Source organism: Odocoileus virginianus, chromosome 25, assembly GCF_023699985.2.
Source record: "Odocoileus virginianus isolate 20LAN1187 ecotype Illinois chromosome 25, Ovbor_1.2, whole genome shotgun sequence".
NCBI classification, from domain to species: Eukaryota; Metazoa; Chordata; class Mammalia; order Artiodactyla; family Cervidae; genus Odocoileus; species Odocoileus virginianus.
This window is the reverse complement of record NC_069698.1, coordinates 7,642,400-7,786,578: the sequence shown is the minus strand read 5'-3', so window position 1 is coordinate 7,786,578 and position 144,179 is coordinate 7,642,400. Positions and strand designations below refer to the sequence as shown.

The following is a 144,179-nucleotide window of genomic DNA, read 5'->3' as shown; positions in this document are numbered from 1 at the left end:
AGCTATTTGTGATGATTTTCAGTAAACCCTCTCTTCTCCAAAAAATGACCCAAAATGATGTCATTGATATCTAAGGATACAAATTGTGTCCTTATTTTCTTGGTGCAGTGTTTGACTTTTATTTTCATTAAAATGCAAATATCCTAGATAGGGGACTCACTTTTTTATTCACTCATTTATATTTTCCTGTAAACAGTGGATATACAATCAATATTACTTCATTTACACTGTCAGATGATTTATTAAGAGAAAGCATGGTTGATTTGGGGGGGAAAGAGAAAAACTCAGAAGCTACTCTCAATAAGGCACATAATGTAGGAAGAAAAAAGTAAAACTGAGAAAAGAATTCATAAACATGTACTTATCATTTGATTTTGCTAATGATTGACCTTGAATTTAATTCAGAGAAAACAGAGTTATTACACGAAACAGTTCTGTATTCTTAGTGATAAAAAAGGAATATCACAAATAGCTAATATTAGAAAGCATGTTTTATAATATTGGTTAACCAAGCATTTGGGGGAGAAAGGAGAAATGAGTAGCTATTGTAAAATTCCATAAAATCTCAATACTAAACAAGACATATCTTTCCACTTGTGTGAATAAATATGAGGAAGCCAGAAGAAATGGAAGAAACAAATTTTTTCTCTTTAATAGTCCTTGAAGAGAACCCTTTTCAATAGCCCTTTAGTACCCAAATGGGGGATGCTAAAGACAAGGTTTGTGCATCACTAAGTCCCTTCTTACTCTGAAAGCTCATGAACTGCAGCACTCCAGGCTCCTCTGTCCTCCACTATCTCCTGGAGTTTGTTCAAATTCATGCCCATTGAGTGAATGAGGATTGACTGGTTTGATCTTGCAGTTCAAGGGACTCTCAAAAGTTTTCTCCAGCACAATTTGAAAGCATCAGTTCTGTGCTCAACCTTCTTTATGGGCCAACTCTCACATTCATGCATGACTACTGGAAAAATCAGTTTTCACTATACAGAACTTTGTCAGCAAAGTGATGTCTCTGCTTTCTAATACACTGTCTAGGTTTCTTATAGCTTTCTTTCCAAGGAGCAAGTGTCTTTCAATTTTATGGCTGCAGTTACTGTTTACAGTAATTTTGGAGCCCAAGAAAAGAAAATCTGCCTCTTTCCACTTCTCCACCTTCTATTTGACACAAAGTGATGAGACTGGATAGATGATCGTAGTCTTTTGAATGCTGAGTTTCAAGTCAATTTGTTCACTCTACTGTTTTACTCTCATCAAAAGGTTCTCTAGTTCCTCTTCAATTTCTGCCATTAGAGTGGCATTATCTGCATATATGAGGTTGTTGACATTTCTCCTGCAATCTTGATTCCAGCTTGACCTTCATACAAAGAGGCACTTTGCATGATGTACTCTGCATATAACTTAAATAAGCAGAGTGACAATATAAATCCTTGTTGTACTCATTTCCCAATTTTTAACCTGTCAGTTTTTCCATGTAAGTTTCTAACTGCTGCTTCTTGACCCACATATAGATGTGGTGTCCATTTGTATTGAGTTTCTGTAGGAAACAAGTTGAGTTATTTGAGGAGAGTTCAATAAAAAGAGGGGTTTGGGGCTTTTTTTTTTTTTTTTCAATGTTGTTTTTGAATTCTGTAAAATTTACACACAGTAAAATTCACTTCTTTGTTGGACAGAGGTATGATATTATACACTTAGACAAATAGCCACCATCACAGGATACAGAACAATTCCAACACTCAAAAAAAAAAAAAAAAATTTGTGTTCAGACACTCTCCGCTCACCTATGCCCTGAAACCACTTTTCTATTGTCTCTGTTGCTGCAGTTTTGCCCTTTTTAAGAATGCTCTAAAAAGGAATCACACATATATAACATTTTGAGGCTGGCCTCCTTCACTTAGCATTCTGCAATTAAGATTCATTCATGTTGTTGCATAATTGATAGTTTTCTTTTATGTTTTTTAATTGCTGGATAGTATTTCATTGTGTGGATATATAAAGGTCTACTTTCTACTTACAAATTCACTTGTTGAGGTATACCTGTGTTTATTATTTGTGGCAAAACTGAATACTGATGTTATAAATATGCATTTGAAGCTTTTTGCCATATGCAAGTTTTTATTTCTCTAGTGTAGACAGCTAGAAGTGGGATTGCTGAGTCAAATGATTTGTAAATCAATCCATGTTACTTACCATAATAATAAAGAAGAAAAACCATATTGTCATAATAATGCATGTATGGGAAGTATTTGATAATATTCAACATCTGTTCATAACACAAACTTTCAGTGGACTAGCTGTCTAAAATCATTTCAGTTTGTACAAACTGTAACTCTGCCTAATGAAAAGAGATTGCTGTCTAGTATATGGGAAAGGTCAGTTTTAACTCCAATCCAAAAGAAAGGCAATGCCAAAGAATGCTCAAACTACCACACAATTGCACTCGTCTCACATGCTAGCAAAGTAATGCTCAGAATTCTCCAAGTCTGATTTCAATAGTGTGTGAACCATGAACTTCCAGATATTCCAGCTGGATTTAGAAAAGACAGAGGAACCAGAGATCAAATAGCCAACATTTATTGGACAATCAAAAAAGCAAGAGATTTCCAGAAAAATATCTATTTTGGCTTAATTGACTATGCCAAAGCCTTTCATTGTTTGGATCACAACAAACTGTAGAAAATTAGATGGGAATACCAGCCCACCTGACTGCCTCCTGAAAAATCTGTATGCAGGTCAAGAAGCAACAGTTAGAACTGGACATGGAACAACAGACTGGTTCCAAATCGGGAAAGGAGTACATCAAGGCTGTATATTGTCACCCTGCTTATTTAACGTATATGCAGAGTATATCATGAGAAACACTGGGCTGGATGAAGCACAAGCTGGAATCAAGATTGCCTGGAGAAATATGAATAACCTCAAATATGCAAAATAGTACCACCCTTATGGCAGAAAGCAAAGAACTAAAGAGCCTCTTGATGAAAGTGAAAAAGGAGAGTGAAAAAGTTGGCTTAAAACTCAAAATTCAGAAAACAAAGATCATGGCATCTGGTCCTGTCACTTCATGGTAAATAGATGGAGAAACAATGGAAACAGTGATAGACTTTATGTTCTGAGATTCCAAAATCACTGCAGATGGTGACTGTAGCCATGAAAATAGAAAACACTTACTCCTTGGAAGGAAAGTTATGACCAACCTAGACAGCATATAAAAAGCAGAGACATTACTTTGCCAACAAAGGTCCATCTAGTCAAAGCAACGGTTTTTCCAGTAGTCATGTATGGATGTGAGAGATGAACTATAAAGAAAGCTGAGTGCTGAAGAATTGATGCTTTTGAACTGTGGTGTTGGAGGAGACTCTTGAGAGTCCCTTTGACAGTAAGGAGATCCAAACAGTCCATCCTAATGGAAATCAGTCCTTAATATTTCCTGGACGCACTGATGCTGAAGCTGAAACTCCAATACTTTGGCTACCTGATGGGAAGAACTAACTCATTTGAAAAGACCCTGATGTAGCAAAAGATTGAAGGTAGGAGGAGAAAGAGACGACTGAGGATGAGATGGTTGAATGGCATCACCAACTCAATGGACATGAGTTTTCGTAGACTCCAGGGGTTGGTGATGGACAGGGAGGCCTGGTGTGCTGCAGTCCATGGGGTTGCAAAGAGTCGGACCAGACTGAGTGAATGAATTGAACTGATATGATACATATCCATGTGAATTTTTGTTTCTGTTTCATATATTCTGTTGTATATCTGATAATTTAGATTTAAATCATCATGATAAAGTTAAATTATGAATAAAATAGTAATTAAAGAAAAATATTCAGATTTTATTTAGTATTTCCCCACATTTGTTAGCTTATGAGGCATCTAAGAAAGTCAAACAAAGGAAATGCAATTTGGTGTTTTGAGGTAAATTGTGAAACAGACTTATGAAAAATATATACATATGCTTTTTTAGAAATGCACTGATAAGGTGATGTTCCATTTAGTAAGCTATATGACTATAGACAAGAAAACAAAGAACTATACTAAAAAGATCTTAATAACCCAGATAACGATGATGCTGTGAACACTCACCTAGAGCAAGACATTCTGGAGTACTAGGTCAAGTGGGCCTTAGGAAGCATCACTATGAACAAAGCAAGTGGAGATGATGGAATTTCAGCTGAGATAATTCAAATCCTAAAAGATGATGCTGTGGAAGTGCTGCACTCAATATGCCAGCAAATTTGGAAAACTCAGCAGTGGCCACAGGACTGGAAAATGTCAGTTCTCATTCCAATCCCAAAGAAAGACAGTACCAAATAATGCTCAAACTACCGCACAATTGCACTCATCTCACATGCTAGCAAAGAAATGCTCAAAATTCTCCAAGTCAGATTTCAAAAGTACATGAACCAAGAACTTCCAGATGTTCAAGCTGGATTTAGAAAAGGCAGAGGAACCAGAGATCAAATTTCCCACATCCACTGGATTATAGCAAAAGCAAGAGAATTCCACAAAAAATTTCACCTCTGCTGCCCTGACTACGGTAGAGCTTTTCACTGTGTGGATCACGACAAACTGTGGGAAATTCTTAGTAAGATGGAAATACCAGAACACCTTACCTGCCTCCTGAGAAGCCTGTATGCAGGTCAAGAAGCAACAGTTAGAACCAGACATGGACTTGTTCCAAATCGGGAAAGAAGTACGTCAAGGCTGTATATTGTCACCCTGCTTGTTTAACTTATATGCAGAGTACATCATGAGAAACACCGGGCTGGATGAAGCACAAGCTGGAATCAAGATTGGCAGGAGAAATATCAGTAACCTCAACTATGCAGATGACACCACCCTTATGGCAGAAAGTGAAGATGAACTAAAGAGCCTCTGGATGAAAGTGAAAGAGGAGACAGAAAAAGCTGGCTTAAAACTCAACAATCAAAAATGAAGATAATAGCTTCTGGTCCCATCATTTCATGGCAAACAGGTGGGGGAACAATGGTAACAGTGACAGACTTTTCTTAGGCTCCAAAATCACTGCAGATTGTGACTGCAGTCATGATATTAAAAGATGCTTGCTCCTTGGAAGAAAAGCTATGACAAACCTAGACAACATATTAAAAAGCAGAGACATCTCTTTGCTGACAAAATCCATCTAATCAAAGCTAAGGCTTTTCCAGTAGTCATGTGTGGGTGTGAGAGTTGGGCCATAAAGAAAGCTGAGTGCTAAAGTATTGATATTTTAAACTATGGTACCAAAGAAGACTTTTGAGAGTCCCTTGGACTTCACAGAGATCAAATCAGTCAATCCTAAAGGAAATTTTTCCTAAATATTGATTGGAATGACTGATTATGAAGCTGAAGCTCCAATACTTTGGCCACCTGATGCAAAAAACTTACTCACTGGAAAAGACCCTGATGCTGGGACAGATTGAAGGCAGAAAGAGAAGGGGACAACAGAGGATGAGATGGTTGTATGGCATCACCAACTCGATGGATATGAGTTTGAGCAAATCCGGAAGTTGGTCATAGACAGGGAAGCCTGGCATGCTGCCGTTCATGGGGTCGCAAAGAGTCGGACACGACTGAGCGACTGAACTGAATTGAATTACTATATGCTGCTGCTGCTGTTAAGTCACTTCAGTCGTGTCGGACTCTGTGTGACCCCATAGACAGCAGCCCACCAGGCTCCTCCGTCCAGGGGATTTTCTACTATAGGCTCTTACTCCTTGAAATCCTCTATGTTAGTACCCAGCTACTTAATACTTCAAATACAAAATTATTGAAAAGTTTTATAGTATTAAGCAGAAAAATACCACAATAGAATATTTCTTAGGTTTTGTTCATTCATTTATGCCACTTGACAAGTATTATTTATTTTGTATTTGTGGTAGAAATATGATAAGAATTGAATATTGTTTTCTTGAGTATAATAAAAGCTTTGCCCAAGCATTGCTATTTCCAATTATCTCTATACAGCCTTAAACATCATTGGTATTGATGCTAGTTAGTATAGTATAAATGATTTTAATATGTATAGTTCTACAAATATTTCTTAATGTAAGTTTAAATTTCTAACCAGTGCGTACACATTTAAGATGCTTTGAACTTTGTCATTTCTTTCCTCATCTGTAAGTTACCAACATCACTCCTACCATTCATTTTTCTGCTCTGTATTGAAGGCATCAGTTCATTTCAGTTCAGTCACTCAGTCGTGTCCGACTCTTTGCGACCCCATGAATTGCAGCACACCAGGCCTCTCTGTCCATCACCAACTCCTAGAGTTTACTCAAACTCATGCCCATCAAGTCGGTGATGCCATCCAGCCATCTCATCCTCTGTCATCCCCTCCTCCTCCTGCCCCCAATCCCTCCCAGTATCAGGGTCTTTTCCAATGAGTCAACTCTTCGCATGAGGTGGCCAAGTACTGGAGTTTCAGCATCAGTCCTTGCAATGAACACCCAGGACTGATCTCCTTTAGGATGGACTGGTTGGATCTCCTTGCAGTCCAAGGGACTCTCAAGAGTCATACGAACCCCTAAAAATTAAATTTCTCAGACTCCTCTCCCATAAAGAATAGAAGGGAAATACATGCTTTATTCAGTTTCCCCCAACTGTTACACCTTACATAATTCTAGTACAATATCAAAATCAGGAACTGACATCTATAAAATATATGTTCAGTTCTATTTCATTTTTATCAGTTATATGGATTTATGTAGCCTACACCACAAGCAAGATACAAAAACATTTCAGCACCACAAAGATTTCATTCACTTTATCTTTTATAGTCACTCACATCACTTCCCTACCCCTTCACCTTCCATAACACCTAACAAGTACTATTTGCTTTCCATATCTATTGTTTTATCATTTTAAGAAGATTATGTAAATAGAATCACACCATCTGTAAACTTTCGGTATTTGTTTACCGAGCATAATGCCCTAGAGATTACCGGCAGGATTTCAGGAGGAAGACGGGCAGCAGGTCAGTGAATAGTGACCGATTCAGGGCCTTTGCATTCCAGCAGCAGTGGCAGCGGGAGACGGCCAGTGGTTGTTGGAGGTACAGGCTACAGAGGCTTCCAGGAGCTCTAGAGGCTAAAGCAGCGAGTAGCTGCCGGCCTCAGCAGCCTTTGGAGGATTTGGCATTGACAGTTTCCAGCTGAGTCAAGGGAAAATATGAACCTTCCTTTGTTTTATCCAGCTCTCAGCTGTGGGAGAAGCTTCCTGAAAATATCAATCTCTAGTCACTCCAATATCTCCTTTTCACTCTTTCTACCCTTTGAACACCTTTGTAATCATTATACAATACATAGATAGGTGTCACAGTGTGTATTTGTTAATCACAAACTCCTAACTCTCTCACCTTAATCCCGTGTGGTAACCACAAGTGTGTTTTCTGTGTCTGCCAGTCAATTTCCATTCTGTAAATAAATTCATTTGCATATTTTTGGTTTGCTTTTTACATTCCACATATAAGTAACATTATATGATATTTGTCTTTCTCTGTCTGACTTACTTCACTTAATATGATAATTTCTATCTATACATTGCAGCAAATGGAATTATTTCATTCATTTCTATGTATGAGTAATATTCTATTGTATGTATGTACCACATCTTCTCCATTCATCCATTTATCAGTGGACATTTAAGTTGCTTGCATATATTGCCTATTGTAAATACTGCTGCTATGAATATTGAAGTATATGTATCTTCTAAATTAGCTTTTATCTTTTTTGGATATATGCTTCCAAGTGGGATTGCAGGAACATTGGCAACTTTATTTTTAGTTTTTTAAGGAATCTCCATACTGTTCTCTATAGTGGCTGAACCAACTTACATTTTCACTAACAGTGCAGGAGGGATCCTTTATCTCCATACCCCTTAGCTTTTATTGTTTGTAGACTTTTTAATGATGTCCATTCTGGTTGGTGTGAGGTGATACCACACTGTAGATGTGATTTGCATTTCTCCAGTAATCAGCAATATTGAGCATCTTTTCTTGTTTTTATTGGTAATGTGTATGTCTTCTTTGAGGAATGTCTAATTAGGAATTCTGACAATTTTTTATTTTTTTTAATGTTTTTGATAATGAGTTGTATGAGTTGCATGCATATTTTGAAAATTAATTCTTTGTTAATAGCATTATTTGCAAATATTTTCTCCCGGTTCATAGGTAGTCTTTTAGTGTTGTTTATGGTTTCCTTTGCTGTATAAAAGCTCTTAAGGTCAACTAATCTACAACAAAGGAAGCAGGAATATACAATGGGAAAAAAAAGTATCTTAATAAGTGATGGTGGGAAAACTGGACAGCCGCATGCAACAGGAAGAAATTAGAACATTTGCTAACACCATATACAAAAATAAAGCAAAAATGGATTCAGTTCAGTTCAGTTGCTCAGTCATGTCAGACTCTTCGTGACCCCATGGACTACAGCATGCTGGGTCTCCCTGTCCATCACCAACTCCCGGGATTTACTCAAACTCATCTCCATTGAGTCGGTGATGCTATCCAACCATCTCATCCTCTGCCGTCCCCTTCTCCTCCTGCCCTCAATATTCCCCAGCATCAGGGTCTTTTCAACTGATCCAGTTCTTCCCATCAGATGGTCAAAATACTGGAGTTTCAACTCCAACATCAGTCCTTCCAATAAACACTCAAGACTCATCTCTTTTAGGATGGACTGGTTGGATATCCTTGCAGGCCAAAGGACTCTCAAGAGTCTTCTCCAACAACACAGTACAAAAGCATCTGTTATTCAGCGCTCAGCTTTCTTTATAGTCCATCTCTCACATCCATACCTGACTACTGGAAAAACCATAGGCTTCACTAGATGGACCTTTTTTGGCAAGTAATGTCTCTGCTATTGAATATGCTGTCTAGTTTTGTCATAACTTCTCTTCCAAGGAGCAAGCATCTTCTAATTTCATGGCTGCAGTCAACATCTGCAGTGATTTTGGAGCCCCCCAAAATAAAGTCAGCCACTGTTTCCACTGTTTATCCATCTATTTGCCATGAAGTGATGGGACTGAATGTAATGATCTTAGGTTTCTGAATTTTGCGCTTTAAGCCAAATTTTCCCCTCTCCTCTTTCACTTTCATCAAGGGGTTCTTTGGTTCTTCACTTTCTGCCATAAGGGTGATGTGATATGCATATCTGAGGTTATTGATATTTCTCCCTGCAATCTTGATTCTACTTGTGCTTCTTCCAACCCAGAGTTTCTCAGGATGTAATCTGCAAATAAGTTAAATAAGCAGGGTGACAATATACAGCCTTGACGTACTCCTTTTCCTATTTGAAACCAGTCTGTTTTTCCATGTCCAGTTCTAACAATTGCTTCCTGACCCACATACAGATTTCTCAACAGACAGGTCAGGTGGCCTGGTGTTTCCATCTCTTTAGAATTTTCCACAGTTTATTGTGATCCATACAGTGAAAGGCTTTGGCATAGTCAATAAAACAGAAATAAATGTTTTTCTGGAACTCTCTTGATTTTTCTATGATCCAATGGATGTTGGCAATTTGATCTCTGCTTCCTCTGCCTTTTCTAAATCCAGCTTGAACATATGGAAGTTCATCATTCAAGTACTGCTGAAACCTGGCTTGGAAAATTTTGAGCATTACTTTACTAGCATGTGAGATTAGGGCAATTGTGTGGTAGTTTGAGCAATCTTTGGCATTACCTTTCTTTGGGATTGGAATGAAAACTGATCTTTTCCAGTCCTGTGGTCACTACTGCCAAATTTGCTGGCATATTGAGTGCAGCACTTTCACAGCATTCTCTTTTAGGATTTGAAATAACTCAACTGGAATCCCATCACCTCCACTAGCTTTGTTTGTAGTGATGCTTCCTAAGGCCCACTTGACCTAGTACTCCAGAATGTCTTGCTCTAGGTGAGTGTTCACAGCATCATTGTTATCTGGGTTATTAAGATTTTTTTGTACAGTTCTTCTGTATATTCTTGCCACCTCTGCTTAATATATTCTGCTTCTGTAGGTCCATACCATCTCTGTCCTTTATCAAGCCCATCTTTGCCTGAAATGTTCCCTTGGTATCTCTCATTTTCTTGAAGAGATCTCTAGTCTTCCCCATTCTCTTCCTTTCCTCTATATCTTTGCACTGATCACTGAGGAAGGCTTTCTTATCTCTCCTTGCTATTCTTTGGAACTCTGCATTAAAATGGATATATCTTTCATTTTCCTTTGCTTTTTGCTTCTCTTCTTTTCACAGCTATTTGTAAGGTCTCCTCAGACAGCCATTTTGCTTTTTTTGCATTTCTTTTTCTTGTGGATGGTCTTGATCCCTGTCTCCTGTACAATGTCACGAGCCTCTGTCCATGTACATCATGCATCCTGTCTATCATATCTAGTCACTTAAATCTATTTCTCACTTCCACTGTATAATCATAAGGGATTTGGTTTAAGTCATACCTGAATGGTCTACTTTCTTCAATTTAAGTCTGAATTTGGCAATGAGGTGTCCATGAACTGAGCCACAGTCAGCTCCCAGTCTTGTTTTTGCTGACATTACAGAGCTTCTCCATTTTGGCTGCAAAGAATATCATTAATCTGATTTCAGTGTTGGTCATCTGCTGAAGTCCATATGTAGAGTCTTCTTTTGTGTTGTTGGAAGAGGGTGTTTGCTATGACCAGTGCGTTCTCTTGGCAAAACTCTATTAGCCTTTGCTCTGCTTCATTCCATACTCCAAGGCCAAATTTGCCTGTTACTCCAGGTGTTTCTTGACTTCCTACTTTTGCATTACAGTCCCCTATAATGAAAGGGACATCTTTTTTGTGTGTTAGTTCTAAAAGGTCTTCTAGGTCTTCATAGAATTATTCAGCTTCAGCTTTTTCAGCATTACTGGTTGGGGCACAGACTTGGATTACTCTGATATTGAATGGTTTGCCTTGGAAACGAACAGAGATCTATTGTCATTTTTGAGATTTCATTCAAATACTGCATTTTGGACTCTTTTGTTGGGTATAATGGCTACTTCATTTCTTCTAAAGGATTCTTACCCACAGTAATAGATATAATGGTCATCTGAGTTAAATTCCCCCATTCCAGTTCATTTTAGTTTGCTGATTCCTAAAATCTCAAAATCACTCTTGCCATCTCCTCTTTGAGCACTTCCGATTTGCCTTATTCATGGACCTAACATTCCAGGTTCCTATGCAGTATTGCTCTTTACAGCATCAGGCCTTGCTTCCATCATGAGTCACATCCACAACTGGGTGTTGTTTTTGCTTTGGCTCCATCTGTTCTTTCTTTTCTGGAGTTATTTCTCCACTGATCTCTAGTGTCATATTGGGCAACTACTGACCTAGGGAGTTCATCTTTCAGTGTCCTATCTTTCTGCTTTTCATATTGTTCATGGGGTTCTCAAGGCAAGAATATTGAAGTGGTTTGCCATGCCTTTCTCCAGTGGACCACGTTTTGTCAGAACTCTCCACCAAGACCTGTCCATCTTGGGTGGCCCTACATGGCTTGACTTAGCTTCATTGAGTTAGTAAGGCTGTGGTGCATATATTAGATTGGTTAGTTTTCTGTGATTTGGTTTCGGTCTGTCTGCCCTCTAATGCCATCTCCCAGCACCTTCCCTCTTACTGGGTTTTCTCTTACCTTGGACGTGGGGTACCTCTTCACAGCTGCTCCAGCAAAGTGCAGCCACTGATCCTTACCTTGGATGTGGGGTACCTCCTTACGGCCGCTGGTACTGACCTTGGATGTAGGATATCTCCTCTTGCTCTCCGATCCAGCATCGCACACCTGTCAAAGATCTGAATATTAAGGCAGGGTACTATAAAACTTCTAAAGGAAAATGTAGGCAGAACACTCTCTGATATAAATCATAGCAATAGTTTTGGATCCATCTCCTAGAGTGATAGAAATAAAAACAAAAATAAGCACATAGGACCTAACTAAACATAAAGAGACGCAGTATTTTTGACTGAAAAAAAGCACTGTCCGTGTGTATTTGATAAATAAAAAATCAAATTCAATGCTCAGAATCAACTGTTTTGAGTTAATCTATCTCCCATGAAACATCACTTAGGAATCATTCAACTGTCAATTTGGTTGAGTTCTGTATGTTTAATGATAGAATAAGAATATGCTTCCAGCGAAATATTCTGGGGCTATAACACATTGTGAAATGCTGCTCTATCAAGCATTTCAGATGCCAAGTCCAATTCAGTACCCTTTAACTTGTGAAAATACTTTTAGCACTATATTTTGTTTGCTAAAAGTCATCTCACTCAACATGAATAGCTTGGTACTGCCGATGGAGGCCCTGAGCAGCTGGCAACATTTAATTGTTTCCTGTAGCGCTTAGAGTGATAATGATGCCAGTGGCCTAGCTTAATAATTGACTACTTCTTTGAAAAAAGCTTTATGTTTGCTTTGACTGGTTATATTTTTCTAAAAAAGTTTCTCTAAAATAAAATTACATAAAAATGCCTAATAAACAGCAAGGTTTTAATTCAAGTTTTTTTGAAAAAAAAAAATTAACCTGTACCTTAAACATATAGTTATCTAAGTATTCTTAATCAATGGTGGTTATTGCCATTTATTCATTTCTTCATGAAATTTTAAGTGATAGTTTTAGTCTAAACCAGATTCCTCCTAATAACACTATATACTATATATTAACTATATATTTTGTGTTACATTTTACCATTTTTAACAAAAAACTTGTTTTGAAATAGTGATCTGTAATAATGCTTCCTGCTAAATTCCTAATAATGTATATTTTATATGTCTATCATGTGTACAAGCTCCTTAAGAAAAAAATATTGTGAAGATATCAATATTTATATATACAACATCTTGACTAATAAAATATTTAACTAACATGTTTCTACAGCTGTGTTTATTTGTTTGTTTACAACTACTAATTTAATAGAGAATTACTAAAGCATTTGCTCTTAAAATTGAGAACTATGTCACATCAGAACATACAAATCCCTTTCATCATTAATTCCATCTGATTTATGTGCCTTCTGCCATGATGGCTAGTGATTAAACTGGATATTCATTCAACATCCATTGTCTCAGTTCTAATCCACAAGTGAAAACAAAACATTCAATGTGACAAACAAGGTCCCTACTCTCATAAAACTTTTACTTGAGAAATATAAATAAGAAAAATAAATAAATAAAAAGATAATTCTTCATGATAATAAATTCATAAAGAGAGACTTTCCCAGGAATGAATGAGGAAGAATGACTGAATAAAAATCAAGGGAGAAATTTTCTTAAAGGATGTGAAAATTCAACTGAAAACTGAATCTGGTCAACAGTGTATTCAGGTAATCAGAAGAAAGATTTTAGTGCATGGCTATCATGAAGTTCAGAGGCAGGAATATGCTTAACTTTCTTGAAAAAATATTTCCTTTTTTCTCTCTTATGTTTAAGGGAGTGTAGGTGATCTAGATTTCATGGCAAGAACAACAGGATATAAAATTTCAGCTTGGATTATGATATGAATGTTATGATACTAGATCTGGGTGCTGTTGTGAAAAATTAAATAAGAGTGGCAAAATATTAACATTCCTTAGTTCTAGGTAAGAAATAAGGGTTGTTTAGAATGGTGCCAATGAATATAAAGAATAATATACATATTTGCAATACAATGTTACCCAAATTAAAAATATTTGATGATGAGTTAGATATGAGAGAAATAGGATAGAAAAGGTTGGGTATATCAATGAAAAATTTAGGGAAAGCTCTTAAACAATGTTAAGAAAATGTGTATTTCTGTCAACTTTTACCACTTATAATCATCTACATCTTAAATAACTTAATCCTCTCAATAATTATATGAACTAATTATTCTTACTCTACTCTGAAAATGAGTCCACTCAATGCCAGGAAGATTAAGTCAGTGTCTCAAGATAAAAGAATTTTCTTTAAGGCAAAATTATTTATATAAAATATAACTGCAGAATCTACACTTAAAACTTATGGTAGAAATACCACAGAAACATAATTTGGACTTACTGTCTTTCTAACTGGAGGCCATTGGAATGGGAAGTGGGGACATGTATCCAATTGTTTTTACTATACAAGCTCCTCTAACTATGTTCCTCTCAAATATCAGCATGCTATTATATGTTAGCAAAAATCTCACTAAAATACATATTTTTACCAAATCATTTGATATGGATTTCTCACATTAAAAATTTCAAATTTCATGAAAAATGACGATGAAAGTAATTTTCACTGCCACATATATAATGCTATGACAATTTTTACTTAAATCAAGAGCTCATTAAGATTAATTTAGTAAATTAAGCTTGGAGTAGTGATATCATATTATATTTATTATTACTAAATACCTACTAAGTACCAATTACTTTCTGTAAGTTATTTCATAAAGTTTATGAGAGAGAATACAGACAAATTTTTCCAATAAGGATACTGAAGAGACAGTTCAAGTAACAAGATCAAGATCACAAGGTTATAAATAGCCTAACTGGAATGTGACTCTACACTTAATTCTAATCCATAGAAAAATCTTCTCAAGTACATAGTACTTTTCCAACATTATGTTATGTTCTCAGTAGAAAGTTATAGTGGTTAGATTGATATTGTTGTTTTCAGACATGTATAAAAAGGCATTTTGGCTTCTGTGTACTTAGTTCACTTTCTTCACATAAATAGACTCATAATCTTATTCAATAAATTACAGAGCTATGTCTAGTGCCTCAAGTTCATATAACACAGAAAACGTGAGATTTTGACATGTACAGCTATGAAACAACACAAGTTGATAGTTGCTCAGAAATATAAATGCTAATTAATTTACTGAAAATATTGGAAAATGCACAAATTCTAAGTACACTACTTAAAACATTTTATAAACTGAGTATACCCATGTGACCACCATCCTGTTCATTAAACAGAGTAATTCTAGCAAACTAGAAATCACACTGCCTTGCATATAGGGTTATCGTTACGATCTTTCTAAATTCCATATATATGTGTTAGTATACTGTAATGGTCTTTATCTTTCTGGCTTACTTCGCTCTGTATAATGGGCTCCAGTTTCATCCATCTCATTAGAACTGATTCAAATGAATTCTTTTTAATGGCTGAGTAATATTCCATGGTGTATATGTACCACAGCTTCCTCATCCATTCGTCTGCTGATGGGCATCTGGGTTGCTTCCATGTCCTGGCTATTATAAACAGTGCTGCGATGAACATTGGGGTGCACATGTCTCTTTCAGATCTGGTTTCCTTGGTGTGTATGCCCAGAAGTGGGATTGCTGGGTCATATGGCAGTTCTATTTCCAGCTTTTTAAGAAATCTCCACACTGTTTTCCATAGTGGCTGTACTAATTTGCATTCCCATCAACAGTGTAAGAGGGTTCCCTTTTCTCCACACCCTCTCCAGCATTTATTGCTTGTAGACTTTTGGATAGCAGCCATCCTGACTGGCGTATAATGGTACCTCATTGTGGTTTTGATTTGCATTTCTCTGATAATGAGTGATGTTGAGCATCTTTTCATGTGTTTTTTAGCCATCTGTATGTCTTCCTTGGAGAAATGTCTGTTGAGTTCTTTGGCCCATTTTTTGATTGGGTCATTTATTTTTCTGGAGTTGAGCTGGAGGAGTTGCTTGTATATTTTTGAGAGTAATCCTTTGTCTGTTGCTTCGTTTGCTATTATTTTCTCCCAATCTGAGGGCTGTCTTTTCACCTTGCTTATAGTTTCCTTTGTTGTGCAAAAGCTTTTAAGTTTCATTAGGTCCCATTTGTTTATTTTTGCTTTTGTTTCTAAAATTCTGGGATGTGGGTCATAGAGGATCCTGCTGTGATTTATGTCAGAGAGTGTTTTGCCTATGTTCTCCTCTAGGAGTTTGATAGTTTCTGGTCTTACATTTAGATCTTTAATCCATTTTGAGTTTATTTTTGTGTATGGTGTTAGAAAGTGTTCTAGTTTCATTCTTTTACAGGTGGTTGACCAGTTTTCCCAGCACCACTTGTTACAGAGGTTGTCTTTTTTCCATTGTATATCCTTGCCTCCTTTGTCGAAGATAAGGTGACCATAGGTTCGTGGATTTATCTCTGGGCTTTCTATTCTGTTCCATTGATCTATATTTCTGTCTTTTGTGCCAGTACCATACTGTCTTGATGACTGTGGCTTTGTAGTATAGTCTGAAGTCAGGCAGGTTGATTCCTCCAGTTCCATTCTTCTTTCACAAGGTTAAAAGAGACTCAGATGTATAGAATAGACTTGTGGACTCTGGGAGAAGGCGAGGGTGGGTTGTTTCAAGAGAACAGCATCGAAACATGTATATTATCTAGGGCGAAACAGATTACCAGCCCAGGTTGGGTGCATGAGACAAGTGCTCGGGCCTGATGCACTGGGAAGACCCAGAGGGATCAGGTGGAGAGGGAGGTGGGAGGGGGGGACCAGGATGGGGAATACATGTAAATCCATGGCTAATTCATTTCAATGTATGACAAAAACCACTGCAATGATGTAAAGTAATTAGCCTCCAACTAATAAAAATAAATGGGAAAAAAAAAAAAAGAAATCACACTGCCACCACCACCCCTTTCAATATTTATCCCCTTGGCTCTTAAAAAACTCAAGCCAGTTTTTTCACTTGTAAACACTGGGGATCAGTTTTGCCTGTACTGGGTTCTTAGATATTTATAGTCTTTAGCATGCCTTCCTTTGTAATGGCTTTCTTTTTTCAACATTATGTTTATGAGACAATGTATGTTCATTTATTACATACTCATATAACATTGCATTTATTAAATGCAGCAACTCATATACACAGTCCACTTCTGTTAAACATTTGGGCTATATTCAGTTTGGGGCTACTACAAATAATTTTCCACATGGAAACTAAATTGACAAAAAAATATTTACAGAAAGTTCATTCCTCATTGTTATTCTGTGTCATCTTTGTATAAACGAATTGTTAATATAAAGTGTTCTAGACTCACTTGTTCTATTAGTCTACTTTTTTTTTAAACTGTCATGAGTATGACACTGTCATAACCTTTCTGCTATATTGTCTTAATGTTGAATAGAATAACTTCTATATTTTTTCCTTCAAGAATTAGGATAGTTTGGTCTTTGAATTTCTAATAATTTATTTCTGCCAAATTTAGTAAAAATTATGCATCGATTTGCTTGAGAGTGCTTTGATTCTATAAATCAATCTGTAAAGAACTGAAGACGTTCCAATATTACCTCCCAATTCATGAATGTGGCATATTCCCTTGTGTGTTTAGATTTTTCTCTTTTAAATTACCCTAACAATGTTTTATATTTTTCAGTAAAAGTCTTTCATATCTTACTTTTATTACTCATTCCTTGAATCCCAGGGACGGGGGAGCCTGGTGGGCTGCCGTCTATGGGGTCACATAGAGTCGGACACGACTGAAGCGACTTAGCAGCAGCAGGCATTTTATACTGTTACTGTTGTAGCAAATGGTGTGTGTGTGGACGTGTGTGCACATGAGTATTCACTTCTGCTTTTAACCTAGAAATGCAATCAAACTTTTATGTTGAACTTGTATCCAACATTATTGCTAAAATCAGTTTTTAGATATAGCAACTTACTTACAGGTTGTTTAGATTATTTACATACAGAATCATGTGAATGACACATTCTATCATTATTAATCCCTGCACTTTTTATTTTAAAATTGTCTTTATTATTAGACAGTAAAGAATTTGCCTGAAGTGCAGGAGACCCCAGTTTTATCCCTGGGTCGGAAGGATCTTCTGGAGAAGGAAATGGCAACCCACTCCAGTATTCTTGCCTGGAGAATTCCATGGACAGAGGAGCCTGAGTGCATGGGGTCGCCAAGAGTCAGACACGCTGAGGACTAACATGTATTATTAAACCTGCTAGGTCCTCTAATACAGTATCAAACAGAAGGAATGATAATGGACTTCCATGTCTGATTCCTAACCTTGATGGGATGGTTTTCGAAATAGGGAGAGGGGAGGAGAGGGTGAGATGCATGGGGAGTAACATGGAAACTTACATTAGCATATGTAAAATAGATAACAAGGGGAATTTGCTGTATTTCTCAGGAAACTCAAACAGGGGCTCTGTAGCAACCTATGGGATGGGGAGGGAGTTGGGAGGAAGGTTCAGGAGGGAAGGGGCCTATGTACAACTATGGCTGATCCATGCTGATGTTTGACAGCAAACAACAAAATTCTGTAAAGCAATCATCCTTCAATCAAAATAATAAATTAAAATTCAATAAAAAGAAACATTTAGCTCTTCAAAAATTTTTTTTCCAACATTCAAACTAATTGTTTTTCGTAAGATTTTGTGAATACACTTTATCAAATACAACTTAACATTCCTTGAATAAGACAATTTTTGTGGTGTATTATTCATTTTATTTATTGATGTTTTTAATTTACTAATGTTTCATTGACTTTTGCATCTATGTACATACTAGTAAAATACTTATAATTTTTTCCAATGTCCTCCAATCGCAGTGGTGGAAAAGACTCTTAAGAAGCCCTTGGACTTCAAAGAGATCAAACCAGTCAATTCTAAAGGAAGTAAACCCTGAATGTTCATAGGAAAGGATTTAGAACATTGTCCTCTTTTGTTCATATTCTCTGGAAAACTTTACTATAAGATGGAAATCATTTCTTCTGTTTGACAGCATTCCTCAGTGTAGCACCTTAGCCTGAATTCACCATTGTGGGTAAGTTTTGCAGTACAGATTCTATTTCTTTAACATATAATATGACTAATTAGAATATCCCTTTATTTATGTGTCATTGTTAGTAAACTATATTTTAATTCTCATAGGAATTTTTTTCCCGTTTAATGCTTATTTTTTATTCCCATGGGGGTTTTCTGGTGAGGATCAGAAAACCTGCTAGACAAATTCTCAAAGAGCTGTAACACTTTCTCTTTAATGTTAAAACAGTTATTGGCATTAGTTGTTCACAATGCTCTTTTCAATTTCTTAAAATATCTGGAGTACTTGCATCAGTCACTCAGTCGTGACTGACTCTTTGCAATCCCATGGACCATAGTCTGCCAGGTTCCTATGCCGATGGATTTCTCCAGGCAAGAATACTGGAGTGGGCTGCCGCTCCCTTCTCCAGGGGATCTTCTCAACTCAGGGACTGAACCTAGGTCTCCTGCATTGCAGGCAGACTCCTGACTCCTGACTCCTTACTCCTTCCCTGGAGTATCTGTGATGGTTTAATAACTGTGTGAAGCTCAGTTGTGTCTGACTCTGGGCACCCCATGGACTATAGAGTCCATGGACTCCACCAGCCCAGAATACTAGAGTGGGTAGCCGTTCCCTTCTCCAGGAGGATCTTCCCAACCCAGGGATTGAACCCGTGTTAACAGCTGAGCTACAAGGGGAGCCCTTAGTATCTGTAGTCATATCCTTTATTCTTTACTGATATTACCTATTTCTTTTTCAAACTCTCTCTCTTCTCTCCATTCTCAGAAAGAGTTCACACTGTTTTTGCGTATTCTAAGCAATAACTGCTATCTTTCTCTTTAATATTTTGGTTATAACATATATTCCTTAAAATTTAGTATAAAATATTTTCTAGCTACCATTATAGTTTATTTCTTTGATCTATGGATTATTTATTTAAAAATTTTACATTTCTTAACATATAGTGATTTTCAAATTATATTTTGTTAGGACTATCTAGCTTCATTTCCATTATTTTGTGATCAGAATGAATCTAAACTATATTGTGATCAGAATGAACGAAAATCCTATAACTATGTCAACATTTGCTTAGTGGTGAAGTTTTAATAATGTGCAATGCATACTTTAAAAAATGTTCCTTCAACAATTGGAAGCAGTCTTCTAGGACAAATATATCAAGTTTGGTAATCAAAGAGTTCAAATTTTCTCACTCTTTTTTGTCTGATAGTGCTATTAAGTACTGAGAAATGTATATTAAAAGCTCCCACTATAATTCTGTATTTTCATATTTGTACTTGTGTCAAATTTTACTATTTCTGTTTTGATGTTGTATTGTGGGACTACCAATTAAAATTTGCCATATTTTAAGGACTAATTAAGCATTTTATCATCATGAAAATTTTCTCTATCTTTTCACCTTAAATTTAACTATCTGATTAACAGCTCCATTAATTTCTTTTGGTTAGTATTTGCATAGTATTTGATTCAAATACTCTTCATTTTATATATTTCTGTTATCAGTATTTAAATTATTTTCTTTGTGTCTGATGATTATCACCTGTTAATTAAACATAAAATCCACTTATATTAAAGTGCCTTTTGACATTTTCAGACTTAAATAAACCATTTTACTGTTTTTTCTATATTCTGCATATTTTATGTTTCTATAGTTATGTTCTATATTATGTTTCTGCATGCTTCTATATTCTGCAATGTTTCATCACTTGAGATATATGTATATATATACATATATATTTATTTATTTATTTTAAATCACTCCACTGTCCTTCTACTAACCATATGCTAACTCATTCTTTTACCATTATAGTAGAAGCTTCTAGATTATATCATATATTGCTATCTTATCAAGATCTAATAAACTGAATATATATTTGAATTTTAAAATGTCAAGGGCTTTAGACCACATTGGTTCCACATTACCTCAATATTATTACATTAGCTCATAAACTTCTCTGAACTAATATCTTCTTGCTCTCATGTATCTTAAATTTTAAAACTCTATTAAATGTCACTATATTGTTTTAAAAGGTTATTAAATGTAGTATCAATTATATTTAATATTAAAACAGCTAATATGCATTTTGAGTTACCAAAATATTTTACTTTTAAATATCCTTTGTTCTTTTCTGATTGTCTGATCTTCTATCTAGTTTCATTTTTATTCTGTTTGAAGAGAATTTTATAATACTTCTTTTAAATAACCAGTAATGTTAGTTATACATTTTCTCAGATTTTTAAAACAGCAACATTTTCATTTTATCTTTATTTTTGATGAAAATTTTGCTAGAATTCTAGGCCTGAATTTCACTCCACTATCACCATACACACTTTTAAAATATCATAGTCAGTCAAGTTTTTGCTTCTGTTTTTTTCTCTGAGAAGTTATATGTCAGTATTGTCATTGATTATTTGAAGACATTCCCTTGTATTTCATAACAACTCTTCCAGTTTTCTGTATTTTTATTTCTTTTATATATTTATATGTGAGAAACATACCATCATATTTGCTGGTTTATTACATTTATTCTGACCAATAATTAATTTTATGTTTTGGGCCATGATTCTAATGTTTGCTTGAGTGGGTGAATGAAAGTCAGTCGTGTCTGACTCTGCGATCCTATAGATTGTAGCCTGCCAGGCTCCCCTGTCCCTGGAATTCTCCAGGCAAGAATACTGGAGCAGGTAGTCTATCCCTTCTCCAGTGGATCTTCCCAACCCAGGAATTGAACCAGGGTCTCCTGCATTGCAGGCAGATTCTTTACCAGCTGAGATACCAGGGAAGCCTAAAGTTTGCTTCAGTTCAGTTCAGCTCAGTCGCTCAGTCGTGTCCGACTCTTTGTGACCCCATGAACCGCAGCACATCAGGCCTCCCTGTCCATCACTAACTCCCAGAGTTTACTCAAACCCATGTCCATTGAGTCGGTGATGCCATCCCACCATCTCATCCTCTATTGTCCCCTTCCCCTCCTCCCTCCCAGCATCAGGGTCTTTTCCAATGAGTCAACACTTTGCATGAGGTGGCCAAAGTACTGGAGTTTAAGCTTCAGCATCAGTCCTTCCAATGAACACCCAGGACTGATCTCCTGTAGGATGGACTGGTTGGATCTCCTTGCAGTCCAAGGGACTCTCAAGAGTCTTCTCCAACACCACAGTTCAAAAGCATCAATTCTTCGGTGCTCAGCTTCTTCACAGTCCAACTCTCACATCCATACATGACCACTGGAAAAACCATAGCCTTGACCAGACAGACTTTGTTGGCAAAGTGATGTCTCTGCTTTTTAATATGCTGTCTAGGTTGGTCATAACTTTCCTTCCAAGGAGTAAGCATCTTTTAATTCATGGCTGCTATCACCATCTGCAGTGATTTTGGAGCCCAAAAAATTAAAGTCTGACACTTTCCACTGTCTCTCCATCTAGTTCCCATGAAGTGATGGGACCAGATGCCATGATCTTAGTTTTCTGAATGTTAAGCTTTAAGCCAACTTTTTCACTCTCCTCTTTCACTTTCATCAAGAGGCTTTTTAGTTCATCTTCACTTTCTGCCATAAGGGTGGTGTCATCTGCATATCTGAAGTTATTGATATTTCTCCCGCAATCTTGATTCCAGCTTGAGCTTCATCCAGCCCAGCGTTTCTGGTGATGTACACTGCATATAAGTTAAATAAGCAGGGTGACAATATACAACCTTGATGTACTCCTTTTCCTATTTGGAACCAGTCTGTTTTTCCATGTCCAGTTCTAACTGTTGCTTCTTGACCTACATACAGGTTTCTCAAAAGGCAGGTCAGGTGGTCTGGTATTCCTATCTCTCTCAGAATTTTCCACAGTTTATTGTGATCCACACAGTCAAAAACTTTGGCATAGTCAATAAAGCAGAAATAGATGTTTTTCTTGAACTCTTTTGCTTAGGTTGGGGGTAAATCAAGTGAGAATTTAAAATAAATTCTCCATTTCTTTATTTATCCTTCAATTATGATACAATCACCTATTCCAACTCAGTTTAAAAATATGGAAAGTATAAAATTATATTTACTTGCAACTTACATAAATATGCACACACCCAGACTTTTACTGACTCCTTGAAAAATGGATATAGAATTAAATATAGGCAAAACTTAAATAAAACATTTTTCATGCTTTAAGATAAACTGGAATCCTACTACTTATTGTTAGGATATAGAATCATGGTAAAGCCTATGCTTTCATGGTAACAAAATGAAAAAATAAATAAATTATTTAAAATGCAATAGCTTTTGTATAGTATGCTACTTCAGAATAGTGGATGCAAGGAACCCTGAGAAACTGAATTCCAGAGATGAAAATGTCTTCTGTGGATGAGCTAAGAATCATAGCTACTGAGTGAAAAGACAAAAACAAAAACAAAAGACAGTTTTTCCAGGACCAGACAGATAAAGAAGAGGCAGAATTCTTAATGATAATTTGAAATAGCATGGCAAATTGAATGAAAAGCCTCAAATATAAAATTAAATCACTCAACCTAAAATTCTCCTCTTCCCTCTTATTTTCTGAAAAAAAGTTGCTGTGAAAGAGTAGCTAGAAATTAAAGAGAGCTTATGAAGTCTTAATGAGTTTCAAAGAGATTAGATTCATAAACCCTCACACAAAATTATATGAAGTTTTGGCTATTACACCCAGATCAAATGTCTACAAGATTAAAGAGATCAGTAACTGTTATGTGAGCAGACAGGGGTTTTACTAAGAAGGTTTAGAAAGCATTGCAATTAAAATAGCACCTAAATTGGTAGAGTTTAAATGTTTAGTTCCCTATCCTAGCTGCCAGATGAAGGACAGAACTGTTAGTTCAGGAATGCAAATTTTAAAAATTGTATTTCCATCTTCTCTACACTGTTGTTTTATACCCATTGTCCAGGAAAATAAAAGAAGAGGGAAAATTGAGAAGCATGAAAATACAAAAAAACCTGATACATTACTAAGAGGAAAATATTCAACAGAAACAGACCCACAGATGACTCAGATGTTGGCACTAACATTTAAACAATGATATGGTGCAGTTTCAAGGAGAAAAGAAAACTGATTGTTTTCAATCACAATCAGTTTTGTGATGCTTCTTACCTAAACAGTAAAAATTTTTGTTTTTCAAATATGACTCTACAGAAAGGGAAAGATTGAAGACCACTTTATTAGTAATGGGATATGGGATGGAAGTCCCTTTTAAATGGAAAGATTAAAAACTGCTTCCTTCACTACTTTGAAGTACCTTAGAAAGGAAGACAAAAATAAAAGTAGAGCAGATAGGTCCAAATGAGAATGTGGATCTAAACTTTGGGGTTTGAGAAGGTTGTTGCTATGCACATGCCCATGTTTGTATAGAGGAAAGACAATTGAGCTGGCACGGCTTACCACTGGTAGATTTACCACCACTTGGCACCATTTAATGTGGAGTAGGAGCCATTCTGATCAACTGGTGAAAGAAATAAAAACTAAGGTAGCTTTTCTAATTCACCTTACTCTCAAGCAACAAGAGGTAATTAAGAAATTCCTAAATGCTATGGGAGGAGAACACAGAATGCTGAGGTTAAAGCAGCCCAGATACAGAAACGTTGAATTTAGAAGCAAAGCTAGGTGCTCAGACACCAGTAGTGGGCGTCACATCATTCCAAAAGATTAGATAGGATTAATCACAACATAGCAGATACAAATAAGGAACCAAAACTAATCAGCCATTCTTCATCAGAAAAGAGAGAGATCATGATATTCCTAATGGATTGAGTCTCTTCTCTGACTTCTGTGGAGTCAATAAAAGCCACTCCTCGTACTTAATACCTATTTGGAGAAGATAATGAAAAGATAATAGATGTATGAAACACTGAAAAATTCCATGTGAATGTCTGGGGGAAAGAAAAAAAAAACCTCTTAACTTAAGAAAGACCGTTAATAGGTAATTTCCAACTGTTTGTTTACTTCTGGACTTAGCCTGGAAACTGGAAAATGAAAGTAAATAAAAGGCAAAAAATATACAGCTTATTTTTGCTTAATTGAGACACAATCTAAATTTACAATTTACTGTCTGAACAACTGCAGCAGAAGTTTAGAATATAATTTTATTTTTGAAAGTATATAGGAATTATTTTTAAGAACCAGTCAATAGGCTAAAAGGGCACAAATCTAAAATGGCTTTCAACTATTGTTCTTTTGATGCTTAGAAAGTAAGAAAAAATGCAAACAAAAATATCTCTTAATTAATTAATTAATTGTCTTAATCTCCCAAACCATAATCTAGAATAGGGGAAACAGGCTCTGAGTGTTTGCTCCCTTCACACCACTGGGAGGGGGCCATCCAGGGCAAAGCCAAAGAAAGACTCTCAATAATGCAGGGCACAGAATCAGGGTCTCTTCTGCCCAGACTTAAGGATGGTACTGTCTCTCCCGCAGTGTAATGCTTCAGTGATAATATAAATGGGAAACGAATGGGAAAACATGGGGACGTTTAAAAGGAAGTATCCGCAGAGACCCAGCTAAAACTATGAAGGAGATTGTACTTAAATTCACAGGTTAAAGTCAAACGCAAAGGTATGTTAACTCTGTGAGCTGCACCTGGGATGAGTCATAGCTTGTAAATGGTTCTTATTTGGATATTAGCAAGCCAAAGTTATAAAAGTTATAAAATTATGTGACTTTAAGGTCAACCAAACAACACTCTGTTGCCAATAAGATGTCTTCGTAATTTCCCACCCACCTACCCACTAAATCATCACATTTCTGATATCTATCAGGCTAATTCACCAATGTATAAATTGTTTTCCCTTCGAAAGGAAGTGCTACCTAGAGTGATATACTCATTATAACAGGAGATTAAAAACCAAATTTCATGTAATCAACCGTCAGAAGATTGGTCCTAACTCACCCTGTCCAGTGTTTCGCATCTTTTAATATTTATGCAAAACGTATAATAAAAATGTGTCTAGAATGAATAAAAACAGTACTTTCCTTGATTTTTAGTGCTTTTCAAGCAGTCTATTATCTAACATTATTAATGAAAATGGACCAACTCTACTTTTCATGATATACTCCATTAATATCAATTACTTAAGTCCATGTAATCTATACAAGGCATAGAGAATCTATACAATGGAGAAGGCATTGGCACCCCACTCCAGCACTCTTGCCTGGAAAATCCCATGGACGGAGGAGCCTGGTAGGCTGCAGTCCTTGGGGTCGCTAAGAGTTGGGCACGACTGAGCGACTTCACTTTTCACTTTCATGCATTGGAGAAAGAAATGGTAACCCACTCTAGTATTCTTGCCTGGAGAATCCAAGGGACAGCGGAGTCTGGTGGGCTGCCCTCTATGGGGTCGCACAGAGTCAGACACGACTGAAGCGACACAGCAGCAGCAGCAGCAACCTATACAAATATGGTATAAAAAGGGAAAGATAATCAAAGTGCTTGAATGATGAACTATTTAATGGTTATTTACTGCTTATAATTTTGAATATGTATTGAATTAGAAAAAACAATAATGTAATTAATTGTAGTATACCTTAATGAAAGGCCTCTCAGGTACCAGTAAAGTAGAAGTAGTGAAAAAAAATATAATTTATTTTTTAACTTCTAGGATTGTAGTATAAAAATATTCCCTCATTTGCTCCACTCAAAAGCAAGCCAATATTGTGAATTTAATTCAAATTGAGTTACTCTCATTTCCATAGTTACTTTACCACCAATAAAAGCAATCAGCAATTTTGGACTTATTAACTCTGCATGGTATACATATTATTTGCATCCCTATGTTCAAATCATATTGTGACTGATTAACGGAGAAGAAACAAAAGATATGTTCATAGACTGTTCACATAAAATATGTCCATTATCAACCTTACTTTTCTGTTTTAGTATACCTCTTATCCCTGGCTTCCATCTTCACATTTAAACTTGAATTTAGTTTGATAATTAACCACATTATGAAAAAACAGTCTTTTGCTCCATCCTTGATCTTATACAATCTTAATTATAAAATTTTATGAGTTTACTTACAAGACTTCAACTTAGTGCTCAGTTATACTGTGTTCTTCATAGTGGAAATCATTCAATATCAGTGTCAGGAATGTGTCTTTTTTTTCACCAACTGATTTATGGATTATAATCAGCATAATCAGACAAATCCTGAAGTTTAATGAACATTCAGGGGAAAAAATGTCTACAGAAAATGGAAAGTACTTAGCTCTAGCAATCTGACTGTTTTTTTATTTCTTAAAGATCTAGTTTTTGTTCTAAAGTCTTTGCTTAGTCGGTGAACAAAGTCTCATGTCTCTTGTCTTGCTCTGTTAGCCATACTGATGATAAACAGAACATTTAAAGATATGATTGAATACTGTGGTTGCTGATTTGGAACTCAAAGTTGGACCATTAACTGAAAATAAAATGATAATCATCAAACTATTCTTTGTCCCCAGTACTACAAGAGGAAATTAAAATGAGCCTAAAAGACAAATTATTTGCAAAGGGAGTTTTTCAGTATAGCTAGGCCATTTTATTTATCAAATCAATGATTTGACTTTAATGAAGTGATGCAAAATCTTCACAATTATATGTTTTAATAAGAATTTTATTTTATAATAGTTTTAGTTTTTCAAATAAAAACAGTGAAGATAGTAATATGCTCGTTTCCCTATTATTAACAGCTTACCTTATTACAGTACATTTCTTACAATTAATGAACTGATACTGAATAATCATGAATAAGTAAAGTACATATTTATTAATTTATCTTTGGTTTTTATAGAATTTCCTTTTTTTCTACTTCAGAATCACATTCAGGATATGACACTGCACTTAGCTGCCATGTCCCCTTAGGTTAATATTGGCTGTAACAGTTCCATAGACTTCTCTTATGTTTAATGATGTGGACAATTTTGAGGATTACTGTTCAGGTATTCAGTCATAAGTTGTGTTCACCTTTTTGTGACTCCATGAACTGCAGCAGGCCAGGCACCCTGTCCTTCACTACTGCCAGAGTTCACTCAAACTCATGTTCATTCAGCCAATAATGCCATCCAACCATCTCATCTTCTGTTGCCTGCTTCTCCCTTGCCCTCAACTTTTCACAGCGTCAGGGTCTTTTTCGATGAGTCAGCTCTTTGCATTAGGTTGCCAAAGTATTGTAGCTTCAGCTTCAGCATCAGTCCTTCCAATGAATATGCATGGTTCATTTCCTTTAGGATGACTAGTTTGATATTATTGCTGTCCAAGGGACTCTCAAGAGTCTCCTCCATCACCACAATTTGTAAGCATCAATTCTTTGGTACTCAGTCTTCTTTATGGTCCAACTCTCACATATTTACATGACTACTTGAAAAACCATAGCTTTGACTATATGGACCTTTGTTGGCAAAGTGATGTTTACCTTTTATATGCTGTCTAGGTTTGTCAGGGTTTTTCTTACAAGAAGCAAGTGTCTTTTAATTACCTGGCTGCAGTCACTGTCCACACTGATTTTGGAGCTCAAGAAAATAAAATCTGTCACTATTTTCACTGTTACTCCATCTATTTGCCATGAGGTGATGGGACCAGATACCAAGATATTAGTTTTTAGAATGTTGAGTTTTTAGCCAGCTTTTTTACTCTCCTCTTTCACCCTCATCAAGAGGCTCTTTAGTTCCTCTTTGTTTTCTATCTTTAGAGTGGTATCATCTGCATATTTGAGGTTGTTGACAATTCTCCTGGCAATCTTGATTCCAGCTTGAGCTTGCTGACCTTAATCACATGGCTGTGTTAGAGTTTAACTGATTTTTTTCCACCATAAGGTTAGTTTTATTCCCTCCCTCCATATTTTGCCCTTTGGAAGGAAGTTACTATGCACAGCCTATACCTAAGGAATGAGGAACTATGCTCCACCTCCTTGAAGGTAGAGTATCTATATAAATTAACAAATTATTTTATGTAGATTTATATTGTACCCAATGATTTATTCAATCATTTATTTACATCAATATGGACTCATATATTTATTTTGTATTTTTGGCTTATAATCCAGTGCTACTATTAATATACCTATTTGTTTGTTCAACCTGTTGCATATTTGGCCACTGAAAACACTTTGAGTTGACTTCTGGTTACTTACTTGTCTCTTTGGTATAGCCACATCATAGTAATTTGTTTTATTTTTATTTTAAATGTCCTTACTTTCTGGCACTGAATTTCAGGCTCATTTTGTGCATTTCTGTCTGAGTCTTAGAATCATCCATTTCTCCAAAGGGCTCATTTCTTTAATTGAAAATCATGTTATAAACCAAGATCTGGGTATTAAGTGTGCTCATTGTTAATGAGGTGTCATTATCACCATCCCTCTCAAATGACAGAGAAAGGAATTATATGTATATATACTAGTCTGTATGCATATATCTCTAAAATTTATATATGTAATAATCTATATTCATATTAAGTTAAATATCAGTGAATAGTGCTGTCTGCAACTTTAATACATTATAATGAATCATCCTAACTTCCTCCCTTACCTGTGGACTTCCATTTCAACAATGAGAAAACTGGCCCCCACCATGCATTTATTTATTAATGCTTGATCATTCAATTTCAGTATACATGTAGATTAGTATCAGAATTGCTAACTTGTGCCCTGTGTGAGAAATAGCTTTACCAATGAGTAAACAGGACTTATGTACAATTTCTGATTTAGTGTTACAAACTCTGCTCATTTCCAAAATTACTTAAGCCAACACCATTTTCCCCCATGCCCTTGAGTGAGTTTGTTTCATAAATTTGTAATAGAGTTAGATTGTTTTGTTGTCACATTTTGAATTCCATCTGAAGAGCTCATGACAACCTAAATAATTCTTTTAAAAATATATATGTATTAAAGTTCAATCTTTGTTCCATAAATTTATATGGGTTTTAAGAAAGACATTGCATTCTATATCCCTTATTATAGTGTCAGACAAACTAGTTTCAGTGTTCTAAAAATTGCCCTTTGCTTCACTTATCCAGCCATTCTCCCCAGCCTCCAGGAACCCCTGGCAACCATGTTCTTTTTACTATCCCTGTTGTTGTTCAGTCACTAAGTCTTGTCTGACTCTTTGTGACCTCATGGACCGCAGCACACCAGGCATCCCTGTCCTTCACTATCTCCCAGAATTTGCTCAAACTCATGTCCATTGAGCTGGTGAAGCCATTCAACCATCTCATGCTTTGTAAGCCCCTTCTCCTCCTCTCGTCCCCAGCACAAGGGTCTTTTGCAACGAGTCAACTCTTCACATCAGGTGGTCAAAGAATTGGAGCTTCATCAACAGTCCTTCTAATGACTATTCAGGGTTCATTTCCTTTAGGATTGACTGGTTTGATATCCTTGCTGTCCAAGGGACTCTCAAGAGTCTTCTCCAGCTCCACAATTCAAAAGCATCGATTCTTTGGCACTCAGCCTTCTTTACTGTCCAACTCTCACATCTGTACATGACTACTGGAAAAAAAACATAGCTTTAGCTATATGCACCTTTGTCAGCAAAGTGATGTTTCTGCTTTTTAATACACTGTCTAGGTTTGTCATAGCTTTTCTTCCAAGGAGCAAGTGTCTTTTAATTTAATAACTATCACTGTAGTTCTACCTTTACTAGGTTGTCAAATTATTTGGAATCATACAATATGGAGACTTCTAGACTGACCCTTTAACTTTAGCAACATATATCTAAGACGCATTCATGTTTTTTCATGCCAAACTCTCTCCCAAAGTAATGATCCCTGTTGGTATTCCCATGAACACCAAATGCAAGTTCCTATTGTCCACAATCTCACAGGCAATCGTGTTGTCAGTGTTTTTCATTTAAGCCATTTTAAACATATATAGCAGTATCTCACTATTGTTTTAATTTTCAATTCCTTATAATAAACTATGTAGAGTATATTTTGATTACATATGATCCATTTATACATTTCTTTGGCAAAATGTCTATTCAGATATTTTCACTTTTTTTTTTTAATTAGATTTTTAAATTACATAATGCCAAATGTTCTTTATATATTTTGGACTCAAGTCTTAGATCAGATATGTGGTTTGCAGGTATTTTCTCCCACATTGTGGCTTGTTTTTTATTCTCTTCGCAGTTGTTCATTTGCTAAGTCGAGTCCGTCTCTTTGCAACCACATGAGTGTAGCACATCAGGTTTCCCTGTCCTTCACTATCTCCCAGAATTTGCCCAAGTTCATGTCCATGGAGTCTGTGATGCTATCCGACCATCTCACCTTCTGCTTCCCCCTTCTCCTTTTGCCTTCAGTCTTTCACACCATCAGGGTCTTTTTCAGTGAGTTGTCTGTTTTCAGCGGGTGACTGAAGTATTGGAATTTCAGTTTCAGATCAGTTCTTCAATGAATTTCCAGGGTTGATGTCCTTTAGAACTGACTGGTTTGATCTCCTTGCAGTCCAAGGGGCTCTCAAGAGTCTTGTCCAGCACCACAATTGGAGAACATCAATTCTTCGGCACACAGATTTCTTTATGGTCTAACTCTCACATAGACCATGTGCATGACAACTGGAAAGACCATAGCCTTGACTATTTGGACCTCTGTTGGCAATGTGATGTCTCTACTTTTTAATACACTGTCTAGGTTTGTCATAACTTTTCTTCTAAGAAGCAAGTGTCTTCCAATTCTATGGCTGCAGTCACCATCCGCATTGATTTTGGAGCCCAGTAAGGGAAAATCTGTCACTGCTTCCACTTTTTCCCCTTCTATTTGCCATGAAGTGATAGGACTGGACGCCGCGATCTTCATTTCTTGAATGCTGAGTTTTAAGCCAGCATTTTTACTCTCCTCTTTCACCTTCATTAAAAGGCTCTCTAGTTCCTCTTCACTCTCTGCCATAGAATGGTATCATCTGCATATCTGAGGTTGTGGATATTTCTCTGGAAATCTTGATTCAGCTTGCAACTCATCCAGCCTGGCATTTTGCCTGGTGTACTCTGCATATCAGCTAAATAATCAGGATGACAATATGCAGCTTTTCCCAATTTTTAACCAGTCACTTTTTCCATGAAAATTTCCAGCACCATAAGCTTAAAAGACTATCCATTCTTCACTGACATGCCCTTTTCTTTGCCAAACATGAGGCGATTACATTATATGGGTTTATTTCTAGACTTTCTATTATGTCCTATTGATCTATGTGTATTTTTTTGCCTTCACTAATATCACACAGGTGACACTTGCTTATTGTAAATTTATTGTAAGTCTTAAAAATTGGATAGTGTTAATACTCTGAATTTGTTCTTCTTCAGTATTGCATTAAAAGTTCTGTATCTTTGCTTTCTCTTTATAATTTTAGAATCTTTTTATAAATGTCAAGGGTATTACTCACTATAATTCTAAGATCTCAGTGAATATATTGGTCAAGTTGGAAAGAATTTGCGTCTTACTAATATTGAATCTTACAATACATGAACAAGATTATTTTGCTATTTAGTTAGCTCTTTGATTTTTTCAACACAGTTCTTTAGTTTCTCACATATATATCCCATATATATTTCCTTAAATTTATAGCTGCTGCTGTTGCTAAGTCGCTTCAGCCAAGTCGCTTCAGTCGTGTCTGAGTCTGTGCGACCCCATAGACAGCAGCCTACCAGGCTCCTCCGTCCCTGGGGTTCTCCAGGCAAGAACACTGGAGTGAGTTTTCATTGCCTTCTCCATGTATGTATGTGAGAGTTGGACTAAAAAGAAAGCTGAGGGCCAAAGAATTGATGCTTTTGAACTGTGGTGTCGGAGAAGACTCTTGAGAGTCCCTTGGACTGCAAGGAGATCCAACGAGCCCATCCTAAAGGAAATCAGTCCTGAATATCATTGGAAGGACTGATGCTGAAGATGAAACTCCAGTACTTTGGCCACCTGACTCATCACAAACTCCGAGAGCCGGTGATGGAGAAGGAGGCCTGGCATGCTGCAGTCAATGTGGTCCCAAAGTTTCGGACACAACTGGTTGACTGATCTGAACTGAGTTCATCCAACTCTACCTGAAATTTAGCAATTCCCTTAAGTTTGAAAGAAAGTGAAAGTGAAAGTCACTTAGCCATGTCTAACTCTTTTGACCTCATGGACTATACAATCCATGGAATTCTCCAGGTCAGAATCATGGAGTGGATAGTCTTTCCCTTCTCCAGGGGATCTTCCCAACCCAGGGATTGAATCCAGGTCTCCACCTTTGCAGGCAGATTCTTTAGCTGAGCCACAAGGGAAGCCCAAGAATACTGGAGTGGGTAGCCTATCTCCTCTCCAGTGGATCTTCCCAACCTGGGAATCAAACCAGGGTCTCCTGTATTGCAAGTGGATTCTTTACCAACTAAGCTATGAGGGAAGCTATAGGTAAAAATCAACAGTAATGAAAGAAGTAACCATGACTTTGGAATTTGATATGATTTATGCATTTAATTTATGCATTTAAAAGTACTACGTTTGGGAAAAGTTTGCAGCCTTAACTAGACTATTAAGGTTCTTAGCACTAGTTAAAGAAACAGACATACTGACTGACAGGCAGATAAGAAAACATACACACATACATAAACAAGTGAATGACTACACATTTTATATAGATATACTTGATTATCCCTATGTATTCCTATCTTAATGGAAATTTTAAAGTTATTATTACTAGGAGTGCTATTACAGTAAAAATCATAGTTCTTCATTATTTATTTTTGTAGCACTGGGAAAAAAAAAGACAACAAAAAACCTCAGGGACACTTCAAGCCTGGGTATTGTTTTCCTATGTTTACTATTTTTGCTAACTCAGATGACCAATTAATCTGAGAGACTGCCTCAAATTCTGGTGTGCAGAGATACTACACAGCCATTTCTCTTCTGGGTGTCATGACAATTCCAAAAACACTACCTGGAAAGGGATTCAGGTCCTTTCTGCTCTTGGATCATCCAACTTTGCTGCCTATTTGAAAATTTTAACAACCCCTGTACTTTAAAGATACTCAGAGGTATACTCAAGGATAGAGAATGAGGAGAGCATAGAACATTCTTTCTGAATCCCACATAATCTATGTTTTCCTCATTTCCTATTGTATTCACTTTCTCCCCCAAAGAAGAAATTCTGATCATCTGTTTGGTAATATTAGCTAGAATTTCTTTGATCTCAGTAGATTTAAGATTTCTGAAAAATCAAAAGTTAAGAGAAGTCCTCTGCTTGCTCCCTTCACCAACATTCTCTATATTCATCTTTCCTCTGAGTCAAAGAATAATGAATGTTTAGCTGACTGAATATGGAAAACAGCATCTGTAGCATAAGATAAGCAATTCCCCTCATTATTGGGCTTGCCTGGTAGCTCAGTGGTAAAGAACCCACCTACCAATGCAGGAAATGCAGGTTTAGTCTGTGGGTTAGGGAAATACCATGGAGAAGGTAATAGCAATGCACTCCACTATTCTTGCCTGGGAAATCCAACGGACAGCAGAGCTTGGTGGGCTACAATCCATGAGGTTGCAAAAAAGTTGGACATGACCTAGGGACTAAATAACAACAACCATTCATATTTCAAAATACATTCATCACTTCTTTTGCTTTATTTTTTTTTTTTCTGCTCATGAGAAATATTCCTTTTAATTACCTTGTAAACTAAAGAGTCTCTTGATGAATGTGAAAGAGGACAGTGAAAAAATTGGCTTAAAACTCAGCATTCAGAAAACTAAGACAATGGCATCTGGTCCCATCACTTCATAGCTAATAGATGGGGAAGCTATGGAAACAGTGACAGACTTTACTTTTGGGGGGCTCCAAAATCACTGCAGATGGTGACTGCAGCCATGAAATTAAAAGATGCTTACTCCTTGGGAGAAAAGTTGTGACCAATCTAGACAGTATATTAAAAAGCAGAGGCATTACTTTGCCAACAAAGGTTCATCTAGTCAAAGCTATGGTTTTTCTAGTAGTCATGTATCAATGTGAGAGTTGGACTATAAAGAAAGCTGAGCACCAAAGAACTGATGCTTTTGAATGGTGGTGTTGGAGAAGACTCTTGAGAGTCCCTTTGGCAGCAAGGAGATCCAACCAGTCCATCCTAAATGAAATCAATCCTGAATATTCACTGGAAGGACTGATGCTGAAGTGGAAACTCCAGTGTTTTGGCCATCTGATGGAAAGAACTGACTCATTTGAAAAGCCCCTGATGCTGGGAAAGATTGAAGGAGGGAAGAGAAGGGGACAATAGAGGATGAAATGGTTGGATGGCATCACCGACTCAATGGACATGAGTTTGCGTAGACTCCGGGACTTGGTGATGGACAGGGAGGCCTGGAGTGCTGCAGTCCATGCAGTCGCAAAAAGTCGGACATGACTGAGCAACTGGACTAAACTGAAGTTCCATCAGTCATGCCTTTTCTGTGTTTTCTGATGTTTTGACATCTGGAGACTTCCCGATTGAGGAGAGAACTCCCCATGGATGACCAATATCTGGGGACAGTAAAAGGCCCATCTACAAGTGTGCCTTCCATATGCAAACCAATCAATCCAAAGCCTGTAAGCCCTACTACCTCTCCTACTGAGCATTTATTCTTTGGAACACTATTCATCTACACTGATCGCTTCACATGTGCCAGAACTGCTGAAACTCTTCAAACCGGCCAATCCTAAACCTAAAATTTTACTCTGTCTTGCCTTCTCATGGAAACCACAGTAAAGCCCCTTGCCCATGTTCTCCCCTCACTCGCTCTTCTTCCTGACAGACCTCAGTGCTTCTCCTTGCGCCTCTTGCGTTGTGTGACAGATCCCTTCTCTTGAGGACTGTGAGTAACAAGCTCTTACTTCAAGCGACAGTTGTCTCCTCATCTGTTGGGCTCGACATGCTTGTATGACAATAAAACCTACCTTTTAAAACCTAAGGATAATTATGTATCTATCAAAAATGCATCTGGTAATTTTATTAGGCCAAGTTACTAAAAAGTTATGTGTTTTGTAAAAGTATATATTTTTAAGATGTTGGATATCAACTGCCTAAATTCCTGGAAAAATGAAACAGTTTATACTCTTTCCTACAGTACTTGGGAGTATTTATTTCCTCACATTCCTGACAATATCCTGTAAAATAATTCATCATAAAATTTGCCAATAAAGCAATATAGTATTTGCCAGAATGCAAATATTTTGCTTCCCCTAAGTCGGCTGGGCCCTGATAAAACACCAGAAAGTTAGGTTTGGGTTAGTTGGTTTCTCCTGAGGGCAGACCTTGTTAAGAACAGGATGTTCTGGGTTTCCTGAAGGAAGCAGAAGGAGCTTTTTCCCAGTGTTCACTGTGAACCTGGCAGAGCTCCAGGATATAGATTCACAAAAGTACTGGGCCCATCAGATGATTGGGTCTTCTTGTAGTATTTACTCCTCACTGAGCACACAGCAATTAGTCAATTGCATTTCAGGTTTTCCTGCCCTGGCATTGGTTCCCATCAAGATTTATGCTCTGCTTAGGTAAGCTGTGATGCTTTCTGTATTCCTGTCCATCTCTACATTGTGGGGACAGCAGTTTGTCCTGTGACTTCATTTCTCTCATGGATCAAAGAAAAGTTGTTGATTTTTTAGTCTATTCAGCTTTTCACTTGTGCTTAGGATATAGTAGTGATTTCCAATTTCCTTATATGCTGGCCCTTATTTACTATACAATATGGCTTTTTGAACACAGCCACTACATTGTATCAGCCATCCTCTATCCAGTCCGTGGCTGATGATGTTAATCTCATAACTTACTAAAGTGCATATCATCCTTAGCCAGAGTGGCCCTTTGCAGGCCTTCTATTTCTTTTTAATAGTTTTTCCATTCACCTTACATTGGTACACAGAGATGTAGAGTCAGACTAAAGAGAGGAGCTGAGGAATCTACATTTGATGGAGGAGATGGCTGGCTTAGGGATGCTTGACTAGATGTTTCCCCCCTTCCATTTGTTAAATACAACCTGAGTGGTAAAATCTTGCTCTAGTATCACAATAAATGCAGGGATTTTTTCTAAGGGGCTATCAGTTTTCCTTTGCTTTGTTAGCCGAATCTATGCTTCACGGAAGAATGTTCCAACCAGTTTCTCTCCAACTCACTTCTGAGATTATAATGGTGAAACAGGCTACATGAAATATATATGTTGTGGGGGAAGAAATTGAAAACTTACTGGTTTCATATATTTTTAAATTATTCATTATGTTGGTTTTCTATTTGACTTGGCCTCTGCTCTAGAAAACCACTGTGTCCATGTACCATCAATTTGCCTGGTTATTTTGCTAGCCAATTTGGAAGGAAAAAAAATTTTTTTTTCACTTAACTGAGATTTTGTTATTTATTTAGGAGCTTTCCTACAGCTAGTTTTTGTCTGATGACAGGAAGATACTTATTCAGGAGCAATACCTGTTGCTTGCAGGTGAGATCCATTACTACACATAGTTTTTTCCTCTATTTTTCTAAAAAGTGTTAGCGTTTGAGAACAAAATCTCTCCTAGATTAAGAGTACTTGTCATTTCTACATTACAAACAACACTTCAGATGCAACTTTACTGGGTTAGAATATTTCTGTTTTGATTAAGAAACAAACTTACCGATGGTTGAATTATTTCAAACTCATACTCCTCTATTAGAAAATCAGTCAGAGTAAAAATCATCCAGTCATAGACTTTTCCATTTGTTGTAACTTTATATTTGCTGTACAAAGCATATTTTTGTATTCTGAGAATGGCACCTTTCACTGCAGCAAAAGTGACTCCTATTGACCATTCAAAGAATGAACATAAATTGTGAATTGCCCATTGTACTCCAGTAAAATATTCACCTCCAAATTTTAGAGATATTAAGAGGATTTTCTTCATCCATTTCATATAACACTGAATTGCTTTTGCAGAAATGGGAAATGGAAAAATTCCTTCAACATGATACTATCTTCACTTTGTCTGGGATAAATTCTTCTATTCAGTGCTTGGCTTATATCATGGTTCTAATATCAGTTAAAGAAGGTTCTCCACCAGTTTTTCTCATTTTGGCAAATTCAATGTGTTCATGAAATAGAGATTTTTGAATACCATTCTTTTATTCATCTCTTCCAAAAGTTCCTGAACTCAGTTTAGAGGAATAAGTACAGACTAATCAGATAAGGAGAAGTTGAGTGATCATCTAGGCAAAAAAAAAATATTATTAATAATAAAATTACATAGTGTCTAGGTCTTTTCCCAACTTTCAGAAACTAAGATGAGGAAGGAAACATAATTTAATGAAAGTACTACTTGTGAACTTCCAAGTGGAAAAAAATGTAATGATTGCCATCTAAGAAATATTTCTAAGCAAAAATTTCTATAGTTAGCTGGCAATTCATTAAAGGGAACAGACCAAGGGTGAATATTTTGCTAGGAAATACTTGCAGCTATTTGAAATGATAAAAGTGAACACAAAATAGACCACATAAATTCAAGAAGAAAAGAGAGGAAGAAGAAGGAAGCTGAGTAGAAGAAGGAAGAGGAAAAGCAGATACTCACTATAAGTATAGTAAAATATAAAATCAACAAAACTGAAAGAGTTATTAAAGATAATAGTGACCTAAGTCAAGCCCTGAAAAATAAAAATTCACTACTATTTTAATTTTCCTAGAGTAATTAATCTATATAATAACTTTGTAAAAAGGAGGTTACTCTAGCACTAAAATGTAAAAAAAAAAAAAAAATTGAATGTCCATCTAACTGATATTTTAGTTGTTCATACCTATTAACCCAATTATTTTCCTTTCAGAGAGAATATAAATCTATAGGGTAAAATGCTTAGAGATTTATGTTGGAGTTTTCAGAGACAATTAGATTGTGTACTTTTCTTCTGGTACCTTTTTGGAGCGGATAGGGAAATAAGGTATTAATTTTGAAATTGCTCAATTTGGATTAGAAGACAAGATTTTCCTATCTGTAAACAGATGAGTTTAAGAAAAAAACAAAACTTTAGAAGTTTTGCATAAATTATGTTTAGTTTTTTAAAGACCCTTGTGAGACTTAGCAGAGATGAGCCTAAAACTTCCCCTCATGGAATTATTCTTATGTAAACATTAGGTAGAGGTTTAAGGTTGTTGCCAATAGTTAAAAGCAAGAAGTTTTATAACAAAGAGAAAAATGGTCAAATTACAACTTCATTGCCAATGACTTATATGAACTTGGGAATATTTATTAACAGGTCTATGCTTCTGTTTCCACTTTTCCAGTATGGGGGAAAATCAAAATGGGCTTCCAGGAATTATTGAGAGGGATTGGTAAGGCTTCCAGAAGTAATGTTACCAGGCAACACTCTTGTCAAAATGATTCTTGTCTATTTATTTACTTTGATCTATTCTGGTCAAAAAGTATAGCATAGTTTTTTTATATTATTGACATTTGATGGGTTAAAAAAATTTCAATATTGTTTTAATTTTATTGTCTTTGATTATTGCTGATTAAGAGTACAATATTATGGGTGTATTGGGCATCTGCATTAAATCTTTGGTAAGTTGCTAATTATCATCCATTATCTGTTTGTATACTTAGATGCATTTTTGTAATAATAAGTCATATATTTACATACATTAGTACAATTACTATGAATTATACTACAAATAATTTCTTACAAATTGGTTCTTATCTTTAGCTTTGTATATATTATTATTGTTATTGTTTGCCTTTGAATATCTGATAGGGGTGAGGATGATTTTTTTTTATATAGTTTTTTTTTCCATTTATTTTTATTAGTTGAAGGCTAATTACTTTATAATATTGTAGTTTAGGATGATTCTTATATAATATGCAGGAATAGCATACTTATCCTTTCTCTCTTACCACAGACACATTTAGTTTTTCATTTTGAAATGATTTTAGACAAAGTTACAAAAATGCTCTTTACCCATTTTCCCAAGTGCTAATACCTTTTACAGAATAATGATCAAAGCCAGAAAAGTAGCATCATAATACTATACTCTGATGTTTTCAGTTTAGTTAATTGTATTTTATAGTTTGCATAATTTCTTCTTTGGAATTTTAAATAAGATACATTAATTTAAGATCATTACTTTATGCACTTCAGACTGTGTCTCTTGATTTTATACCATTTAAGAATAATAAGTCAATATTTTTGGCACCTGTTTTTAACATGTCATGGGTTCCTCCACTTTGTCTCTATACAATTCTACATTTTCACATGGTTTATAACATTATGCACTTCACTGCTAATTGTTTGTTTTTTTTTTTTTTGTATTATTTTGGTCACAGAGATGTTAGATGGGCAATTTTAATTTTAAAACTTGTAACAATTCCAAAATTTAACAATTCTGACTGCAGTCCTGAATTTCCTGGCCAACGTATATTCCAGTTATGAATCATTTTTTGAAGAAAAAATAAATTATATTTGTCCTAGCTAGTGAAGTTAAGCTTTCTAAATTCATAACTAGGAGAGCTGTTCATAAGGACCATTTGAGCCAAATGTCTGTATACTTCCTGCAACACTGAATTTACTTGATTTTTTTTTTGACACAATTACTGTCCTTATTACCTCTATTTCATAAATTTTAAGGTACTAACTCTCATAAATCATATTTTAGAATTGGTTTTCCTTAACATTTGGTTGCATTTTTTGTTTTCTCTCATAAATTTATACTTAGATTGTTTCATACAATCTCAAGGACTCTAGCTACATCATCTAGTTAATAACATCAAAATTATTTTTACCAAGACATCCTCTGAGCCCCATCTTGTAGGTTTTCATGTTATGCTTTTACATTTATCTAAAGCTTACTATATTCAAAACTTTAACTCTTGTTTAAACCATCATCGCTGTGTCCACTTCTATCACACAACCATTTCTATTAGAATAAATTATATAATTAATAGAATATGTGAGTATTTTTATATTTTTTTTTTGGTTACAGAGATGTTAGATGGGCAATTTTAATTTTAAAACTTGGAACAATTCCAAAATTTGTTATCATATCCAAGTAAGCACAAATCAACAAATTTTGTCAGTTTTACCTGTAAAAATATACTAAGTTAAGTTTTGTCTATCTTCTCAAGAAGATGCCTAGTACAAGTTAGAATTATGTCCTCTTCTGCTGATGTATATTCCATCATAAAGTAATGACATCTCAGTGGTCACTCTATATAAACACCCTCCTCCTCTCAATTTTTTCTCTACTATGTGACCTTAGTGATTTGCTTAGAACATACATTACAGCCTTACTGTTTGAAGACAATTATGCATGGATTCCTTAAACGTCTGTGCATTTTGGGAGCGAGACATTGATCTACCTTTGTTCTAGATGATCTTTTCAAGGATATTTGTAAGACAAAGCTAGACAGAGTCTCTTACTGAGTGCAAAGTAGGCATGCTTTCTGCCCAATTTAATTAAAACCATGTCTTTTTTTGTGGGAAAGGGGGGCAGGTTTTTAATTACTGTTACAAAAGATTTCTAATCCATAAGCTCAGGGTCCTTCCCTCTTCTGCAACACAATCCATTGCCTGTTCCAGCACTTCTCTGGGCCCACCAGTGTCGTTGCTGTGGAAATTAGGCAAGAGGAACTGGTACAAATATGTTGATCCACATGGCACTTGCTATGCCATGAATAATAATATCTTTCTTCTCTGACTTAACTATTAAGTCTTCTACCAGTATTTTTCTACTTGTATCTGATAGGCTAACATAACCTTGCAAGTAAGGTCAAATTTCCAACAGCAGTTGGACTTCCCTGTCTACAGGTTCATCATTCATGGATCTACTTGTGGATTAGATTGGCTGAATGTAAGGTACCTGAGCATTGACAAAGTTTGGTATCTGCAGGGAATCTGGAAACAATGCCATTCTGGAAGCAATGACTATCAAGGGATGACTGCATTCACATACTCTGATACTATCACTGTCATATCAATTTTTAACCATAATTCCAAAAAAGGAAAGATTGTCTCTTTATGATGGTTTGAGGTGCATGCATGGTCAGCCCCAATCTATCTCATTTGGTACAGTGCTAATTTCATGGTTACACATTGCATATTAATCATTTGAGCTTTCTCAAATATGCCAAGCTTTTCCTTGCTTAAGGGATCCTCCTCCCCTCCTTATCCTAATATGACTTTCCTTCTTAACTTTTGAAAATCCACCTCCTCACTTTCACCCTATTAGTCCTTCATGCTTACTCTCTCACCATTCCTCACTCTCAGCTCCCTGGTTCTTTTCTCTTAGTTCATATCACGATGCATTATTTTATTTGACTGGTTGCTTTTGTTTGTTTCCCCATTAGGCTGTATTTCTAAATCTTAATACAAAGTTAGAATATTCTGAGTAAGACTCTAACTTTCTGTGCCAAAAGTGGTTGTGATGTATAATTTTCCATGTCAAACTTATTTTAACTTTATTTCTTTTTTTTTATTCCAACAAATTGCATTTTATTTTTTTTCCATTTATTTTTATTAGTTGGAGGCTAATTACTTTACAATGTTGTAGTGGTTTTTGCCATACATTGACATGAATCAGCCATGGATTTACATGTGTTCCCCATCCCGATCCCCCCTCCCAAACTCCCCCCCCCCAACCACACCATCCCTCTGGGTCTTCCCAGTGCACCAGCCCCGAGCACTTGAAAATAAAGAAAACCTTGATGGCCCTAAACAATTTTAATATGTGCATTGATCATGTTTCCAGATTAAAAAAGGAAAAATGCATGTTATAGAAATGTATTTTCTTTGCATTTGAAAATGGTTTCTAGAATGCATGAAAATATAAACTTTAAGGAATATATTTAATAATATATTCTTATTAGCAATTAGAAAATATATAGAGTGACCAAAAATCCACATGTAATCAATAATTTTTTCTTACTTCTGTATTAATATAGTAGTTATTTTAGTGGTAAACATGAAATAATAAATGTGTATTTTTTTTGATTGTGTAAGAACACATAACATGATATCTATCTTTTTAGCAAATCTTTAAGTGTACCTTATTGATGACATGTGCAGTGGTGCACAGCGTTCCACATGTTGGCTATTGTGGATAGTGCTACAGTGAATATTGGAATACTAATAGCTCTTCAAGATTCTGATTTTAGTTATTCTGGATAAATACTCAGAAATGGGATTGCTAGATCCCATGGTAGTCCAGTTTTATTTTTAAATTCCTGAAGAACTGACATGCTATTTTCATAGCAGCTACACCACTTTGCCTTTCCACAAGCTACCTCCAAACTAAAATGCTTCTGCACAGCAAAAGTAACAATCAAAAGTGAAAAGACAATCTACAGAATGGGAGATAGCTTTATCTCCAAAATATAAAAGGGATTCCTACAATTCAACAGCAAAATAACCTCTCTTACACTTGGCTAAGGACTCAAATAGACATTTCTCCAGAGTAGATAAACAACTGGCTAACAGGAATATGAAAAAGTGCTCAATGCCACTATATCATCAGGGAAATCCAAATTAAACCCACAATGAAATATTTTTGTTAACTGATTAAGGGTATATTTACATGACCACTTCGTTGGAGACAAAGGAGAGTTTTGTAAAACAATTAACTAGATAAAAAATTATTCCCCTGATGTCACTGGCTTTATTCAACTGTACTTGGTTGTTTATATGATTACATCTCAAATTAATAAAATACTGTGTCTCATGAGTTCTTTATCCATTTTGAAACTCAAAACATAAATGACTGACTCCTGGCTGAATCATGTTGAGATTTGACAGAAAACAATAAAATTCTGTAAAGCAATTATCCTTCAATAAAAAAAAAATAATTTAAAAAGTTATGCTTAAAACAGTACTTGAAACTGCCAAGTTAGTCACAAATATAACATATTGTTCAGTTGGTTGTGGGAGGTACATATATTATTCTTCTGTTAATGCCCGGAGGCAGGGAGAGGGTTGCTAAAGAAGGTCATATAAGATTGAAGGTAGGAAATGCACCCTAAGAGCAGGCGTCTTAGTCTAGCTTAGTTATAACAGCCCCCAAGATGCCAGTAAAAAGGTATTTCTAAGAGTACAAGAAACACAAGTTACCAGTAATTGCAAAAAGGGTAAATGGGCTTCTTTGGTTGGGTGGGAGAAGCATGGTTTTGAAGTTAAAATGATCAATGGAAAGAGTTCTGTGAGTTCATCCATATTTCTGGAGGGGTGACAACTGCTTTAACATCTCCATGATTTCTATTATACTTCAAACCCAGCACTTATCTCAGTTTTCGCTGGGGTCCATTCACCTAAGAGGTGATAAGTCTGCACTGGGAGTTATAAGATTGATGACTTCGCTGAAGCTCTAAGTTGAGAGACACACTGGCACTCTGAGATAGATAGATAGATAGATAGATAGATAGATAGATAGATAGATAGATAGATAGATAGATGAAAGAAAAACAGCAGTATGTATCAGAAAACAATCTTAATGTTATTTTGTAAGTTGTTACTGTTGCTGTTGTAACTTAAAAGGAACCAAAAATCATGGAAAGATTTTAGGGCTTTTTCAGGCTCTTGTTTTACCAATTCTAAAAAAGAGAAATCTCAGCACCAGAATGGACGATGGGACAGTATGAATAGATGGTGTGCTGTGCTCAATAGCTACATCCGTATCTGACTCTTTGTGACCCCATGGACTGCAGCCCGCCAGGCCCCGCTGTCCATAGGATTCTCCAGGCAAGAACACTGGAGTGGCTTATCACTCCTTCGATAGAGGATCTTTGAAACCCAGGGGTCGAATCTGCATCTCCTGTGTCTACTGCATTGCAGGCGGATTCTTTAGCACTGAGCCACCAGGAGAGAGACATATAATAACTGAAATGATGCCTCAAATCTGAATTCAATCAAAATTAGAAAGGGGTAAGATTGTGCATGCGTGTATACAGTATGTGTGGCTGTCTGTGTGAGTGAGTAGGAGAGACGAAAGAAAGCAGTTCTGATAGAATATAAGTTGACTTAGTCATTCTCTATAACACATATTGTATAGGAACCGGAAATGTTAGGTCCAAGATTCAAGGCAAATTAGAAGTGGTCAAACAGGAGGTGGCAAGAGAGAACGTTGACATGCTAGGAATCAGCGAATAAGATGGACTAGAATCGGTGAATTTAACTCAGATGACCATTATATCTACTACTGTGGGCAGGAATCCCTTATAAGAAACAGAGTAGCCATCATAGTCAACAAAAGAGTTCAAAATGCAGTACTTGGATGCAATCTCAAAAACAACAGAATAATCTCCATTCATTTCCAAGGCAAATCATTCAATATTATGGTAATCCAAGCCTATGCCCTGACCAGTAACACTGAAGAAGCTGAAGTTGAATGGTTCTATGAAGACCTACAAGATCTTCTAAAACTAACACCCCCAGAATATATCCTTTTCATTATAGGGGACTGGAGTGCAAAAGTAGGAAGTCAAGAAACACCTGGAGTAACAGGCAAATTGGGCCTTGGAGCACGGAATGAAGCAGGGCAAAGGCTATAGAGTTCTGCAAAGAGAACGCACTGGTTATAGCAAACACCCTCCTCCAACAACACAAGAGAAGACTCTACACATGGACATCACCATATGGTCAACCCTGAAATCAGATTCATTATATTCTTTGTAGCCACAGACAGAGAAGTTCTATACAGTCAGCAAAAACAAGACCAGGAGTTGACCGTGGCTCAGATCATAAACTCCTTATTGCCAAATTCAGACTTAAATTGGAGTAAGTGGGGGAAAACCACTAGACCATTCAGGTATGACCTAAATCAAATCCCTTGTGACCTTACAGTGGAAGTGAGAAATAGATTTAAGGGACTAGATCTGATAGACAGAGTGCCTGATGAACTATGGACGGAGGTGTGTGACACTATACAGGAGACAGGAATCAAGACAATCCCCAAGAAAAAGAAATGCAAAAAAACAAAATGGCTGTCTGAGGAGACCTTACAAATAGCTATAAAAAGAAGAGAAGTGAAAAAGGAAAAAAGGAAAGATATACCCATTAGAATGCAGTTGTCCAAAGAATAGCAAGGACAGATAAGAAAGCCTTCCTCAGGAATCAGTGCAAAGAAATAGAGGAAAACACAGAATGTGAAAGACTAGAGATCTCCTCAAAAAAATTAGAGATACCAAGGGAACATTTCATGCAAAGATGGGCTCAATAAAGAACAGAGTGGTGTGGACCTAGCAGAAGCAAAAGATATTAAGAAGAGGTGGCAAGAATACACAGAGAAACTGTACAAAAAAGATCTTCATGACCCAGATAATCACGATGGTGTGATCACTCACCCTCAGCTAGAGCCAGACATCCTGGAATGTGAAGTCAAGTGGGCCTTAGGAAGCATCACTACAAACAAAGCCAGTGGAGGTGATGGAATTCCAGTTGAGCTATTTCAAATCCTGAAAGATGATGCTGTGAAAGTGCTGCACACAATATGCCAGCAAATTTGGAAAACTCAGCAGTGGCCACAGGACTGGAGAATAGTGTTCATTCCAATCCCAAAGAAAGGCAATCCCAAAGAATGCTCAAACTACTACACAATTGCACTCATCTCACATGCTCGTAAATAAATGCTCAAAATTCTCCAAGTCAGGCTTCAGCAATACGTGAACCGTGAACTTCCAGATGTTCAAAATAGCTTAGAAAAGGCAGAGGAACCAGAGATCAAATTGCCAACATCCTCTGGATCATCAAAAAGCAAGAGAGGTCCAGAAAAATATCTACTTCTGCTTTATATGCTACACCAAAGCCTTTGACTGTGTGGATCACAATAAACTGTGGAAAATTCTGAATGAGATGGGTGTATCAGACCACCTGACCTGCCTCTTGAGAAACCTGTATGCAGGGCAGGAAGCAACAGGTAGAACTGGACATGAACAACAGACTGGTTCCAAATATAAAAAGGAGTACATCAAGACTGTATATTGTCACCCTGCTTATTTAACTTATATGCAGAGTGCATCATGAGAAATGCTGGGCTGGAGGAAGCACAAGCTGGAATCAAGATTTCCAGGAAAATATCACTAATCTCAGATATGCAGATGGCACCACCCATATGGTAGAAAGTGAAGAAATAAAGAGCCTCTTGATGAAAGTGAAAGAAGTGAGTGAAAAAGTTGGCTTAAAGCTCAACATTCAGAAAACTAAGATAATGGCATCCGGTCCCACCACTTCATGGCAAATAGATGGAGAAACAGTGGAAACCATGGCTGGCTTTATTTTGGGGGGTTCCAGAATCACCATAGATGGTGATTGCAGCCATGAAAATAAAAGACGCTTACTCCTTGGAAGGGAAGTTATGACCAACCTAGATAGCATATTAAAAAGCAGAGACATTACTTGGCCAACAAAGGTCCATCTAGTCAAGGCTATGGTTTTTCCAGTAGTCATGTATGGGTGTAAGAGTTGGACTATAAAGAAAGCTGAGCACCCAAGAATTGATGCTTTTTAACTGTGATATTGGAGAAGACTCGAGAATTTCTTGGACTGCAAGCAGATCCAACCAGTCCATCCTAAAGGAAATCAGTCCTGGGTGTTCAAAGGAAGAATTGATGTTGAAGCTGAAACTCCAATACTTTTGCTACCTGATGCAAAGAGCTGACTCATTTGAAAAGAGCCTGATGCTGGGAAAGATTGATGGCAGGAGGAGGAGGGGACAACAGAGGATGAGTGGTTGGATGGCGTCACCAACTCAATGCACATATGTTTGATTAGAGTCTGGCAGTTGGTGATGGTCAGGGATGCCTGACATGCTGCAGTTCATGGGGTCACAATGAGTTGACCCAACTGAGTGACTGAACAGAACTGAAGTGATAACACATATCTACAAAAATAAGAACCGTCACACATATTGTGTAATTGGAAGTGAAGAGCAGGAGAAATTCCCGGAAAGCTCTCAAGACTCTATTAAATATACCTTCCTACTTTTATTCAAGAGATAATTTTACAGCAAATTTTCAAATATATACAGTATATCCACATATACATGTGTGTGTGTGTGTGTGTGTGTGTAAAACCCATATGTATATGTGTATAGAGGTATTTAGTCTATATTCTATTTTCTTTACTATTCAGTCACTCAGTTGTGTCCAACTCTTTTCAATGCAATGGACTTCAGCACATCAGGCTTCCCTTTCTTCCACCATCTACAGGAACTTGCTCCAACTCATGTCCATTGAGTCAGTGATGCTATCCATCCATGCTCTGTCGTCCCCTTCTCCTCCTGCCTTCAATCTCTCCCAGCATCAGGGTCTTTTCTAATGAGTCGGCTCTTCGCATCAGGTGGCCAAATTATTGAAGCTTCAGCTTCAGCATCAGTCCTTCCAATGAACATTCAGACTGATCTCCTTTAGGATGGACTGGTTGGATCTCCTTGCAGTCCAGGGGACTCTCAAGAGTTTTGTCCAGCACCACAATTGAACAGCATGAATTCATCGGTGCTAAGTCTACTTTATGGCCCAGCTCTCACATCCGTACATAAATCCTGGAAAAACCATAGCTTTGCTTAGATGGACCTCTGTTGGCAAAGCAATATTTCTGCTTTTTAATATGCTCTCTTGGATTGCCATAACTTTTCTTCCAAGGAGCAAATGTTTTTTAATTTCATGGTGGCAATCAGAATCTGCAGTAATTTTGGAGCCCAGAAAAATAGAGTGTCACTCTTTCCATTGTTTCCCCATCTATTTGCCATGAAGTGATGGGACCAGATGCCACGATCTTAGTTTTTTGAATGTTGAGTTTCAGCCAGCTTTTTCACTCTCCACTTTAACTTTCTTCAAGAGGCTTTTTTAGTTCCTCTTTGCTCTCTGCCAGAAAAGTGGTATCATTTGCATATCTGAGGTTGTGGATATTCCTCCCTGGAATCTACATTCCACTTTGTGCTTCATCCAGCCTGGCATTTCACATGATGTACTCTGCACAGAAGTTAAATAAGCAGGATGATAACATACAACCTTGATATATACCTTTCCCAATTTTGGACCAGTCCACTGTTCCATGTCCAGTTCTAAGTGTTGCTTCTTGACCTGCATACCGGTTTCTCAGGAGGCAGGTAAGATGGTCTGATGTTCTCATCTCTTAAAGAATTTTTCACAGTTTGTTGTGATCCACACAGTCAAAGGCTTTAGAGTAGTCAATGAAGCATAAACAGTTTTGTTTTCTTTTGTTTTGTTTTTCTGGAATAACTTGCTCTTTCCATGATCCAGCAGATGTTGGAAATTTGATCTTTGGTTCCTCTGCCTTTTCTAAACCCAGCTTGAACTATCTGGAGGCTCTTAGTTCTCATATTGTTGAAGGCTAACTTGAAGAATTTTGAGCATTTCTTTGCTAGCGTGTGAGGTGAGTGCAATTGTGCAGTAGTCTGAACATTCTTTGGCATTGCCTTTCTTTGGGATTGGAATGAAAACTGAATTTTTCCATTCCTGTGGCCACTGCTAACCTTTCCATATTTGCTGGCCTATTTAGTACAATGCTTTAAATGCATATGTTTTGGGATTTGAAATAGCTCCACTGGAATTCCATCACCTCCACTAGCTTTGTTTATAGTGATGCTTCCTAAGGCCAACTTGACTTCATACTCCAGAATGTCTGGATATAGGTGAGTTGATCATACAGTCGTGATTATCTAGGTCATTAAGATCCATTTTGCATTGTTCTTCTCTGGATTCTTGCCACCTCTCCTTAATATCTTCTGCTTCCACTAAGCTCATGCCGTTTCTGTTGTTTGTTGCGCCCATTTTGCATGAAATGTCCCTTGGTATCTCTAATTTTCTTGAAGAGATCTCTAGTTTCCCATTCTATTGTGTTCCTCTATTTCTTTGCATTGATCACTTATGAAGGCTTTCATACCTCTCCTTGCTCTTCTTTGGAATTTTGCATTCAGATTGGTATATCTTTCCTTTTCTTCTTTGCGTTTCACTTCTCTTTTCTCAGCCATTTGTAAGGCCACCTCAGACAACCATTTTCCTTTTTGCATTTCTTTTCCTTGGAGACTGCTTTGCTCACCACCTCCTCTGCAGTGTTCCAAACCTCTGTCCGTTGGTCTTTTGGCACTCTGTCTGTCAGATCTTATCCCCTGAATCTATTTGTCACTCCCGCTGTAGAATTGTAAGGGATTTGATTTAGGTCATAGCTGAATGCCCTAGTGGTTTCTCTACTTTCTTCTATTTAAGCCTTAATTTTGCACTAAGGTGTTTATTTTGGCCTTCTTTAAAGGAGTAGCACAATTCTTTTATAAAAAAGAAACTGTTTTAAGAGCATTTTTTTTTTTTTTGAAAATGTTAGCTATTAAACTATTGAATATAATTTGGTGTATTTCTTGGTAGAATCATTTTGCAGATCTATGTTTTGCTAAATTTATCCATCATATATAGTTTTGATATATTTGTTCATTCTAATCAACTGCTACCTTGTCAAGAACTTAAAAGATGATTGATTTTAGTTCTTTTTATTAGTTTACTCACAGAAGCCAAAAATAATTACTAGAAATTGACTAACCACATATATTAGTATTTGTCAAGTTTAGTCTACTTAATTTTAAAGATTTAATAATCATCCAATGTTTCCAATATAAGGCTCTATAATGCTCATTTTTAAAGAGCTATTATGCCTGAGACTTAGAAGATAGCTGCCTTCAATAAATTTTTGAGAAGCAGCAAAAAAAAAACAGACTCTACGCCAAATATCATTCTTATACTAAGCCAAAATTACCCATATTAATTGACTACAAATATACAAAATTCTAAATGTTTTTAAGAAAAATTCATTTTTAAAGAAAAATGCAGAATTAAGTCCTCTATTTACTAATATGTCTGATTTTCAGGCAGGGCACACCAGATTAGTTGGTGTTTAGTTGCAAAGTTGTATCTGACTCTTTTGGGACCCCTTTGACTGTAGTCCGTCAGGTCTCTCTGTCCGTGGGGTTTCCCAGCAAGAATACTGGAGTAGGTTGTCATTTCCTTCTCCAGGGGATCTTCCTGACCCAGGGATCGAACCTGTGCCTTTGGCGTGGATTCTTTACCACTAAGCCACCAGGAAAGTCATACAAGATAAGCAGAATAGGTCATTAATGGCTTAATCTATTAGCAGACTCTAATTATCTACTTAATTTATTACCCACATACTGAATTATACCGGACTGAAATACATAACATGTAAGACAAGATCTAATAAGCCTTTATGAAAATGTGGCACAACAGATAAATAAGTTTGAGGAGTCAGTCAAAAATGTACATATACAGAGTACTTGGGGATAACTAGTATGCCCAAATAGAATCACCAAATAAAATAGAAGATGCTAAGTTAAATTTTAGCTTAAGATAAATACCAAATAACTTTTAGCTTAATAATTATGTTCTAAAAACTGTCTGAGATACAATTATACTTAAAAATATATATCGTGTTTATCTAAAATTTAAATTTAACTGGGATCTTCATATTTTATTTGCAACTGTTTCATCCTCAGGTCTAAGGAAACAAGGGCCCAGTATGAGACCATCAATAGCTACAATGGAGGAGAAGGAAATGAGCTTAAAAGTGATGGTTGTAGAGGTGATAGCAAGCAACTCAAATTTGCCTGGGAAGAATCTAGGATAGAAAGATACACAATTGAGAAATTTAAAAACTTAAATATTATTTGCTGACAGAGATACCTATTAGATATTAATATTCACAATTTGGAATTTTACCTCAATGACTCTATAGTAAGTACTAGGAAATTTATAGTTTTAGTTAGCTCTCTATAAATACTCATATCCATCTAGCTAAAGTCAGTAATGAAATATTTCCTTTATGTTAAACTACAGATTTTTTTTTAAGGGACTGAACCATTTGAACATGAACTGGAAACTTTGTAATTTGGTTTGTTTCATTTGGCTACTTTTAGAATTTATTAGAAAATGAAGGATGCGTTAAAAAATGATATCATTTTTATTACTTTCTTCTCATGTTGGAAGTCTCATTTTGGAAGATGGTATTCAGTTCATTTAAGTTCAATCACTCAATCGTGTCTCTTTGCGACCCCAAGAACTGCAGCATGCCAGGCCTCCCTGTCCATCACCAACTCTTGAAGTCCACCCAAACCCATGTCCATCGAGTCGATGATACCATCCAAACATCTCCTCCTCTGTCGTCCCTTTCTCCTCCTGCCCTCAATCTTTCCCAGCATCAGAGATTTTTCCAATGAGTCAGCTCTTCTCATCAGGTGGCCAAAGTATCGGAGTTTCAGCTTCAGCATCAGTCTTTCCAGTGAACGCCCAGGACTAATCTCCTTTAGGATGGACTGGTTGGATCTCCCTGCAGTCCAAGGGACTCTCAAGAGTCTTCTACAACACCACAGTTCAAAAGCATCAATTCTTTGGTGCTCAGTTTTCTTTATGGTCCAACTCTCACATCCATACATGTCCACTGGAAAAATCATAGCCTTGACTAGATGGACCTTTGTTGGCAAAGTAATGTCTCTGCTTTTTAATATGCTGTCTAGGTTGGTCATAACTTTCTTTCAAAGGAGCAAGCGTCTTTTAATTTCATTGCTGCAACCATCATCTGCAGTGATTTTGGAGCCAGAAAAATAAAGTCAGCCAGCCACTGTTTCCGCTGTCTCCCCATCTATTTCCCATGAGGTGATGGGACCAGATGCCATGATCTTAGTTTTCTGAATGTTGAGCTTTAAGCCAACTTTTTCACTCTCCTCTTTCACTTTCATCAAGAGGCTCTTTAGTTCTTCTTTACTTTTTTTAGTTCTGCTGAATATTACTTACTCATTGTATAATTGATACTGGAGAGTAGGTCCAGTCTCATCACAGAAAGAATTCAGGGACAAGACAAAGAGATCAAAAAAGCAAAGTGAGGATTTATTAAGCAATAGGGAAGTCTCAGGGGCTTCCCTGGTGGCTCAGACTGTAAAGCGTCTGCACGCAATGTGGGAGACCTAGGTTCGATCCCTGGGTAAGGAAGATCCCCTGGAGAAGGAAACAGCAATCCATTCCAATACTCTTGCCTGATAAAGCCCATGAACAGAGAATCCTTGTAGGCTACAATCCATAGGGTCGCAAAGAGTCAGACACGACTGAGAGACTCCACTTTCACATTTCAGGACCGTCTCAAGGGGGAAGTGGGCATATTCAGGTGAGTAGCTGCCCTGAGTTTCTTTGGCAAGCTGGTTATATTGGGTGTGAAAACGAAAAGGTGGAATGTTCATTGAGGACAGAGGGATTTGGGGATCATATTTCTTAATTCCCATCTCAGCTCCACCTTCACACGGGGAGGAGGAATTTTTATCCTTACTTCATCTTGATTGCAAGTGTGGCAGCATCAGTGTGTGATGAGCACTTCTGATCTGCAAGGCTAATTTTATTATAGTGATGGCATATGAGCAAAGGGTTATATTCACATGCCAGAGGATTCCTGGCTTTTCCCAGTTTTCTTTGTCTGCCTCTAGGACCCCTGTTACCTCAAGATGTGTGGCTTCCTGCACTCCCAAGGTTCCTGCTTTTCTGTGTCTGCCCAAGGACCCCTGTTGTCACAAGATGCATTCTTTCCTATTACCTGGCCTGTGCCTCCTTTTCTCTGCTCATATCTAGCTATCAGCTACTTGAACATAATTATTCCATTCTTATTATAAAATTTCATGGTTAGACTGAAGAGACAGTAACAAATTCAGTTTATCATTTAAATCATTTGGCTTAAACAATTTTTCAAAGATGTATTTCGATGACTGTATTACACAGAAAATAAGATAAATATACAAACTTAAAAGATTGATTCATTAATTTATAGTTCAGCCAATGAATACATTAAGTCTGTTTTAGGTCACTGGTTGTATGGAGTGTTTACTTCTTACAAACAAGGATAATTTAAATCTTATTTTTAAATCTGCCATGTGCCAGTAACTCTTCTAGACACTGAAGATACAGGCGTGAAACCAAAGAAACAGAATAACTGGCTTTTGTGGAATTTATTTTTAAATGAGGGTCAGACTTTGAATAATATAAAGAGAAAAAATAAGTAAAACATATAGTGTATTAGATGTGAGAGGTGCTATATTATAGATAAAACATCAGTCAAGGAAGGAAGATAAGGAATACAGGGACAAGTGAGTTTTCAATTTTAAATCAGAAAGGAAAAGACTCACTATGAAGATAACAAATAAACCACGACTTATAGATGGTGAGGTAAGAAGCCATGTGAATACACACAGGAGATAATCCGTGCAGAAAGAAACGTATGTCCAAATCCTGATGGTGGAAACATGCTTAATATGTTCTAGGAACCAGAGAGAGGCTGAAGGGGCTAAAGTGGAATAAGCTGGAAGAGGGTAATTCAGAAAGTCACTGGAAAAGGGAAAGTCACGGTCCCACCTGCACGGCATTAGTTCGATCGTCCCTATGGGACCTGAAATCATCGAGAGATGTTAAGATGCTAGCACATGCTCAGGTGCTTGTTGCTGCTGCTGCTAAGTCATGCTAGTCATGTCTGACTCTGTGCAACCCCGTAGACGGCAGCCCCACCAGCCTCCTCTGCCCCTGGGATTCTCCAGGCAAGAATACTGGAGTAGGTTGTCATTTCCTACTCCAAGATACTGGTACTGGTGGAGAAAGGCAGTCAGCTAAGAGCCTATAGAATCTAGGAATACCAAGAAGTGCTTTAGAATTGTTAGATGACTTCATGAAAGAAAGGAGTGATTTGATGCCAAAATAGTAATTTTCCATCCCAGTAATACCCAAAGTATGGGTTAAAAAAATCTTATTATTTATGCAAGCTAGATTGAACAGTTTTTCTTCAGAAGAAGGACACAGGTGGGCTTTCAAAAAAGAGAGAAATAATTCTGGGGATTTCAATAGGTCCTGCAAGCAGAAGAGAAAGTTTCAGGAGCTCAAGGGGGATGACAGGACAGAAAAGACAATGTGTAGAGACATTGGATTCCAGGTGCAAAGAAAGGTCTGGGAGTCTTGTGTGTTCTTGTGATGATGAACTATTGACCAAAAACAGAGGCAGAGGGCACAGCATCATTTGTGCTGAAAGAACCAAGGCAGATAATAGTTGTGAACCTGTGAATGTTAAGGGAGTATTGGGAACTTTCCACAATCTGGTCGGGTGTAAGGCTCCTCCTGGATCTGTGCTATGGGAGACATGAAGGTCAGCAGAGGGGTGGCCTCTGGGGCTGCCAAGTGATCCCCAGAAGGGCAAGTCAGACCCAGCAACAGGGGCTCCCATGTTGTACACCAAGTGATTTCTTTAATACTTATTCTAGAAACTGAAAGTTATGTTTCTCTAGCTTATCCCTATCTTTTCACTTAGAGATTGGATCTATTAACTATTAATATCATGCTATTGAAAAATGAAAATATAGTTTAACGTATTCATCCTGGAATAGTCCAGCAAAGGAGTTATCTTAATGAACTATAGGAATGTTGGATTGAGACATATTTCAGTATGTGTCTCTGTGTTTCTATGTACAAATACATACTAATATCATTTTTATATACGGTTGTGTTTATATCCATGTAATATATAGGCAGATATTTTAGAAGAAAATAAATGCCAAAAAGCTGGCAGGAAAAAAAAATGCCTTCATCAAAAAGTTAGAATACTGCCTTGATAATCATACTCAAAATAATTTTCAAAGAGAAATTCTAGAGATTTAAATGACACTATTCCTTTTTATTATAATGGCTACATACAAGTTACCTATATTTTACTTTTTTTCCCTTTTTTCAACAAACATTTGGGGAAGTCATTAGTCAGCTAGATACATTATACTAAACTGTAACATCAAGGATTTTATGCAGGTATTATTATTATATTTGCATAATGGATTTTTAAATTGGATGCAGAAACATTTATTACCTAGAGCTTCTATAACATCAAAGTATAATATAGCACACTCAAAACATTGATCCCCATCTGGTTTAAAGTTTGCCAAATTGTACAATGATAGGTGTGCTCTAGAAGACTTAGAAAGAATATTGCATGGCTCAAAAGATACTTAGCTTTATGGATTTTTAGCAGGAATATGATTGCTAGAACTCACCTATGGGATCCTAACCTTGTTTATATCCATTACTGGCCAGCAACTACAGTTTTTCTTAATATTTATGCTTCAGAATAAATATCTGCATGTTGCCCTTTGGCCTTTAAGAGCAGCTAGAGACGCCCTTGTTAGTAGTTTAAGAAAGAACAGAACAATTATGCTGCATGTCCTATCTCACATTCTTACTGTGTGACTCCAGGCAAGAATAAATATTATTATTCAAAAGAAAGTCATGGGAGTAGATCTTAAGAAGTCATTGACATATATAACTGGTAAAGCTAAGCAATAAATAAGTTACTTTTCAGTACAGTTCATGCAAACCCATGAGTCAATAACGGTTACATTTCAAAGACGCATAAGAAGTTCTTTCCTCTGGCCACCTGAAACTAACATTTATCCAACTAGTGACTTAAAACAAACAAACAAACAAAAAAACCTCTGATTTACTTTTTTAATCAGAAAAAAAAATCTACTTGACCTTCATTTTTCTATTTCACATTTAATGACTTCCTCTTCTTTACTCATCCGACCAAACCTTTCTCAGAGAAACAGATGTCTCACCATCTCATTCTTCCTTCCTTCTTCCATACATGCCCTCATCTTTGACTTGCAAACCTACAGAACTCAGATATTTAGATAGAGTATAGCTTCTCAGACTTTAAGACTCTTTGGCATGTGCAGAGGTCCAGTAATCATGTTCATTTCCATATCCTGATGGATCATCAATGCTGACTTTGAAAAACATCTACTACACAACTGGCTATGTTTACCAACTGGTCAAAACAATATTATTTTTCTAACTCTCCCATATTTTACTATATCTGAATGTGATGTTTCCAAGAAACTAAGCCTAAAATATTATAGCATTCTTTGATCCTTCACTCAGTGCTTCTACACTCAATTATTGCTTTAAGATTAATTATTAATTAATACTCTTCATATCACATGATTACCTCCCTACCATCATTGCACTGCTTTAAGTTTTCATGAGTTTATGAGCACTTAATTTTAGTATGTTATAATTTCCTAACTGGCAGAACTAATCTCATGCTCTTCAAGTTACTATCTTATACAAAATATCTAGCGGCTTAAAGTATCTTCATAACTATTTATCTCATCTGCTTAATTATCACTGTTTCTTTACAAACCTGTATTATACTTTTTGTCTGACAGTCAGGAACTTCCATAACCTTATGTCTTTCAGTTTTTCTAGTTCTATCTAATTATACTCCTATAAATTTAACCCAGACTAGTTTAGATTATTCTAGTTTAGATTAATCTAGTTTAGATTAACCCAGACTAGTCACACTCGACTTAGATTTCAAGTGTTCTTTCTTATAAACTTGTCATTGTCTTATTGACTCTTTAACTGGAATACCTTAAACACCTTCATATTCTATAAAGTTCATATTAAAGATTACTCCCTAAATAGTCATTTCTGAACAACCTAATATTTTTATCTTCCTTCACTCACCTCTTCTTGCATTTTTAAAAAATTATTATACACTATGCTGCTAAGAGATGTACTATTCCTTCTCTCTTATATACTCCAGGCATTAATATATTATCTATGAATGCACAGATAATTTTAAAAGATTATTTGTTTGCAATTAGCAAATATTTCTTCTTTATTTTTAGCTTTATGGGGACAGAATGTCAGAACTCTAATTATAAGATGTATGAATAATAAAAATTATATGCCTTTCATTAGTCCACATTGAAAAAAGTAGTGAAGTAATCCTTCATCTATTTATATGCTGTCTTGATTTAATAATGTTAGGCAGCTGAATTATAAAATAATATACATAAAGTCAGATACTAAATGATACCACTATATGAAACTATGAATTACCCTTTTAATTGGTGGGGTATAAAACTTTGGCAAAGAGGATAAGGCATTTATTTTCATTCTCTGTACCACTTATTTTTTAAAATGAAGATTGTTTATTTTTAATTTTATAATCATGGCCAATGGGTGACAAAATTCTGTGACTGCATTATAAAAACAAGCATGTATTAAATTGGAGAGAGAGAACAAGACTATAATTTTTAAAATTAGAATAGCATATAATTTATTTTCAGGGAAAAATTTAACTGAGGTAAAATTTAATAGTGAGCAAACAGCCCCCAGCAACTGTATTCTGCCCTAACACTTAAACCATTCTTTGTTTCAGAGTTTATTGTTCTAAACATGGTTTTTTTTCACTTTCACTAGAAAAAAATGAAATCTCTCGTGAACTTTTCTCAGGTTATTTATTTGCCATAAGACAGAAAAAGAATCTTGCAAAGTCTTCACACACAATAACTAATTTTAAGGATATATACTGAGTCTCTCAAATGAAAAACACATTTTAACTAACAATATTATTAATTTTAGAGAGCTGATATTTTATTTCCATTTTCATTGCAGCAGTGAAGTAGTATTTAAAGGCCTACTAAATACTATCTAGTTGAGATATATGATGAATGCATTTATTAATTTTCATGAATATTTTATGCAAGTTTAGACCATCAGGCATCCAAAACTCAGTAAAATGTATTATAGTAGACTGATACAGTAGACTTTATAGTAGACCAATGCTTTCACAGGGAATGCTCCAGAAAAAAAAAAAAAAATGAAATGCTTAAAAAATAATTAAGATTAACCCTGAAATTTTTAGAGAATTATCAAGCCACAATAACATGAGGAAAAAATAATAAATAAATATAAACATAGTAATATAAGAGGAAACTGTCAACAACCGTTTTCTCTCAGAGAGCACGCTCTGATGTTTCAGTTGTGTCCAGCTCTTAGAGACTCCATGGACTGTAGCCCACCAGGCTCCTCTGTCCACAGGATTCTCCAGGCAAGAATACTGGAGTGGGTTGCCATTCCCTTCTCCAGGGGATCTTCCTGATCCAGGGGTCGAACCTGTGTCTCCTGCGTTGCAGGCAGATTCTTTGCTACTGAGCCACCTAGGACAATGGCCTAAAATTCTTCTGAATATCCTGAAAGACTCCGAACATATTTTACAAAAGGACTTAAGTCCTCTACTTAGAGTCAGAGAAACCAGCAGAGATATTAATATTTCCTGAGGTAGACGGGGGAGAGAGTTTTCAATTTTCCAGAAGCAGAGCCATAAACTGCAGAGAAAAGAGAGCTATAAACTGTCGGATGTGCCCCTCTCCCCAGATATTTGTTAACCAGTGTAACTGCACCAAGCGTGAGGCCAAATATCAGTCAGAATATTTAGGAAAGTTAAAGTAGGTATTTTGACAGTCTGTAATTCTGGGAAGACAGTTATTAAAGCTAATAATTGGAGTTCAAGATCTGTGTGTGTAGGTGAGTAAGGGGCTTCATGAAGCACCCCCAAAGATCTAAATATAAGCTATCCTATAGTCAAGTGTTGCCTTAATTTGGTTAATGTAATCAACCATATTCTTTTACTTTCTATAAGAAAAAGTGTGAACACTCTCTGTAGGAAGAAAACATCTATATGCTTTGTAAGCAAACACAATAACAAGCATTTAAGGAAAAATTACCAGGCACAGAATAAGGCAAAATAAATGTTTTAAGTAGTTAAAAAAAAAGGGGGGGGTAAACAAGTGATAGAGATATTGGAGATAGTAGACTGTAGAGGAAAACATGAAGAAATAATAAAAATTGCACCATATTCTGAGATCTATATTAAATAATAAAATGAAAATTTTAGAAGAAATAAAACAACTGAAAGTAAGAAATAAACAAATGAATTTAAAAAGCTGTAAGATTCAGACCAGAATTTTTTAAAAGGTTAATAAAATATAAACTGAATATGTAATCTCCAAACTGAAGACCAGAGGGAAAAAAAATGAAATAAAATATATTCACACAATCGTTAAAGAACTAATTTTTTTGTTTTTTTTAATTCATTAATTTATTTTAATTGGAGGATCACTACCTTGCAATATTGTTATTGTATTTGCCATATATCAACATGAATCAGCCACAGGGACACATGATAAAGACCTAAATTTAAAGGGCTCATATGATTAGGTCAAGCTCACTCAGATAATCTCTCTATCATAAAGTCAATTGATCAGGGACTTTAATTAAAGCAGATTACCCTCCAGAAAGGGCCTCATCCAATTAGTTCAAAGTTTTATGAGCAAAGACAGGTTTCCTGAAGGAGAAGCAATCTGTCTCACTGCAACATAAAAATCCTGCCTGAGTCCCCAGGTTACTGACATTCCCTGTAGTTTCTGAGCAAATACTACAACATCAACAATTACCTAAATTTCCAGCCCACACATTGCCCCACAAATTGCAGAAAAATGAGCTAATAAATGGTGGTTGAAGCCTCTTAAATTTGTGATATCATGCCATGCACAATAGAAAACTGATATATAATTAAAATATATATTGTAAACTTTTAGAAAAATAAAGAGGACATTAAAATACAGAATTTCTGCAAAAAAATAAATATAGTAATCATCAAACTTAAATTTGAGATATTCATAATTTTCCCCTATTATATCAGGACTAGGATAAAAATGTTATCACCATATCTATTCACCATTTATTGGAGAGTCTAGCCACAGTCATAAGTAAATGAAAGTGAATTGAAGGAGAAATAAAACTTTCATTATATAAAAATGTAATTGATATTACATGTAAAACACTCAGAAGACTCCACAAACTACTAGAACAAATTTGTAATGTTTTTCCACAAATGATTTTTATAAATACCAGAAGTATGAAAAATGAAATAAAAATACTATTTACAAAAACCTAAAACCTTCCAATATCTAAGAACAAATTTAGCCTCCAACTAATAAAAATAAATGGGAATAAAAAAAGAACAAATTTAACAAAGAGGTAAAATTCTATTATGAAAGTCATTTAATATCATTGGGAGAAATTAAAGACAAACCAAATAAACAAAAGAATATACCATCTTTGTTAAAAGAAATGATTAATATTAAAAGCTGTTTATTCTACCCAAAATGACCTATAAAAGCAATGCAAACACAATAATAATCATCCTAGGAGGCATTTTGAAGCAGACAAATAGACTCTAAACTTTCCATCCAAATATAGTTTTTATGAGTAACCAGCACTCTTGAAGAAGAAAAAAGTAGAAGGACTTGTATTAAAAAGTATGAAGGCTTTTATACTGGCTATATCAATATGATAAAAGCCATGATAAAAAAACCCAAATAAGTCAGAATGGTTTACAGAAGCAGACACAAACATACGTTGCCACTTGATTTACAAACAATATGGCAGTGTCAAAAGAAAAAGAAAACATTATCTTCTCAATAAATACACTGAGTCAACTGGATATCTATATGACAAAAAATATTCCATCTTACTTCATATCATACACAAAGCATCAATTTTAGTTATACTGTAGAAATGTGAATACAAAACAATAAAAGCTTTTTATCAAGATGAAAAGATAGCCATAGATGTCAAATTGCTCATTAGAATTAAGAATTATACCACTGAGAGTCAAAAGTGAAGCCACAAATTATCAGAAGATATTGTCAAGGCACATATTTGATAAAGAACTTTTAGCTGGAATACATAAAGAACCCCTACAACTGATAAGAAAATTACTGACTATGCAGTAGATAATATGGGCAAATGACTTGAATTTATGTACTATAAAAATGATATAAAATGGTCAACAAACTTACAAAAATATGCTTAAAATCATTACTTATCACAAAAACACAATTTAAAATTACAACGCAACACAACTGCGTGCTCAAAAGAATGACTACAATGAAACAAAGACAATACCAAATGTTAGGGGAAAAAAAGTGTAAATGAAAATCTTGTTTACTTCTGGTGTCAATTTAAATAGAATCACCCAACCAATTGCTTTGCACTATCTTCTAGGGCTAAACATACAAACATATTCTGATTCAGCAGTTCCACACCTAGATACTTACCTAAAATAAATGTGTACATTATTTGCCAAAGACATGTGAAAAGGTGTTTTCAGTAGGCCATTACTTGATGATGTTGTTATTAAGTCACCAAGTCATATCCAATTCTTCTGCAACCCCATGGACTGTAGCCTGCCAGGCTCTTCTGTCCATGGGACTTCCCCAGCAAGAATATTGGAGTGGGTGGCCATTTCCTTCTCTAGGGGTTCTTCCCAGACCAGGGATCAAATCCACATCTCCTGCATTGGCAGGCAAGTTCTTTACCACTGTGCCAAGAAGAAAGCCCCCTTTACATGATAACCCCAATTATAAACAAAAACAAAAAGAAAGGCCCACCAAATTCAGTAAACTGTGACATGGTCAAGCAATACAGTGCTCTATCACTATGAAAACAAACAAATTTGTAACTTGCAGCATCACGAATAAACGTGAGGGACATAATACCACAAAATAATTCAGACAATATGATTCCGTTGTTACATAGTTTTAAGGCACACGTGAATTATCTAAAACGAGGATCTGGATCACCTTACAAGCGTCCCACTGAGTGGGAAAGAGAATGAGGGATTTTGGAGCTACAGTAATATATCTTTAATGTTGATTACAGGAAGTGATATTAGTTTGTAACCAACTGCTGATATATTTTTATGATTTGTGCATATATTGATATGCATCTCCCTAAATAAATATGTGAACTCCAAAACCATTTTCCAATGAATGAATGCATTGACAATTTGGGAGCCAGGTCTTTCACTTTTGGAAAACTAAGTCGAAAAATTTTTGAAAGAGGACTAGAGTTCACCTTGTTGTTTCTTATTATATTGGAAGGAAAGAGGGGTAAGAGAACAAGAGGGAAAAGGGACAAGGGGTAGAGAATGAATCTCCAAATATAAACAATGTCTATAACATTTACATTTCTTAGCTGTGTCCAATAAGAGTATCCTGAAGCAATGATACTCCAATAACACTATAGCTCTTAGATATTCTTATCAAAGTCTCATGTCCCACTTAAGGAATCAATACTCCCTAGAGTATAAAGGCTAAATCCTCTACTGAAGCAGGGAAGCTGCAAGATTATCCTGGAATGTGTTCATTTTATTGTGTCCAAAGTTGCTCAAAGAATGCTAGAGACCAATCAAAAGGACATAATTGCTGTCATGAAGGGGCTTTAAGTGTAATTTGGAAAAATATGACTACCAAAATGAAGATACTATTGGATTATAATGTTCTAAATAACATAGGACAATATAAACCCATTGTTGCTGTCCTCCTTCTTCAGTTGCTCTGTCGTGCCTGACTCTGTGACCCCTGGACTTCAGGATGCCAGGTCTCACTGTCCTTCACTATCTCCCAGACTTTGCTCAAACTCATGCCCATTTAGTCAATGATGCCATCTAACTATTTCATCCTCTGTTGCTGACTCACTGGAAAAGACCCTGAGGTTGGGAAAGACGGAGGTCAGAAGGAGAAGTGGCCAACAGAGGATGAGATGAGCCCATACTAGTATTAATAAATAAAAGAATGAGTAAGTAAACATATTAGAAGGGAAATCCTTTCTTTTACTTTTAATGTCAACTCATATAGATGAAATGATGAAGTAGAAAATCACCCAGTGAGACTAAAATTAATAATTTTATTGAAGAAAAGGGTATTTACATGCTTTCAAAGAATTTAATCCCAAATACTTACAAATCAGTTCAGTTCAGCCCCTAAGTCATGTCCAACTCTTTGCGGCCCCATGAACCACAACATGCCAGGCCTCCCAGTCCATCACCAACTCCTGGAGTCCACCCAAACCTATGTCCATTGAGTCGGTGATGCCATCCAACCATTTCATCCTCTGTTGTCCCCTTCTCCTCCTGCCTTCAATCTTTCCCAGCATCAGGGTTTATTCAAATGTGTCAGCTCTTCGCATGAGGTGGCCAAAGTATTGGAGTTTCAGCTTCAACATCAGTCCTTCCAGTGAACACCCAGGACTGATTTCCTTTAGGATGGACTGGTTGAATCTCCTTTCAGTATGACAAAACCCACTGCAATGTTATGAAATGGTTGACCTCCAACTAATAAAAATAAATGAAAAAAAAAAAAAAAAAAAGAGTCTTCTCTAACACCACAGTTCAAAAGCATCAATCCTTTGGTACTCAGCTTTCTCTATAGTCTAACTCTCACATCCATACATGACCACTGGAAAAAGCATAGCCTTTACTAGAAGGACTTTTTTTGGCAAAGTAATGTCCCTGCTTTTTAATATGCTGTCTAGGTTGGTCAACACTTTTCTTCCACGGAGTAAGCGTCTTTTAATTTCATTGCTGCAATCACCATCTGCAGTGATTTTGGAGACCCAAAAAATAAAGTCAGAGTGAAAATAATAAGTTTACAGTGGAGAGAACTGAAGGATACGGTCTTAACAAAGTGATTTTAACTGGCATCAACAACACTGAGGATAATACAATAGCTGTCTGTGATATGCTTCCGTAAAGTGCATAATTTCAATCAAATCCTCAGAAAACAGTCAAAAAACGTAAAATGAAAGACATTCTATTTCTCAGAAATATCCAGGTCAAGCAAAACTGTTAAAGGAACTCTATCAAATTAAAGTTGCTAAAGAGAGAAAGCAACTAAATGCTATGAGTACTCCTCCACTGAATCCTGTATCAAGGAAAGAACAAAACCTATAGACGGCATTGTTGAGACAACTGACAGGATTTAGGTATGAACTGTGGATAATGTTTGATCTATATATATATATATATATATATACACACACACATATATATATACACATATATATATATCATTTTGATTAAATAAATACTATGGTTTTAAAAAGAAATGTCTTTATCCTTGTTTTTAAGGGAATGTAAACAATAGTACTGAGATGCAGGATGCATGATGTATTAAATGTACTCTCCAGTATAAAATTTATTTTCATATCTGATGGTGTCCATTTCTTTGTGATTAACCTTTGAGAATGATCTGAATTTCCTGGATTAAAGCCTGAGGGACAATATATATAACTATTGGTCACAAACAAATGAGCTACTGGTCATAGATATTAATTTAATCCAGTGCACGAATGATGTTATAATGGTGCCCTATTGAATTAGATATAAAATACACTGGTTGATTCAATTGTGCATTGTAATCTTAAATCTTCAAAGAAAATATATACATGCAAACTCACTTTGAAATATGCTGTATGTAGGCAGTTCATACTGAACCTATATTTATGTGTTTATATCCATATTCTTGAAATATTATTTATGTTAGAGTCTGCCTCCTGAGTGCTGTATTGACTGCACAGTGAGGTTTAAAACAGTATATAGCCATTTAAAAAACAACTCATCTGGGTAAGAGAGGGCAATTACCATTATTGCCTGCCACTCATGTAAGTTAAATCCAACATATAAATATATTCTCAAGAGAAGATGACAGATTGCCTGTTTGTTAAATTAAGAAGGTTCAAAGAGTGACATTTCATAAAAAATTGCCCTGCTACTTCTACACAGGCTGTACCTACTCGTATTTGCAATCAGACTAAAGTACACAATTGGACAGAGCTTGTCTGGATTCGTAGCTCTGCATCATATTCAGAAATTTTCTTTTGATGGATGGCATGTTGCCAACAGGCTCATCTGGGAACATCAGAGATAGAGGGAAACACATTAAAACAGCCACATAAGTAACAGATCAATGACCAAAGCATCTTTTCATTGATGCAATCAGAAAACTGAAACACTGACAGGAAGTAAAGATTATTGGTAATATTTTTTCATTTTTTTTAGCTACTATGAAGCAGTAATGTGATTGATAAGGGTGGAGAAGTATGACTGTATCTTATATACTATCCTATGTGGGCATGTATATTAACAAGTAAAGCAAAGACCCTGAATAAAGCAACTCTAAAGACAACATAAATCATCTTCTCTACATTATTACTGAGTTTCCCAGGGAGTTTGGTAGTAAAGAATCTGCCTGCCAATGCAGGAGACACAGGAAACACAGGTTCAATCCCTGGGTCCGGAAGATCCCTTAGAGGAGAACATGGCAACCGTCTCCACTGTTCTGCCTAGAAAACTCCATGAAATGAGGAGCCATATTCCATGAAATAAGGGGACACAAAGTGTCAGGTACAACTGAACACACACAGACACACATATTGTTACTATCATTAACAAGTAACAAAGACAATAGCTGTTTGATACTTACTATATTTAACACTTGAATCTATACATTTCAGGGAACACTAATAAATGCATTCAAATATTTAATAACTTTCTATTTGATTTGACTCATATGATCAATAGAATTGGTATTACTTGTCTTATAACACACAGTATGTATGTAATAGAATGTCAGTATAGGTTTGCTTCAGTAAACCTTCCATTTAGTGAGATAGAAACTGAGTAAGTGATGTTCACAAACACATTTTTAGAGCCTACCATGGTATTTGACACATAATATTTACCTCAAAAATATTTGTTAAATGATTTTTTGCAAATATTAGGAAAGGAATGAGGAAGAAAATTAAATTATCAGAGCTAGTCAAAGATGGAAAAGACTGGCCTAAGAGTCACCACATTTTCTAATGGAAAATATCCAAACAGATACATTAAATGATGGAACTCGAAACTTGAAGTTAATGACCATTTAACCTAGTATCAGTGTATTTCCAGCTATTTTTTTTTAAACCTCTGAATCAGATATTATTGAAATCTCATGTGAGCTGAAAGTTGCTCAGCAATGTCCGCCTCTTTGCAACCCCACGGACTATACATATACAGTCCATGGAACTCTCCAGGCCAGAATACTGGAGTGGGTAGCCTTTCCCTTCTCCAGGGGATCTTCCCAACCCAGGGACTGAACCCAGGTCTCCCACATTGCAGGCGGATTCTTTACCAGCTGAGTCACCAGGGGAGCCCATGAAATCTCATGAGGAAGTCTTATTCACAAGGGATTTTTTGTTTTTGTTTTTAATAGGTACATAATAAGAACATTTAAAACCAGCTTCAAAAGGGGAGATGTGAAATGTGTTGGTTCATGTATGTAAAACAATAAAAGATGCGTTTAGCCTCTGTAAGTGGAATTATGGTGAGTGATAACATTGCTATAAGAGTGGATGGTGTCTCCAGAGCTTTTTCAAACTTCATGGCCCTTGGATTATCATCAGTAAATCAAACAATTTTCCCACTCAAACTACTTGATTGTGAGGTGTCTGAGTATCATTAATTCACCAGTTTTGACTGTTTCTAATATATGCCAGCCTTCATAAAACTAAACATTAAGCAACCTAGTTAGGTTCATAATGTTATCCTCTTTGGGCTGTGTGCATATTAAGTCACTTCAGTCATGCCTTACCCTTTGCGACCCTATGGATTGAGCCTGACACGCTCCTCTGTCCATAGGATTCTCCAGGCAGGAATACTGGAATGGGTTACCCTGCCATACTTCAGGGGATCTTCCTGACCCAGTGATAGAGCCCATGCCTCTTATGCCTCCTGCACTCGCAAAAGGGTTCTTTACCACTAGCACCACCTGGAGAACTAATGCATGAGAGTTAAGTTATCACAGGTCACATAGTTAGAGAGGTTAAATCCCGGGTCTTAACTCAGATTTCTATACCCTTTGGTGTCTACATTATGGTCAGTATTTGCAATTTAATTAACTAAATTTATAAAATGGGGAAAAAATAAAACTTCTTTAGGTTCTTGACTCATCACAGTAAATGTGTTTATATCTTCTATCAATAAATGGCAAAAGCATCTGAAGGGCAACTCTTGAATAAACACTTGAGCATTTTTAAACCTACTTAAGAATCATCACCTTTCAAAACCAGTCAACCAGTCTTTTCTTTTCATTTTTTGGTTTTGTTTTTTGGCTTGTGAGATCTTAGTTTCCTGATCAGGTAGTGAGCCCACCCGCTAAGCAATGAAAGCTTGGAATCTTAACCACCGAACCATCAAGGGATTCCCCAGTCGTTCCTTTGGCTTCTATACCTTACAAGTTTCTATGAGTAAAATACTTGATTAAGAAATCAGAAAGACAAAGCAATCAATTCTGTCTTCCTTAGCGTTTAAAGTTTAAGGAGTTGAAGTAAATTAGCATACCAGTACTACTTTCTCTCAAAAAGCATAAGATAAATTTAATATGCACTCCAAGAATTTCCTTTCCTAAAGAATACATGTTTAATTTAATATCATTCCTACTTTCCCTTTTGCAAATAATTTTGACAGGTGGAAAACAAGCAAGTTGTTGTTGTCTTTGTTCAGTTGCTAAGTTTTGTCCTACTCTTTGCAACCCCATAACTACAGCACTCCAGGCTTCCCTGTCCTTCACTATCTCCTGGAGCTTGCTCAAATGTATGTCCATTGAGTAGGTAATGCCATTTTACAATCTCATCCTCTGTTGCCCCCTCCTGTTCCCACTTTCAATCTTTCCCAACATCTGGGTCTTCTTCAATGAGTTGGCTCTACACATCAGGTGGTCAAAATATTGTAGCTTCAGCTACATCAAGACTTCCGATTCATATTCAAGGTTGATTTCCTTTAGGATTTACTGGTTTGATCTCCTTGCAGTCCAAGGGACTCTCAAGAGTCTTCTCCAACATCACAGTTCAAAAACATCAATTATTTGGTTCTCAGCCTTTGTTATGGTCTAACTCTCACATCCATACATGACTACTGAAAGAAACACAGCCTTGCCTAGATGGACTAGAGAAAAGTGATGACTCTGCTTTTTAAAACAACGTGCAGGTTTGTCATAGTTTTTCTTCCAAGGAGCAGGTGTCTCTTAATTTTGTGGCTATAGTCACCATCTGCAGTGACTTTGGGTCATAAGAAAATGAAATTTGACACTGTTTCCACTTTTTCCCATCTATTTGACTTAAAGTGATGAGACCAAATATAATGATCTTCATTTTTTGAATGTTGAGTTTTAAGGCAGGTTTTTCACTCTTCTCTTTCCCTTTCATCAAGAGGCTCTTTAGTTCCTCTTCATTTTATGCCATTAAAGTGATATCAACTGCATATCTGAGGTTGTTGATACTTCTCCTGGCAATCTTGATTCCAGCTTGTGAGTCATCCAGCCCAATATTTCATGCGGTGTACTCTGCATATATGTTAAATACACAGGGTCACAATATACAGCCTTGAAGTAGTCCTTTCTCACTCAACAGGCAATAAAGCTATACATGCTCAATGTGCAACAGCAGTGGGATGACGATGACACCAGGCATGTCACCCAACTATGCTGAATGGCTGAAGGACATGTTCCTGCTAGTTAGGGCCTGAACCAATGTGGTCTACCAGAGAAGGCAATGGCAAACCACTTCAGTTTTCTTGCCTTGTAAACCCCATGAACAGTATAAAAAGGCAAAAGGTGTGACACTGAAAGATGAGTCCCCCAGGTTGGTAGGTGCCCAGTATACTACTGGGAAAGAGTGGAGAAATAGCTTCAGAAAGAATGAAGAGGCTGAGCCAAAGCAGAAACGATGCCTGGTTGTGAATGTGTCTGGTGGTGAAAGTGTGATGCTGTAAAGAACAATATTGCATAGGAACATGGAATGTTAGATCCATGAATCAAGGTAACATGGATGTGGTCCAATAGGAGATGGCAAGAGTGAACATCAACATTTTAGTATCAGTGAACTTAAATGGATGTGAACAGGTGAATGTAACTCAGATGACCATTATATCTACTGCTATGGACAGGAATCTCTTAGAAAGAATGGAGCAGCCCTCATACTCATCAAAAGATTCCAAAATGCAATAATTGCTCACAATCTCAAAAGTAAGAGAATGGTCGTGTTTCATTTCCAAGGCAAACATTTCAACATCATAGTGATCCAAATAAGCAAGTAAATGTTTCCAACAATCAACAAACCAAACATATACAAACACTCCATGCACTAACCAAATAGGCATCCTATAATAGCTGGAAGATAAGCTTCAAAGGATTTGCTTAGCAGAAAATTAATGGAAAAGAAAGCAACAAAGTTTCTACATTGAGAAAGAAATATATCTGTCAGCTCAGTTCAGCTCAGTTCAGTCTCTCAGTCATATCTGACCCTTTGCAAATGCATGGACTGCAGCACACCAGGCTTCCCTGTCCATCACCACCTCCCAGAGTTTACTCAAACTCATGTCCATCGAGTCCGTGATGCCATCCAACCATCTCACCCCATCGTCCCCTTCTCCTCCCACTTTCAATCTTTCCAAGCATCAGGGTCTTTTCAAATGAGTCAGCTCTTCACATCAAGTGGCTAAAGTATTGGAGTTTCAGCTTCAACATCAGTCCTTCCAATAAACTCCCAGGACTGATATCTTTAGGATGGACTGGTTGGATCTCCTTGCAGTCCAAGGGAATCTCAAGAGTCTTCTCCAACATCATACTTCAAAAGCATCAATTCTTCAGGACTCAGCTTTCTTTATAGTCTAACTCTCACATTCATACATGACCACTGGAAAAACCACAGCCTTGACTAGACAAACCTTTGCTGGCAAAGTAATGATTTTGCTATTTAATATGCTATCTAGTTTGGTCATAACTTTCTATCAAAGGAGTAAGCATCTTGTAATTTCATGCCTACAATCACCATCTTCAGTGATTTTGGAGCCCAAGAAAATAAACTCTGCCGCTGTTTCCACTGTTTCCCCATCTATTCACCATGAAGTATTGGGACCAGATGCCATGATCTTTGTTTTCTGAATGTTGAGCTTTAAGCCAACTATTTCACTCTTCTCTTTCACTTTCATCAAGAGGCTCTTTAAGTCTTCTTCAATTTCTGCCATAAAGGTGGTGTCATCTGCATATCTGAGGTTATTGAGGAATCTCCTGGCAATTTTGATTCCAGCTTGTGCTTCTTCCAGCCCAGCATTTCTCATGATGTACTTTGCATACATGTTAAATAAGCAGGGTGACAATATACAGCCTGGACGTATTCCTTTTCCTATTTGGAACCAGTCTGTTGTTCCATGTCCAGTTCTAACTGCTGCTTCCTGACCTGCATACAGATTTCTCAAGAGCCTGGTCAGGTGGTCTGGTATTCCCATCTCTTTCAGAATTTTCTACAGTTTATTGTGATCCACACAGTCAATGGCTTTGGTTGGAAACTGCTGAGTTTCCCAAATTTGCTGGCATATTGACTGCAGCACTTTCACAGCATCATCTTTTAGGATTTGAAATAGCTCAGCTGTAATTCCATCACCTCCACTAACTTTTTTTGCAGTGATTCTTCCTAAGGCCCACTTGACTTCACATTCCAAGATATCTGGCTTCAAGTATAACCTAAATCAAATCCCTTATGATCAAACAGTGGAAGTAAGAAGTAGATTTAAGGGACTAGATCTGATAGAGTGCTTGATGAACTATGGACGAAGGTCCAAGATATTTTGCAGGAGGCAGAGGTCAAGACCAGCACAAGAAAAAAAAAAAAAGTAAAAAGGCAAAATGGTTGTCTGAGGAGACCTTACAAATAGCTGAGAAAAGAAGAGAAGCTCAAGACAAAGGATAAAAGGAAAGATATCCCCATTTAAATGCAGGGTTCCAAAGAATAGGAAGGAGAGATAAGAAGCCTTCCTCAGGAATCAGTACAAAGAAACAGAGGAAAATAACAGAATGGGAAAGACTAGAGATCTCTTCAAGAAAATTAGAGATACCAAGGGAACATTATATGCAAGGATGGGCTCAATAAAGGACAGAAATGGTATGGACCTAATAGAAGCAGTAGATATTAAGAAGAGGTGGTAAGAATACAAAGAAAAACTATACAAAGAATATCTTCATGACCCAGATAATCATGATGGTGTAATCACTCACCTAGTACCAGACATTCTGGAATGTGAAGTCAAGTGAGCCTTAGGAAGCATCACTACAAACAAAAGTACTGGAGGTGATGGAATTCCTGTTGAGCTATTTCAAATCCTAAAAGATGATACTGTGAAAGTGCTGCCTTCCATATGCCAGCAAATTTGGGAAACTCAGCAGTGGCCACAGGACTGGAAAAGGTCAGTTTTCATTCCAATCCCTAAGAAAGGCAAGGCCAAAGAATGCTCAAACTACCACACAATTGCACTCATCTCACATGTTAGCAAAGTAATGCTCAAAATTCTCCAAGCCAGACTTCAAGAGTATGTGAACCATGAACTTCCAGATGTTCAAGTTGGATTTCAAAAAGACAGAGGAACCAGAGATCAAACTGGCAAAATCCATTGAAACATCGAAAAAGCCAGAGATTTCCAGAAAAACATCTATTTCTGCTTTATTGACGATGCCAAAGCCATCTGTGTGGTTCACTGTGGTTACTGTGTGGTTCACAACAAATTGTGGAAAATTCTTCAAGAGATGGGAATATCAGACTACCTTACCTGCCTCCTGAGAAATCTGTATGCATGTTACGAAGCAACAGTTAGAACTGGACATGGAACAACAGACTGGTTCCAAATAGGGAAAAGAGTACGTCAAGGCTGTATATTGTTACCCTGTTTATTTAACTTATATGCAGAGTACATCATGTGAAATGCCGGGCTGGATGGAGCACAAGCTGGAATCAAGATTGCCAGGAGAAATATCAATAACCTCAGATATGCAGATGACACCACTCTTATGGCAGAAAGTAAAGAAGAGCTAAAGAGCCTCTTGATGAAAGTGAATGAAGAGAGTAAAACAGTTGGTTTAACACTCAACATTCAGAAAACTAAGATCATGTCATCCAGTCCCATCACTTCATGGCAAATAGATGGTGAAACAATGGAAACAGTGACAGACTTTATTTTTTTGGCTCCAAAATCGCTGCAGCTGGTGACTGCATCCATGAAATTACAAGACACTGGCATCTTGGAAGAAAAGCTATGACCAACCTAGACAGCATACTAAAAAGCAGAGTCATTACTTTGCCAACAAACTTCCATCTAGTCAAAGTTATGGTTTTTCCAGTAGTCATGTATGGGTGTGAGAGTTGGACTATAAAGAAAGCTGAGCCCTGAAGAATTAGTGCTTTTAAACTGTTGTGGTGTTGGAGAAGACTCTTGAGAGTCTCTTGGACTGTGAGGAGATCCAACCAGCCCATCCTAAAGGAAATCGGTTCTGAATATTCATTGGGAGGACTGATTCTGGACCTGATACTTCATTACTTTGGCCACCTGATGCGAAGTACTGAGTCATTGGAAAAGACCCTGATGCTGGGAAAGACTGAAGGAGGGAGGAGAAGGGGACAAGAGAGGATGAGATGGTTGGATGGCATAACCAACTCAATGGACATGAGTTTGAGTAACCTCTGGGAGTTGGTGATGGACAGGGAAGCCTGGCGTGGTGCAGTGTATGGGATCACAAAGAGTTGGACACGACTGGGCAATTGAACTGAACTGAACTCAGTCATTAAATTAAGAACAAAAACAAGATTTTTGTCATCATCAAAAAGTCTACAAGCAATAAATGTTGGAGCAGATATAGGAAACCTAACCCTTCTACACAGTTGTTTACATGCTAATTCACTTCAATCGTGTCTGATGCTTCATGACCTTATCAACTATAACCAGCCAGCATCCTCTTTCCATGGGATTCTCCAGGGAACAATACTGGGGTGGGCTGCCATATCCTCCTTCTCAACCCAGAGATCAAACCCATATCTCTTACATCTCCTGCATTGGTAAGCAGATTCTTTAACACTAGCACCACCTGGGAAGCCTTCTAAATAGTTGGTGGGAATGCAAATTGGTGTGGCACTATGGAGAACAATCTGGAGGTTCCTTGAAAAACTAAAAATAGAGTTACCATATGATCCAGCAATCTCAATCCTGGACATATATCTGGAAAAGATGGAGACTCTAATTTAAAAAGACACATACACCCCAGTGTTCAGTGAAACACTATTTACAATAGCCATGTAATCTAAATTTCCATTGACAGATGATTGGATAAATGAGATGTGGTATAAACATACAATGAAATATTAATCAACCATAAAAATGAGTGAAATAATGTCATTTGCAGCAACATGGATAGGCCTAGAGATTAAATGAGACAGAGTAGAACAAATAATCATTTGATATCACTGATGTGTGGAATCTAAAAAATGATACAAATAAGATTATTTACAAAGTGGAAATAAGACTTTCAGATATAGAAAAAACAAATTATGGCTGCCAAAGCGAGGAATTAACAGATACACACTATGATATATAAAATAGGTAAACAACAAGGAACAAGGACCTACTGTAGAGAACAGGGAATTATACTGAGTATCTTGTAATAATGTATAAGGCTAAAATATTTAAAAACATATTTTTTAGACATATACACACATGTATGTGTATGTAATATATATGTAACATATATATATATATATATATAATATATATATATATAATCAGTTCAGTTCAGTTGCTCAGCCATGTCTGACTCTTCGTGACCCCATGGACTGCAGCATGCCAGGATTCCCAGTCCATCACCAACTCTTGGAGCTTGCTCAAACTCATGTCCATCAAGTGAGTGATGCCATCCAGCCACCTCATCCTCTGTATATTGTGTGTATAAGTCACTATATATAAATGGGGTCATCCTTATGTGAGGGCCATATCTTCCTGTTGTTTTGTGTGCCTTATGATTTTTCTCTTGTAAAGTGAACCTTTAAATCAAATAATGTGGCAACTCTGAAAATCATATTTTCCTTTTTCCCAAGTTTGTTTTTTTTTTTTTTTTTTTTTTTGGTGGGGGAAGGCATGGCAGGATTGCTGTCTTTTTGTGGTTGTTTGGTTTTTTGGTTTTTTTTTTTTTTTTTTTTTTGGCTTTTGTTTTTATTTTAATTGCAGGCTCTCTCTGTGCTAAGCATCGGCTTTATAAATTTAAGGTCTTCTCAGCCTTTCCCCAGGCATGCCCACTTTTAAATTCTCATTGTATAGTAAATCCCATACATATGAACAAGTCTCATTCCAGGAGCATGTTCATAAGTCCAATTTATTCTTAAGTCCAGCAAAGTTAGCCTAGGTACCCAGCTAACACAATCAACTATATAGTATTGCACTCTAATAGGTTTGTAATACTTTCCACACAAATGATAACATAAAAAAGAAACAAATACAAAAAAATAAAGAAGATATTTTAAATCTTACAGTACAGTGCTTTGAAACACAGTAGCACAGTACAGTGGCTGGAATCCAGGGGCTGGAGTCTGGTGAGCAGTGCAGAAAAGCAGCCGACCGGAGAAGGGAGAGGAGGTGGGTGACCACAGGGGCGAAGCATCATCAGCGATAGGAGATGGGAGACAAGCTGCAATTTCACTCGTGCCTGATGTTGATAGCACGGATTCTGGTTCCTTGTTGGATTCAATTCTATTTCCTCTCCTAAAAAATGAAAAAAAAAAAATCCAAAGATGTCTGGGTAGTAGCCCTTTTTTTCTCATTACAGATGACATAGTAGCAATGGATAATGTTCCAAATAGCTGCTGCAACTGTGTACTGTTCAATGTTGGAATCCTGTGCCTCAAAAACTAATAGTCGGCCGTATGTCTGAATAACATGTGTAAGACTACTCTCAAAAATTTAACCTGAAATCCCAATAATATAACCTGAAAAAACTATTCAGACAAGTAAAGAGATGTAATGAAGTTGACAAATACAAAACATAAGAAAGAAATATATATATATAAAACTAACAGTGCCTCTTTGAATAAAGAAAATGCCCTTGCCATTTCCTTGCATAGTGAATCTCTTTGGTTCTTCATCTTCATCCTCCTCTTGTCTCTCTTCATCCTTTCTCTGGGCTCCAATTCCATCAAGTCTTCATTAGCAAACTCCTCTTGCTGCACAGAGGAGAGGGAAATGGCAACCCACTCCAGTATTCTTGCCTACAGAATCCCATGGAGAGAGGAGCCTGGTGGGCTGCTGTCTGTGGTATCGCACAGAGTCGGACATGACTGAAGCGACTTAGCATGTATGCATGCATTGCAGAAGGAAATGGCAGCCCACTCCAGTGTTCTTGCCTGGAGAATCCCAGGGACGGAGGAGCCTGGTGGGCTGCTGTCTATTGGGTCGCACAGAGTTGGATACGGCTGAAGTGACTTAGCAACAGTACTACACAGGAGAGTACACAAAAGCACAGCCGCTCATAGAGGATGCATACAAGAAAATGTACACCAGACACATGAGCAAACGTACATGACTGGACAAGTGAATTCATGTTTACATTTTTAACAGTTCTCAACCTGGAGGTTCATATATAGGGGACTCACTGTATACACACTCATTTTTCAATGTCCAGGTCTTTAATGTCTGGTTGCATAAGGAGTAAAAAGTTGAAAACCTTCAACAGACTCCAGAGTTCTAGCAGTTACAATACAGTTACATGAGAAAGTCTGTCAGTGAAATTATTGGCAGGTAGAGAGACAGATTACTCACGGTACCTACTCCATTTTCCCAGAATCCTCTGGACAATCTTTGATAATATATTTTAAGAAACTCTCCGTTGAACTTTGAACAAATTTTGTCCTTAGCCCCTGCATTTCGACCCCAAGCATAAAAAAAGTACTCTTGATTTTTTTTAAAATAGACTATTTCCTTTTGATAGAATGTACATTAACTTAATCTCCACACCTACTCAGTCACTATCATTATTATCACAATACCATATACCAAGGTGAAAACTGAGAAAAAGATTATTAAAGTCCCCTGATACCTCACGCCCAATAAATGACAAAACTTAGATCTGAACCTGAGATATATGCTCCTAGATTTGTACTCCAACCCCTACAATAGATTGCAAAGTGGTCATGTGAACAATTAGGAAAGGTGATTCTCACCACCAAAGTACCTTGTGCATTTATTAATAAACAATGAAGTGAAAGTGTTAGCCACTCAGTTTTGTTCAACTCTTTATGATCCCATGGACTGTGTAGCCCACGAGGCTCCTCCATCCATGGGATTTCCCAGGCAAGAGTACTGTAGTGGGTTGCCATTTCCTTCTCCAGGGGATCTTCCCAACCCAGAGATCAAACCCAGGTCTCCCACATGGCAGGCAGATTCTTCACCATCTGAGCCACCAGGTAAGTCCAATAAAAATAGTAAATGTATTAATTCATATGATTAATAATCTTGGTACTAACAATGCATCCAAAAGTTAACAATATATTATAATGTCTCTTTAAGTAAAGTTCACAACAACAGAAAAATATAAACAGCTTTGTTTTATCATAACAATCTGGAACCCTATTCCTCTGATTAAGGAAAGCTAAAAAGGTAACACAATTGTTCACTAGTCCCAGTGAAGCTTGGCCTCAACCACAAAACATGTTCACACTTTCACACCCTTCGGTGTCACCTCTAAGGTGACATATATAACTATAACTATAATATAATATATTATATTATATATATACTGCTATATAATAACTATAGCAGTAGTCTTCTGAAAGAAGTGGTACCTATTAGTAGTTCAGCTTATATGTACTTCCTACTTGTATACAAATGGAGGGTCTTGTGACAATGACATCTGTTAGAAGATTTTATTCTTATTACTTTGTTTAAAAATTAGTAAAAAGTGGAAAAGTAAAAGATAAAAAGTTGCCATTGCCTACTCTGATAAATAATGATACAAATTAGTATATGTGTTGAAAGTGCTGAGTCTTGACTCCATTCAATACTTACTTGACTAAAGCTGATTTACCGTATATTCAAATACAAGGAAACAAAAGGTTCTTTGCCTGAATCCAAAAATGTCTTGGGTGACAGATGCTTAGGCATTTAAAAAGAAAGCTCATAGCAGTGAATTTCCATACCCAGTTATGTGATGAATAGCACTCTGTCAGTTTTTCCTGTTGGAAATTGACACGAACTGAGGAAAATGACAACTCTTGAGATCTTTGAATTGTGCCTCTTATGCAACAGAGTTTTTTTAAATGTCTAATAGTTATGCCTTCTAACTATTAGAAATATAAGGGTCTTACCTCCTAATCTCCCTTCAGAGTGGAGCAACTTAACCTACTCACTGATGAAGAACACTTGATCCTTATGAGTTTCTTACGGAAGAGTTTTGAATTGCTCAGAATCCTACACAGGGGTTAATGTCCATGTTATACAATGTAGACAGATGGTTTGATTTGAACTATTTTAAGAGTAGCTCCTGACTGGTCATAGCTTCAGACATGGAAGGATTGACTATAACAGTAAAAAGAAAGAAAAAAAAAGTCTTATTCTGAGTGGCTCTGCCTACTAACTGTTCAGTGTATTACATCTACTAATATCTGCCAAAATCTACTTTCAGTTCTAAGTTTGCTAATTGTGATTTTCGTTTCCCTAATCAGGATCGAAGCTCATCCTAAGGAGGCACTGCTTGTTGACTCATTTTATTTCTTACCACTTTTCAGTACACTGACAAAAATGTTTACTAAAACTGTACAAAAATGATCTTCATGACCCAGATAATCACAATGGTGTGATCACACACTTAGAATCAGATATTCTGGAATGTGATGTCAAGTGGGCCTTAGGAAGCATCACTGCAAACAAAGCTAGTGGAGGTGATGGCATTCCAATTGAGCTATTTCCAATCCTGAAAGATGATGTTGTGAAAGTGCTGCACTCAATATGCCAGCACATTTGGAAAACAGCAGTGGCCACAGGACTGGAAAAGGTCAGTTTTCATTCCAGTCCCAAAGAAAGGCAATGCCAAAGAATGCTCAATCTACCGCACAATTGCATTCATCTCACATGCTAGTAAAGTAATACTCAAAATTCTCCAAGCCAAGCTTCAGCAATACGTGAACCGTGAACTTCCAGATATACAAGCTAGTTTTAGAAAAGGCAGAGGAACCAGAGGTCAAATGTCCAACATCCACTGGATGATCGAAAAAGCAAGAGAGTTTCAGAAAAATATCTATTTCTGCATTATTGACTATGCCAAAGCCTTTGACTGTGTGGATCACAATAAACTGTGGAAAATTCTGAAAGAGATGGGTGTATCAGACCACCTGACCTGCCTCTTGAGAAACCTGTATGCAGGGCAGGAAGCAACAGTTAGAACTGGACATGGAACAACAGACTGGTTCCAAATAGGAAAAGGAGTACGTCAAGGCTGTATATTGTCACCCTGCTTATTTAACATGTATGCAGAGTACATCATGAGAAATGCTGGGATGGAGGAAGCACAAGCTGGAATCAAGATTTTAAGGAGAAATATCAATAACCTCAGTTATGCAGATGACATCACCCTTATGGCAGAAAGTGAAGAAGAACTAAAGACCCTCTTAATGAAAGTGAAAGAGGAGAATGAAAAGTTGACTTAAAGCTCAACATTCAGAAAACTAAGATCATGTCATCCAGTCCCATCACTTCATGGCAAATAGATGGGGAAACAGTGGAAACAGTGCCTGACTTTATGGTTTTGGGTTCCCAAATCACAGCAGATAGTGATTGCAGCCATGAAATTAAAAGACACTCCTTGGAAAGTAAGTTATGACCAACCTAGACAGCATATTAAAAAGCAGAGGCATTACTTTGACAACAAAGGCCTGTCTAGTCAAGGCTATGGTTTTTCCAGTGGTCATGTATGGATGTGAGAGTTAGAGTATAAAGGAAGCTGTGCATCAAAAAATTGATTCTTTTGAACTGTGGTGCTGGAGAAGACTCTTCAGAGTCCCTTGCACTGCAAGGAGATCCAACCAGTCCATCCTAAAGGTGATCAGTCCTCGGAGTTCATTGAAACGGCTGATGTTGAAGCTGAAACTCCAATACTTTGGCCACCTGATGTGAAGGGCTGACTCATTTGAAAAGACCCTGATGCTGGGAAAGATTGAGGGCAGAAGAAGAAGGGGATGACAGAGGCTGAGATGGTTGGATGGCATCACTGACTCACTGGACATGGGTTTGGGTGGACTCCCAGAGTTGGTAATGGACAGGGAGGCCTGGAGTGCTGCAGTTCATGGGGTCGCATAGAGTCAGACATGACTGAGAGACTGAACTGAGCTGAACTGAACTGAACTGAACTAAATGGTTCCCTTATGTTCATAGCCCAGTGTTAGCCCTAATCATTGTTTCTGGAATCTATACTTAATAATGTATTAAATGTCAAGTGAGCTAGAGAAATCAATGCAGTCTGAACTTCCTCACTGTGAAAGTGAAAGAGCTGGTCCAATGAGATCAGTCAAGCTACCCAGAGGTGTACAATGTTTTATATTTGCTTATGTAATTCTTGTTGCTATCTAGAAAAGATTTAGGACAGCCTATAATGATATTTGAAACACAGCAAAAGAGCTCAACAAAAAATAACTGAAAAAGGAGATAGGTAAATGACATGAGAAATAAGAGAGACACAAATAATCCTAAAATAAAAGTAAATACGGTGAAATTATAAATTTTCTAGATTTATTTTGCCTCTAAAATGTTTTTTATTTGCCTCTAAAATATTAGCAATGATCACACAAATTACTCAAACAAAGAAAAAACTATTAATGGCATTATAAGCCGAAATATATTTTTCCAAACACCCTCATAATGAAGAATTTGCAATAATTCTTAAAATGAATTTGTTTTAGTAGACGGTGAATCTTATGATGTCTCTTAATACAAAACAATGATGTCTTTCAGGAGCACAAATGAATAAATATGTTTGCATGAAGACTAATAAGAAAAACTGTTATTATTCAACATTTTGCTGACTTTACTAGAGGATAAGTTTATATTCTTTGATATAGATAGTCACTGTAAGTTTCAACAATTTTTCATAGCTGTCTTTCATCTGAACATTTTACACTTTTGAGTAGCATTACATTAAAAATTATATTGCCTGATAAATACACTGAATCTCTTTTGCAATTGGTCATTTTTTTTCTATTATGCTAGATTATAAATTTCTTTCTTTAACTCTTTGCCATGGCACTGATTATGCAACTGATCTGATCTGAAGGCCAAATGAATTTTCAAATCCATGAGTGAAATGTGTATAGTTATAAGCTTCTAAGATAAGGGAACCGCTTGCTCCTTGGTATTATCAAAGAAATGCCTAGTAGAGTGATCAGATACAGAAACTTACGTTCAATTATGTAGATTACCAAGGGCAAGACTGACACACTTTTTAATGTAAATCCTCATCATCAAAGTTTAATAAAAGGCTATCTAGATTTGGTTCAGAGGGGAGGGAAAACAGATATCTGGCCATCCAGATTTAGTTTGAGCAAAGGGAAAACACAGAAATGATTAGTTTTGCCATGACTCCTAGTTATTCACAGCTACATTTCATTTTACAATGTTGTCCTTCATACCGCAGTTAAATACAATCAGCGAACTAAGAGGGGCCTCTCTTGGACTAGCTATTTTGAAACAACCTCTCTCATCTGGGAATAGTGAGAGGTAGTTCCCAGTTATCATAACTCTGAATTTTCACCCTAGCTGATTCTTCAGCAATATATATATTTGACCTAGACTGGGCCAAATTTTAAATTTGGAGGAAAAATCCAGGGAACTAGCAGTAGATGATATCACATATGATTGGTTGGCAAGACTTTCTTTTATTTCAATTCATCAAGACTCTCATCATCTTTTTATAAAGCTATGCTACCCTTTACTGTTTTTAAAATCCAGTTGGGGAAAGATGCTAATACATTCTTGCAAAATAATATAGCAGGTTTTGTCAAAAAGATTTTTTTTTTCTGAGAAGTACAACCGGGATTAGTTCCTTACAGATTAGTTCTTACACTGAATGTCGTCTGAGCAACTATGCTCTCATTTATATCACTTATAAGCCATATTGCTTTTTATCCTGCAAAACTCCAGCATGTCCAGGGAAATTCATCCTCATTAATAAAATATTCTAAATTTCATTTTTATATACTATCATTTAAAAAGGAAACATAATACAAAAACTGTCACATATATCTCTGTTATTAATACCAAGGAATCAAACCCAGGTTGGTTATTTCAATATTATTTGGCCACAATAAACAACACATTTTATATTTTCATTTTTCCATGGCAAAGAATTTTGCTGTTCCTCTTGCTGACACTATACATACACTCGGGCAGTTAAACTATCACCAGTCTTCTATTTGGCTCCAGGTAACGGAATTAACAGCTTGTAGGGAAGCTAATTAGATCCAATTATTATTCAACTGACCTAATTTGACATTCAGTGTCTGAGAAGAAGTCATCTGAATTAACTGAATAGAGATTTAGCTACTATATACATATGAGTTCCATGGATAATTTATTTCTAATGAAACTCATTTGGAGAAGAGGAATGTACTGATTAAGACAAAACAATTTGAAAAAAAAAAAGGAGGGAGATGATCTAAATCAAAACTCCTAAAGGAATATGATAGTGTAGTATAACTTGTATTCATTCATTCTTCTGCTCATTTATTTTTTCAAAGCAGACCCTTTCTGTGAGTTAAACAAAAGCACAAGGGCACAGGTGTTACAATAATCTGTTTTGGGCATACACTGTATGTTTGCTACCCTGTCTCATTGAAAAGACAAAATAAACATGGAATCAGAATATGAAAACAAAAAGTTATCCGATAGTAAATAAGTACATTTCAAAAATTTTAGAAAGAGAATATATTTTTGACAAAACAATCAATTGAAAATTATGTGTAATTTGAGAGCCTCTTAACATAATACATTCATTTCCCTTCATATAACAGCAGATTTCTTCCTGTCTTTATATTTGGAGAAGGCAATGGCACCCCACTCCTCTATATTAGATGGATGGAAAATTTCAGCAACCTAATTTTGACTCTGAGTCACTCTCAGAAAACTGACCAGCAGTTTCCTTGATATGATCAACTCAGCAGGTCAGCACAGATGGGGTTTCATCACCTCCTGTCACTGAGTGCATTAGTGTTGTCTGCCCCCCAGATCTGATTACATGAATGATGCCTGGCCAAACAACACCCAGCCTTCCTTGTCTCTGGTGTCTCCTTTTTGAAATGTGTATGATATCACTTTGCCTCCTGGTGCTGGAGGTGGCCTCCTGGCTAATTTGATAAAGAGAACAGAAAAAATAATGTGACCCAACCCAATGCTGGCAACTGACTCAGTGTTCATAATATATTTTTTTAACATTTGTAATCCTATCTCTTAATAAATAAGACACAACATTTTTCCCTTGGCAACTGAGACCCTAATGCACTGGGCTAGTGTTTCTAACAGAATCAGCAGCACAGTATATGTATCTTCATTCTGCAGACAAGACTCATCACACAACAAGCTTTATTATTCCCTATCTAACCTCAACACATTATCCTATCATCAAGACAGGATTAGAGGTTTCTTCTGGTATAATTTCAGTTTCAACTTTTAAGTTATAACTTTGTTTTTGATTTCTACAAAGTAAGTGTCACAATTAACAGAAAAGCTTCAGGATTAAAAATATATATATATACCTATAGGTATTTTTTTTTAATTTGGTTAGAATGTATGTAAATGATATATCACCAACTAAAGCAATATTTCTATTTTCATAATAAAAGAATAAAATAACAACAGTTAAAGAAGTCCAGAAATTCATGATGGGTGATATTCACTGTTGATAGTTCTTAAATATCTGCTTTAGTGTTCAGATTCTTCAATGTAGAAATAAAACACAATCTGATAGTGGCAGAAGTAACTTAGGTTATGATTGTCAGTCCAATTTCCTTAATTGATATTCATCTCTAAACTATCTGTCCTCTCTTTTACATTGAAGGTAACTAAAAAAAAAAAAAAAAAAATTCAAGAACCATGAAACCTAGGTAAATACTTGGAAATCTAAGTATATGTGTCAATACTTGGTCATTTTGTATGTGAAGAGTAATGGTGTTGATTTTGAAAGGGGACATTTTTTAGTTGATGAAGGATCACCAAAATCTGCTCAATTAGTGAGTTCAAACAAGTTCTGTATTCTTTGGGGAGGAAAAACCATATCCAGTGATATTATACAAGCAAAATAGTCAAAGCAGAGGTCAGAGCACTTCTAGTGGTCCCGAGCGCTTCTAGCTGGTATATCACTGAAAGCCAGCTAACTCAGCTCACTGCAACACTTTGAAAGTTTAAGTTAGGAAAATATCTTCTCAAATGTTAGACTCTTAGTCCCTAAATTGTTCGATTATTTGTTATCATTTCCTTAAGACAACACAACAATGGATGGAAGTATGTCTAATCAGAAATAAATTGAGAGCAGGATTCAGACTGAAAGAATAGTATCAACAGAAGCCTGGGGAGTGGGATAAACATTATGCCCAAAATGTTACCATGCCTGCAATATAAAAATCATTCAGAGTTGTTGTAATAAATGAAAAAAAGGAAATAAAATGGTAGTATCAAACAATCGTGGGTTTCCCAGGTGATGCAATGTTAAAGAATCTACATGTTAATATAGGAGATGCAAGAGACATGGGTTCAATCCCTGGATTGGGAAGATCCCCTGGAGGAGGAAATGGCAACCCACTCATCTGGAAAAGTCCATGGACAGAGACGCCTGGCAAGCTACAGACTGTGAAGTTGCAATGAGCAGGACATGACTGAGTGCCTGAGTGTGCTTATACACACATCAGGCAAACATAAGGCCATTTTTAGATTTTTAAATTCAATTTGATAGATTCCTCCGTTGGGAAGATCCACTGGAGAAGGGATACTCCAGTATGCTTGGGCTTCTATTGTGGCTCAGCTGGTAAAGAATCTGCCTGCAATGCAGGAGACCTGGGTTTGATTCCTGGGTTAGGAAGATACCCTGCAGAAGGTACCCACTTCAGTATTCTCGCCTGGAGAATTCCATGGACTGTACAGTCCATGGGCTCACAAAGAGTCAGACATGACTGAGCGACTTTCACTTTTGATAGATAATGGAAAATTATAGATGAAGCCAGAAGAAATATATGAGATTACTGATATAATAAATAACTTTTACTGCCGCTGAAATAGTGGAAATAAGAGAGAAAAAAATTGTCAGGATGTGATACAATAATTATTAAATATTTAGCTTATATTGAAAGAATCATGGCATACACTTAAACACTGAATATTAGATAAATTTTTGGCTAAGATAATTTTAAAAATGTAAAAACAAAAATAGGGCTGTGTGGGGACTTCCTTGTGGTCTGGTGGTTAAGAATCCAACTTCTAATGCAGGGGACTTGGGTTTGATCTCTGGTAGGGGAACTAAGATCCCACATGCTGCAGCAACTAAGCCCACAGGCTGCAACTACTGAGCCCATGCTGCACCAGAGAGCCCTAGAGCTGTGACTACAGACCCCACATGCTCTGGAGCCTGTGTGCTGCAATAAAGCATCCACGTGCCACAACTAAGAACTGATGCAGCCAAACATAAAATAAACAAATCAGTATTTTTTCAATAGTGCTGTTTACCATGGAGTTAAAGTACTAGAGCTGCAGGTATAAAAATAAAATGAGGCAAAATTTAATGACACAGAATGTGGAAATCACTATGAATGCAAAGAATCCAAATTATTTTAGAAGTAGTATATCTTGAAATAATAAATATCACATTTAAGAGCTATGGTACCAGTAGTGACAGAGGAATAAAGGGATGTGGATGAATATAGGAGAGCTTCCTAACAGGGTTTTAATGACATACGGAATGTTGCATTTCATTTAAAATTGAATCATATATGCAAAAAATACTAGCTTTTAAAAATGCAGAGTAGGAATATTACTATTTTATCTTTTTATATATTATCAATCATGTGTTTGAAGTATTTAATAAGAAAAAAGTGTATTCTTGGTTTTAATTATATTTCTGCCAATTACAAACTATGTGCCGTCACATTCTCTCTCTACCTTCAGTTCAGTTCAGTGCAGTCGCTCAGTCATGTCTGACTCTTTGCGACCCCATGAACCACAGCACGCCAGGCCTCCCTGTCCATCACCAACTCCTGGAGTTCACTCAAATCCATGCCCATCGAGTCAGTGATGCCATCCAGCCATCTCATCCTCTGTCGTCCCCTTCTCCTCCTGCCCCCAATCCCTCCCAGCTTCAAGGTCTTTTCCAATGAGTCAGCTCTTCGCATGAGGTGGCCAAAGTACTGGAGTTTCAGCTTCAGCATCAGTCCTTCCAATGAACACCCAGGACTGATCTCCTTTAGGATGGACTGGTTGGATCTTCTTGCAGTCCAACGGACTCTCGAGTCTTATCCAACACTACAGTTTAAAAGCATCAATTCTTCGGCACTCAGCTTTCTTCACAGTCCAATGCTCCCATCCAAACATAACCACTGGAAAAACCATAGCCTTGACTAGATGAACCTTTGTTGGCAAAGTAATGTCTCTGCTTTTTAATCTAGGTTGGTCATAACTTTCCTTCCAAGGAGTAAGTGTCTTTCAATTTCATGGCTGCAATCACCATCTGCAGTGATTTTGGAGCCCCCCAAAATAAACTCTGACACTGTTTCCACTGTTTCTCCATCTATTTCCCATGAAGTGATGGGACTAGGTGCCATGATCTTAGTTTTCTGAGTGTTGAGCTTTAAGCCAACTTTTTCACTCTCCTCTTTCACTTTCATCAAGAGACTCTTTAGTAATTCTTCACTTTCTGCCATAAGGGTGGTGTCATCTGCTGTTATCTGAGATTACTGATATTTTCCTGGCAATCTTGATTCCAGCTTGTGCTTCCTCCAGCCCAGCATTTCTCATGATGTACTCTGCATATAAGTTAAATAAGCAGGGTGACAATATACAGCCTTGACGTACTCCTTTTCCTATTTGGAGCCAATCTGTTTTTCCATGTCCAGTTCTAACTGTTGCTTCCCGACCTGCATATAGGTTTCTCAAGAGGCTCATCAGGTGGTCTGGTATTCCCATCTCTTTCAGAATTTTCCACAGTTTATTGTGATCTACACAGCTGAAGGCTTTGGCATAATCAATAAAGCAGAAGTAGATGTTTTTCTGGAACTCTCTTGATTTTTCGATGATCCAGCAGATGTTGGCAACTTGGCCTCTGGCTTTTCTAAAACCAGCTTGAACATCTGGAAGTTCACGGTTCATGCATTGTTGAAGCCTGGCTTGGAGAGTTTTGAGCATTAATTTGTTAGCCTGTGAGATGAGTGCAATTGCGTTGTAGATTGAGCATTCTTTGGCATTGCCTTTCTTTGGGACTGGAATGAAAACTGACCTTTTCCAGTCCTGTGGCCACTGCTGAGTTTTCCAAATTTGCTGGCATACTGAGTGTAGCACTTTCACAGCATCATCTTTCAGGATTTGAAATAGCTCAACTGGAATTCCATCATCTCCACTAGCTTTGTTCATAGTGATGCTTTCTAAGGCCCTCTTGACTTCACATTCCAGGATGTCTGGCTCTAGGTGAGTGATCACACCATTGTAATTATCTGGGTCGTGAAGATCTTTTTTGTATAGTTCTTCTGTGTATTCTTGCCACCTCTTCTTAATATCTTCTGCTTCTGTTAACTACATACAATTTCTGTCCTTTATCGAACCCATCTTTGCATGAAATATTCCCTTGGTATCTGTAATTTTATTAAAGAGATCTCTAGTCTTTCCCATTCTGTTGGTTTCCTCTATTTCTTTGCATTGCTCACTGAGAAAGGCTTTCCTATCTCTCCTTGCTATTCTTTGGATGACTGCATTCAAACGGGAATCGTCTTCCTTATCTCCTTTGCTTTTCCTTTCTCTTCTTTTCACAGCTATTTGTAAGGCCTCCTCAGACAACCGTTTGCTTTTTTGCATTTCTTTTCCATGGGAATGGTCTTGATCCCTGTCTCCTGTACAGTGTCTTGAACCTCCATCCATAGTTCATCATGCACTCAGTCTATCAGATCTAGTCCCTTAAATCTATTTCTAACTTCCACTGTATAATCATAAGGGATTTGATTTAGGTCATACCTGAATGGTCTAGTGGTTTTTGCTACTTTCTTCAATTTAAGTCTGTATTTGGCAATAAGGAGTTCATGATCTGAACCACAGTCAGCTACCAGTCTTATTTTGGCTTACTATATAGAGCTTCTCCATCCTTGACTGCAAATAATATAATCAATCTGATTTCGGTGTTGACCATCTGGTGATGTCCATGTGTAGAGTCTTCTCTTGTGTTGCTGGAAGAGGGTGTTTGCTATGACCAGTGCGTCCTCTTGGCAAAACTCTATTAGCTTTTACCCTGCTTCATTCTGTACTTTAAGCCCAAGTTTGCCTGTTATTTCAGGTGTTTCTGACTTCCTCTGTACCTTACTTTCTTCTTATTTCTATGTTTCAATAAATCCTGAGATACTTAAGTTCAAACATTGGAATGTCCTAGACTTCAGTGTCAAAATATCCATGATGTATTTAAAACCAAAGCAAAAGAAGATCATCAATTATTTCCAGTATTTCTTTTATACATGTGAAATGTGAAAAGCAATATGAAAACTTACTACCATTAATGAAAAGTTTAGGATTGAAGAGATCCCTAAGACAAAAAGAGGAAGAAAGCAAAAAATAAAATCCTGAAAACAATAATTAGCAGTCTTATCTTGAGTAAGTCACCTTCCCAACACTCTACACCCATACATTGTGAAAAGTGTCTAAAGTTCTCTAATAAATATAAACAACTTAGTGCGCTGAGCACAGACTTAAATTGCCCTTTATAAAGGCAATTCCTACTATATCTAGCAAAGAGGATAAAATTTAAGTAGCAAAAGAATATACTATAAAGCAGAAAATGAAAAAAATCGAGGAAATACTTCCAGAAATTCTATTTTGATCAGTCTAGAGTTAGAGCCAAAACACTAGCCTATTTTTAAAGTTTCTCAGCTCATTCTAATAGTATAAAGACATTGAAGTCCTTAAATCTGAGGGGAGTTGTGCAACCAGGTCAAATCTTAGCACAGAGATGCCCTATCTATGCACTGAGCAAGCCTCCATGGCTCAAGAGAAGGCTCCCAGGAAGGGGAGCAGAGAGAGCCAAGTCTCCAGGAGGGAAGCCTTCAGTGAGACAGGAATTTCCACTGCAGACAGAAAGGATTTGCATAGGGCTGGGAAACTACAGACGCTGTTATACAGTTAAGCAGAATGCTACTTTTACTTTCTTATAATAACATGTAATGCAAGTATTGAATCTTATAAATCATGACAATGCAGAAATGTAACTCATGAAAATCAGGAGGTAGATGAAGGAAGGAAAAATGATTTATAATCACGAAAACAGCTTTCAGAGAAGTACAATATGCAACAATAAAGTCAAGAGTTGAGTAGGTGAGAGAAAATATAAGAGGCAATATAAGGGTATCCTCTTCTATGCCTTCTCAGTCTGGACTATCAATACTCACTTCTACAGTTGGTATCCCCTTAAACAGAGATATAGATGCATTAGCATTATTTCATTTTATAATGGTAGCAGCCATCAGAAGAAATTAATCTCAGAAATATTAACTGTGATTTCTTCTGTGGAATTAGAGTGGGCATGGGAATTATTAACAGTGAAAATAACCCCTTACCATTTTATATAATTATTTTCTAAAATCATGAATGTACATGAGTTAGTTGTTGATTTTTAGAGAAGAAAATTAAGGGAGATAGAGAAGTAAAAAATGTAAAGTTACATTACATAGTAACAACATAGACTGAATTTTAATACATTCTTATGACTAATCTCAAACCTTGTTTATGTTGCCTAGGTCATAATCAAATAATTTCTATACAAAAATGATCAAATATTATTCTTAAATTAAATTTTATTTTACCGAATATATTTGATATCAAATGGTAATCTTAATTTGATTCCTGAATTTTTGGCTCTTCTCTATTGCCTGTTTATAATAATCATTTAGATTGAAAGTATTATTACTTTTTTCAAGCACTTAAATAATAAACTTTGGTTTCAAACCTCTGAAGTATCTTTGATAACGTAATTGAGTCACCAAACCAATTCTCTAAGCTACTTACTTGCATGACCCTGGAACAATGAATAAAACTGAAGGCAATTTTCCAGATAATGACTTTTGATGAAAATGTATGTACAGTTTTCCCAAAGGGCACACTTTTTGACTGTAGAATTTATACTGAAAGGAAAAAAATAAAGAGTCCAGGAGCAGGCAGTACTATTTCTAAAATTTTTACTAACCTCCTCCTAAAAAACTGTACACAGTAGGATGTAAACATAGAACATTTCCTGCTTCTCTCACTCCTGCAACATTATTGTCTCTCTTGTGCACTGTGTTCCTATCTGTCCTAGAAATGAAATGCCAAGTATGTTAGTAATGGAAGGCGCACAGAAGTATTTTGATATCAGAAGTTAACAATAGTAAAGGAGCAATTAGAAAATAGGAGATGGGAAAGCAATCTTTAATACAGTGATACGGAGCGTTATACTTCCTGTGCTGAATAGATTACTTAATAAGGTCCCTCTTTTTTAATTAAAACAAGAAATATGGAATGGAAATTATCCTTACTCCCTCTCTCCTTCCCCTTGATGATACTCTTAAGTCATGTCATATTATTTTCATTTTAAAATTATTATACATTGAAGATAAGAATTCAGTTTTCAAAAATTTCAGTGTGTGAAGAAAGTAGATATAAAGTAAATGCAAAAAAAAAAAAAAATGCAAAAGTAGCCAATTTTACCACCAACCAATCACCTGACCTCTTACCCTCAATCATAACCCACAAATTAAAAAATGTTTAACCTTTTCTTGTTTGGTGTTTTCTCGTGGATACCTCTCTTCATATAATATTTTTATATATTATGTATTAACTCTCCTATTTGATGTTTGAAAATTTACTTAACTGATACGACATCTCAAATTTCTTCTTCATCTTCCTTTCAATATTTTCAAATGAACCTAGTTTTCAGATTTCCTGTCTTTATAATTCTAAACTACATGTTAAATCTCTGTTTTAAACACATTATCCTAAACCTTGATTATCCAACTTACGACAAACATCAGTCTTACCATTCTTCATCCAGTTCTCTCTGCTCCCAAATTTTATCTGCTGTCCATTAAACTAGGATGCTCTCACAGCCAAGATATTATGCACATATATATAATCAGTTTGTATAAGCAAGCCACCTATTCTTTAACTATAATTTAATTTTGAAAATCTGAAATAATGTCATTAAATATGTTTAGGTCACAAACAAGCAATGTGTATGAGTATAAAAAGGAAATCATTAAACTACTATGTTAAAGAGAATGTTCCAAGTATCAAAGTAAATACATTTCCTAGGCACAATTTTATAGTTGCTATAAATTAGAACAGCCTTCACTGATTTCTGAATATTTTATCTTCTTTGTCAGAGACAATAGATAGGTTTTCACCCTATCATTGTAAGGATCAAACATCTTAGTCATTTAATCCCTTGCCTTCATTTTTCAGTCTTTTCTTTAAATTTTAGCAGTTGTACATTTTATTGCTAAAATTATATTACATAGTATCACATTCATATCATATTTTAGCTGGCTTATATTTTGAATGACATCTTTTTTCATATTCTAATGATATAATTTTTAAAATGGTCTTCCTTCATCTCCATTTCATTTCTTGGAGCTCTACTACATTTTCATCTTGAATTGTCTTTCTGTTGATTTTCTTCAGATGTTCAGTGACTAGGCAATCAAAGTATATTTGTAAATGGAAGTCTGAACTAGGTAAGGGATATGGGTTCTATCCTTAGTATAGCTAGCAGATAAGGAGAAAACAGAATGAAACTCAACTATTCTTTTAAAACCTCTTCAAATGCATTACAAAATACAAAGTCCATTGCTTTCTTTATGTAGTCCTACAGAGTAGCATTTGGTAAAAAGGGTGCAATGAATAGAGGCATGCGTGTGTGCTAAATCGCTTCAGTTGTGTTTGTCTCTGCCACCTTATGGACTGTTACCCGCCAGACTCCTCTGTCCATGGGATTATCTAGGCAAGAATACTGGAGTGGGTTGCCGTCCCCTCCTCCAAGGGATCTTCTAGATCCAGGAATCGAACTTCCGTCTCTTATATCTCCTGCACTGGCAAGCAGGTTCTTTACCACTAGTGCCACCTGGGAAGCCCTGAGTACAGGCATAGTAAGATATAATTCCGTGGGTGTATATACTGAAATCAAATTCTTCAAGTGTTTTAGCTCTTAGAATATTTCTTCAAACTACTGAAGATCCCAAATTTTTTTCCTGTTTTTACTTATATTATTTAGACAAAACTATTCTTTCAAGTTTTCATAGGTCTTTGGTCAATTCTTCATTTGCTTCTCTCAAGACTATTAAGGAAGTCATCAGCAAATACTTGTTTGATCACTCAAACATGAAATTGTCATTGCAATCCATATATGTAAAAACGTAAGTGTAAGTTTTGCCAAAACTTTTATTATTCAAACCTAACTGAATATTTACTTTGTAGATCGACATTCCATTGTTTTGAAGTAAGACTCTGTGTCTCCACTGGATATGACAGAGGAAGTACTAATTCTGTAGGCAGACTTCTATGCACGGGGAAAATAGCCTTCTAACCTATGAAGACAGAGAAGTGAAGGAGCACCTGGCTTCTTGATGATATGATGAAGGCACTGCTGAGGCGACCAACCTTAGATGGTAGCTCCTACGTTACCTTTCCTTTTCATATTGTGCATGGGGTTCTGAAGTCAAGAATATTAAAGTGGTTCTATGAAGACCTACAAGGCCATCTAGAATTAACACCCCCAAAAGATGTCCTTTTGTTATAGGGGACTGGAATGCTAAAGTAGAAAGTCAAGAGATACCTGAAGTAACAGGGACATGTGGCCTTGGAGTACAACATGAAGCAGCTCAAAAGCTAACAGAGATTAGGCAAGAGAACGCACTGGTCATAACAAACACCCTCTTCCAACAACACAGGAGAAGACTCTACACATGGACATCACCAGTCGGTCAAAACTGAAATCAGATTGATTATATCCTTTGCAGCCAAAGACGGAGAAACTCTATACAGTCAGCAAAAGCAAGATCGGGAGCTGATTGTATCTCAGATCATGAACACCTTATTGCCAAAATCAGACTTAAACTAAAGAAATTAGGGGAAACCACTAGACCATTCAGGTATGACCTAAATCAAATCCCTTATGATTAAACTGTGGAAGTGAAAAATAGATTCAAGGGATTAGATCTGAGTGTCTGAAGAACTATGGATGGAGGTTCATGTCATTGTACAGCAGGCAGTGATCAAGACCATACCTAAGTAAAAGAAATGCAAAAAGGCAAAATGGTTGTATGAGGATGCCTTACAAATAGCTAGGAAAAGAAGAGAAGCTAAAGGCACAGAAAAAAAGGAAAGATATGCCCATTTAAATGCAGGGTTCCAAAGAATAGCAAGGAGAGATAAGAAAGCCTTCCTCAGTGATCAATGCAAAGAAATAGAGGAAACAATAGAATAAAACTAGAGATCTCTTCAAGAAAATTAGAGATACCAAGGGATTATTTCATGCAAATAATGAGCACAATAAAGGACAGAAATGGTATGAATCTAACAGAAGCAGAAGATATTAAGAAGAGGTGGCAAGAATACATGGAAGAATTATACAAAAAAGATCTTCAAGACCCAGATAACACATGATGGTGTGACCAGTCACCTAGAGACAGACATCCTGGAATTCGAAGTCAAGTGGTCTTTAGGAAGCATCACTATAAACAAAGCTAGTGGAGGTGATGGATTTCCAGTTAAGCTATTTCAAATCCTAAAAGATGATGCTGTGAAAGTGCTGCTCTCAATATGCCAGCAAATTTGGAAAACTCAGGAGTGGCCATAGGACTGGAAAAGTTCAGTTTTCATTCCAATCCCAAAGAAAGGCAATGGCAAAGAATGTTCAAGCTACTGCACAATTGCACTCATCTCACATGTTAGCAAAGTAATGCTCAAAATTCTCTAAGCCAGACACCAAGAGTACATGAACTGTAAACTTCCAGATGTTCAAACTGGATTTAGAAAAGGAAAAGAAACCAGAGATCAAATGGCCAACATTGTTTGGATTGTTGAAAAAGCAAAAGAGTTCCAGAAAAAAACATCTACTTCTGTTTTATTGACTATACCAAAGCCTTTGACTGTGTGTATCACAAAAAAACTGTGGAAAATTCTGAAAGAGATGGGAGTACCATACCACCTGACCTGCCAAATATGTATTCAGGTTAAGAAGCAACAGTTAAAACTGGACATGGAAGACAAATTGGGAAAGGAGTACGTCAAGGCTGCATATTGTCACCTTGCTTATTTAATTGATATGCAGAGTACATCATGTGAAATCCTGGGCTGGATGAAACACAAGCTGGAATCAAGATTGCCAGGAGAAATATCAATAAGCTCAGATATGCAGATGACACCACCCTTATGGCAAAAAGCATAGAACTAAAGAGCCTCTTGATGAAACGGAAAGAGGAGAGTGAAAAAGTTGGCTTAAAACTCAACATTCAGAAAACTAAGATCATGGCATCTGGCCCCATCCCTTCATGGCAAATAGATGGGAAAACAGTGGAAACAGTGACAGACTTTATTTTTTTTTTGGCTCCAACATCACTGCAGATGGTGACTGCAGCCATGAAATCAAAAGACTCTTCCTCCTTGGAAGAAAAGTTATGACCATCCTAGACAGCTTATTAAAAAGCAGAGGCATTACCTTGCCAACAAAGGTCTGTCTAGTCAAAGCTATGGTTTTTCCAGTAGTTATGCATGGATGTGAGAGTTGGACTATAAAGAAATCTGAGCACCAAAGAATTGATACTTTTGAATTATGGTGTTGGAGAAGACGTTTGAGAGTCCCTTGGACAGCAAGGAGATCCAACCAGTCCATCCTAAAGAAAATCAGTCCTAAATATTCATTGGAAGGACTGATGCTGAAGCTGGAACAAGAGTACTTTGGCCACCTGATGAGAAGAACTTCCTCATTTGAAAAGACCCTTTTGCTGGGAAGATTGAGGGCAGGAGGAGAAGGGGATGACAGAGGATGAGATGGTGGGATGGCATCACCGACTCAATAGACATGAGTTTGAGTAAACTCTGGGAGTTGGTGATGGACAGGGAGGCCTTGCATGCTGCAGTCCTTTTGATCACAAAGAGTCGGACACAACTGAGCGACTGAACTGAACTGACTTCAGCTTTCCTAGCTAATGTTGTTTTTGTTGTTTAGTTGTTAAATCATGTCCAACTGTTTTGTGACTATAGCCTGCCAGGCTCCTGTGTCCATTGGATTCTCCAAGCAAGAATACTGGAATGGGATGCCATTTTCTTCTCTAGGGAATCTTCCCAACCCAGGGATCAAATCTGAATCTCCTGCATTGGCAGTCAAGTTCTTTACATCTGAGCCACCAGGAAAGCCCGTTCTTAACCAAGATCTTCCTTTATTTTTCTGCCAATTTTGTAGGATTTATTTTTATTTCAATTTATAACATTGTAACTAACACCGTAATTCTAGTGAAACTTTTCTTATCTACATTCCTATTTGGGCCTTACTTTCTTCTGCTACAAATTATGTTTTTCTTAAGAGGGGAAACAAGTGCAGTGTCATTCACAGTAATGTGAGAATTGGGATCATCAGTTAATCCAAATATTAGTTTTCTCCATGTCTGAAAATATAATGAAGACTTATTTAATGAGTGTATAACAAGTATCACTGGAAAAGGAAATTCATATGTTTGATCATTGCGTACAATTTGTGTATAACCTGATACCTGGGGCCTTAACATAGTTTTAAAAGAATTAATGCCCTCTTCAAAGAGTCTTATTTCCAAAAGTGCCATAAATTTTAAATAGAAAATTGTCAAGCTCAGGACCTAAAAGTTTTGAATTAGGGCCTGAAAGTCCTCCAAGCAAGACTCAGTGTCTCCCCAAATTTGTTGTATGGAATCTGTTACAGTTTTAAGTAACTTCTTAGAAAATGCTATTGTTAATGTACTCTAGAAGTCATTTACTTAGCCTTGACTCTGTAACATGTTTATATCTATCTATCTATCTATCTATATATATATATATATATATATCTTTATATAGCTAAAATATAATAATGTGAACAACACATTATCCCCCCATGCTGGGTAAATGGCTGAAAAGAAAACCATGCAATCAGTCTACCTAGAAATTTTATCCATCAGCTCTTTTCAGAAAGGAAACAGCAAAACACATACCATGAATCTGTTTACAGAAATCTCTTATTGAAGTGCAGCTTTCAATATCATGATATTTACACTGTGGGAAAACTATTTCATGGTGTTAGTGTACAACTTAGTTTAGTTATGTATTCAACTCCTTCTCCCTTTAGGAAATGTATATGATCTCCTATAGCAATGAAACAAAGAATAAATATAGATATGTCTCCTTTCATGATATACCCTTCAAGAAACCTACTTTAAACAAAAAAGACACAAAGATGAAAATCAATTGGAGAGAAAAAGATACATCATTCTAACACTAATCGAAAGAGTATAAGAGTAACTATATTAATTTCGGAGAGAGGATATTTCAAAAACAAGGAATGTCATGAGGAATAAAGAGAAGGGGCCTTACATAATGATAAAGGGATTAATTCTCCAAGAAGACATAACAATCCTTAACATGTATGCATTCTAAACGCTGTTGTTCAGTCATTAAGTCATGTCCTTTGTGACCTCATGGACCGTAGCCCTCCAGGTTCCTCTGTCCATGAGACTTCCCTGGCAAGAATACTGGAGTGGGTTGCCATTTCCCTCTCCAGGGGATCTTCCTGACCCAGAGATCGAACTTGCATCTCCTGCATTGGCAGGCAGATTTTTTACCACTGAGCCACCATGTAAGCCCTATGCATCTAAATGCAAATGTCAAAATAGGTGCAAAAGCTGAAAAAGCTGCATGGAGATATATATCAATACACTATCACAGTCGAAGACTTCAAATTCCTTCTATCCGAAATGGATAAATCCAAAAAGCAGAAAAACAGTAAACATGTAGCTGAGCTCAATAACACAATCAAGCAACTGGATATAATTGACATCTAAGAAACAATAGCAAATTATACATTTTTTTTTTTTTTTTTTGGTTGTCAAATGATCCTTTATTTTTCTTTTTCCTTTGCAGTTCTTAACTAGCTGGGCACTCCACTGCACCACTGTTGATATCATCTATGATGTCATGAGGGTGGCGGCCATCAACATTGCAGCCCACAGACTGGGCGGTCCCCAGGATCTCTTTAATGGTTCCAGAAAGTTCTCTAGCTAGAGACCGATGCCGCATCTGCCGGGCAATGTTGACGATCTCATCAAAAGTAATGTTTCCACTGTGCTTAATGTTTTTCTGCTTCTTTCTGTCCCTTGGTGGTTCCTTGAGGGCTTTGATGATCAGGGCGGAAGCAGAAGGTACCACCTCAATCTGGGCTTGTCTGTTCTGAATGGTCAGTTTCACTGTAATCCTTAAGAAACAATAGCAAAATATACATTCTTCTCAAGTTCACAAGGGACATTCACCAAGATAGACCACATTCTGGACCATAAAACAAACCTGAACAAATTTAACAGAACGGGAATCAGGACTTCCTTGGTGTCCAATGTCAGGAATCTGCCTGTAAATGCAGAGGACATGGGTTTGATCCCTGGTTCAAGAAGATCCCCCAAGCTGTGGAGCAACTAAGCCCATGCAGCACAATACTGAGCCAGCACTCCAGAGATCGTGAGCCTCAACCACTGAACCCAGTCAATGCAGCTACTGACGCTCACAGGCCTAGAAGCCATGCTCGGCAATGAGAGGCACCACAATACAAAGCCCGTGAACCACGCAAGAGCAGCCCCCATTCACCGCAACTAGGGGCAGCCCATGTGCAGTAATGAAGACACAGCACAATCAAAAATAAAGTCTTAAAATAAGTAAATGAATAGAAATTATGCAGTGTCTGCTCTATGATGGAATTATATGAGAAATAAAAAAACAGGACAATAACTACAAAATCCCTGAGTACTTAGAGATTAAATAATACCCTTCTAAATAATACATGCCAAAGAAGAAATATCAAGAGAAATTTTAAAATATTTTGACCTAAATGAAAATGAAAACACAAATTTTCAAAGTTTGTGGGATGCAGTAAAAGCAGTGCTTAGATTAAAATTTTTTTTAGTATTTGGATGCATATTTAGGAAAGAAGAAGCATCTGAAATCAATCATCTAAGCTGCTATTTTAGAAGACTAAAAAAATTAAAACTAAGCCATGTATAAAATGAAATGATAAAAATTAGAAGGGAAATCAATAAAATTTTAAAAGAGAAAATTAAAAGAGAAAATAAGAAAACCAAAAGTTGATTCTTTTAAGATTGATAAAAATCATTAAGTCTATAATATAGCTAAGAAAAAAAGAAGACAAAAATTACTACAATCAGAAATGAAAGGGGAGTATCACTGCAGATTTTATAGATATCAAAGTACAATCAAAGAATACTATGCACAATTCTATGCCTCAAAATTTAATATCACAGATAAAATGGACCAATTCCTTGAAAGACACAATGCATCAAAACACACAAAAAAGAAATACACAATTGAATTGACCTATATCTATTAGGAAAATTGAATCAATAATTAAAAACCTTTGAAATAGAAAGCACAAGTTCCAAATGGGTTCACTAGTGAATTCTATTAAACATTTAAGGGAGAAATCATACCAATTCTCTAAACCTCTGTCAGAAGACACAAGCATAGGGAATACTTCCTAACTGATTCTATTGACCAGCATTTCCTAATACCAAAATTGGACAAAGACATTAAAAGAAAACTACAGACCAAGATGTACTTTAATAAAATAATGTAGAATAAAAACATGAAATGAGCATAAAGTCAGTTGATAATTCTCTCTGGTGTAGAACAAGGTAATCATCTGTTACTATTTAGAAACTCAGAAAGCATATATCCTGCAACTGGACTTTATTCAATCTTCAAAAATGCTAATTATGCAAATACATGTTAGCACTATTCTTAGATAAAGGGCAAAAGGTAGTGAAGCATGAAAATGCAGACTTTACCTTCACTGGGCTCATATTCTATTAGAGAGGAATAACCAGTAATCACACACATGATTATTTCAGTTGACTTGAGGTGATAATTGCTATGAAGGAAGCAAAGCTATTTAATGGAGAAGGAAATGGAAGGAATACAACTTAGATAGGATGAATGGTGCAGACTTTCTCATAATGTGATATTTAAGCAAGGTCCTGATGAAATAAAGGCAAAGCCATAAAGATATTTAGGGAACATGAATTCTAGTAAAAATGAGTATTAAGTCCAAAATCAGATATATGTGATTGCTTGGTGACTATAGAACAGTAAAGATGTTAATGTCACTGGAATAAAGAAAGTAAAGAAAATAAGACTGTGCAGGAAATGTGTCTAGTCTAGCATTTAGAGAACTTTTTGTGTCATTTTAAGGACCTTATTTCTTACTCTCAGCCTGATGGAGACTCTTTTAAGGCTTTGAAAAGAAAGTTGACCAAGCTTTGGAATGGACAAAAGGAACAAAACTGGAAGCTGAAGGACAAGCCGTTGAGCTATTTCAATGACCTTAGTTGGAAAAGATGATGTTTCGATCACTACGGTAGTCAAAGTGGTAGTGTGAAGCAGTTTGAGTCCAGATGTATTTGGTAGGTAATTCTGAGTGATTAAATGATTAGTGTCATAAGAGAGAAGTTAAGGATGACTTCAAGATTTTTTTGACTAAGCAACTGTTAAATGTATTTGTTACTTTCAGAGATGGGAAAACGTTAAGTGGAGAAGGATTTTGAGTGGGAACCAGGAGTTCAGTGACAAATGTTAATTTTGAGGAGCCTGTTAGATATCCATCATTTATTAAAATTTTAAATACTTATAACTTTCTAATTTTTTAAGTTGGATCATCATGGCTCAAGATTTCATCCTTCCTAATAACATTGAAATATTTTAAGAAAATGACTAGACGTCCTGGTGCTAAGACTTCAGGGATCAATTCTGTGTCCCCCTTTTTTATTTGATATTTTCCTGGATAGTTTTCTCAATTGTACAGGAAAAATAAGAGGAATATATAAATTATTATGGTTTAAGTGTTTTGCTCTAAAAAAGAAAAGATGCAATCCTTCCTTCCTTCACAATGCAACATGAGGTGATAGCAGTTATAATTACACAGAAATAAACACTTCAGTAGTTGCAAATGAGTGAATTTAAAGTGAATAGATTTAAACAAATAAACATTAATTTAAAAACCTTTCTCCCTTTGTTACTAAAACTATTTTTGTTATTTGGTTGCTTTGTTTGTAGTCAAGGTTGTGGTTCACCTAGATCAAAGCAAAAATAAAAGAAGCAATGAGTCAACAGTAAACAGGACTGAAGTCAGACTATCTGAGTTCTGGTCTCAGCCTGTAAGCTACAGATTCTTTTCATATGACTTAATGACACTGCCGGGCCTTGTCAATGTTTGGAAAATAGGATGGTTACACTGTGTTCTTTCAATTTGATTTCGGCTGGCAGTTCTGCTGTGCACATCTTATTAACTGGAAAACTACTTAGCCATATAAATCTCAATAATGTCATTGGTATACACACCCACTTCCTTTACTTCACTGCTAGATGGATGGGAAGCAACATGATACATAAGTATCATACGTAAGATTCATAAACTAAAGAAAGCTTAAAATAAATACTGTTGTATACCAAATGGGCTTCCACATATTAGGTAAAGAGGCAAAAGCAACACCCTGATGTGAGATGTCACATTTCTGAAGACCACTGGGAGATGGTGACAAAAATCCAGTTATGCATAAATCTCCTGCAAATGTGTTCTATCAGAATCAAAGGAGGCTTACTAACCTGTGACCATTAGAAATATACAATCAGATTTTTCTTAACGTCATTGAAAGTTAGAAAACTACAAAAACAGTGGTGAAAGAAATTGGAGGAAAAATGAGAAAAATAATGAATTCTCCTGATTCAAGTTAATATCTCAACTTTCTTCTCTCTAGTGTGATTACAATTGATTAATCTGTTACTCTGTATTCTGCCCTCGGTAGGATTGGCTTAAAGTACACTGGAGAAGCAGCCCAAGACACAGCTCATGTAACTGGGCCATGGCCATATGAAACAATAACCATAATGCTTTTTGTGTATGTTTATGCATTTATATATATATATATATATATATATATATACACACACATACATACATACATACACATAATACTATGTGTTGTGTATATATATATTTTTTCCTTAGTTTTCTATCTTCAAGAGTACTGTTTCTTCCTTTTATCAAAGCAATGCATCAATATGAAAGAAGAACAGAATTGAATCTTCAACAAATTATGATATTAATGTTGTTCAGTCACCCAGTCGTGTCCAACTCTATGTGACCCCATGGATTGCAGCACATCAGGCCACTCTGAGATTAATAATAAATAATAAAAATTATAGTAGGAAAGAAAAGCAGGGGTGGTTATGTAGAATAACAACCTTTGGTAAAATTATATATTAAAAATACTTTGAAGAAGAAAAGTATAATTTAACTCTAGTATTGCAGAATCATAGACCTTCAGTAAAATGTCCATGTATTTTAGAAAGAACTGTGCCATTATTCTAGTTAAAAAACAGTACAACATGTACTTTTTAAAAAGTAGAATAAAAAGAAAGTCTTGAGGTTAAGCTGAATAAAGCTCCCCAAATCATGAATAATTGAAAGTAATAATTAAGTTGAACAGGCCACAAGGGTGTGAGTTTTCAGTTACGTGAACAATACTCAGATTGATTCAATTTAAAATACCTTGGCTTTTTTTTTTTTTCTAACTGGTATTTGTGAGCACAAAGAACTCATAATTCTAATAAAACTTTTAAATTAAAAAAAATGAATTGCTAAGAGTGGCTTAGAAAACTTTGAAAATCACTTTTTGGTAACATTATCTTTGAGCAACGCACTATTTGACTAAATTTTGATGAGCAATGCAGTATTTGACTAAATTTTGAAATATACTTTATTCCAATAGAAGTCATCACAACTATGGCTATACATTCAAACAGACAACACTCTGATAAGAATCATTTACTTAAGAATATGGTTCAAGTACCTAAGCACTTCTAATCACAAATATCTACTTTTCTGCTCAGAAAATTTTGGTCATGTAATGTAACAATAAACCTCTCTAGGTAACTGCAGTTTACCAAATGCCTAGCCACTTTTGTTAAATATGTGATTGAGTTGAAGTTTGCAGCTCCTATCTTTCTGATTTTGTATTAATATATGTGAGAATTTGACCAGTGTTACTGTGGGATATATCCTCTTTGATGAGAAAACTTTTCACAATTCAAAATGATCCTCTCATGATTTCCTACTTTAGCAATCTCAAAAATCATTAACTCCTTCTTTTTTCTTTCTACATTTACATTGGTAGCAGCAAACTCATCTATATTCTTGCTTCCAAAATCTCTTTTTTATGTTTATTTAAGGGAAGAACCATAATAAAAATAATAAAATTAATCCCCATTTTTAACAAATATATATACATCTTTTTTTTTTTTCCTTCCCTTTTCTCCTTTTGGAGCAAAGAGAAAGGAAAAGAATCAAAGTCCTTTTTCAAAAATCACTTCTAGAAGATAAATGTAATCTTCAGACTCTGCAACACATAAAAAGACTGTCAAAAATGTATAATGTCTTTAAGAACCCACATATGAAGAAGTAAAACAAAGAACAGAAAAATGCCAAAAGGGGGAGCAGTGATAAGGTTTAGAAAACACCAGCAAAAGGAAAGGAGGATGACTGAATGGATTCACTCTGAAGTGCAAAACATCAATTTTTTTTTGCATCAGTATTTGCTAGAAATCAGCACAAGGTAGAGAGGGGCTATGCTGAGAAACACTATCTCTTAAAGCATTAGAAGAAAGAGGATATTCTGGGTTCTGAAATAGGAAAAGTATACTGCATGCATGCTAGAAAGCTTTTAAAAATACCTGGTTCAGTGTGGCAGATATCAGCTACAGTTTCCATAAGAAAGAAATCACTGCTCAAATGTTAACAGTAAGCTCAGTCAGTGCCTCAGCAAGGCATTGCTATAAGGTTCTAGCGGACCACCTCCCATCCCTGGCCCTACGCTCAGCTACAGACCCACACACGCAGAAAGAACAACTCTAATGAGTTATCTTTGTTCTGGAGCATCCTGATGGGCAAGCGGAGTCTAGCGTGCACTGGGGTTTAAATGCTCCCAAAATGCTATGCTCCCCAAAACTTTTGTATTCCCAACTCATTCTAAGTTTCTGCTCCCTATAAAAATCTATTGGTTAGAAGAAGGTACAAATTATTAAATGGTTAACAGGAAAAAGGGAAAGATGCAATATTGATATAAAGGACCTGATAAAAATTTATGAGAACTCAGTCCAACTGCTCATAGTTAAATGTCACCATAAAAAATTGCTGAATCAGGGAGCAGAGTAAAACAATGGCTGAATATTTTGTCATGGATTTAAAAATGTATATACATATATATACATATTTACATGCATATATACATATATTGGAGAAGGAAATGGCAACTCACTACAGTGTTCTTACCTGGCAAATCCCATTGACAGAGGAGTCTGATTGGCTACAATCACATACACATATATACATATAAACATAAATATATAAAAGCACATAAGCCTTTATAAAGCAAAAACACAAATAAGAAATCCAAGAATTCATGAAAGACAGAAAGACAAAAATAGGATAAAGTGAAACTTGAGTCATCTAAATTTGAGAAGAAAAAAACAAAAAACATAGAAATAAGTACAATGACAAATAAGGAAAACTCAAGTAAAGACAGAGGCATTATAGACATCAGAATGAAATAGAAACTGAAAAAATTATAGAAACTGAGAAAATTATAGAGAACAGGCAAAGAATTCCCAATACCCACAAGCAGTGGTCCTTGGAAAACATAAACATGGACAATGAAACTAATCTAATACTGCAAATATAATTAAGGCAAATACTATTTTGATAAACATAAATTTGAATTTCTATTTTGGAAGAGCACACTAACACGCAGGGAAAAGTACTGATTGAAACTATTCAGGAGTGAACATCAGGTGGACAAAATTTCACACGGAAATCAGAGCAACATGACTGGGAATGAACACTGAATAATGAATGAAAGAGCTGATTCTAAATAAAATAGAGGGGATTGCATTGTATAATAAGATATGGCCATCATAATTGTTCAACTAACATGAAAGGCAGTAAATCAAAATACGGTCATAGGTAGGGTAAATTTTCTAATCATATTGCAGTAGTTCACAGTCAAACCATAACATTAAATGGAACAAGAACAGTAGAAGAACATATTCAGCAGTACAAAGTTTGTTGCAAAAAGATGACTTTATAGGCTAATATTACATTATAGAAATAGAAGAGGGTGAGAGAAGAAGAAACTTGCTAATTTTTTCACTGATTTTCAGAGGAAATTAAGAAAATATAGGACTAAAAACCCTTATAATATAAATACAATCAATATAACAAAAATGGATATTCTTTGACATCTTGGAGTGACACATATGCCAACAGCAAAGAAACCAGACTTTTTAAAAACTATGAAAAGATAAAAGAAATATTGTGGCAGAACTAAAACCAAATATAAGTCATTTAAAATGTAAATGACATAACTTCCTATTAAAAGAAAATGATTTTCACTTCATGTTGAATCATAAAGCAAAATTAACCTGTAGTTAGCATACAAGAAGTAAATCTAAATCAAATAAATCTATAGTTTGTGTAAAAGAAGTAAATTTAATTCAAAGGGATATAAAAAGTGTGAACTTAAAGACAAAAGCAAAATTTATATGACAAGATTATATAGCAAAGTAGAAGTCAAACCAAAGACATTGAATAAAACAAAAGATGGGCTCTTCATAATGCTAAAGGATATAATTCATAAAATGAAGATATAACAGTTGTGAATATTCATGCACATATTATCCTAGCAGCAAAAATCATAAAACAGAAATCAAATGGGATAAAAGGAGAAATCAAAACATATTACAAAGACTAATTTATCTTTCCCAGGTCATGATTAATTCAATGGTGAGACAAAAAAAAAAAAAAATACAACTAACATCATATAAGACAAAAATGACTTCATTAATAAGGCAAACATGTTTGCTATATATTTTACATCTATTTTACATGTTACTTATATATTACCTGTCATACTTCTGGATTAAATAAATATTTGCCAACATAAAAGTTTTAACTTTTTCATTCTACTTATTTTACTTAATAATTTGTATTCTTTTTCTTTTGATTTTATTATTTTTCTCTTTCAGCATGTTTTTTTTTCCCCCTTGAATCTAACACCTCCTTTAAATCCTTCCACTCTAATTTATAGATAATTACGTTGTATCTGAACTTTGCTTACAACTACCCAGTGATCACACAGCAGGGTCATCACACCAGATAATGCCAGAACAACCTTGCCAATGTGTAATTCTTTTCTGGCTTCTTACTGTAATAACTTTTGAGGTTTCTTAATTTCTAAATAAAGTACAGATTTCTCCACATGTCTCAGAAGTTTCTACAAAATGTATGATGTGAGCCCTTTTCCGATTTTATCCTTATTATATTCTCTGGTATTTACTTTACCCTCCTGCAGTCTACGGTTAGGGCTTTGCTGCTGGCTCAGACAGTAAAGAATCTGCCTGCAAGGCAGGAGACCTGGGTTCGATCCCTGGGTTGGGAAGTTCCCCTAGACGGGGGAATGGTATTTTTGCCTGGAGAATCCCCATAGACAGAGGAGCCTGGTGAGTTACAGTCTGTGGGGCTGCAGAGTCGGAGCAGCTAAGCGCAGCACCGAGTCTATGGTTACTTTCTTTTTTTTTCTTTAGTTTTGTGAATGCTGTATTTTTTTTTAATTGTAAAGTAATTAGCCTCCAACTAAGAAAAATAAATGGAAAAAAAAAGATATGGTTACTTTCTGAATGTTTCACTCACTTTCTACATTTCTTGCTTCCCATTATAGTTCCGTGTACTTTGAATTCCCTCCCTTCTTTTCCCTGGCTAATCTACCTGAAATATGCATTTGTTTCATACTCTGCATATCTGAAGGTTCTTGAGAGCAGCATATGTATACTCTTAAAATTCATAAAATAAAAGGAGAGGGTGGGGTAAACTGGGAGACTAATGTGAAATAAACACATTACCATATGCAAAGTTAGACCGTGGAAATGTGCTGTATGGTGCAGGGAGCTCAAATCTGAGCTCCGTAACAAACGAGAAGGGTAGGATGGGGTGGGAGATGGGAGGGAAGTGTACGAGGGAGGGGACACATGGATACCCATGGCTGATTCATGCTGACACGTGGCATAAACCAACACAATAATGTAAAGCAATTATCTTCCAATTAAAAATAAATAAATTTAAAAAATAAAAAATAATGAATTTCTATTAGGCAGTGAGTAAGATCTTTGGAAGAGTAGAACTTTTTCTGCCCTATTTCCATCCCACACCTCATTCCTTCACCCTATTACTCTCACCCTATGCTGTGAATTGCAGTCAGACTCTGAATTTCCTTAGAATATTGCAGATTGGATTAGGCTTGTGTTAATGTGGAAGCAATGGAGAAAAGTAAACAGACTTGAAAGAGATTTAAGATTTAACATTGACGTACATTTGTTGTATATGAGATCTGGCAGTTTTTCAATCCTCAACTATTATCCAGCTATTGTCTAATTTCTCTGCTGTGCTTCAGATACAATCTTGTTTAGAGAGATAGTTATGATGAATTTCCATTTTATCTCCTTCTTACTTTACAGTACATTTTATCTCTTACTAACATCACCAATGACCACATTGTAAAATTCAATGAATATTAAGTTGGAAACCTTTGGTTACACCATCATTCTTGAAACATCTGTGATAAGTATGAATACCAATTCAAGTATCTATATGTGTGATTATGTAACTTTATTTTTTATTAATGGCAACTTTGTCTTGACTTCTGGACCTCATTTTAGCGTAGGAATCACAAATGCTATCCTCCTGAGGAGGTTCTCCAATCCCTTGAATTGCGAAATTGTTTTTTGTGATCTTATGCCAATGGCAGGGCATGTGGGCCATGGAAGGTTTGGTGCTCTAACTATTCCTTAATAACAATGCGTATTGATTGTTTCTCTGATGGCCTTAGTCTGTGTCCATAGGGCTCTCCCAAATTTGGCATCTCTGATTTTGTAGGGCTGTGTGAGTTCGCACGTGGCTTGTTCCAACATGTACCTGGGATCTTATCACCTCCCCTTTGATAACTGCCATCAAGTAAACTGTCAACTCTCTGCCTCAATGAGTTCTATTCTCCTCTTTATTCCAAGCTCAAGAGGGTAAAACCTTAAAGATAATGGAAAGTATTTGTCCTTGTATATTTTCCCAAGGAATCTAATCTATGCTCCCCCATATTTCTTGTTTGTTTGCTTGTTTTTGCATGTGTGTGTGCTGTATTGTCCAACTTTTGTGGCCCAATGGACTGCAGCCACCAGGCTCCTCTGAACACGGGATTCTTCAGGTTAGAATACTGGAGTGTGTTGCCATTTCCTCATCCAGGGGATCTTCCCAACCCAGGAATGGAACCTATGTCTCCTGCATCTTCTGTATTGGCAGGAGCATGCATTTACCACTAGCCACCTGGGAGTCCTAATGTATGCCCGGAGATACCCAATTTTGACCTCTTCTGGTACCTGCCCCCATCTTCACTCCCCTTCCTCACCCTGAAAAATGTGTTTTGGCATTTAAAGGACAAAAGACAGAATAATTTGCTATTTATATTACTGATTTCCACCTATTTCATGCTTCCCTGTGTCTATGAATACAACATTAAATGTATGTTTGAACTAAGGAAAGAAAACAAGGAAGGACAAGAGATACAGGAAAATTTAAAGTGATTACTATCCCACCACATTTTTCTCCTAGTTATCTTGTGTTCCCAGGAAGGTTTATATTTTTTATGTGACTATTTGTTTCCTTCAGCTGCACAGACTCATTTTGACCATACTTCTCAGGTTAGAGCAAACTTCTATCAGCATAACATAGTCTATCCTTTATTTTCTTTTATCCCTCTCTCAACTATAAATACACATTATTATATATTTAATGTAAGGCTTCCAAATTTTCTTTCAATACACACACCTGGACATGTTACAAATGTATGCATATAAGAAAAATGCATGATACTTAAATAACTTTTAAAATTGATATAATAATGTACCTTCCCAGCATAAACTTTTTGATGGTTCATATTACAGTTCATTATCTCCATCCTTTATTTAATTTCTGCTAATATTATGGACATAAGGTCATTTGGTTGGCAGAATTATAAAGATACTCCCCCCCACCAAGTTTTCCATATTATTCAATAAAACACTAATCCAGGTACTGCTGTGAAGTGATTTTGCAGATGAAATTCAGGTTGCTAAATAGCTACCTTAAAGCTGAGAAGTTATCCTGGATAAGGATTGACAAGGGCCAATGTAATCAGATGTACCCTTAAAACGAGAAGAGGAAGGCAAAAAGTTTGAGACGGAAAGGTAGAGACAGGGAAAAGATGAAAAAGAAGGAAAATCAGACAGACCCAAACACAAGAAAGAATTCACCTGTCATTGCTGGCTTTGAAGGTGGAAGAAGGGAATTGGGAAACCAGGATTATATGCAGCCGCTTGAAGCAGAAAATACCCCCTAGTTGCCAGCCAGCGAGGAAAGGGTAATTGTAGTTCCACTTTCACGGGTAACTGATCTTTGCCAATAATCTTAATAAGTTTGGAGGCAAATTCTTACCATATATTCTCAGTAAAATCCCACCAGATCAGCACCTTGGTTTTGGCTTTGTGAAACTCAGAGCAGAGAAGTCAATTGAGTCAACCTCAAGATCTGATTTACATGCCTGTGGGATAATACATGCTGATTGCTTTCATCTATGAATTCTGTATCTTTATTTTAGCAAATATTTCATTTATTCCTTTATAATTTGTGCTTTTTGATTCTTTAAAAAATTCATCAGTCTAACATCATGAAGAATCATTCTTACATTGCTGTGATAGTTTTACTTTTCATATATAAGCCTTTAATCCACTGAAGTTTATTGATTATTGTATGAAGCTGTAGTCTGTTTTTCTCCCTAAACATGACCTAATTTCCTCAACATAATCTCTCTAAAGCTTTGAAATGAGTCTGCAGTGGTGCTTCTCAAACTTTAGCAGGTATCAGAAGTACCAGGAAGAGTGCTTCTCTATTAACTATGGTTTAATCAGAGGAAAGGGGTTTGTCACAGGAATTTGACTTTATGTAATTGTGGAAGTGGGTTAAGCAGTTGGTAAAACTATTTTCTCTGGGTCTAATGCTGAAGCTTGAAGTCTACAGAACAGATAATGAGAAATAAAATTGCACAAAAAGCAGGAGTAAATAAGAATAAACCGGATACCCCAAGCACAGATTGGACATCACAAGGAAGGGTTGGAATCCATGATCAGTTCTCGTTGCCTTTCGCCATGATGGAGTGCATACTAAACATACCCGTGTTCCTTGCCTAGAAGTCGGAGAAGAAGATCCAGGGCAGGGAGAGCAGTGCTAGCCCAGTTACTGCAGCAGGCCAAGGAGCTGACTTAGCAGATCAGCTATAGGTTGTGTGAGTTACAAAACACCGCTGCTGCCATTCCACCCTCCAAAATCTTATATAACAATCCTGACTGGGTCCTCCCTTTTTACAAACATACAGAAAAGAGTGCTCTGGGAAATTACTTCAACCTGGCCAAGCTTATTACAAAGATACCACAGCTTATTAAATGCAGATTCCTGGAGTGCAACCCCAAAGTCTCTGATTCCCCAGGTCTGGAGTGAAACTCAAGTCCACTTACACAACAAGTCCTAGGAGACGCTGCTGCTCCTGTAGAAACTACATATTAAGTAGTTTTGCATGCAATTTACTTGTCATTAACTACTATTAAGAATCACATGTGTAATTAATATATGTGTACAACTACTGTAACAAGCCCCAGTTCTGCTAACATTTTCATTAATATGACTTATTTTTTATCATTTGTTTAGTCAGTAAGTTGTGTCCATTTCTTTTTATTCTTTGGTAAAACTATCTTAGATATCCATAGACTACGTACACTCACCTGTATTTTATAATCATTTGTCAACTTTTGCTATTTTTTAAATTAGAATATATTGATATTAAAAACATATCTCCCTTTCAAGGTCTTCTATTAACTATTCTAATAGAATACTTTTTTAATAATGATAGGGTGTTTTTATGTAATTTTTATATAGTCATTTCTATTGAGAGTATTTTGTTATATTTTCTAACATTTTATTGCTAGTAATGGATGATGTTAATTTTTTTTATATTAGTTTTTCATGTTAGTTTTATATTAGTCAAATTGTCCATTTTATAGTTCTAGTAGTTTTAAGTCTTTTTCATTTTGGCTCTTCTACTAATAGAGCAACAGTTTTAGATTGTGATTTTAATTTGCATTTCCTAAGAAACTGTATTCATTTTCAGACATTTTATTCATACATATAAATATCTTCTTTAAGTATATTCTATCCTTTTAGGTCTTTTGACAATTTTCTGTTTTCTTGTCTGCTTTTCTTCCTTATTGTATTTTAAGAGTTTTTTTTTTTTTTTTAAATACAGTTCTTTTCTGCATGCAATTAACTTCTCTTTATGGCTTGCATTTTTTTCACTTTTTTAAAAAGAAAAAATCTTACTGCCAAAATAATCAAATGCCTTTATTTTTATTTCCCTTTTATAATATCATATTTATATCCTAATTAATAAATCTACTTATCCTCTGCTCAAAAAGATGTTCAATGGCTTCCTTTAAAGCAGTTTTCAGAGGTTTGTTTTTAAATGACTGTAAGAATTCAGGTTTGTAGATAATTCAGGCATCGCGTTTCATTAGGACCAAAACTGTGTTGAATTGACAGGATTTTCTCATGTTATATACTATCTTTGTATGTCTGTGACAAATATGACTTCATGTGATATGTTGCCACCTTTGACATGCAGGTGAGCTCAACATATTTTATTAAGGATTTTTGCATTTATGCCCATATTTTAAATTATATGGGCATTTAGTGAAATTACAATTTGATTTTATTATATTACACTTTCAGGTTTTGTTAACAAAATTATACTTATTTCATATAATTTCTTCAGCACTTTTCTAATTAATTTTTAGGAAGTGTGGAATAATCTATTTGTAAATGTTTGATAGAACTGGATTGCAAAACTGCCTGGACCTGGGATATTTGTGCACAGCTTAAAAAATTGTCATTATAATTATTTTAATTTTTTCTATATATAATTTAAATTTCATCTTGGACCAGTACTATAACATTATGTTTTCCCACTTTATCAGAATTATTTAGGTTTTTAAATATAGTAGCATAATTATTTTTAAAATAACTTTAATGCTTTAATTTCCTCTCTTTTCTATATCTTGTTTATTGCATTATTTTGCTCAATTTTTTTTTTTTCTGGTTAGTTTTTCCAAAAGTTGGTTTGCCTTAGCTTCTCAGCAATTAGTCATACTAGCATTTTTTTTTCCTTCTTTTCTCTACTTTACTGATTCCTGATCTTACATTATTCCATTTTTTTTTTTCATTGAGGATTCCAGGGTTACTTTCTTTGGTTCTTTGTCAGTCCAATAGGGCATTAAATTTTGCAAATACTTTTTTCTGCATCCACTGATATGATCCTACGACTTTGTTCAGTTAAAGTGTTGAATTATATTGATTGATTTTCAAATGTTAAACCAACATTATGTTTTCTTTGCTTCAAAAGTCTCTAACAAAAACAAAAAAGATATAAAAAAAAAAAGCATATTTTTGTTCAAAGGACTAGATGAAATAAGACTCAATATGTTGATCATTTAGAGACTGGGGTTCATGACAGTATGATATTCTTTTTTTTTTCATATAACTGAAAACCAATCAAGGTGGATAATATTGTCTGCTTAAAATATCAGTCGTCCTCTTTCACAGTAAGGCTGTTTCATCTTCACTGAATTAACAATCGGATAGTTCATGGTGTCAGGGATTTAAATTAGACTTCTGTTGCTTCTTGACAACAGCAGCAAATAAGCACAGGTCCTTTTGTGACGTCATATCCCAGAAGAGCAGGTAACACCTCGGTGGCCAGTGGGTTAAACTGGTAAGCTTATGTTATGAACAGTACCTTGATTTATTAACAGTGGAACAAACATATTTTGCATTTAGGTAACTTTAATGCAAATCAAACATACTTTATCAACCTTTCAATTCTTTCTTACTGTTTTTCACTGGCTTTCAATTAATACTTAATTTCTTTTTCAAGAAAGTCAAAGATGCTATCACTTCCCATTTTCTTAAAAATATGATCAATGCATTTCTCTTCTTAGTCAATATTTTGGGAATCTTTAATCAATTCAATCAAGTCTTAGCCTACTGTGCTATTTCAAGCTTGAGTAATCTATTACTACAGGCATCAACTCATTGAAATGGGCTGACATGACTATTTAAAGTTCTCCCTCTACAATATTGTAAAGTAATTAGCCTCCAACTAATAAAAAATAAAAAATAAAATAAAGTTCTCCCTCCTGTCTTTCCATCTTTCTATATATTTTGGCAGAAAAAAAAAATGATTTTTTTTCATATAAATGCAAGTGTAATACAAATGTAATGTAACATATACTTAAAGAATAAATATTATGAAAACAGCATAACTTACAAACTTTGTTAATGGTCTTAATGTCATATATTTAAAAGCTGTGTTCATACTTGTGCAAATACAAATTCTGAAAAGATGATCTAATGTCAACTTCAAGTTCATATCTTACAGAATATAATATGGATAAATTATACCAACTTTGAATAAGAAACATTTTCTCACAGATATGTATCATAATGATAAACTGTATACATAATTTCAAATAACTGATTTATTTGATTAAATTTCTAATAATGAAAATGTGAAACTATATCCTTGACAAGACAATTTAAAATGAAAACAGTTAAGATCCCCTTTTCCTCAATAAAATAAATAATGATACTTTCTTTGTAGGTGGCTTTGTAATTGCATTGGGCAGTCAACATAACATATGGCCCTTAGGACACCTGCCAGCAAGAACATAGTTATAGAAACAGTAAACTAATTAATACCTTAAATAGCCCCATGACTTTTGACACATTATGTTATCCTGTCAAATTAGACTTGTATCACCTTCCTTGGAAGAACATTTCTTCACCAGCATATAATAAATTATCTAACCTGGAAAGATCATCATGTTTCTTTAAAAAGTACAAAATAATACTCTGGGAAATAACAAGTCACCATAGTGAAATGATCCCCCCTCCACCATTCAATTATACATAGTATATCCTAGGTGTTGAATATAAACTCAGAAAATAGAAATTCCAATGTCTACATCTCTGGGTTTTATTGCCAATATATCCCTCTATGGCCTTCCCTTGTGGCGCAGCTGGTAAAGAATCCACCTGCAATATGGGAGACCTGGATTCGATCCCTAGGTTGGGAAGATCCCCTGGAGAAGGGAACGGCTACCCACACTAGTATTCTGGCCTGGAGAATTCCATGGACTGTATAGTCCATGGGGTCACAAAGAGTCGGACACAACTGAGCGACTAAGCGCACATATCCCTCTAGCTCTGATCCTTAATATATGAGTTTTATACTATAAATGTATGTGTGAATTGAGCAGGAGACATGGTCAACTTTAAAATCATTGACTGAATCTTTCATTTTTCAGATTTCTCCATCTGTTTGTGTAACATACCCTCTGTCTCTACTTCATTCAAATACCCTGAAGCAATTTTTTCACTTAATTTGTATCTCTCCTAAAGTTACATGTACACCTACCACTACTGGTGATCAGTTTGCTTGATAAATCAGACATCAAGTTAGTCTTCTTCCCAGCTTTTTATAGACTACACTTTTTCCCATTTAAAATAATTACTTTCCTTGGCTTTATGAGCAAACACATTTTGAGAAAAAAAAATTGGATAATAACTGAACTACTTTTTTCAGGTTTCAAAATTCACTGTTGCTTCTGGATTTGCACATAATTGCATTTATTTTTACAGCCAGAATCATTTACAAAGCTATCCATATTTTATGAAAAGAAGTTCTACCACTTATTAAGTTCAGTAATATTCAAGGATGATGAGCAGATGCTGCTTACACATTATTTAATACTATATTTTATAACTGCAGTCTCATATCATCACCACATATATTCTAAAAACAATGTAAAAATTAGGAAGTAACAAAGCCAGTGTGATATTTTTATCAGGGCATTGTGAATAAAAAGTGCCATGACAATATATACTTATATTCATGACAGTAATTCATTAAACTGTGTACAGCAAGAGTATTACCCTATCACATCTCAGGTAGCTGTGGTGAGTGGAACAAGAGTTTGCTTCAGCATAAATAGTATACAGGTGAATTAATCACTTGTTCCCTATAATCCAGCATTCAGAAAATTTTAAATATGGTATTATAATAATTTAAATTACAGCTAATCCAAGGAAAATTATTAAATGCATTAACTATTTTTCAATAATTCATATTCAGTGCTTTAGGGGAATTTTTCATAACTCAATTTTGTTCAAAGATATTATACCGTCAGTTAAAAGTCTGTCAATCACTCATAATTATAAATCAAGTATAGTGTAAAGTACACTGATAGCCTCAAAATATTTTCAGTATATGTTATTCAAAAAGATCTCAAATATAGACTTAAAAAAAAATCTCTCCTGTCTCTTTTATTGTATTTACTGGGTCTTGCTCAGCCAAGGTACATGTTGTACAAATTAGTAATTTAGTAAGAAACAAATCTTTGTTCTTTGTGAATTCAAATAAGCTGAAATAATTATTCATTTTCTTTGAATTTTCTTTAGGGACTAGGTATTTTGGAAAAGTTTTACCTCTAAGAAAGACAATCTGAGAAAAAATATTGTATAAGCAAGTTTAGAAAAATGTCATACTCAATATTTCTTGGGGAGATGAAATTTCTGTATATGAAGTTTTAACTGTGAACTAGCCAATTAGTATTATTTGCTTACTGTATCTTTACGTATTGGGCAGAACTGTGCTCCTGCAGAATAATACTTCCACCCTCCAAAATTCCCATGTCCTGGTTCCTAAAATCTGTGAATATGTTACCTTATCTGGAAAAAGGGGCTCTTCAGGTATAATTACTGTTAACTGCCTAAGTGTAAAATATTCCTAGACTATTTTGTTGGGATTAATCTAATCACATGAGTCCTTGAAAGTGGAAAATCTTTCCCAGTTATGGTCAGAGAAGAAGATTAAGAAAGAAAGAGGGTCATAGAAAATGTGTGTTGCATTCAGAAGCTGGGAAAGGCAAGGAAATGAGTTTACTCAGGGAGCCTCCCGAAGGAAAGGCAGCTCTGTCAACACTAATTTTGGCCCATTGAAAACCATCTTGGACTTTCAACAATCAGAACTGCAAGAAAAAATAGTGCCGTTTTAAGCCACTAAGTATATGGTCATCCGAAACAGCTGCAATGGGAAACTAATAAAAACATATATAAAGAGCTTACAAAGATTCTTTTTAATCCACTAACCACTTTGGAGACTGGCTTCTTTCACTTAGCATGGTGCTTTGGGGATTTATCCATGTTGCTGTGGATATCAGTAGTTCAATCCACTCACTACTGAGTAAAATTCCATTTAGTGTCTGTATGCATTCAGCAGTCAATTTTTCTTTTTTTTAATTTTGGCAGTTACGAAAGAAGTTAGTATTAAAATTTGCATGCAATTTCCAGGGACCATTTTCTAAATAGGCTGATCCATTGTGTATTCCCAAAAGCAAAATATGATAACTATTTTTCTGCGTCCTATCAACATGTTATTGTCAGAATTTTTGTCTTATTTTTATTTTAGTCGTTCTAAGAAGTATAGGCATACCTCAAATATATTCCGGGTTCAGTTTCAGACCACCACAATAAGTCAAGTCACAGGAATTTTCTGGTTTCTCAGTGTATATGAGAGTCATGTTTAAAAAAAAAAAAGTCATGTTTACAGTTTACCGTAGTCTATTAAGCGTGTAATAACATTATGTCTAAAAAAAATCTGTGCATATCTCAATTTAAAAAAACACGGTATTGTTAAAAAGTGTTAGCCACCATTTAAGCCTTCAATTAATTAGAGGGGCCGGGAGATGGTAGGGGACAGGGAAGCCTGGCGTGTTGCAGTCCATGGGATCTCAAAGAGTCAGAGACACAACTTGGTGACTTAACAACAAGACTTCAATGAGGCATAGTAACAACATTTAAGATCACTGATAAAAGATCACCATAACAAATATAATATTAACAAAAACCTCTGAAATACTGTAAGAATATACAGAATGTGATGGAGGCACAAAATGAGCAAATGCTGTTTGAAAAATGATGCTGCCACCCTTGTTTTTTTTCCATTTATTTTTATTAGTTGGAGGCTAATTACTTTACATCATTACAGTAGTTTTTGTCATACATTGAAATGAATTAGCCATGGATTTGTTTGACATAGGGCTGCCACAAACAAGGCGTTCTTGGTGGCACAGCGGTAAAAGAATCCTCCTGCTAACGAAAGAGGCGCAGGTTTGCTCCCTGGGTCAGGAAGATCCCCTGGAGAAAAAAGATGACAACCCACTCCAGTATTCTTGCCTGGGAAATCCCACGGACAGAGGAAGCTGGCAGGCTAGGGTCCATGGGGTCTCAAAGAGTCAGACACGATTTAGTAACTAAACCACCACCACCGTGTCTATATATATTGATATTTCATGTTTACTTTAACGTGAATTTATTTTATTACAAGTGATGTTGAACAAATTTTCAAGTGCTTGATTACTATCTATAAATCCTTGAAGAGCTTTTTTCAAATATTGTACCTTTTTAAAATTTATTATATGTGGTCTGTGATAGGAATATTTTGAAAGCTCTTATATATTGCAGATATAATCCCTTCATTAGATACATATTAAAAAAAGTTTTAATCCCTTTGTTAGATATATTTTATAATGTTTTCTTTCAGTATATGTTTTGTCTTTGTATTACCTAAGTTTCTTTAAAGATGCACATATTTTTAATTTTGTTAAATTCCAATTTATCTTATTTTTATGGAATTTTTTATTATCTAAGAAATCTTTGACTGATTCATGGTCACAAAAAAAGTCCTCTTATGTTTGCTTCTAATATTATTATACTTCCATAAACTTTTAGGTTTTAAATTTAGCTATATAATCCACTTTGAATTAATAAGTAATTATACATGTTCCAAGGTATGAGTTAAGGCTGAATATTTTTGAATATTGATATCCAGTTTTTCTAGCACCATTTGTTAAAAAGATTATTTTATCATCAAAGTACTGTTCTACCATGATCAAAAATAAATTGACAATGTTAAGATCAATTTCTAGATTTTCAAATCTTTTTTATTTAAACTATTACAGTACCACACCCACTCCAGTACTCTTGCCTGGAAAATCCCATGGACGGAGGAGCCTGGTGGGCTGCTGTCCACGGGGTCGCTAGGAGTTGGACACGACTGAGCGACTTCACTTTCACTTTTCCCTTTCATGCATTAGAGAAGGAAATGGCAACCCGCTCCAGTGTTCTTGCCTGGAGAATCCCAGGGACGGGGGAGCCTGGTGGGCTGCCGTCTATGGGGTCGCACAGAGTCGGACACGACTGAAGAGACTCAGCGGCAGCACCAGCAGCATCGCAGTGCCACACTGCCTTGATTACTCTAACTTTTAAAAAGATATTGAAATGAGGTACTTTGAGTTATCCAGATACATTACTCTTCAAAATGATGTTGGTCATTCCAGTCCATGATATCTTACATTACAATTTTAGAATCAGCTTATCAATTTCTTAAAAATAAAAAAGGTTCTGCTAGAATTGTGATTGCTACTACACTATTTCTATAGCTCAACTTCAGAGAAATAATGTCTTTACAATGTTGAGTTTTCCAATATACAAGCAAGGTGCATCTATCCATTTATTAAGGCCTTATTTTATGTATACAATAATTTTTTTATACTTTCCATCATACACATCTTTTTAGATTTATACCCAAATATTTTATACTTTTGATTGCTACTGTAAAAGATACTTATTAAAATGTCAGCTAGGAATTCTTAACTGCTAGTAAATGGACACTTTCCTGTATTTACTTTGTGTCTTCTGATCTTGATAAATACATTTATTTGTTCTTCTTGCTTTTTACAGATTCATTGCTATGTTCCATGTAGATAATAACGCATCTATGAATAGAGACCATTTTGCTTGTTGCATTCCAGTCTGTATGTCTTTTTATTTTTTTTAATTCATTTTTTTTTTTACTCTTCTGCACTATGCCTTGGCTAAAATATTTAGGACAATATTGAATAGGGAGACAAATACCCTTAACTTCTAATCTTTAGGGGAAAGCACTCAGTCTATCATTAATTATGATATTAATTGTTGGGATTTTGTAAATGTCCTTTATCAACTCCATTCTGTTCCTACTTCGCTGAGAAAATTTTTCCCAAATGTCTTTTAGCATCTGTTGAGCTAATTACATGTGTTTTTTTCTTAGTATGTTGATATGATGAATCATCAGTTGTTTTTTGAAATGCTAAATCAAGAGTGCATTCCCAGGGAAATCCCAACTAGCTTACAATATATGTTTTTGTTTTTTATAGTGTTGTATTCAGTTTGTAGTATTTTGTTGAGAAGTTTTTCTTCTACTATCATGTGCAATATTGCCCTTGAAATACATCTGTTCAGTTTTGGTTTCACAAAGTGATGCAAGGCTAATAAACTGGGATGAAAATGTTTCCTTGTCTTCCATTTTCTGGGAATAGTGTGTGAAAGTTCATTTGACCATGAAATCATTAGCATAATCCATCAGCAAAACCATTTAGACCTTTTTTCCTGCTGGAGATTTCTGAGTATGAATTCAATTTTTAATAATAAAAGTATTCAAATTATCTATGAAATTAGATAGTTCTTTGATTTTGTGTGTGTGTGTTTTTATAAGGAATTTGCCAGTTTTATCTAAGAGATAATATTCTTAGGAGAAAACACAGGTTAAAGTCTACATGACATTTGATTTGGCAATAATTTCTTGGATATGGCACCAAAGGCACGAACAACAAAAGGAAAAACAGACTGAGGTCAGTGGCATGGTGGAGTGAAAAGCTACATTTGTCTCTCTTCGGTCTAAAGGGCTTTCCTGGTGGCTCAGATGGTAAAGTACCCACCTGCAGTGCAGGAGACCTGGGTTCGATCCCCGGGTTGGGAAGATCCCCTGGAGAAGGGCATGGCTACTCACTCCAGTATTCTCATCTGGATAATTCCATGGACAGAAGAGCTTGGTGGGCTACATTCCATGGGATGCAAAGAGTCAGACACAATTGAGTGACTAACACACTTTACTCCAGTCTAAAATCAGTAAAACTTCCATAATATATCAAGGCTGCCTCTGCCCATAACAGCAGGATTCCAGAGAATTCCACACATGGGCTTCCGTGGTGCATCTAAAAGTGAGGCGTGGAGGAGGAGGAGATCCACCTAGAGGAGGTGGAACTGGGGGATGGGAGGAGGTATTTGTGATCTTGACACCCTCCCCACCCCCGCCCCACCCCACCGCCCCGGTGCAAAGTTAAGCCCATGGCCATAGAGAAACCTCTAGTAGCAGGGAAGGCAATGAGCACACATCCAGCCGCCTGGTCACAGTAGCGCCACTTAAACGGGCAACAGTGGAGGTGGGTCTGGGACCCCATCCCTATAGCCCATGTCTCTGGGCCCCCCTGCAGCATTAGAGCTCATGAACCTTACAACACCAGATATGGCAGAGGCACCTATGCTTCACAGCTCCCCGCTCCACAATTATTCACCCCTCCTCCTGCAGAGGAGCCTGCAATTCGGAGGACCCCAGACAGGAGGGAAGAGACCACAACCCCAGAGCAACAGGCGACAATCCCAGTGATACTCGCAGAAGCAACGCACCAAGAGCCCCAGGGCCACAGGAGGCGATCACGGGGGCATAGGGCCACACCTCTGGCAGGTAATGGTGAAGGGCGGAAAGTGCATACTCTCAAACAGAACCTGAGGCAGTTTAGGGAGTAGAAACCTAAAACTTGTTTTATATTGCCACCTACTGGTAAACAAAGAAAAGCCTCTAATTCTGTAGAATCCTTAGCAGAAATCAGATGTTTTCTACCTTAAGTGCACTAGCAGACGAACAACTCATCTAGAACCTCATCTAGCAATTCATCAAACACCATACCACAAAAATAAAATGAGAATTTTCTACAAACCAAGTGAAGTCATAGACTACTGTGATCTGACTGAGAATTCAAACAGCTTTCATGAAGAAACTAAACAAACTACAAGAAAAATCACCAAGGTGGTTAATTTTATTCCTGAGCTCATTTAACTAACAGAAGAAACCCTTCACCAAATTTTTGAAACTGAAAAAGAGCCAAACAGAAATCCTGGAGCAAAGAACTCAATAAGCAAGATAAAGAATGCATCAGAAAGCACAGAAAATAGAACAGACCATATAGAAGAGAAAATTAGCAAGCTTGAAGACAGAAGTCTAGAAATGTTAGCAGTAGAAAAGAGAAACATTTAAAAAATGAGGACATTCTGCAAGAGTAATCCCACTCTTTGACAAAGGGCAACATTAAGCTAATGGGTATGAAAGAGAAGACGAGGGAAGGAGCAGAGAACTTATTTAAAAAAATAACAGCTGAGAACTTCCCAAACTGGGGAAGGAACTGGATGTACAATTCAGTGAAGCAAAGATAACCCTTAATTAACTCAATACAAAAAGACATTCTACAAAACATGTATTAAAATTGTCAAAAGTCAATGACAAAGAAAGAATTTTAAGGGCAGCCAGGGGAAATGGTTGGTAGATTGATAAGTTACAAAGGAACCCCCCATTAGGCTATTGGCAGATTCTTCAGCAGAAGCCCTATGGGTCAGGAAGAAGTGAGTGGTGTTTTCAAAATACTTAAAGATAAAAAATGTCATCTGAGAATACTCTATATAGCAGAGTTATGATCCAAAAATGAAGGATTTCAAACCAAATCTGAGGGCTCTATCCATACTAGAATCACCTTAGAAGAAGTATTGAAAGGAGCTCTTCTACCAGAAACAAACAAAATAACCAAAGTACACAAAACTTTGAGTAAGGTAACAGACAGAATCAGAAAATTCCAACTTTTTATCAGAATAGATTTTTAAACACTTTATTATACTATAAAGGTTTAAAGAGGGGAGTAAGAAGAATAATGATAGGTACTTAAACTTGATAACAAACTCAGTACGTGAAAAGGGATAATTTGAGACAAGCACAAAAGGGGATGAGGGAAAGGATGAAACTTATAAAGGAAATGAAGATAAGATGGTAGTAGCAGAAAAAAGACTATTTTGTCCGTGAAACTTTCTTTATAAACCACTTTTTCTCCACAAAACATAAGTCTAGAGCAGAGACATGAAATATAAAAAGGGAAAAAAATAAAAAATATAAAAATATATATTAAAAAATATAAAAATATAAAAGAAAAAACTGAGAAAAATTTCATAGCAAACCACCAAATCAAAATGGCAAACAGAAGTACATGGAAAAAGAAACAGCAGATATCTAGAGCAACCACAAAACAAAAGAAAAAATGTCAGTACTAAATCCTCATCTGTCAGGAATTATTCTAAATGTAAATGGATTGAATTCACCAATAGAAAGAAATAGAATGACTGAGTGGATTGAAGAAAAAAAAAGGGAAAACCCAATATACTGCCTCCTGAGCACTCATTTCAGTTCTAAAGACAAACATAGGCTAATGATGAAGGAACAGAAGATAAGCTCATTAATAGAAGATAAGCTTATCAATAGAAGATAAGCAAATTCAGCCAAAAGAAAGTGAGCATACCCATACTCATATCAGACAAAATAGACATCAAGGCGGAAAAAAAACAAAAACAAAGTAACAAAAGACAAAATGGACAGTATATAATAATAAAGGAAAAATTCATCAAGAAGACAATATCTATTACCATATATGCACCTAAGACAGGAACAACAAAATAACAATATATAAAACAATTGTTAGCAGCAGAATATACATTCTTCTCAAGGGCGTGTGAAATTTCTCAAGGATAGACCATATGATGGGACACAGAACAAGTCTCAGTACAGTTAAGAAATTGAAATCAGAACAAGCTTCTTTTCTGATCACAATGGTTAGAACCTAAAAATAAATTACAAGGAGAGAGGTGGGAAAATCACAAATGTGTAAAGACTGAACAACCTGCTGCTGAAGAGCTATGGTGTCAATGAAGAAACCAAAGGAGAAATCACAAATTACCTGAAGACAAACGGAAATCAAAGTATGATATACCAAAATCTATGGAATTAAGCAAAAGTAGCACCGAGGGAAGTTTATAGCAATACAAGGCTATCTCAAGAAATACAAAAATTAACAATTAACCTAACACCTAAATGAACTAGAAAAGAAGAACAAATGAAGCCCAAAGTAAGTAGAAGAAAGGGAATAATAAAAACCAGAGTGGAACAAATTAAATAAAGACTAAAATACAATAAAAGGGAAAAAAAATGAAACTAAAGAGCTGTTTCTTTTAAACGATAAGCAAATTTGACAAACCTTTACTTACTAAAGAAAGAAACAGAAGGTCATGATAAATAAAATTAGAAACATGGGAAGATAAATAAAAATGGATGCCACTGAAATGCAAAGGTTTATAAGAGAATATTATGAAGAGCTATATTCCAACAAATTGGATAATCTAGAAGAAATGAACACATTCTTAGAATCATACAACCTTCCAAGACTGAATCATGAAGAAACAGAAAATCTAAGTAAGCCAATCACTCGCACAGAGATTCAAACAGTAATTAAAGAGTAACTTGAAAACAAAAGTCCAGGACTCTATGACTTCACAGGTGAATTCTCTCAAACATTAAAAGACAATTTAATATCTATCCTTCTCACACTTTTACAAAAAACTGGAAGTGGAGAGAATGCTTCCTAACTCAAACTATGAGCCCCACATCACCCTGACAACAAAACCAGACAAAGACATCACAAATAAAGATTACAGGATAATATCTCTGATAAACATAGATGTAACAATCTTCAACAAAATATGAGAAAACCAAATACAGCAATACATTAAAAGAATCATACATATGTCATGATCTCATAGGATTTACTCCAGGGATGCAAGGTGTTTCAACAACAACAGAACAATCAACATGATACACCACATTAACAAACTGAAGAATAAAAACCATATGATAATCTCAATAGGTGCAGAAAAAAAGACTTTGACAAGATCCAATACCCACTTATGATAAAAATTCTCAATAAAGGAGTTACAGAGGAACATACTTCAATATAATGAAGGATATAAGTGACAAACCCACGGTTCACACTATACTCAATGGTGAAATAATAAAAGCTATCCCTCTAAAGGAACAAGTTAAAAACAAACAAACACTCCTGCCACTTGTATTCAACACAGTATTGGAAGTCCAAGACAGGACAATTAGTCAAGAAAAAGAAATAAAAGACATTTGAATTGGAAAGGAAGAAGTAAAACTGTTACTATCAATGGATGACATGATTATATACATTAAAAAACCCTAAAGACTCAAAAACCAAAAAACTATTAGAAATAATAAACAATACAGAAAGAGTTGCATGGTATAAAATCACCGTACAAAAATGTGTTATGTGTCCCTACCTTAACAGTGAGCTAGCACAAAGAGAAATTAAGAAGACCACTTACAACTGCAACAAAAAGAATAAAACACTTGGAGTATATTTAACCCAAAGGTGAAAGACCTGTACAAAGGAAACTATAATACATTGTTGGAAGAAACTGAAGACACAAATAAATGCAAAAGATAGTCCATGCTCATGGATTAGAATAATTAACATTGTTAAAATGGCCTCATTACCTAAAGCAATCTACAGATTCAATGGCAAACCCTATAATAATCCCAAGCACATTTTTTACAGAAACAGAACAAAAAATTCTTAAATGTGTATGGAGTCATAAAAGACCATGTATAGCCAGAGCAATCCTGAGAAAATGTTGGAGATATCACACTTCCTGATTTCAAACTGGATTTCAAAGTCATAACAGTGATCAAAACAGCATTGTTTGGACAGAAAACATGAAGTATAAATCAATGAAACAGAACTGAGATCTCAGAAGTTAGGTCATTCATACATGTGTGCATGAGTGGGTACTCAGTCACTCAGTCATGTCCAGCTCTTTGTGATCCCATGGACTGCAGCTCACCAGGCTCGTCTGTCCAGATAATTTTCTAAGCAAGAACACTGTGGGTTGCCATTTCCTACTCCAGAGGATATTGTTAATCCCGGGATCAAACACGCATCTCTTGCATCTCCTGCTTTGACAGTCAGATTCTTTACCACTGTGCCACCTAGGAAGACCTCATACATATATGGACAATTAATTTATGACAAAAAAGTAAAGAACATAAAACACAGAAAGACAGTCCTCTTCAATAAATAGTGTTGAAAAAACTAAACAGCCTCATGCAAAAAAAAAAAAAAAAAACGATAAAACTAGACCATTATCTCACACAAAACATAAAAATCAACTCAAAACAGATTAAAGATTTGAATGAAAGACCTGAAACCATAAAACTCCTAGAATAAAACACAGGCAGTATGCTGTTTGACATCTTAGCAATGTCTTTCTAGATATCCTCAGGCAAGGGAAGCAAGCAAAAATAACTGGGACCACATCCAACTAAAAAGGCACTGTTAACAAAGGAAGTCAACAAAATAGACAACTGGAAACCTACTGAATTGAGAAGATATTTGCAAGTGCTGTATTTCATGAGGTTAATATCCAAAATGTATTATATAAAGAATGCATATACTCAAAAATGGCATGAAAGCAAACAACCCAATTAAAGATGGACAAAAATGTATCTTATCATGCATGATAAGGAAATTAGTTCCACTCTGAGGACCAGTCCAAAGACAGGAGACGATCAATGTCCCAGACTAAGATGGTCAGACAGAAAAGAGGTAAAGTCCTTGAATAATGCTGACTCTTTTCTTTGACATCCTATAACCTAAAAAGCTATAATGCAAAATTAACAATATTGAAATACCATGATATACAGTGAGGGGTAGCATAATATCCACTCCAAAGTATGCCTCTTTGACATAAGGACTATTTTGAGTTGATTATTTTTGAGAGGCTGCAGACACAGGAGAATCTCTGAAAGCCGAGTGAAAGTTGTCCTATTGTGGAAGAAATTTATAAGGGAAATTTCCTTTTATGAGAGTTTCTCCCTCTCTGTACTAGGAAGAGAAAGACGAATCAAATGACAAGAATCTCTAATCAATGGAGAAGACACAAACGAATCTGCATAGCCACCTTACCCTTGTTTATTGTGCTTTTTACTAGTAAACTCTTCATAACTGTTCCACCACTCCCAGTGTCTTTCATTTTAGCTGAAGATGATATTAAAGGTAGTGGCTTGGGCCATTTCAGAAAATTTTCCTGGGTTTCTCCCATGAATAAATGAGGTATGCATGTCATTAAATAACTTTTCATACATGTTATTGTTTTTTATTTTCTTTTTGTGTTTTACTACAGCAGGTTTCTTAGCCATAAAAACCTAGAGAAGTAGAAGGAAAATTATTTTTCCTTTCCTACAAAAGTCAACACCCCTATGATACATAATAAAGAAATAAGAGAGGAAGAAACACAGGTATTCATGTAATGTGCACACACATACTCATGGCAAAATAAAGAGAAAATACTCATGACAATTACAGTCCTTCTTTCTGTAACTGATCATGTGATGTTACAGCTGGTATTTATAAATATCTTCTTCCAATATCCATTCTGATTTTCCTATGCTTCAGCAAGTAACTCAACTGGGTCTTCCCTTGGAAGAGAGACCAGGGACTTCATTTCTGCAGGTCTGGTCTGGCCCAAATCATGTTGTTAATGTTTTCTCTTGACCTTAGTCATGGGGCATGGTAATATTAAGAGACACACTAGAAGATCTCCTGCATTCCTTATTTCCTTATCATCCCTGTGGAGTAACAGTCAAATTTCCTTTTGGTGGTCAGCATTAATAAATCTAGCCTGCACAATAACTTTCTATGCCTGTTTATTCAGAGGTATGAGGTATCCAAAGTAGCCAGTGGTAGTCCTAACTTACAACTCAATGGGCTAATTATTGTGTCTTTTGGTGGAAAGTACTCCTCCCTCCAGGACTGAAATCTCTAGGTCAGCAAAGCATAAGACCAGGGAACAGGAGATCAGAGAACAGGAGAACGGTGGATCACTAGGGGTAACAGTGAATAGAGACACTCCCATTTCCAGGCTTTTATTCCTAGGTCTCTAAACCCCCGACTATGCAAGAAAGAGCATCATTCACTGGGCACTAATTCAGAACACATATACCCCTCTGGAGAGAACCTTTCCCAGGCCTGCAAGGTATAGCTGCCTGGCTGATGCTATATCTCGTTCTTCAAGAGGCTTTGATCCCTTCTAAGCTGACTCAATGACAACCCACTCCATACTCTTGTCTGGAAAATCCCATGGACGGAGGAGCCTGGCAGGCTGCAGTCCATGGGGTTGCGAAGAGTCGGACACAACTGAGTGACTTCTTTCACTTTTCACTTCCATGCATTGGAGAAGGAAATGGCAGCCCACTCCAGTATTCTTGCCTGGAGAATCCCAGGGATGGCGGGGCCTGGTTAGCTGCCTTCTAAGGGGTGGCACAGAGTCATACACGACTGAAGCGACTTAGCAGCAGCAGCAGCAGCAAGCTGACTCAGGATGGTGAGAAACATGGTTAAGACTAGTGAATTTCACAAGCAGAAGCTCACAGTCAAAATTATGTAACTGTGAAATGAGTTCCTTGATAAGAGACAACATTGTATATAATGACACACCAGTGGATAAAGCATTTTGTAAGCCTGAGGATGGTAACTTTGGCAGACACATTGTATACAAGAAGGCAAATCCATATTAGAGGGTCCATACTCCATTTAACACCAGGAAAAGGTCAATATTCATTCCAATCCAAAGTAAGGCAATGCCAAAGAATGTTCAAACTACCGCACAATTGCACTCATTTCACACTCTAGCAAAGGAATGCTCAAAACTCACCAAGCGAGGCTTCAACAGTATGTGAACCGAGAACTTCCAGATGTTCAAGCTGGATTTAGAAAAGGCAGAGGAACCAGAGATCAACTTTCCAACATCCATTGGATCATAGAGAAAGCAAGAGAATTCCAGAAAAAGTCTACTTGTGCTTGATTGACTATGCTAAAGCCTTTGACTGTGTGGATCACAACAAACTGTGGAAAATTCATAAAGAGATAGGAATACCAGAGCCACCTTACCTGCCTCCTGAGAAAACTGTATGCAAGTCAAGAAGCAGCAGTTACAACCAGACATGAAACAAGATCACTGACTCAATGGACATAAGTTTGAGCAAGCTCCAGGAGATGGTAAAGAGCAGGGAAGCCTGGCCTGCTGCAGTCCATGGGGTCACAGAGTCAGACAGGACTGAGCAACTGAACAAACTGACTACATTTTAGAGAATGACATCCCATCCCTCTGGGTACCATCTCAAGGCTTTTGCTTTAGTTGAAACTTCTATAAGCCATCCCCTTGTCTATCAGGCCAGTGGCCTTCTATTTTGGTGTTTGATAGGATCAGTGCCTACAATACCACGGTCATGTGACTACTACTGCAAGTCCTTTGCTATAAAATAGAATACTTAAGTTGATGAAATGTTATGGTGAGTCCTATATTGGTGGATCAAACACTTCAGAAGCCTCAAATAATAGAGGTATCTGAGGCTATATAGGCAGGGAAGGCAAACCCACACAAAGAATATGGGCATATTTCAATAAAGATGTATCTCTATCTTTTGCAGAGATATAAGGGTCCAATGTAATCAAATCTCTAACTGTATTTGGTTGATACTCTAAAGATATGCTACTATGTCAAGGGATTAATGTCAGTATGTAGATTACAAGTGTATAAATACCAACAGCAGAAACTGTATCAGTAACCAGTGAGTAGAAGCCCGCTGGGTTCAAGAATAGTTACTATTCCTGCCACCATGACTAATGCACTCATGTGCCTACTGTACCAGCACTGAAGTGGCTAATTTCAGAGGATAGCTGATATTAGCTAGTTGAGTCATTTTGTCCACTTTGTCCTTCGTGGCTTCTTCTGAGGAGAAGGGTATCTGGTGGGCTTTAATGTGCTACACAAAGTTTTCTTGCCTTCATACCCACTTCTGAACGTTTTGACTTCTCCTAATATTGACACCTGGGAGGGATTGGGGGCAGGAGGAGGAGGGGTGACAGAGGATGAGATGACTGGATGGCATCACCGACTCGATGGGCATGAGTTTGAGTAAACTCCGGGAGTTGGCGATGGACAGGGAGGCCCAGTGTGCAGCATTTCATGGGGTCGCAAAGAGTCGGACATGACTGAGCAACTGAACTGAACTGAATATTGACATCTTGACTTCATATAATGGGGATCCTTGTTTTCTTTGTTTCCAAGAGTCATCCTAACAACATGTTAGGACCATGTCATGGAGTCCTTTGCATTTGTTAAATAACATACCCCCCAAAAAAACTGCTGCAATATTTATAAACTCTCCTTATTAAAAAAAAAAAAAAAAAAAGGCCTACCGTATCATCACCATCCTCTTTAAAGAAATGCAAGGGTAGAGGTTAGCAGTGAGAAATGGGATACTGTCTCAAGTTCAGAAGATTAAAGGAAAGTAATTGTTCAAGGGTTTTTAGAATATTAACCAATACCATGTGTCAGTAACTAATTGCTTCTCAGTATGTATGTATGTATAATTCAACAAACACTGGAAGTCTGCTACCCTTATGATAAAGTCTGGCTTAGTACTTTACCCCTCAATGCTCTAGTTGGAGGAAATGAGATTCCCTTTTTAGGTTGTCAAGGAGGCTTTCACACTTAGTCTTTAATTCCAAATCATTACCCTCAGTCTTTTATTTTCTTTTACTAAGGCATTTATGGCCCTTAGCAACAACCAACTAGTTCTACAGTCTCTATAATAACCTTTCCTCACAATTCTGAAGTTTGATATATTTTACCTCCAAGGCACATTCACTTTCCCGAGTACACTATCTCCACTTAACACCTTTAAACTTCTAACAGTTGCACCACTACTGGATAGGAAACCATGGGTAATTCGGCTGCAGAAACTCATTTTGCAATGTGCTTCCTCAGAACTTCTGGTACCAAATGTCACAGGTCTGGTTCTTTGGGAAACAGGCTGAGAGGGAGATTTGTGTCCGTGAAGTTAAATGGGGGGAACACTCAGAAACAACAAATGTAATGAAGTCAGGGAAGCAGAGGGGGCCAAGAGGCAACAGAACAGTCACATTAAAGTTGCATGGAAGACCCTCGTTTGATCCCACAAAGAGTTCTGGAGATGAGAGGGCCCTTTAGATCTGTCACAACTGAGACCAAGAGGATGAATCTTTGGACTCCTGCGTGATCATTCATTAGATGTGGGCTGACTCCGTGAGGCAGCGAATCCTTCAAAAAAGCAGATCCTCCAGGCAGGGTCCTGGGGAGAGACTGAGCTGTGGCCGACCAACAGGCAACATTCCTATCAGCTGGGGGAGATACGTGTTTCTCTCCTGAAGGGGTAGCCTGGTAGTGTTCTACAACATCTGTTACGGAGGTTTGAACACCAGTATGTGCTCCATGTATACTTCCCTGCTACTGAGCCTGCAAATTGCCCCCTTTAAAACATTACTGCTAATTTCTACATGATACATTTGTGAAAACCAAGCTTTGTATCTCTGGTTGGAAGTAGCATTGTGTTTTACTTTTTAAGTAGGGAGTATTTCATGGGTGTTACTTATCCTTAAATGAGAGCAGAGTTATTCAGGTTTGCAATTTACTGCTAAAGAATAAAGTAGAATTTTCTTCGGTCCTTCTTCCCTGTTTACCTATTTATCATCAGAAGCTTTCTCTTACATCTTCAACTAGAAGGCTCAATTTTATGCACATCCCCTAAAGCCAAGTATCTTGTTTTTTGTTTTAAATCACTTAGCTCCCGGAAATGTGATGACTTAAGCAGATACTTACTTTCCATTTGCATGATATTATAAGGCCTATAATTTGAAGTAGCTTGTGTCTGGCATTTCAATATATCAGAGAATGAATGGAGGGCAAAATATGTCCCTCTGAAAGTCTAATGGTTCTTTGAGGGTGAGCACTTTACTTTTTCTAACTTCCTCCAACCTGCAACTTCACTTATTAGTCACCTTCATAATTGCCTTGGCAATATTTCTAAGATTTACACTCACATATCTGTTGTAGAAGAGAAATAATAATGGATTATAGTAAAGGGTAAAAATCCCTAATTTTCTGGGAGACTAATTGTGAACATTAGTGAAAAGCCTCAACTCCTTTCAGTTTGGGAAAGCACTTTGATATAATGTTGATATGTGAAAGTGGGAAGACTTATAATTTTCTACAGAATATTCCTTAGACTCCATCACTTTTCTGCCTGTATCCACAGTGTCTACTTCACTGAATAAAATTCCTTATGGTCTCTAGCATATAATAGACCGATATGTCTATACCAAATTCCCAGGCAGTTAAATCTCTTGGATCTGTTTGCATTTTTATGAGTATTTTAACAAGATGGTATAAGATATCAAAAATCAGACATTATACATAAATCAGTCATTATATATTAGAAACCTCAATAGAAAATGATATAGTGATAATTTAGTTTGTAAGAAAAAGAAATACATAGCTTATTTTTTAGAAAGTCTCTTCAGTAAATTACATGCTTATTCAGTATACATCCTTATCTTTAAAGACCTCAAAAGAACACAACTGAAAAGGCAGAACAAGAGTGTAACTGACATTGATCCACTACCTTTCATGGTTAGTTTTGAAATTTAAGAAATAACTTTTTTCATCTAGGAATATGCCATATGTATGCTAAGAGTCTCCTGCTTCCTTCCTTCATCTGGGAAGAAGAAAAACTAATAAGCAAAACCCCAAATGAGCAAAAATTAAAACCTACTTCTCCCATCCCCTCCCCACCAAACAGCTTTGAGGGCTTCTGCTATTTGGGGGCAGGAGGAGGAGGGGGCGACAGAGGATGAGATGGCTGGATGGCATCACCGACTCCATGGGCATGAGTTTGAGTCAACTCCGGGAGTTGGTGATGGACAGGGATGCCTGGAGTGCTGTGGTTCATGGGGCCGCAAAGAGTCGGATACGACTGAGCGACTGAACTGAACTGTCCTTTAAGGCTTCCCAGCAGTAAGGAATCCTGCCAGTGTATGAGATGCATCATTCCTCGGTGGAGAGGATTCCCTGAAGGAGGCAACGCAACCCACTCCAGTATTCTGGCTTGGAAAATCCTATGGACAGAGGAGCCTGGTGGGCTGCAGGCCATGCGGCCGTCACAGAATCAGTCATGACTGACCGTGTGCACACACACGCACGCGTGCACACACACACACACAATCCTTTAAGCACTCTTTCGCACCTTCACTCCACATAAAAAACACCAGATCTAAAACGTTGCTGTCTCATTCATATGATCAAAGGGTCTAATGGGTTACATGATATTCTTTAAATAAAATTGAATAATTGTTTATAGTAAGTGTCATTACTCAACTTTAGGCAGGAGAAGTACATTGCACTGGTTCTTTCTTTTTAAAAGGTTTACTGTTTTATCATAATACAGCTGTTACTGAATGTATAATAAGCTTTTTCATGTCGTCCTATGTCAAATAACATTGGACAAGTTAAAATATATCCATTCCTAAATAATATCAATGTAGGGCATGTTCCTATTGTTCACTTTACTGAATTTTTGCTAAGTTCATTCAATCTACAGAAAAATTAAAATAAAAAAGAATGTACAGAGAAGGTGACAAGAAAGAATGTATAAATAATACTTATATTGTTAAAGTAGGTATTTACAGCCATGCAAGAAACTAATAAAACTGTAGCAAATACAAAAACATTCAGTCAACTCACAAAGATTTAAGAGGAGTTTTTATCCTAATAACATTATTTCACTTTTACAAAAATTAATTCAGAATAAGAATGCACATGAATCAATAGTAGGTACCCAACCTGAAATGAAGTGATTGCTTTAAATGATTTCTAATACATCATATCTTATTATATTAGGATATGACAGGTTATGCTGTGCTTCATTGGGTTACATAATATCATTTTGAATATAACTTCAAGTCTATCTAATATAAGATGATGAATCAGGAAATAAAATGACAAGGACTCATTTACTTCTAGGTCTTAAATTAGATTTTTCTGTCCACACAAAAGGAAGGAAACCAAAATGGTTTCCAAGAGGGCTGTTTCATTCATATCAATGAGCAATCACCAGCTACTGTCCCTCATTCATTTTGGGCTTGAATGTCTGTTGTCTTTGTAAGAACTAGCGTAAATGAGACAGTTTTTATGAGACTAGCATATATCTGGTTTTCTACTGGTTTTGTGTGGCTATGATATTGTCAGAAGCATTATGTCAAACTTGGGGAATCAGAATAGTGCATTCAAAATTTATTATATAATCTGAGAACACCATGGAGACCTACTGTGATCCCATTATAATACATATTAAAAGAGGAAACAAATTTAATGGGTATGTATAAGAAGAACCTAGTAATCAAAACATAACTGGATAGAAAGCAGGTTAGTAGGAAATGGAAAGCTGGAAAAATTTTTTTTTAATTAAGAAGAGTAAGTTGATTCATGTCAATGTATGGCAAAAAACATTGTAAAGTAACTAGCCTCCAATTAAATAAATTAATTTAAAGAAAAGTAGAGTAGAACGTACTTTATCTAGTTTAAAACTCATTCTGGTTTCATGGATAATAAATATCAAACTGTATTCCAACATGATAGGAGTAAAAATCTCATCACTAGAAAAATGTTAATTTTTATTGCCTAGGTACGGAGGGAGGTAAACTTAAAGGGCATGTGTCCAAAGGTGTTATAGATAATGTGGTATAAAAGATGTGTCATTGGATTACCAGTGCTGAAATATTAAAACCTTTAATACAAGTGAAAGAAAATGTGACATTTAATAAATGCAAATAAAGAGGTTGGAGTCAATATACTTTAATGCAGTTAATTTGTATTTCTCAGGTATGTCTTCCTATGTTGCACATTCATTATATGTCAAGGTTCTAGCAGTCTACAAATTTAAGGAAAACAGATGGATCTCATTAAAGCTTTAACGAAAAGTTACTTACAGGGACAGTAGACCATGACGGCAAAAATAAAATCATTATATTACTCTGCAGTTAGTTTATCTATAAAGCAGAGATAACTGAATATTAGATGATCAAATTTACATTTGTTGTCACAAGTTAAAAAGACACACAAAAATACCCTCAATTATTTGCTATAGTTTCACATTATAAAATTTGAATATATACCTTTTATAACTTTGATACTGGATCAGAAAATATAACAAATGCTTTTATGCACTCATCATAAGGTATTTATGGGTTGCAGTCACTAACATGTGCTTCAAGAATATTTAGCCACAACTGAAGACCAAAAGATACAAGTGTACCACATACAATAGTGAGTAATGTACCCGCTTCTCTCTTCCACTTGGAATGTGCCCATTTGGCTGATAATTAACGAAATAGCAAATATTTGATTATACACTTATAGCCAGATAAATCAATAGTATTTTCTGAATATAGAATATTTTTAGCTTCACTGTTGTAGGTTTGACAGATAACATTCTATCCTGTAAAAATGTGGCAGTGATTTCAAACTAATAATGTTAGTCTTCAAAGCACTGAAATGTAATTAGCAAAGAACTTTACATTGTTCAACCTAAGGATAACTACTTGAGAGGTGTGGTTAAAGCTAATATCCTGTCATCTGCAAAGCACCATGTGATTATTTCAGATGGAAGACACTTGACAATATAAGGGCTTATTATAAATATTTTAACAGAATTGATAGTTTGCTGTAATGCACAGTTAGGACATTGGGGGGAAAAAAAGCAACAAGGTGCTTCTAAAATAAATAATCATATGAAATTTACTTTTCCCTCACAATCATTTTTTTGTCTTGCCTCAAAGGTGTACTAAGCTGCTAATTTCCCAAGAGTTAGTTCCTCTTGCATTAGGTTGTGAAATGGATGGGTAAATCTGTTTTGCTGATTCAAGTGATATCACCCATCATCCATGTGAAGGCATCAGGGATACATGACTGGTTTTCAGAAGACATATACTACATTTTGAAAATCTTAGACATAACATCTAGACACAGTGCCTACTTTTTTGCTCTTATGCCATCTGCATAGAACTGGAAAAATAATTCTCTGCATCAGTTTAGCAAGGACAGTTATCCATGAAAAAGAAAAGTGGTTGGTTATTGTGTATTGAATTTTGTTTGCTTTTGACTTCTTACTCAAAATTTAGTTTGGTTTTATTTACTAATTATACAGGAAAATTCATGCATATTCTTTTCCTGTTCCATACTTAATGTCTATCTCCCTTTATCTCTTCCTCCCACTCTCTTTCTCTTTCCCTCTTTTCCTCCCTTTCTATCTTACCCACCCTCATGTATGTTAATGGCACCAAACCTAAAAGTTCTTGATTAGTTATTTACCTAGCTGGTTTCTGCTTTTAAAATATTAAGGAGACTGGGATTCCAACAAATTCAATGAGCCATAGTACTTACATGTAAGACTCAAAAACAAAACTCTTTAGTATTTTTCAGAAGTTATTTTTTGCATGGGCCTTAATAAACAGGCACATAGACTATCTATCACATTGTTACTAGAAAAATAAAACAAACCAGTAATTATGAATCGAAATGAGCACAAGGTTCACTGTAAACTAATAGAAATCCTTCATTTTAAAATGAGAAGGTAAAATTTCACAAAGAAATAGTATGAACCAAAAGTTAAAACTTTTTTATTTTCCTTTTTTTGGCAGAACAGCATGACATGTGGGATTATAGTTCCTCTACCAATGATCAAACCCACATCCTCTGGATTGGAAGCATGTAGTCTTAACCATAGGATCACCAGGGAACTATATGTTCTAAACAACTATGAAAGCAGAATAAGATCTCTAGCTGAAACAAAGTTTCTCTATGCAAACTTGCTGAAAAACAGTCTATTCAATTTGAAGGAATTATTGATTGAATATTCCTGCTCAATAAAATGGCTTTCTTTGTAAGTTCAACCATATTGGAAAAGTTTCATCATGCCAAATGCATAATTTACTACTCAGTAGATATGCTACTTTGCTATGTATACATATATGTAACATTCAGTATTCATTAGATGGATAAATACCTATGTAAATTAATTTAGTAAAAAGCTGTGAACTGAGATTTAATAATAAAGACAGGCATGTCCAACTCTTTGTGACCCTTTGGACTGCAGCCCACCAGGCTCCTCTATCCATGAGATTTTCAGGCAAGAATACTGGAGTGGGTTGCCGTTTCCTCCTTCAGAGGATCTTCCAGGCCTAGGGATCGAACCTGTGTCTCCTGCATTGCAGGTGGATTCTTTACCCACTGAGCCATCAGGGAAGCTAATACTAAGATCAAATAGTAGCTTATAGGGTAATTATGTAGGAATAAATAATTAATAAAACATTCTTTTTTTTTCAACAAGTATCACTAATTCTTTGTAAATGTATTAATCAAAAATCCCGCATCTCGTGCACTGCAGGGGGATTATTTACTACTGGAGCCACCTGAAAAATCCACAGTAGTAAATACAACACAGTAATTTGAATTTTTTTTTTTTTTAAAGAAACAGACATTTGAAATGATTTTATATTAACAGGTAAGTTGTCAATCAATGGAAGTTTACTTTTTCATAGTAATGTTTCACTGGAGCATGAAGCTTCTTGTAATAGTAAGTTCTTTCCCTCAAACTATTCTAATTCAAATGTCATGAGTTTTTGTTTTGCTCAAAGATAAAACAGATAGAAAAAGGACAAGATCTACACAGATATTACCGTTAATACAAAAATGTTATTTCTGCCCAATTCACATAATAAGTAGGAACACAAGCCTTAGAACACAGGGCAGCTAGGTATCATGACAAAGAAAATATGATGATATTAAAATGTAGATTTTCTTCTTATAAATACACCATTTCAAAGGCAGCTGTCCTCTATAATTTAGGTGTCTCTCTCTTAAAATGTATGAATAAAGTTGGCAATCAAATGATCCATGCAATTAATAATTTTTATTATCACTTTTATTTTATGTTGGATAAATTCCAAAGCAGTCCTGAAATATGAGCAGGTATCTCTATACAAATCAGAAATTCCATGGTCTACAGTCATCCTCTGTTACTCTAGCTAGTTATACATCGTTACTCTAATGATCGTTCAATTGTAATTTATAAAGCATCTATACAAAATGAAATGCTATAGAATATCATCTATATCATAATTAGTTGGAGTGAAATGGGTATATAAACAATCAGTGATAATCATGCACAGATATTATTAAATTTCTATATAACAGGATATTGCTGTGTGGAAAAGGAAATGTTCAAACCATGACCACAGTGTCTCTCTACCTGTGGGGAGGCTGCAGAAAAACGAAACACAAACGCGTCTTGGTCCAATCACTTTGTTGTTGCGGTTGTTCAGTCACTGAGTCATGTCCAGCTCTCTGTGACTCCATGGACTGCAGCACGCCAGGCTTCCCTGTCCTTCACCATCTCCCAGAGTTTGTTCAAACTCATGTCCATTGAGTCAGTGATGCTATCCGACCATCTCATCCTTTACCACCCCCTTCTCCTCCTCCAATCACTTTGAAAACATGCCAAGTGGTATATGGTAATTACACATACTTGGTATTTGGTAGCAGAAGAATATTTATATTTGAGATGTTTTTGCAAGATGTACTTAGCCTGATCAAGATTGCTTGCAGAAAATAAATATGGCATTTTAGGATGCTTGAAAAATGTAATATAAACTATAACTATCAAGGCATAGCTTGTAGGTGTTTCATAAACAAATCAGCTCCTTTCTGTGTTAATGATGACATACATGTATCATTTAGGGACCACAAATTTAAAAATCAAACCGGAGTACATCCTAAGGCTGCAAGTAACAACCTGGGGAGCTGTACAGAGTCCTGCACTTCACAATGCTTCTTCAATTATGTCTCATATTTATTGTCATTTTTGAAATGTTTAAATTAGTAAACTTTGATACTAACTAAGTGCTCCAACTTTTGTGGGATTTAACAACCCCAGGTTGTGACTTATCTCAACGTGGCAATCTGGTTTGAAAGAAGGAATTAAGCTATTTGCTTTGAAGTTACTTGAGCGAAGCTATTACTCTGTATTTACATAGACTCTATATTTTGGTGGAAAGGAGATTGTAATGAAAGGATTGATACAGATTATGAATTTAAAACTCCAAGCCCATCCACTTTGGCACTATCACTATAGTATAAATAGTGTAAATGCCTAAGAGATAAGCAACTCTTATTTGGTATGAATCAATTACTTGAGAAGAAGAGATGAGACGAGTCACTTTTTCATTTCCTGTGTCATTTTTATTCATATAGTAGGTGTATAATAACACACTAAGTGTATTAGTCATTAGGTGGGCCTTTGAAGATATTTAGCAAATAAATGACATACATGAATTTCGATTTCAGGTAAATATATCCTGCTCTGATGTAGAGAATAATTTGGAAATGAGCATAATCAGGCAGGGTTGGGCGTGAAATATCATATTTATTGAGGGAAAAATTGATGCAGGATTTATATATGGATATATGATTTATATATGGAGATGTAGGATTTATATATGGAGAGTCCCTTGGACTGCAAGGAGATCCAAGCAGTCAATCCTAAAGGAAATCAGTCCTGAATATTTATTGGAAAGACTGATGCTGAAGCTGAAACTCCAAAACGTTGGACATCTGATGCGAAGAATTGACTCATTGGAAAAGACCCTGATGCTGCAAAAGATTGAAGGCGGGAGGAGAAGGGGACAACAAAGATGACACTGTTGGACGGAATCACTGACTCAATGGACATGAGTTTGAACTGGTAATGGACAGGGAGGCCTGGTGTGCTGCAGTCCACGGGCTTGCAAAAGGTCGGACACAGTTGAGTGACCGAATTAAAATGAACTTATATATGGATGGGCTTCCCAGGTGGTGCAGTGGTTAAGTATCCACCTGCCAATGCAGGAGACAAAGGTTCGATCCCTAGGGCAGGAAGATTCCCTGAAGTAGGAAATGGCAACCCACTCCAGTATCCTTGCCTGGGCAATCCCATGGACAGTGGGGCCTGATGGCCTACAGTCCATGGGGTTGCAAAGAGTCAGACACAACTTAGCACGCAGGCACTCACTGATTATATGTGGATAGGAATGACAGTTGCAGCGATAACTTGACGGGACTTGCAATCTGTTGTATGCAGGAATTCTGGGTAAAAGTAAAATTCAGGATGAATGTGATTATGTGTTTTCCATAAGCAGTATTTGTAGACAAGAGACAAAGAAATTATATGAAGAGTCCCAGAATACAATAATTTGTCTTTTTTTTTTTTCATATAATCCACTGGTATCAGGAATATGAAAAGGGTATCTCAGAAGACTGTCCCTTAGTCCTATGGGTGTAGTCTATGCAACTGGCTCCTAAATATTATAATATATTCACATGATCTGTTCACACCAAGTTTCTCTTTAGCTGCAAAGTAGATACAACCAGCAACCCCTCCCCCCCAAAAGAGTGAATTTTTTTAAGTTACATCAGTCATTTAATGCGTTGACAAGTGCCTGAAAAGCAAACATGTATGAGAAACTGAAGCACAGAGAAAGGTCACAACATCTTGAAGGGTCAGAGGAAATTCGTTTACATCAAGAATACAATTTAAAAAAAAAAAAAAAAACAGAGAACGTTAGTGTAAGTAAAGATGCCGGAGAACAAGAAGGAGCCAGAGGGGCCTCCGTGATCAAACACTCTGGAAGCGCAGGCAGCAGTAGCAAGGGACAGACCCCAGGCCTGCTCTGCCCACTGGCCAGAGAGGGGCACGCTTGGGAGAGCTGGGGGGTGACCAGTCACACGGGGAGACAGGGCGAGGGAAACCGACTGGCGCAGAGGACGGGGCCACCGCGACACATTTCCCTTGAGCCAGTCGGGGGTCCTCTGCCCACTCCCCACGTTTGTGCAGAGTGGGAACCCGAGTCCTCAGGCGCCGTGGTTAACCTTGTTAGTAAATCCATCTGTGAGGGCAGTGGGGAAGATGAGACGTGGGGTGAGGGTCCAGCACACTCACAGCGTCACATCAGTGCCGCCTGAGGACTTAGCCGGCAGTGAGGAGATGATCTCTACCACGGACGAGCTGGGTGACCTGCATCAGCTTCTTGTTCCGCTGAGGTCTCGTCGCCTTGTCTCTGAAGACCTTGCTGGCTGGCCAAGCAGCCCACCCGAAGGGCTGTGACCACCCGGTCCTCCTAAAGGAGAAGCGCCGGGCTGCCCCCAGCTTCCTGCCCTCCAGGGCTTCAAGCTGCAGCATCTCACGGTCGCGCTGCCCCAGCGGTGTGTCCAGCAACCTAGACCAGGGCCCGGGAGCCTCGAAGGACCCAGCCTCCCGGGTTATCCTTGCTGCCCTTGTCTCCACCGCCGCCCGAGCTGGGGTGACCCGGGCAGAAAGTGAGGAAGACCGCCAGCTGGGCCTCTGAGCCGGAGTTGCTTGCTGGGCATTGGAGCAGGACAGACAGTTGGACACGAGACCGGGGTGGGAATCCCCTCGCGGGAGCCACACGCCCCAAGGTGGTGCAAGGACAAGGCACGTGTTCAGCGAGCACCCAGAGACCCGCGCGTGCACGTGGCCGGCCAGGAGACCCGCCGGCAAGTGACAGGTTCCCCGGTGCGCTGAGCCCAGAAGGTCCTCGGGATGTGCCTGCAGCTTCAGGGCCCCCTCCTCCTCTCTGCTCCATCTGCTCAGGGCTGGCTGCCGCCACCCACCCAACCCCGGCGAAGAGGAGGTCCAAGGTCACCACTCGAGTCACCACTCGGCCTTCAGTGAAGAACCGCCGGGCAAGGGGTAACCTTTGCACCCGTCAGCGCATAGCAGCCGTCGAAGCTCCACCACACTAAGAGCAGAACCCCCAAAATCAATCTGGAGGAGCCCCGCAGGAGCAGGGAGTGGACATGGGACTCCCGGAAGCCGTTTCGGCTGGTGCAAGCTGTGGGTGAGAAGGCCCACTTGGCAGTGGGTCACGGGACCCTTGCTCTCTGCATTTAAACAGGAAAGTCTGCTTCCCCGGGTGCTGGGGCTGGCCCAGGCGCATAGGTGGCTTTCCTTGTACAGACACAGGTGTCCACTGGCATGTAGGGGCAGAAACAGGGTCTCCGATTAAGGCAGCCAACCTCTTCACATATGTCACCTTGGTCTAGTGATCAGCCAGTAATCACTGAGTGCTTTCCTGGTGTCCTTCTTGATGAGATTTACGTATTGCACTTGGTTAATGGAGAACTCACCCAGAGAGAGATGGTCTTTGTGACATCAGTAAACTGGTTGGAGCCTCGCGCCCTTCTGGATGACATAAATAGTGCAGAACGACACTGGTGACTTCCCTTAAATAAGATCACACACGTATAAGGAGAAATACTAGAGAAATGAGAAGTCAGGATGATTCTCAGAGTTCAGTTTAGTTCAGTCGCTCAGTCATGTCTGACTCTTTGAGACCCCATGAACCGCAGCACGCCAGCCCCCACCCTGTCCATCACCAACTCCCAGAGTTTACTCAAACTCATGCCCATCGAGTCGGTGATGCCATCCAACCATCTCATCCTCTGTCATCCCCTTCTCCTCCTGCCTTCAATCTTTCCCAGCTTCAGGGTTTTTTCAAATGAGTCAGCTCTTCGCATGAGGTGGCCAAAGTATTGGAGTTCCAGCTTCAACATCAGTCCTTTCAATGAATACCCAGGACTGATTTCCTTTAGGATGGACTGCTTGGATCTCCTGGCTGTCCAAGGGACTCTCAAGAGTCTTCTCCAACACCACAGTTCAGAAGCATCAATTTTTCAGTGCTCAGATTTCTTTATAGTCCAACTCTCACATCCCTATATGACTACAGGAAAAACCATAGCGTTGGCTAGACAGAAACCTTTGTTGGCAAAGTAATGTCTCTGCTTTTTAATATGCTGTCTAGGTTGGTCATAACTTTTCTTCCAAGGAGTAAGCATCTTTTAATTTCATGGCTGCAGTTACCATCTGTAGTAATTTTAGAGAGAGAATTTTCCTCAGCAATTAAAAAGGAAGATATAAAGAAAAATCAAGGAAATAAGAAAGAATTATAGGAAAATTCAAATTATGTTAAGCAATATGTTTATATCAGAGTTAAGAAAATTCTGAAAAAACATTGCATATAAGATTAAAAATTTTGGTCATATATTGGAGAGAAAAAAATTATGAAAGATAATAAGCACAAAAGATCTCCTACCTATAGTAGTAATTACTTAGAAAGCAGTGTTGTCAACAATATTTTGAAAGTTTCTAACTCAAAATTTAAAAATAATTTGTCATTTTGAAAATGTTACAAAAATATTTTTTTGCAAAATAAAGCATTATTTAAAGTAGTACTCCACCTCACCCTTAGACTGAATTACAAACTCAAAAATGAAATAGTATGGCCAAAAATAATAATACCTTTATATTTTAACCTAATTTTATTTATTTTATGTAATTAGACTCTTTATACCTGGATGAGTGTTGCTTTTGGTGGCTTGAGAAAGAAAAATATTGACACTTGCTGAGCTTATATAGAATAGCTTTATTTTGTTCACTGTGGTGATTGAAAAACAAATCCCCTTCTAGTTTCTAAGTATAATTTCATACATTAAACTTAGAGCAGTATTAAAAAAATACCAATCCATGAGTCTTCAGCAGTGTTCAAATTTTTATGAAAGATGTGAAGATAATGAAATTAAATCAAGAAATAAATTATTCTAACCAGAAAAAATAAAAAAAAATTAATACTATCTTAACCAAACACTGAAATGGCATATATCAAAAAATATCCAAAAATATCTTACACAGAGGGATAAAATTTAATGGCAAAACACTGAATATACAGTAAAAATACTGTGAAACAGAATCCAAAGAACTTATGTTAACAAAAACTAATTGAACAGTCTAGTGATTAAAGTAACTAAAATCAAATTGACCTAAATGCTTTCCTGTGCAGAAAGGAGTTAGAATACTCTAATTAAAGAGATATAAGTCAAGGCAGGGTTTTCAAATATATAGACAGTGAATTAAAAGCAGAAGGTATACCTCTCAAATGTCCCCAATAGTAAAGGAAGCAAACCAATGACCATGCAGAATAGAAAATAAAGCAACTATAAAGCTATATAAATATGGAAGCCATAAACATAAAAGTATTAGCACATTTATTATCAACATGCATGCAAATATGTGAAATTGCATTAATATTTTTGAGATTTTATAGACATATTTGCATAGTACTTAAAAATTCTGGAGATATTAAGTGCTCAGTAGATATAGTGGTGATGATAATAGTAATAATGATAATTGTTCTATGATGCTTTTAAAAAGCATACCAAAAATATTCACACACTATATATATATACATATATATATAATAAATGGAAAATAAGATGGAAACAAGATGTGTAAATTAAGCTCAAACAGATGTGTAATAAATAAGAGAGTGCATTCTTTTTTATATTAATTGGTGCTTTAGTTTGGGGGATTTTTTTCTCTCAGTTTCTAATTTCTGTTTGATATATCTACTATTTATTCAGAGAAAGGATTGTAGTGGAAAATGAAAAGTCAATGATTAAATCTGTCTTTCAAAAGCTTAAAGGCATTAGTGTAACAGAAATGTTTTTAGGGCATAGGTAATAAATTACAAAGAATTTTAATGATCTAGAACTTTTCTAACTAAAGAATATGTGCTGTATACATGCTATGCTTAGTCACTCAGTCACGTCCAAGTTGTTGTGACCCCAAGGATTGTAACCCACCAGCTACATGGATATAGCTCCTCTGTCCATGGGGATTCTCCAGGCAAGAATACTGGAGTGGGTCGCCATGCCCTTCTCCAGGGGATCTTCCCAAGCTAGGTATTGAACCCAGGTCTCCCGCGTTGCAGGCATATTCTTTACCATCTGAGCCACCTGCGAAGCCCAAGAATACTGGAGTAGGTAGCCCATCCTTTTCCAGTGGATCTCCCCCAGTCTAGGACTGAAACTGGGGTCTCCCGCCTTGTGGATGGATTCTTTACCAGCTGAGCCACCAGGAAAGAGGGTTCTTATTCTGGGGAGGAGCTACTCTAAGGTCCCTGAGATATGGAACATGCTAGTGAGAAGAGTGGCAGAATTCTCAGATGCTTTTCTTCAATCTAGGAGTGAAAGACATCACTGTATCATTTTCTGTACTAGACTAGCTGCTGTATCAGCATTTTCTGAAAGAAACAGTTCTCAATGTAAAGGGTCTTTCTTTTTTTCCATTTATTTTTATTAGTTGGAGGCTAATTACTTTACAATATTGTAGTGGGTTTTGTCATACATTGACATGAATCAGCCATGGAGTTACATGTATTCCCCATCCCGGTCCCCCCTCCCACCTCCCTCTCTACCCGATCCCTCTGGGTCTTCCCAGTGCACCAGGCCCGAGCACTTGTCTCATGCATCCAACCTGGGCTGGTGATCTGTTTCACCCTAGGTAATATACATGCTGTTCTCTCGAAACATCCCACCCTCGCCTTCTCCCACAGAGTCCAAAAGTCTGTTCTGTACATCTGTGTCTCTTTTTCTGTTTTGCATATAGGGTTATCATTACCATCTTTCTAAATTCCATATATATGTATTAGTATACTGTAATGTTCTTTATCTTTCTGGCTTACTTAACTCTGTATAATGGGCTCCAGTTTCATCCATCTCATTAGAATTAATTCAAATGAATTCTTTTTAACGGCTGGGTAATATTCTAAGTTCACTAAATTGTCTGACTCCCAGTCAGGACTGATGATTTCAATATGCCCAATATGCTTAAAGAACCAGATTGCCTTCTAGATCCATAGGAGTTGCTGCTGGGAAACAGTGTAGCAAAGCAATATGTGTGGTACAGTGACACGAACTCAGATGGTTAGTGTTTTCTATGTGAAGGCAGTGTAGGAAAATATCTAGCAAGAATGAAAAGCTCAGTGTTTCTCACACTACATCTTTATAAAGTCTTTTCATTGTATAAGTTCTCTTGGAGAAGTGTTGAAGTGACAGATGATGGAGCCCAACAGTGATTTGAAATTACTTTTGTTATCTGGGAGGGATGGAAACTCAGGAATTAAGTTTCCAAAAACTTAAAGGAAAAAAGTTTTCATTCTTGTTTATTTGAATCCTTGAGAGGAAATTTTGTATCAATGGCAATTATATAAAGATATATGAATATTTGTGTGTTAATCATGCTATATCAACTTAATAAATGTAAGCTATCAAATTTATTAAAGATGTAGTTGTCTACCTATAAAACCCAAGACAGTCAGCAAAACAATGAATAAAATTGACGAGTTTATGAATATGAAAATTTTAAACACTTTCTAACTTATCACTAA

The 144,179-nt window shown here is 36.4% G+C and overlaps 1 long non-coding RNA gene and 1 other non-coding gene across 2 annotated transcripts; both read right to left on the bottom strand.

The window, feature by feature from the left end:
- Positions 1-18,844: 18,844 nt before the first annotated feature.
- LOC139031161 (U7 small nuclear RNA) lies at positions 18,845-18,906 on the bottom strand. Its single transcript, XR_011483565.1, has one exon. It is a non-coding gene; the product is annotated as a U7 small nuclear RNA (small nuclear RNA).
- A 55,646-nt stretch (positions 18,907-74,552) lies between these two features.
- On the bottom strand, positions 74,553-119,519 carry LOC139031089 (uncharacterized). The gene is made up of 3 exons (XR_011483520.1): positions 119,370-119,519; positions 118,734-118,852; positions 74,553-74,912 (listed from the first exon to the last, which is right to left on the bottom strand). It is a non-coding gene; the product is annotated as an uncharacterized lncRNA (long non-coding RNA).
- Positions 119,520-144,179: the final 24,660 nt, after the last annotated feature.